Raw genomic sequence first — 123207 nt, forward strand, 5'->3', positions numbered from 1 at the left:
CTGAAGAGAGAAATACCGACGGAGAAACTGTAAACATAAACGACGGGACCCAGAATACATAAGTTTGCCGAGCTGGAAAGTTCAGGTTCCGAAAGCGCAAATCTAGACGAAGATTTTGTTTCAACCAATCAGTTGTATATAAAGAGTCACGTTCACAGAGTACTCAACTGGTTGGTTGTGTCAAAATCTTTGATCTGGATTTGCACTTTCTGGACCTAAACTTTCCACCTCCGAAAGTTCAGAGTTCTAGTGAAAACAGTCCAGGTGAGATTCTCACTGTGGGTCAAAATGACGTTGACTTTTATCTTCAGTAAAATGTATAATCAAGTCCGATTCAGGGAACAATGGACAGGCCTCACTACCATCTAATCCTGTCCGTTCTTAGCAAACAATGCACCCTCACATTTCCTCTAGTTCGGGGCTGCCCCCCCCCTGTAGGAGACATGGGCAATCGCCTAGGGCACCATTTTATTAAAGGGGGCAAAAGAGTGAGTGAATATAGCCAGTACAAATATCTCTGGTTGCATTCCGTGACATTACAGTCATTTACAGTTGCTGTAATATTTCACTACTTTTTTAGGAGAAACAGACCCAAACTAGCTAGTTAGCAGCCCCCCTTGTGCTACTGAAATGTTTTTAATATAAATGAATCAACAAAATTTGTTTTCTGCTGCTCTGGGGGGGGGGGGGGGGGAGGGAGGAACGACTGCCTAGGGCACCAAAACAAGCACCAAAAAAGCCCTGGGACTTTTATTTTGGAAATTGTTCCGGGCTAAGATGAGGTCAAGACAGCACTTGTCAGACTCAGGTATGGCTGCTTTAGCGTCCCATTGGCGTTGAACACGAGATCCTCAGGATAATGTTGAGGCATGATGGCGGGCTGGAAGAAAAGGTTAAGTAGCACCACTTATATTCAGCTGCTTTTCATAGAGGCCCCATGGAAAATGCCAAGTGAAAGTAATAAATGGTTTTTCATATATAATACTTGCAGTATCAAATTAGATGAGCACATTTTCAACCCCAAATTGACATAAAATACATCCAACAACGCTGACATATTTCAGTACATGAAATTCTCGTATTAAAACAGTCCTTCCAATATTTGTTCATCTGCTACGTTCAATTGCTTCAGTTTAGAAAAATTTTGAGCAATTTTGAGCTATGCGCCTGCATTTCATTGATAGGCCAGTAGGGGGCCTAACGCAAGTCCACAAAAGGTTTTCAATTAAATAGCTGTTTCCAAATATAGTGTATCAAATTTGTCAGTGTGTTATTTTACAATTAAATGTCTAGGCAATCTGAACAGTAAAATAATAATATACCGTTTTAATTATTACTTACAATTTGTCCAGTTTTTTTTTCCTTAAATTTCTTTTTTTTTTCATTTTATTGCTCACAAAATGTGGTGCTTTCATTCTCCTTTTTTTCCATTTCAGTTCCTTGACTGACAGCATACGGTAAATGACAATGAGCCAGGATGCCACACAAAGGGGGCCTGCAGTCCAAGGCAGATTGTCATTCATCCCACTATGTCTCGCATCCCATGGGTTTACATTAAGTGTTCCTTAGAGTAACACCGACGTGTGGCCATGGAAACAGCGAGGGGGCTTGGGCATACAGTGAGGGGTCCATTGATCCACTGGCGCTATTCAGTGCGTCATGCAAGATATCCCCCAGTAAATAGAACAGTGAGACCGGATGACAGAAACGAGAGAAGAAGATGATAATGACTGTATATTTCCTGAAAATTGCATTTCCACAGTTTAACCGAGAATGCATTAGAAATTGGGGTTGTAAATTAAATACTTAGAAAGGGACAATATTCCCAGACAGAAGCATTCTTTTCAACGTGAATCGTTATTCGTTTAACAGAAAAAAAAAGACATTAGTTTTACAGATTGGGTGTGCAGAGTGATCATATCAGAATTTGACAGCAACTGTGGGCACGCAACAAGGCAGGTGGCCACTGGAAAGGCAGGTAGCCACTGGAAAGGCAGGTAGCCACTGGAAAGGCAGGCGGCCACTGGAAAGGCAAGACGCTTCTGCGCAGTAGCATCCTATGAGCGACACCTGCTAACTTACCAGGGAAAGGAGATTCCCACAAGCAGTGGCTGTCCTACCACCTGCCCCTCTTTTAACTTTTTTTAGCGCTGCCAATGAACGCCACTGCAAACTCTGTCAATTTCTGACCGTTGAGTCACATGACATGCAGACTTTGTCACAATACGCAAGTCTGTTATGGGGCGTGGTGTGGCTCAGCGTATTAGGCCTGGCATCAGAAGGTCGCTGGTTTGACTCCCATGCTTGTCATTGTAGCCACGTTCCTGTTGGGCGTTTCTGCAAGGTCCTTAACCCCCTGAAAAATGCTCCAGGGCTTCAGGCATGTGGAAGGATAGCAGACTCTGTACCTCTACCTCTACACACAGATATATGTGTGTGTGTGTGTGTCTTTAAAAACAGAGTATGATGCGATATGTGAAACACATACTCCAGTGTACTTGTTTACCGATTTCATTTGATTTTAACACTGCAAATGATGGCGTCGATTAACTCATAGATTAATCTGGATCATGCTGTTTCCTCAGTATATACGTGTGATACGGGGTGTATTTGTGATCTGTTGTGAAGTCACAGACGTGCAGTCGTCACTGTCAGTGCATGGTGGTGTGAGGTTTGGACGTCTGAGATCTCCTTTGCGTGTTTGCACATCAGGCTGAATGCAGTATTTGTACGGTCATTTCATATTACAGGGCTACTGATGTAAGACCTTCCGTCTAAAAAACTCTGAGTACTCAGTTCACGTAGTTACTCGAGGTTCTTTGTTGGATATTTACCTAAACTCTGCTGTTACTGATTGTCATCTGATTCCCATGAAAATGAGTTACGCTGTAAGACAGTAAGATTTTCCTTTTTGTGCCCTAAAGAGAATTGCTCCCTTTCCTGTCTCCCGGCTTAAAAAGGGAAAAATCGACCGCTTGTTCTCACATTTAGGCGAGATGGTCTGACTTTTAGAGATAATACCATGCGGTTCCAGAAAGAGAGCATCCTGTGGGTCTGGCCTAGCTATCTATCGCTGTCCCCTGGTCCCCTAGTCAATTAAGCAGGTGATGGCCTTATGGATCTCCTGACACTGAAGCTCACTGGAATTGACATGCAGCTGCCCTGCGCTAAGTAGCCACTGTGGCTATGTGAAATGCTCATCAGCGAGGCCACCCAGAGACCTGTCACTTCTCATTTATCCTTTCCTGCATTATTGCAGACCTCCCAAGCATAGTGGTCCTTCCACCTGGAAAGTCAGTGCCTATGGATCAGTTATACTCTTCACGCATAGGTTTGAAAGGTACTCTGTTTTATGTTAGTCTCACTGTCCTGCTTCCAGATTTGTATAAGGGATGAATTACTGCTGTCCATACACACTGTCTTGCCCTCACTGTTTACTCGTACTATTGCACTGAGTTGTTGTTGTGTATGATTGAGTATGTTTTTTTTGTTCAGTATTTATTCCATTGTTATTGTTCAGCTGTTTGTTCCAGCTGTGCTGCGTGTGCGTGTGAAATGCCCAAAAAAGTGACGACTTAATCGGGGCCTTGAATTGTCATTCAGTTTGAATTTGAAGTGTTGCAGAAGATTTCCGGTAAATGGCTAAAAAGCATAGGTGGATTTGGGTGAATGTCTGCAGTGAATATCAATGCAAGATGAGGCTGCCGTGTAACTAAACAGGCTGAGCATGCAGCTCAGTGGCTGAAACCTTGGGTCTTGAGTTTGAGGCTGACTGGAGACCAGTCTGACCTGTTGGGGGAGGTGAATGGCTCAGTGGGTTTGGCTTCCATGCTGCTGATTGGAAAGTTGCTGGTTCAAGCACCGGCCACAGCAGACCAGTCACATGTCAGTGGACCCTTGAGCAAGGCCCTTAACCCCCTGATCCAGGGATGCTGCATGTTGGTTGAGTCTGTGCTGTGACACCCTCCCCCCCCCGCCAAGCCATGGAGAGCAAGATGGTGCAGAGTAGAATTTCAATGTACCTGTACTGCAGAAAAAGGATTTATCATAATGTTTGGCAAACTGTGGATCTGCTTCTCTGGTAGCAGAAATTTCAGCTTGATTTAAAACGCCACTGAATGGTTAAAACGCTGATTGCGACAGGCACAAATGTTGCTTTATTTGATTTGACATTTTTTGACATTTGGCTAGTCACGGAAACCAGCAAGTAGCGCGGTGGTTATGGGATGTACAGCAGAAAGGTTAGCAGGCTTGCCTTGCTGAAAAGGACATTGGTGTTGTACCCTAGAAAAGAGGAAGGAAACAGATTCTTTCACACTTTTGTTTTAAATGTGTCTTAATTTCATTGTTGGATCCTTCACAAAACCCCAGAAGGCTAAATACAGCGGAGCCATCAACCATATATTATCAATATACAGGATTCAATTTAAATTTAGTCTTTAACTACCACTAATGTTGAATATGTTCAGGACAGGCAGGAGAATAGGATTGAATTGAATCGTGGGTCACTTTAAGTCATTAAACTTCATTTACATTATTACAATTTTCCCCTTGGGATCAATACAGTATATCGTATTTTGATAATATAGCTTTTAATCCAAAATTATGCTGTATAAATAGCATATATATTGTTTTTACTTATTAAAATTTTATTTATTTTTATACAGTTGGTCAAAGACGAGAAGGTTTTTTTGTAGCAGGTTGGGGTTGGTCTGTCTTCACTGACACCTGAAGCAGGAACCCAGCCCTTCATCACCTACTGTACGTCCGTGTTACTGGTCACCAGTCGAATCCTCCAGGCTGGTTATGGCACAAGCATGAACGCGCGTCTCCACCCGTACGGTCACGTGTGTGAGGACGTATGCGACGTGCATCCTTGTAATAAGAAAAAAAAAAACAACAAAAAACCTAATGATGTCACCATTCTTGTGGAAGGTTAGAAGCCAGAAACCATTAAAAATTATAAAGACCTTGAGCTTCTCGTTAAAAAATTTAAAATACGATTTACGTGCCAGCAAAATGTTCATGTTTATCCGACCAATGATTTTTATTTTATTTTTTGGATTAACCTCAAAGTAATCAAGCTGAGTTTGCAACAATTTTGCAAACAATTTCTTTTTAAGTCATGAGTTTAGCTCTATTCCTGTATCCAGGGGAAAATTGTATGCAAAAGTCAAAGTATTTTGTTTAACTGAAAAACTGCCAAATGAATATTTATGAACACTTTAATTTTCATAATAAAAATATCATACTTAATCATATTCATAAAAATCATAAACAGTAAGAAAACCCGAACAGTAAAATAAAAGCCAAATAAATTACTTCATGTTTATTTTTGACCAAGGGCCACATAAATGACAATGGGCCAGTCTGAGCTCATCCCCTCATACCTCCTATCATGGATTTGCAGAGTGCAGGTTTGAAATGTGCTGCTGCTTTCTTGCAAAATGGACTATGTGCATTTTTCAGACAATGAAACTAACAACTGGATGCTCCAGTAGTCAAGACCTCAACTTCTTGCGATGCAGCAGATGCTAAATGCATGCTCTGGGGCTGCGCCAGTCCGCATTTCACCAGTGCAGTTCACTGTCTTACAGAGAAGGGGCATAAGCTTTAACAACTGGGAGCACAAACCTGTGAATACAGCACAGCGGTGACGAATCAGCTCAGAGTGGCTCCTGGGGGGCAGTGTGTAGCCCAGTGGCCTAGGCCTCTGTGCCCATGATTGGAAGGTCACGGGTTCGAGTCCAGCCTCGGTAAAATGATCACGTCTGTGAGCCCTGGGTGAGGCCCTTAACCCCCCCCCCCCAGCTCCCGGAGTGCTGCTACAGGTGGCTGCCCTTCACGGCTAAGCTTGCTCTCACCTCTAAATGTATGTATGTGTGTGTGTCATGGAGAGCAAGATGGAGTAGGTGAAAAGTGAATTTCCCCACATGGATCAATAAAGCATCATCATTTCATTCCTCTGGCTCCTGGCCAGTATTCTCTTGGAGGTACCTGTAGGGTGGTGTGTTCCCCAAAGCAGGGTTTCTCGGTTAACTGGCTACAGTCCGTGGGCTCAGATCATTTGCGGTCGTGACAGTTGTGAGCACATGAGAAGCTTCCCTTAAAGGTTCTGTGGTTCTATACCTTCAGCCATAGGTGGTTCTAGAACCAATTTAGGGCATAGACTGTATTTTAGTTTCCAGCCCCCCCAAAAATATTTTTTCTAAAACCATCCGGCAATATTTTTGTATACATTTTGGACCCCCATGCAGATTTTTATTGTGCGGGATTCCCCCCCCATATTTCTTCTGGGGAGTGAACCCACCTTAAAGGTCAGATGCTAGAATCACCCCTGACTTCTTAAAGACATAGTATTTGATTTCTCATATAACCTTTTTATTTATTGAAAGAAATTGTGGGAATAATTGGTCGCTTTATAGCCATTGCATGAAAAATCTTGCAGTTTGATGGACAGGAGAATGTTCAGGTAAGTTTTCCGTGTTTCACCAAAGTTGGATTTTGTTTTCACCCCGAGATGACTTTACCCAGCTTTACATCAAGCTAAACATAACTTAAGTTTCAAAGCGAGATGAAACACCAGCACCATCCATCTCACCATTACAGAATCAAGGTATTGTAAAAGTTAATTTGTTTCATCTAATCACCACAGTGCTGGTCTGTATGCTACAGGAAGGCAGTAAAAACAGCAGCAAACAGACCGAATGATTTCAAACCGTTGACCCAAACATTACGGCGTAACACCGAGATAATAGAATCCCCCCTCTGATTAGCTGCTCCGCGGGTGAAAACAGATTGGAATTTCTGGCAATCTTTGATACAGGAACAATATATATAATATATGAGGTTCTAAGTGACAAGACTGTATTAAATGAGAAAACACGGCTCTCGCTTAAATAGAAATTCAGTCGACACCTTCTGTGTTTTTCTTCCATTGCTGTGAGCTTTCTTTGCATTTCCCCTGTGGTTTACTTTCGCCACGTGCAGTGTGTGTGTGTGTGTGTGTGTGTGTGTGTGTGTGTGTGTGTGTGTGAGTGTGTGTGAGTGTGTCGCAGAGCATCGCTGTCCCTCCTGCGTCGCCTGGCCCCGTCTTCTGTGTGAACTGAGTGACAGCAGGTCTCGTCTCCCACATACCTGGAGTCCCAGACACATGTGGCCCACAGTAATCAAACGGAACAGAGGGAACCAGGTTCCCGGGGGGAGGATGTGAGGCCCAAAAAGCGCCGAGAGAAGCACGTGTGTGTGAGACTCACTGACTTACATCCGTGTCCTTGGAAAAGTGTGATTGCCCTTCCTCTCGTTACTTTGAATCCATCCGTTATTTGACGACTTTTCCTGAAGCCCATCCCAAACAACATAGGGCTCAAGGCAGGGATACTTCCTGGCCAGGATGCCAGCCAATCACAGAGCACATACATACACCACGGCCAATTCGGAGGCACTGATTCACCTAGACTGCAGGAGGATACCAGAGCACCTCAATCAAGCCCTCCCTCAACAGGGAGCTCATGTAAACTGAACACACACAGCAATGGGATCTGAGACAGTAATGTTACCTACTGAACCCCTAACCCCCCTCATTAGGAAAGATTATTGTTGTTGTTGCTATTCTTCTAGCAATCCATTTTCTATATCCTTATTATTATTATTAGTACTACTAGTAGTAGCATTTTAGTTGTTATACATTGTTGTATAACTTAATTTATTGTCGATTTATTGATTTTAATAATTTTTTAATGAGTTGATATCTATTTAAGCTTTTTTATTGCACAGGCTTTTGAACTAAACTCTCAAAAACAGCCAGCAATCCATCCGATCCTTGATGATGCATAGTTTGCGCAAAGCAGCATGGTTCATTATAATAGAAAAATGCCATAAGGAGCCTGTCAGATGATGAATATATCACATTTCACATGATTCGGTTAAAATCATGCTGTTGAGCAGCATCTTCCTATTTTTGTGTAAGAAGAAGCAGTATTTTGTCAGGCCTGTGACATTCTTGTGTACATTCTGTAAGCACTTACTGTAGGTAATTTATCTTAGGAGGAATGTCTAAGCCCAGCAATACTAACAAATCTGCTCTATATATTGGCTATATTAAACATTTGTTCCAGATACATTGAGGACATTGCAGCCAATATATCTCCCCGTTTGTTATAAATTATCTATGTATTCATTAAAAACGGTAAATATTTTTGGAGAAAAAAACAAGCCCACTACGTCATGAGACTCAATTCCAAAAAATACAAAAGAGAAATATGAATTGAGCTGTGACATTTAACAAGTGTGAAATAACATTTCCCTCAAGCATATCAACAAAAATGCCCCATGCCCAACCGTTTTTTTTTTTTGCCTTTGTCAAATTGCATCCAAAGACGCATCACTATTGGTGCATTTTCTTTGCACGTGAGTATAGGTCTAACTTAACCTGCTTTTTCGTTGCGCTTCGTATCTTAACACCACGTATAAAGCGGAGAGGTACCGCGCGCTAGCAGCGATGCGCCGCTGAAGCCCGTCTGAGTCACGTGTGCGGCGGTGCGGACCAATCAGCGGCCAGCACGCGCCTCCGCAATGCCAGCCTCCTGCTCTGCGAGTCGTTAAACTGAGATCCACACGGAGCGCGAGCCGATGGCATCTTTTGCTGTAGCCCTCGTTAGTTTCAGAAACTCTTAACTACTAATTATTATTTGGAAGTCTTTATGTAGCTTTATCAGTGATTTTAAATTATTTTAGAAGGCTTATTTGCTCTCTTATAGACTAGTTGACTTAATAGTGTGGTTTTAGGTTTTGCACGGTCTGTCTGCATCCCCATGCGTTAACACATTTGTTTGGCTTAAAAGTAAAAAAAAATCGATTCGTTTAAGTGGCGACTCAACTTAAAAACTTCGAGACTGAGGAGTTGATCGGCTTTTCCATCCCGGGATGTATGTTTGATCCGCATGGTGGGGATGCATCCTCCGGCTTATTAAACATTAGCTAGCGGCGATTACCCTGAGCAGGGCATCGGCAGATAAGCTGCTGTAAGGCTGGATCTTTACTATTTATTTGTCACGGTGACGCGGAGAAAGTTAATATTATAAACAGCGGGTTTTAGTTTGTGGCAGAGGGGTAGAAGAGTGACTGAACGGGTGTTAAGAGACTCATCTGCGGTCTTTCATTGTGAGTTTATGTGTGACTGGTTAAATAGGCTACATGCGAAATAAAGAGAATTTGGACATAAATCGATTTTTGCTATTCCGTATTAAATGTAATGCATACTCAGCAAGAGCTTTATGTCCGCAGATCTGACAGCAAAAGCGTGTCTCGGGCTGCATGCTGTTAACACAGGATACGTTTTAAAACTATATTTTTCTATAATGTGTTTTCAATTTTCTCAAGAATTGTAGTTCGGTATTACTTTTTTTTTAAAGGAAGACATTTTATTAGAGTTTTAATCTCAGTTTAAAAGAAGTACTTTTGCAAAGCGGAACGTTTTTAAATAGTAAGGCTGGGGGAAAATTAAAAAGACCTAGAAAAAGAAAGTGCTGGTTTCTTCTCCACAAAGAATCATTTGAACTTCCCACCGCAGAGCGAGAAGGACATAAATAGTTTTGACATGTGGATGTAATTTCAGAAAAAAGACAGATGCAGGGAAATAAAAAAGAGTGAGCTCAGTTTGAATGGGTTACAGATTTGAGAGCAGAGGAGGGAAGCCAAAAGATTATTTTTTATAATTTTATAAGCCACTATCAGCTACGTTATGGGGGAGCAGATGGATTGAGAGTGACTTATCCTTCGGCACCGCTTTAAGCGGAAGGGGAGAAAGTCAGAGAAAAGCGCGTTTAAGTGGGCGTCACGTTTTATGAAGTTACTTTATTGCAGCGGATCTTCTTTAGTTATGGGATCCACTCTGCTGATTCACGGCGTGGGTTTTCTGCTTTGCTGCTCCATCATGAGCTGCATCTATGGTCTGGTAAGTTTTTTTTTTTTGTTTTTATCTATCTATCTATCTATCTATCTATCTATCTATCTATCTATCTATCTATCTATCTATCTATCTATCTATCTGTCTATCTATCTATCTATCTGTCTATCATCTTTTGTAATAAATGCGGCGTGTGGCATGTTTCCCCTACACGAATAAGCATTGCTTGAGCCTTTGCTTTTCCCGAATTTCACTTCTATATTCCCTTCTCTCCTCTATAATAAGCGACGTTACGTGTGACAGTCCATCCGACTTTACCATCCTCCGAAATTTACGTCTTAAAATCTCACGTTTGCCATGACTGGCCGGATGATTAAGTTTCTCGTTATTGGTTGTTTTTTTTTTTGTGGTTTTAATACATAAGCGTTGAAATACCGCGTCTCGCTTATCTATTACGTTCGGTGTTTTAAAGGGACTTAATTCTGTTGAATGTGCAATTTAAAATAATGCTTTCCTTTTGCAAAGCCATTATATACACGTACGCCTCTTATCTAAGGAATGCTTGGTTTTGTTTGGTATCCAGGACATGCACATTGCCGTTTTTAATGCCTTTTTGTTTATCTCGTATTAATTACGTGTATTAACAGTTAGGCTAATGGTCAGCTGTTTAAAGTGATGAATTGAACGCGAACGACATGGTCATGTCTACTACTTCACAGTTACACTTTCCACCAAAATACTTTAAATCATTCTCATGGACTTAATAAGTTCCGTAAGTAAAAACAGAAATGCAGTGTTGCAACTTTTTGTTTATGCTCATATCTACAATAATTTTTCTAATATCGACCTTTCAAGTAGCATGTTATGCATATTTTATGTCAATTTTAATATTATTTTTTTTCGTTTTTACTGTCTCTGTTTTAATGCACAGCCAGTATTTTTCCACGCCATTTGTTTCAGCATTTTTTATTTAAATTGGAACCATGCGTATAAAGTAGCAGGGACTTTCTCAAACGAAAAGGAGTTTACAGATAAGACATATATCGGGTAGGATGAGGGGGTGTTTGGCCGCTATCAGTTGCCACTTCTCGGTACAAAATGAATCTGTTTATTCATGGTTATATGCTTGGGAAAGGGCGCGCGCCTTGAGAGAGTTTATTTTTACTAGGGGGGGGGGGGACAACAGACAACTTCTGACTAGTAATTTAGGACTATTTAACTAGCAGGCTGCGCGTATATCTCGATCGGTGCAGTTATTGCATACATGGTCGCTGTACTCGAATGCATTGGGAAAGTTTCTGCGGGGACGCGATTCGCTCCGTGCAGCGCAGACTGCGCCTCCTCCTGCAGCATCCTGATCGTCACTGTGAGGCTGTGTACTGGCTCTGTGCACAGTAGTTACGCGGCAGGGAGTGTGCCGACCGCCTTCTTGTGTGTCTTGGCAGGGGCAATGCGCTTACATCGGGCAACTGGCCCGGCTGGTGATGTGTTTTTTTTTTCTCTCTGCCAGTGATGTGGTCTATCCCTGCACCAGTGATTTGGAGGCACGGGAAAATAGTATGAACCGGTCGCTGGGTGCTGGCGGCCGGTATCCGGTGATGGATGCGGGCTCTGCTCTGCTGATGGACGGTCCGCTGATGTCGCCCGCAGCTCCTGATAATGTGCTGTTTTTAAAATGGATTTCGCAGTTCGTTATGAACTTCCCGAGTGCTGAGAATATAATTCATGCATAAATCTGCCGTGGACTGACATCCTGTCCAAGGCATCCCCTGTCTTGTACCCTGTGCTTGTTGAGATCGGCACAGCATGACCTAGTGTAGGATAAATACGCTGTAAATAGATAATTATATGGATAATGCATAAATACCTTTTTTTTTGTTTACATCAATGTTGATGATATGGCTTGGTGTGATGAGTTAATTTATTATTATTGTTTTAGTTCATTGATTGATAATATGGTTGATTGAAGATCAACAAGGACAAAGGAATGTTTTTTGGTTGTCCCAACTAAAACTTTATGTTCTTTATGTTATATATTTAACTTTTTAATTAGAGTTTGACATTCTAGGGATGTTGACATTGACACATCGCCTTACCCGGAGCCACACGTCTGTTTGTAATGCTTTTCTTTTGGATTCAGACTTGGCAGGCAGCCCAGAATTCTGATCCCTGCCCCCCCGTAGAGCTGTGTTCAGGGCTAATTCTTTGAAATTACTGACAGGGGTACAATTTCCTTCAGAAGGTACTGATAGAGGTATAATTAATGCTGCACAGGGAATGAGAAGCTGCATATGAGCATATGTACAAGTCTGCAATTGTGGCTGCTTGAGGCCCTATGGATTCCTTTCTGTTAAGTAGCACCTTTCGCACGACCCGTACAGCCCATGGCCTGAAATTATGTCACAGGACCTCGCAGGAGATTTGTCATGTTTGAGGTCGCCCAGACTAAGAGCGCCCGCCGCAGACAGGATTGGTTGGTGTGGTCTGCTGTCCGGATCGATGACTCCTGGCCCTAGTGCCATTCAAAGCTCATGTGGTGCCTCTGGAGAGCCCATGTGGTGCCCCAGATGGTGCCCTAGGTGATACCCTAAATGGCTCCATGTGGTTCCCCAGATGGTGCCCTAGGTGATACCATAAATGGCTCCATGTGGTACCCCAGATGGTGCCCTAGTTGGTGCCCTAGGTGAGCCCATGTGGTGCCCTAGGTGAGCCCATGTGGTGCCCTAGTGGGTGCCCTAGGTGAGTCCATGTGGTGCCCTACTTGGTGCCCTAGGTGTGCCCATTTGGTGCACTAGCAGATGTCAGGGGTGTGTGCAAGGGTGTAGGTTTGATATCAGGGGGACACAACTTAATCATTTAAATGTGAAGGTCCATTTTTTTGGGAGGAGGTGGATGAAGCCAAGTTAAATATTGGGGGATTCATGCCCCCCCCCCCATTTCTCCTGGCTCCTACGTCCCAGGGTGCCCTCCAGGAGGCCTGCCGTGGGGTGGTGTTGGTGGTGGTGGCGGTTTGCTAAGCTGGCGCCCCTTCAGACGATGCTGCCCTGCCCTGGTGCCCTTGCCAGTATCCCCTCCCACCTGGCCCCAGTGATTCACATGCCGGTGATAGGGGGCCTCATTCATGGTAGTTTGTGCTGCTCGTGGAGCTGCTTGAGGCTGAGGGAGATCCCAGCAAGGTGCTCCCTCGCTCCTGTCCCTCTCACGTGTATATGCCAGGCCCGCTGGCCATTTATTTTGGACCGTTTGAAACCCGCAGAGTGTGTTTTCATCCACCTGGAATTTTTGCAAACCATAAAAACTGAGCATCATGACAATGGACACGCCACGTCCTGAAAGCCAGACAGAAGATGGATCATTTTGGAGAAATGATGTCCACATCGATTTAAAATCTAAATAAATGCGTGACATGATCCATCCGCTCCATTTTTGTCTCTGTGCAAGCAGAATGTTTGTTACACGCCCTGCATTCTTGGAGAGCGAATTCCGAGCGGAAGGTTATCTCTGTAGGATGTATCCGACCTCCCCTTTAACCTTTACAGGGAACCCTGTAACTCCTCAGACTTAAGCTTTGACATCCATGGCTGACTCTCATCACAGTGCAGTAGGTCATTTAACCGAGTGAAACTACATTCTCCAGATGAAGGAGGTCTTTGACTCTTCACTGCTGTAGCAACCTGAAAACTCACCCAAGAGTTTTCAGCAGTGAAAAATACACAGCTACGGAATTCAGATGTGGGAGGCAACTGAAAGCTTAATGTCATCTAATTTGATAGCCTGGCTTGGATCCAAGTCTGCTCACGCAATGATTAGTCCTTAGTATTCAAAATAGCGCAAGTATTTCTGTCAGAAAACCATCCTGCCTTAGGATTTTTATTTGCATTTAATTAATTTCATTAATTTTCATGAAGTTTTTAAATGTGGATGCTATGATCCATTGAGCATGTCTCGCTTGCAAAGCAAGCATTCTTTAATATCACTGAATAATCTGACATTGATGTTTAATGTACGATGCAACATATGCATAATATTTATAGCGCGTGTAGAGACGTGTATCTTTTCAGACATGTTATAAAGGAGAATGACTCTTATAATAAGTTACAAACTGCGCTCACTCTGTATTCTGACCCTGTTTCGTCTCCTGGAACAATTCACGAGTCATGATTTATTTCCATCCGTCTGCTTATTTCTGTAAAAACCTATTGACTATACTCATAGTCCTCCGGTCCCAAAAGGAAATCACTTTCCCTCATGCTAATTTTCTGTTCTTTGATGGTGTTATGTTTTCTCAAACCCTGCTATGGTCGAGGTCTCCCTAGCTTTTAAAACAGGGTTTAGCTTTTTTAGAATAACCAAATGCATCATTTCTCTTAAAAGGTATTACGGGAACCAAAACAAAACGACTGTAAAAGAACATTAACATACAATATTGTCTATTAAGAAAAATACGTTCATGTATCTTCCAACTGTTTGTTCAGTACGGAGTATGTTGTAATTGTGGAAAATGAAGAAGAGATTAGAAGGATAATTCAAAATGTCAGCACAGTACTGTCATCGCGGTTAGATTCATAAATATTGTAGAAATAAAACTCCTTCGCTGGCAGTTACCAAACCATTTTAGAGTTGAACAATGACTGCAATGAAAATATTGAAAACATGGAAATCGAATAATACACTTTGGTTTGTCGCCAAGGCTTTTATGCCTGGTAAGATATTTTTACATTAGCAGCACATTAGTGTAAGGATCAGAGAATTATAGGAGGGTCCCTTAAGGGACATAAGTGGGAAAAACAAGCCCACATATTTATCCAGTATACTGCATCACGAAATACAGATGTTTAAAAGCATCGCTAAATTAACCTGAACCAATCGGAAACCAAAATTTTACAAGGTGATATCAACAATTAGGAACTGTCAGCGTATATTTGAGGAATTTCCCAGCCAATCCTCTAAGACAGGGGTGTCAAACTCATTTTAGGGTGAGGGCCGGATGAGAAGAAATGTGACCATGTGCGGGCCGAATTTATTATTATTTTTTTTTAATCATAGTGCATCAAATTACAACAAATACACTATATTCTGTAAAACTGCATTTAACAAGTCCTCAGAAACTGTTCATTAACACTCTTATTCCTTTTTAATACTACTACTACTAATAATAATGATAATAAAAAAGATTTGATATTTAATACTATTGTTCAAATCATCCCGTGGGCCGTATTGGACACCATAGTGGGCCGTATTCGGCCCGCGGGCCGTATGTTTGACACCCCTGCTCTAAGATGATTCAGTCAGGCTGTGAGTGAAAGAGTACAGGTCTGTGAAACTGCGATGACTTCATAGCGTGATGCCTTCCAGTAACGAGACTGGATGATATTTCTCAGGCTGGCGTCACCAAACACCTACACCTTTTGTAGAGCTTTATTGGACGATGGGTGCCATTTGATAGATGCTTCCCGATTCCCTGCAGAACCCTGAGGTCTCCTGAGGTTGCTCTCCACGGCCTTGCTGGTGGCGCGCAGGTGCTTTGAGGGCGTTGGTTCTGATCACGGGGCCGTGTTAATGTTTGGCCGCTGGAGTTGGGGGTTTCTTCTTTGCTTTCGGGCCTGCCGACCTGCGCTCTGGTCCGTCTCACACCTAAATGCAACGCAGACAGCGGGAAGCTCTGCTGTTTTTGCACCCCCCCCCCCCACACACTTCAGAGTGCCGCAAACTCCTGCCTCGTGACTCTTATGTACACCCCTTTTAATGAGTCCCCTTTCTGATTGGCTAAGGCAAGACGGTGGGCCGACAAGCCTCAGAAATTCTTTTGGAATTTAGGGCCTCCTTCTTTTGGAAAGCAAGCAAATTTACTCCAAAGGCAAGCAAAGTTACTCTGTCAGTTGTCTTTGTTTTCAAAGGCTCGGATATCGATCGCGGTATAATCAGCGTGTTCAGCGGAATACCCGGGAAGTTTTCTTGCGGCCGGTGATAATCTGGCAGAATTATGGGCACCGCTATTATTTTACTTCGTAGCATCATGTCCCCCCCCCCTCAGTCGTTCCCCCCCCCCCCCGTCTCCCATGACGATTCCGCTCATGGGCGGCCAGACGGCCGTGGGCGAGCCTAGAGGTTCATGCTCCGCTGATGCGGACGCCTTCTTCGGGAGGGGAATCCTGTTGTGTTTTACGGATTAGATGAGAGAAATAAAAGCCCCCGCAGGCCATAAATCCGATTTCCGCTCCTCTCCGAAAGACAACACTCATCCAGCGCTCCATCGGGAGTAGGCTTGCGGGGGCCCCCGATTACGGTCGCCGCTCGAATCGATGCCGTCAGCACTTCTCGCTATAAACGATCCCATTAACAGAGTACCGGTGGGATTCTGAACAGGCCGCGGATGAAACTTCCGCGAGGCAGGAGTTTAGGGGCGAGGCAAACGGAAAAGGTCCTACAGAGAAAATACAATCAAGTAATATAATGAACGATATACACATTTTTTCCCCTGTGGCGAAGACAGACTCATATGCAGTGTCTCGGAGATTTATTTATTTAATTAGCTTACTCACGGGTACGGTGTTTTCAAATAACTCAACCCCCCACTTGCTATAAATGTCAACTTGTCATATTTTTGTACGCTAACATGTACTATTAAGAAGACCGTAGAAGATCAGAGGCCAGCGGGCTGCTACAGGCTTCTACCTGCTCGAGCTGTCAGAGCAATTTCTGTTCTGTTTTCCCAACGTAAATCCAGTCTAGGAGGACAGACACACACACAAAAAAAACACTAGTCTAGGACAACTTAACGACTCAATAAAAGACAATGAGATCAGTCCTGGAAATAGAGCGCCTGTCGAGGGCTGAGGTTCTGGCGAAGGCCCCAAAGTCCAGTGCCCGACGGTGGCTTTGATTTAACTTAGCGAAAAGCCACACCACTCCGATTTGTTTTTGTCTCATTAACATTAATTCTGCAGTTGCATAGAAAAAAAGATGTTTGTAAAAATAAGCTCTTTCTGTCATGTTAATAAGCAGAATGTAAAAAAACAAAAACAAAACATCCTACGAAGTGTTTCGCTCAGCGGATAGCACTGTCACCTCATACCTCTGAGGTTGCCATGACATTCACATGGTTCACTCCCCTCTGTCTAAAATCATGCAGTCTTTTAAGTTACCCTTAGTGTACATGTGCCCTGTGCTGACCTGGCAACCCATACAGACTCTCTGGGATACGATCCAGACTCGGTGTGACTTCTTACTGGATAAGTGGCTATGGGTATATCCATATGATGGTGCAACGTGTGGACTGGATTTTTGAGTTATTTATGGCCATTCTTGTGCGATGCAGAAGTATTAGGCAAAGACGTGTAATCTGAATGTTATCTGAGTCGTAAGTGTATATTTACTCAGAAACTATTTAACATTCCACATGAACATTACATCCACATGAAGAGTGTTCTCTGAAAGTTATTGATATCTGGTTGGATGGCCAGATGAGCACTGCTTCAGTTTCCGGGGCACCTCAGAGACTCCATGTATATGTTCAATTTCACCACCAGCTCACTTAATTAGGTAACTTAATTAGTTAAATAACTGGATGAGGTATAGATTAGCCAATGGTGGTGTACAGTACTAGCGGACGAATCAACAAATAATTGGGCATGATGGATGGTCGCTCTAAATACTGGGGTGATTTTAGCAGAGGTTTTGAAATGGCTAAGCTGACACACTTTGACAGGCATAACGTCACAGTGTTATACCAACATGAAGATTTGAGCATAATTTTCACCTTCTGCCTAAAATTTGCACAGTCCTCTATGCCAGAAAGAAACGTAGAGAATGTTAACTAAATTTCTAATCTGTAAAAACAAAACAGTCTGTCTCTTGCTAGAATCCTGCTATCTGGCGTCTTGTGGCCTGCTGTCCATCTTCCTGTCTTTAATCTACACAAGCAGAGAGAGAGAAAACACTTTGTAAGATAGCAGTGGACAGCACGGTGCCGCTGGCCGGATTAGACAGCAGGTCTGCTCAAGATCCGCAGCACAGAGAACAGTTTGGAGAAGATGCTGGTGTGTTTTATTGCCTTTCCAGCCTGTAAGAGGAAGAGCAACCTCCTTCCAACATGAGATGTCTAAGATTTCCAGTGGGAATAAATCGGAATGTATGTGTTTTATTTGAGGTTTGAAATAGGAGTTATTCTGTGAGTGACTTGTTTCAGTTTGCTAGTCTCTGTGACCTTAACCTGGGCGGGCCTGTCCCGTGTAATGAGGTGCCGATTATCTCGACTGGAGTCGGACTTGGGTTTCGCCACCGTGCCGATTCCCGACGGAGGTGCCAGACCGCAGAGACAGCCTAGGGTGCAAATGGATGGACGGAGTCCCTCATAAAAACACTCATAATCGCACTTTCCTCTGGTGGTGCCCGTCATTGAAAAAGGAAGGTCGACTGGATTCGATTATTTTTTTTTCCCCCCGTCGCCACGGGTCACTGGGCAGAAATGCATGCAGCGGTGCGCCGATGAGACAGTTCGCATTGCTGTCTGCCGAAAGTGCCCCCACTGGAACCGACAGTTCTGGCAGCGCGGGACGCCCATAGATGGCAAAGCCAGAGAACATGTGACCAGAGTCCTGCTGTAGACATCTTGGACTAAATGACTTTACCCCAGTAGGAGGGCAGATACCTTTAGGTACCCTAATCACATCCCCGACTGACTGGCTGGCAGAGGAGGGGGGTGGGGGCTGGATTCTGGCCTTACCTCCAGAACCACAAATATTGGCTGTAGGTCTGTGCCAGTGTTTCCCAATTGGGCCTTGCAGATCCACAGGCTGTGCATTTTTTTGCTACCGGGAGTTGGGAGGGAGCAAAAACGTGGACCGACTATAGGTCCCTGAGGATCGGGTTAGAAACACTGGTCTATGCAGAAACACCCCTCATCATGTTCATGGCCAGCGGGGGTGTGGGGGGGGGGCACTCTTAAAGGGCCAGCACTTGTCTTTCCCACTCCCACTGTTTTACCATCACACTTTTTTTTTTATTTATAGGCAGAATCTGACTCTCCTGCTCTTCACAATCCCTTTAGAAGCAACAGAATATTATCAGTTCATTACACATTGTGTAACTGGCTTAAATAACATACGGCATGTGTGGAAATAGAGCCTTCGCAGCCTTGAATAGCCTGCATAAGCTTTTGTCGCGCTGTTGGTTTTTGAATGAACTGCACGTACTTTCTATACAGATCTGTGATAATCCTGTCGTTTAAAATCATAATTACACATCTTCACGCATCTGAATAATTTTCCCGTCACTTGCAAAAAAAAAAGACATCATTTCCACATTAGATGCGCTTTTCAGTTTTTCGCAGTTTTGACAGTTCAAATATAACTGCGCAATCGATGACAGTAAAGTAAGCAAAACAAGGAGAGATGGGACCGACGTCTCCATTGGAGTTTTTAGTTTCGGGTTACAAACACATTCTTAGTCAGGGGCTGTTTGTTTTTTTTTAATCTTGAAATCTCGTTACATGTGGCTGTTGCGGCACTGCTGCATTTTTTGTTTATGCGTCTTCCTGCGCGTGCTGCAGTTCTTCAGCACGGAGAGCCATAGTGCGGCGACATCCTCCAGTCATTCCCGCCACAGAAGGGCTGGTTTTAAGAAACTTTCACCGCCGACGGGCTGGCTGCGAGGGACGGGCCAGGCCTTCGACCTCCTGCTCCTGACATAAAGATCTGTTTGTCTCCATTTTCCCTGGGTTAACACAAGGCTGCTTTTTGCAAAACAAACTTTTTTTTGGGGGGGGGGGGGGGCAAATATGGGCAACAGCACGCAGCTTCTCATTATCTCCCTTACTTTTGTCAGGCTCCCAAAGAATGTTCTGGATACTGTATCAAATGCATGTCTCACACAGAATACTGATCTTGCTTAGAAATCAGACTGGCACTGTCTAAGAGCTATAAATTTTACGCCGACTCAGGCATAGTACGCCTTTCAGAGTGTTCACCATTCAAGGCCTCCCAACTTATGTGCTAATAGTAGAGTCTTCAGTTTCATTGACGTGGTAAAGTTACACCACGTCAGTGTCTGACTCAGGAAAAAGTCGTTCCCCTGACTCGCCGTGACCTTTCCTGTTTTTCTTTCATCCCCCACCCGAAGCCCCTTCCCCGTCAAGAATGTGTAAGCGTGAGTTATTCAAAGACGCTCTTACACCAGGACTGAGCTACTGACAACTAGAGCGTAGATTTTTTTTGTTAGACACCTCACTTGACAGCGCTGTGGGAAGGGGAGAAAGAAAAAGCAGTTTCCGTTCCGTTCGCCGAACTTCCCCGCGACTGACGCTACGGCTTTTCTCAGTACCTCAGTGAACCTCATACAGTCACAGATCCCACAGCTAAAATCGGAAGCCATTTATGATACAAATCTGAACACAAAGCTCTATTTTAAATTACACAAGTAGTTTGTCACTTGTGATGACTAAGCGAAGCTCATGAGTACCTATATTGTGACCAACATTGTGTTACATTTCAGGTTGTTTCCTTTGGCCAGCTGCCACAAGTGGTGTCGTGGAAGTAAACGGTAGACAGGTAACTCTGTGCATCCTGCGTTCCTTGTGAAAACAGTAATTTTATTACAGTGGCATCCATCTACTTTCCAGCTACTCATCCTGGTCATAGATGTGAGGGGGCCTGTAGGTCTATCCTACACAGCATATAGGTCAGGGCGCCCCCTGGCTGACCTGCCTGGCCATCGCAGGGCACCTACCACGAGGAATTTAAGATAAGATAAGATACGATTTACGTTATTGGTCCCTGGGGGAATTTTTGTTGCCGACGACAGCGATTTACATAAAGAGCACAGACACTAGCAATTGGTGTAAAGAAGGACGACGTGCAAAGACGGTAGCCAATCAGCGTGCGTGTCTGCAGAACACAGGGGGAATGTGCAGACTCCACACATCTGAATCCCTAACCCTGGAGGTGTGAGATAAATGCACTACCCACCGTGCCTATTTCCTTAATGAAGTCTGTGTTATTAAGGCATATCATCCAGTGTTAGTTGCATGGTCTCAACTGTCAGTGATAAAATAATAAATGAGATGGATAATGAGCTAGTCAGTCAGCTGGGGTAGCGTTTTGTTCTTTGAGGCATTAAATGAATTTTCCCTTTGTTGCTTTCTTGTCTCCCAGTTGGTTTTTGATGGCGTGGGTTGCCTTCAGTTGACTGGGCCACCAGTCTTGAAATGATCTCTCCAAAATCACCTGTCGTCTTAACATTCTAAGGTTTGGGGTGTGGCTAGGAGAGCAGGAAAGGTTCTGGAGCTGACGATGGCCAGGTACACCAGAGTATCCCCACGTTGTTTCGTGCTCAAAGGAGGAGGTGATGAGATAGTGGTGTGACCGGGTTGTTCCAGTCCAACATGATGTCGAGGTGTCCATGACAGCCGCTCTCCTAATTGTGATGGCTTTACATTTCTGTCGTGTTTGTGTCACTCTTGACTCTCATCCTCAACCTCAGCACGAATCTGAAGTGTAATGAATGGCACGGTGTGTAATGAATGGCATGCTGGGTAATGAACTAACCATGATGTTGGCTCTGCAGCCGGAAGGATGTGTACTGCGCTATCGTGGCTGATATTCTTTCTATCTGATATGTGGCAGTGTCTAAGAATTTGATCTTTTTTTGAAAAAAATTGGGCATTTTTTTCTCATGAAACAGGCAACGGGTGAATGAAACTGTAGAAGGTACAAATTAATTGTTAGTGGGGGGACTTGTGACATACAAGGGTCATTTTTTGGTTATTGATAGCATATGCTGTATAAACATGTTCTTGGGGGGGGGGGGGATTGGCAGCTCACCCACTCTAGCCTCATAGCCTCATCAGAACAGTCACATGTGCGTTCGGGCATCAACCCCCACCCCCAAAAAAATAAAATAAAATTATCCACGGGTGTCCAGAAGCGCTCAGGCCCTGAGCTTCACTTCACCTCACTTTATACACATATATTTATATATATATATATATATAAGTATTCTCTTTTCTGCACTTCCTAAATAGTGCCATAATTGTTACTAAGTTCGTTAGCGCATCAGAATTCAAATCACCTTTAAATTCAACAACCATCCTGAAACACACCAGTCGAGCACTTCAAGTTACATCTTTAGTACATTTCTGAACTGTTAAAAAAAACCTGAATCGGGTTACTTTTGACATAAAGGACGTAGTGTATTAAACAGAAAGCAGCAACACTGCATAAAAACCATAGATACAAAGGCAGCCGCAGCATTTCATTCTCATTTTGCATTGTGACTGACCTAAAAAATACAGTGCATGAGCGCAAATGAGGGGCTCTCTGTTTTTTTTGGAATTCAAAAGCTACTTTGGTCATCGGCATGGAAACCGCAGAGATGGTGTAGTCATATATTTAGGCTACACACACCAACATAAAAATATGCTTTTTTAAGAATAATAGACTCTGTAATGGAACAAAGTCATGGGAAATAAAATAGAGGAACTCAGTGTTGGTGTATGTGGAAGACATTTCTGCAGTGGTCTCATTGTTTTTCATTACAAAACTTATTCATATGCATGGGTCACAGTTCGGATCAGAACAGCTTATTAAGTATGTTAACATACAAAGAAGAAACACTTCCAGTTAATGTCTGTTGCTTTCTGTAGCTCCTAATTATTTTTCTGCCACATTTATGCCACTCTTGACCTACTCTCATCCTCAATCTCAGCATGAGTCTCATGTTGATGGGAAATGAATGGCATGATGGGTAATGAATGGGATGATGGGAAATGAATGGCATGATGGGTAATAAACTAACCATGTTGGCTCTGCAGCCAGAAGGATGTGTACAGCGCTATCGTGACTGATATATTCTTTCTATCTGATATGTGGAAGTGTCTAAGAATTTGATCTTACATCAAATCGCGTTTTATACGTATGTGGTTTCAATGGGCTGGAGCACAGTGCATTTCAAAAACATTTGGGCGTTTTTGCCTCATAAAATGGGCAATGGGTGAAACAAACTGTAGGTTAAATTAATTAAATTAGTCAAAACCACTTGCCAAAAAAAAAGAAAAGATGGCACGTTCTGGTTGGAATGTGGGCGAAATGAGATTATTTCATTTCCGCAAAAACAAGGCAGTGTTAAAGGGTATTTGAGAGACAATCAGCCAAGTGTAACAGGACGTGTCGTTTGGCAGAAAACTCGATTGTCGTGAGGAGTGGTTGGGAATCAGATTGCAGAATTCTGAGAATCTGCGGCAGAACCAAAAAGCAGGAAGTTTACCTGAAGTTTACTTTCAGGTGGATGGCTGTAGAAGATTTTGGTTCGCATTTGATGACCCGTCGTTTTCATGACACGAAAGCATCGCTCCTCTAAAATGACTCCTACCACACATGTATAGTCATGGTGTTGTGACCATTCATCTCCTTAATTATATCTAATTGTACCTAATGTCTGTATAATATAATTTCGTGATTTCCTTCCCATGTTGCTTTTTTCTAAAGCAGCTTCATAACTTTCTTAACCTTTCTGTGGTTTTTCAGCCGTTTTCTTCAGTTTATTTTACCTAAGAAGTGTATTCACCTGGTGTCCACTTTATTAGGTAAACCTGCTTCTGATCACACAGTGAATTATGCGGTGGCAGCCGAACACTTACTGCAGCACGACAGGGGCTAAAGGTTCAGTTACACGTTTCACAGAAGCCACCTTTACCAAATAACATAGTTGGTGCCATCCAGTTGTAGTAGTTCCTCCTATGTAAGTTGCTAACTATGTTGGCGACTGTGCTTTTGTGAAACATACACCCCTAAGCGATTCTGAGCAGGGTGTGGTTATTGGTATCATACGTGGCGGTTACAGCATCTTAGGGACAGTTACAGTCCTGGGATTCTCATGCACTGCAGTGTCTAAAGTTCACTGCAAATGGTACTGGTTCAGTGTACCTAATTAAGTGGGTACTACCCGGGACTAGCTAGGTGTACTTATTTATTGGGTCCTACCTGCCAATGGCCATGAAATTAGGTTGGTCTTGCCAAGTACTTGCTAGATATACCTAATTATCAGTGCATCCAATACTGCATGCTTGCACAGTACTGAATTTCGTTACAAGCCTACTACTTGACTGTAAGTGTAAGTGTGCATGAGAACAGTATGCATGCAATCAGGCTTATTGAGCTCACTATGTTGTGCCTTGCCTGAGGTGGATGTTTAGCAATGATGTATATTGACCCCAGCAAAAGTTAAAAACAATCAACAAAAATTTACATATTTGAGTCAACTTACGTAACTCCTCTTCCATTTAGACAAGTGACATTCCTCATCTCTGTTTGCACCCCCTAGTGGCCTTGTGGGATAGTGTATTGTCTGCTGGTTGCACACTTTCGAATTACACAGAATTTATGTCGTATGTCATCCAGGTACCATTCACCTACTGCCTCATCCATACTAAGATTTGGACATGCCTCTCACTTTGCATACTACATTTCGTCTACTACATAGCAAACACTAGCCAGATGTTCCTAATTAAATGGCCACTGAGTGTATATCTGCGTGTGTAGAATATCTCATACCTGTGAAAACCATGAGCCCCATTTCTAAGCTGCTAAACAGGACATTGTTCAGAGTGAATCTTTGTTTTTAAGTGATCCTCTCATCCTACCGTCACCTAAAGACTCCAGTAAAATACCTTTGGAAAAGGCCATTTCCTGCACTGGTGGATCACCCAGATGCTAGTGGAGTAGTCTACGTGTTTCCCGCGTGTAGATCTTACCCCTACCAGTCCAGCTCAATGGAAAGAAGACCTGGTTGAGTGAGTGTTCTTGAAAAGCCCTTTATTGGTTTTGCAGAGAAGTTTCCCCGCCGGAGGTTTTTTCGTGTTGGTAGGTATGTTTTTTTTTGTTCTCGGGTTGGTTGGTATGCCATATCAGTTAGTATGCCAGTTCAGTTAGTATGCCATTTCAGTTACAGTAGTATGCCATTTCAGTTAGTATGCTAGTTCAGTTAGTATGCCATTTCAGTTGGTATGCCAGTTCAGTTAGTATGCCATTTCAGTTACAGTAGTATGCCATTTCAGTTAGTATGCTAGTTCAGTTAGTATGCCATTTCAGTTGGTATGCCATTTCACAGCTATAATTTTCCAATGTAGTCCCAGAAAGCCTCCTGCTGCTGCTCAGACTATATCGGACCCGTTCGGACTCCGATTAAAGATGGATTCTCTGTAAAGCGATTGGCTGGCCTGGAGGATCGGCCGATACACTGTAACGGTTGCCATGGCATGAAGCGGCAGTGTCTGTCGGATGATGACGCACGTTTGCTTTTGCTGAGGAGCTGGGTTTGATATGTTTGCCCTCTGTATCTGTTTCAGGAGTAGGACTCTTACGACGAAACGTCCTAGCTATCGATAGCTATGCCCGTACCCCCCTTGTCTGTCTCTCCCGGTGTCTCGTTGCTTTGCGAAAACGAAAGGGAGAAAATTTAGGGGAGCGAGCGAGTTGCTGGCTTGGAATAGCGCAGCAGGAAGACGTGCAGGAAACACTGTGCCGCATTGATGATGAAGTCCACATGCCCGCCCATTAATGTATGCGAGGTCCACGAGTTGTGGCGTGGGCCATGCTATCAGTTCGTGTTTTCGGGGCAGCGCGTGCATCTACACACTGCGGTCCTTTGACGCGGACACCCAGTCCCGTTCCGGGATCCTCTGTCGCTCTCCCGCTCAAACATAAACACACATCTCACGTTCAGGGCATGCCGAAATGTAGCCTGAGACCATTGCCGTCTATTGGTGTTTGTTAATGGACCTTGTGGTGTGGGAGGATTAGCCGTGCTTGGTAAGGCAGGGCCTCGAATGTTATGGGAATATGGGCCTGGCTGTAGAAGACGCTGCCATTAAAACCACTGGGTGACATACGCTGCGCACTGAGTGAACCTCCTGCCTGCCTCTTTGCCATTGACAACATCATACTTTCTGATGCTAATCATGCTAATTTCTTCTGGCATCGCTGCTGATAAGTGAGGCTTAGTACAGGAAGCATGTGACTTCTGCAGGAAGGACTTCCTGTGGTTTCTTAAGTATCAATGTACCTTTGTTGTCTACTTTTCACATCTTCCCCGGCACTAATTTAATTTTGATGCATCCAGTTTGACTAAGTTATCGGGTTTAAAGAAAACATTTTTTCTTTAAGTATAAAATCTCGCCCTATAAAAGCCTTGATTTATAGCAACGGCGAAAGGTGTTTGTAAAAGCGCATACTTCTTTTCTCATTTGGCCCCCAGCCTAACAGTTAATACTAATAGATGGAGCCCTGATGGGGGGGGGGCGGGCGGTGTTGGCCATTGGCACCATCCATCAATTTCCAGTCGCTGCTTTTCCAAGTAAATTTGCAGTGATGCAGAGCCAATCCCAGGCCTGAGGAAGGGCACTTCCGCGACAGGATGCCAGCCTGTGGCAGGGCACTCGCACATGGGCACGGCCGTACAGGGGCAGCTAGCCAGCGCCAGGCCTGCCAGTCCACCTGGAGCCAGAGGAAAAGCCCGCGGGAAAAGCACACAGCCTCCACCCCACAGAGGCCGCTGATTATTTTTAAGCCTTTTGACTCTTTTGCATGCAGTAATTTCCTCACTGGACGTACGTGTTGGTTCGATTCCATGTCATCCTTGGCTTTAAGTCCTTAAAGATAAGCTTCCATGTTCTCTCTTCTGTCACAGTCATTACACATGCAATACCAGCCAGTCTGGGGGGAAAAAAAGAAGATGGATGGATGGATATTGAGCACTTTAAATTTAGTAGTTATGCATGAATAAAAAAGGTCCGACATATTTGGAAACTCGTCCATTACATTTATAAAGTATAATTTTCTCTCACATCGTAATAGGATAAATACCTCTAATAGAAGAGCCAATACTTAAACTTATACTAAAAGTAAAAATGCTTGCACATAGAAATTTAAAGATGCAATAAAAACTAGATGTGAACCTGCATCTGAAATAACTTATGGCAAAAGAGATGAGAACCAAATTTCACTGTAGTTTTTCTGTAGTTAATTTGCAGTTGATGTTATTTTTCTTGGGATTAACATCTGCTAATGATTGCATCTGACAGGGTGCCAAACGTTACGAGATTAGCTGCACTGGTGCACGCTCTTTGGAGTGTGGTGGAGTGGAGCAGAGCATTTTGACTTGATCATCTGGGGCAGCATCTATCGCTACCGACTGCGGTACAGTCAGGCCGAGACACTGAGGAACTCCCTAGCGGTACCTCTTAACCTGAAATTCTTCCTGACCTTCCTGTCAATGTCACTGGTTTGGCACACTAATCAAAGCGAGAGGTATGTTTTGATTAATGGGAGACGTCACCTCGCTGGCAATTAAGCGGTCTCTGATTAGCCGCCGTCCGAGAAAGACTTAATTGCCGGCTGGTTGAGGGGGTTGTGAGGGGATCGGTGGATGATGCAAGCAGTGTGCTGTGCTCTGTCAGCAGGTGGCGTGGTGGTTTGGAAGCTGCAGTTACAGTATGTAGTTCTGACCAGAAGCTTGCCGGCTTTGGGTCCCAAGCGGAGCCTTGCCTTAATCTTGTGAAAGACGTGTAACCTAATTTTTTGGGTGAGGTGTACAGTAAAATTTAATATAGAAAGAATTTAGAAATAAAGTGGGTATGAACCGGTGTATCTGTTTTTTGAGGGACGAAAGTCTCCTGGGTACCACAAGCAGACGGCCCACTTGTCATTGCTCAAGGTTGTTTCCCAGTCCAAACAAAACAAAGCCCTCCGAGAGACGTACAGTAATTGGCTAATCTACTGAATGATGCCGCAACACTGAGCAATCGTAATAGTTACTTAGCTGATTGGCGAATCACTGTGCTTTGTGTCCTCTTACAGCACCCATAGCGCACAGCTCATGTAACTGTGTGGTCTGCAGGTTGCAGAGAAGGACTCCTAGTCCTTTCCCTTAACTACACACCGCAATCAGAGTCGATTGGGTGTTTATCTGTGGTACTTGTCTTTGTGTATTTTTGTATCCCCATCAACGAAAACGAGTCTAACAGCGGGTACTTGGGGAACATTACGAGATGTGGACTGATAGGGCCCAGCACAACCATAAAGCTAAATGGACTAAAACTTGGGAATACTTGACTATTTCATCTGTTAATAAAGAAAATGCATTTTACATTCGAGAAACGACCGTGTAATTACACGTGCGTTGCATGGTGAAATTGCCACGCTTTATGATTTACTGTGATATCTGTCATTTCATACATTCATAGCAATGCCAGGAATCAGAGACCTGGCCGATTTGATCATATGTCCGATTCGTACAGCAAATGCCGTGTTTCTATAAGAAAATCCTCTGCTTAAATATGCAGGATTCCTGTAACCATTTGGTATGTCTATTAAGACCATTTTACTGCCATTTAAAGAGGCTGACTGTGGAATGAGGAGCCCTCGACTCAGATATACGTACATCTGTTTGTTCTGCATCCGCGACCCGCAGAATGACCTATTAACCATGCGGGAGAATGCTGTAACATTTTAAAAGATCCCTCGCGGCCCTTTTGGCAACGGCTACCCCTGCAAGGCCGTGCCGTCAACTGTAAACGGTTGTGCAGCGTAGGCCGGGGACTCGGAAAGTCTTGTAAAAATAGCGATAAATGCAGTGTCTGCCCCCAACTCTGTTTGTTCACACGTGCACACACGCAAACATAAACATCTCAGAAGCATTACCGACCCGACTTATATGAGTTTAGCAGCTGCTTGGGGTCACTTAGTCTGAATTATGTGCTGATGCCAGTTAGCATGAGTGTGGCACATGTGTTCAGTGATGAAAATGTGTATCACAGTGGCGGGCGAGTATAGTTGACAGATCCGGAGATTGCATTGTTCCTGGTATGGGCATTTGTATGGAAATGGAAAGCCTTGAGATTCGGTTAACGGAACCCGGAGGTCAGGTGTCTGGTCTTGCCTAGGAATCGGAGACTTGTTTCCTGTCCTGTTTTTATTTTCAAATAACATAATGTCGAACTTCGGCGATCTCTCATTGGCAGACAGCTATGCAATGATTTCCAGTAGGGTGCCAGGTGCATATGTGTACTAGGCTGACACAGAGCGATCTGATCTGGGAACAGGAGGCTAACTGATTTGGCCTGTCCTGGAAGAGACCAGTGCTGTGAAATACTGAGGCCTGGATGAGTGGATTATCTGTAAAGAGCTCATCATCCCCCATCCACGCTGCTCTCTCTGGCTTACTCAGAAACTGCTACTGTCTGCCAAAGCATAATGATTCAGCAAGACTGACATCTCATTATTGTGGGGCTAGATCAGCATTTCTCAGGTCTTGGAACAGCTGGTTTTTTGATGCGACAGAATTCTTAATTAGGCTTGATTAAGCTGCTGATTACATGGAGGTTTACATTAAAATCGCATTGAATGCACTGCTATATTTTAAAGAGCAGCTATTTGGTCTTTGAATGTTAGCATTCACAGGAGGCTTGGTGGACAGCACTTCTGCTTTACACCTCCAGGACTGGGCGTTCCGATCCTGCCTCTGCACTTTGTGTGTCTTCCTGTGTCACATGGGTCTCTTGCCACCCTCCAGAGACGTGCCATTAAGCTAATCAGTGTCCCTAAATTGCTCTTAGTCTCTTTCTGTGTATGTCACGTGAAGGACTGACATGCCATCGAGAGTGTGCCCCAAACTCACACTCTATACTTTCCGGAATATTCTCCATAGCAGGATAACTGGTTAGAAGAATAATGGATGGAAAATATTAACTGTGCTTTCTTAAAAAATCTATGTACTTGGAAGAACTTGAGAAAACCCACAGTCTTCATCTAATCAGATAAACTCGACATCGCCAGTTATCTTCCAGTGTGTCCAGTTCAGAGTTAGTGTGTAACTGGCCAGTTACACGCATCGCTATCTTCAGCTGTACAGTTGAGGACCGTGTGGAATCTTCCATTTCCATGGAGACACCACTGACCAATGGCGGAGCTGCACTGATTGCTGTCTTCGAGAGATGTCGCCCCCATTTTAGGTGTGTTTATCAAGCACCTGTATGGTCATACTTCTGTGCTCTGATCTTTTAAGGTGGGATGATTTCTTTTATAAGAGAACCAGTCAAGGGGCACCAGCGAAAATAGCTTGTTAGAGTATTTCTTTGTTTTGGCCGGTGAACAGTCAACTTCTGTATGAGGAACAGGCACACATATCAAAACAGTATGTGAAGAGAGACTCCTCTAATGGCGTTTACAATGGAAAATCAAATACTTTTTGGTTACACGTGTTGTCTTAATTTATTTCTAATTAATCCTTTACAGCTTCCTGTTGTCTGTTAAAGTCTGTTGTTTTCACATCATGGTAAACCTAATCATTTTCAATTCGAACAAAAGAAGAAAATACTGAGAAATGCTTTTTGTTCACTGATGCTGGTATTTTAAAGAAGGGGGAAAAAGCAGATTTTAAGTTATAAATCTAAATTCCTGTGCCTGCATGTATAGAAATGTGGAATACACCTCCAATGATAAATTATTCATTAGGTTTGGGGATTCTTATTTAAAGTTTAAATACTGCCACCTGTGAGGAAGCATATGGGGTTAATTTTCTACCATCAATGCCTATATAGAATTGAGTAAATTTAAACAAGTTTAATATAAACATCAAGTCAATATTTGCTGGCGGTCAACACTTCTGCTGAAAACCTGTGTGCGCAATATCCATCTAAGGGTTCTATCAGGGCCAAGAATCAGATAAGGTTTCACTTTGGGACCTTCCCATAATTCAACTTCCTTTTTAAATAAACCATTAATACTAGAGGACAGCAAAAATTCTTAATATTTTCTAGCTGAAAAGCGATGTATCAGATTGGGAGCAGATGCGTGTTTGCAATGAAGATGCTGTTTTTGGTGGAAACAATAATTTCTCATGAAGGGCGGAAAAACAGAGGAATCTATAGGAAAGATGTGTCTGGTAATCTTTCCTTATGACATTTTCAGTGCTCCCTGTAACACATTACTTGAGGTGGCACAAATACTTCGTAGTAACTCACTCAGTACTAAAGTATAAAACGTGAACAAATATAGTAGCTACTTGAGATAAAAGATGCATCACGATTCATTAATGATGAACAGACATGACATCAGTATTTCACTTGTATTATTACTTGTTCCTTCAGTAGCTCACAAAGGTTTACAGAATTAACAGATATAGTAACAAATATAGTAACTGGTTGAGATAAAAGATGTGCCACAATTCATTAATGATGAAAGAACGTGAGATCAGCACGTAACAAAGACTTAGTTTGTGGTTAATTAATACATAAGTAAGAGCATAATTCTACGTTATTTGTGCCCGCTTAAGAAAAGTTTAACCGTGTTCTTGGGGAACCTGACGCATTGTGTAGTTCGCCAAAACAGCCTGCTAGCTGTGTAATTCTAGATTATAGCCCAATTGTAATGTTAATTATAACGGCAAGATGAGAATCTCAGTTGTCTTCGCAGGATGTACGTTTGGTTGTCGGAAACGTGGCATGGAATTTGTGCCTTGTTTTGTGTACTAGTCCATTTTCTCACATCATTTGATGGTCTCCGTACGGCGGACCTCCACATTCTGGGGACTTGGCTGATCTACAGTAAGTGACCGAAAGTATAAATTATAACCCAAGGAAGGAACCAGGCCCATCGAATATGATCACCTACTTAATGAAAAATCAATCCAGCTGTCGAACAGGAACTTATTTTATTTCTTAATCTCGTATTTAGTGCTTGCTGTCAGTGAAAGAGGTTTTAAAGCTAAGTTGACGTGATAATTTGACACGAAGGAATGCTGTGTACGTCATTTTGGTAAAAGGAAATGCTCTGGATTGGGATTCTAGCTGCTCTGAGAGAAGTAATCATTAACATGTCCTGCGGCCTACATGGTGTGTGTGTGTGATTTTGTTGACCACATATATTCTTGCTCATTGCGATTTAGCACATTTAAGCTGCAATGACGGCTGGCACCCTAACGTTCCGAACCGTGTGATTCCTGTGCCTGTATTTGTGCCCATCCCTGCCCATACGCATATTTGCGTGAACGTTCCATATTAAAGTTCTTTGGAGCTGTTGGGCAAGTGGAGTAACGGAGAGGACTAATGAAGAATGAAGCCGGGGACTTTGAGAGGCGGCAGGTTGTATCGCAGCCAGGAAGGCGGGATCCCAAAGGACTTCATTACAAAACCAATTCATCACACATTTACAGCAAAACCTGCAAGCACAAAACGGCACGACACCCATATGAACAATAAACACACAGCTCTGAAGTGCACCAACTAAATAAACAAGCTACCTATTAAAAAGAATTAAGCGCAGTATTTTATTGAACTTGTGGGGACTTGCTGCTGGACCTGGGAGCATATCTCAGCATTCCCACTGCTGAATCCAGCACGCTGACTGGAAGTTCATTAGTCCAGTCCAGGTCAGTTGGGTTGAAATTACATGGGGCATCAATAGAATTGGGGCTGATGATTAATTGCTATAGTGATACAAGTACTCACCTGAAACCCAGTTTTTTGGCCTTTGCTATGGTCCCACCTGAACCAAGATGGCTGGTTAGCATGTGGCTGGTTTCGCGACTAAATAGAGGTAAATGGTGATGTGACAGAGCTCAAGTTTGTGTGGGGAAAAGGTTGCTGTTCGTTCGTAGTCAGCTTGTGTGAGGACAGCCGTTCTTTTAATGAATCGTTGTCCCTTTTCTGTGAGGCTCTGCTCGTCTATGAAAGAACCATTAATGGCCCCATTTTTGGCATTCAATCCGAATTCCAGCTCTGAAGTGCTTGGCATTTTGCAAATTCTGGTTCTGACGTCGGAGGATGAGTAAATGCTGAAGCTGAGAGTCGGTCAGAGTTCACCTTTCATCGGCTGCGGTAAGATAAAACATGGCAAATGCGACCATCGTGACGCGTCTTCTGTACAGGTCATCTGTCCTGCCGTTATGCGGGTCTATTTTAAAATTGCTTTGTTTTAAAATAACTTTTAACAGATTGGTTATTTTGTAGTGCTGTGGTGTTTATCAACTTTTTAAAAAGCCCGATTCCATTTAAAAAAATCCATTAAAACTTGTAAGCTATCTTAAAACATACCGTACCCTATTACCGGATATGTGTATGGATAAAAAGCATCCGGGGATTATCGCCTTCCAGATACATGAGAGTTGTACTCTCTGCTAAAAGGTTTTTTTTTTTAATTTCTTATATCTAATTATGAAACCAGTTTAAAGTTGTAGGAAACACTCCTCTTGCTTTGGAAAAGCATGACGTGACTCGCTGGTGTAAATTTAGAAGATGTTAGAGGTTTGGCTTTTCGTTGGTGTATAAAGAAAAGATCTGGAATACCGCAGTAAGGGACCTTAGCCAGGGGCTGTACGTCTAGGTCGTTCCATCGAGAATGAAAGCCTTGGCAGTCTGTGGTTCCCCGCCCACTTTAACATTGTGTCTGTGCTGGAAGGGCTCACGCGTTGTTTGTGGAAAGATCTCTCATGACAAGCATGGCCTGTAATGGTGCACTTTAGCTCATTTCGTAAAAGTTCCGACCGTATGTATTTCAGACACTTTGTCGTAGTTGACGTCTAAGATGCGCTAAAATGAGGTGCGGCGCCCTTGCAGGAGTTCTCCCCAACAACAGTCCTTCTCGGCAACAGATGAGCTCGCCTCATTGATCTTGGTTACTTTCCCGTCGAAATAATTCGCCAGTACGCTTCATTTGTTCTGTAGCTCAGGTGTGGTTTAGCGCTAAGCCGCAGATGCTCCGCCCCGTGCTGGAAACAGACTTCAGAGATCGGCGACTGAACGTGATTTATCGACTATTAGGCATTTTGTACTACAAATACAAAAACGTATTGCTTGGGTTTCTTTCCGTCGGACCCCTTCCTTTATATAATTTTATCGTCTGAAAGTCAAGCTGAAGAAGGTAAAATACAAACAGGAACTATTTGTTTTGACTTATTGCTTTTGCAATGAACCCCCTACTTTTCTGTGCAGATTTTTTTGAGGTTCCCTGACTGACTGTGTTCCCAGGTCATCCGTTTAAACCCAGAAACCCAGACCAAACCACAGATACTGGCTGTTAACCGTGTCCCTAATAGAAAATACGCCTGTCTTCCATCTTGGGATAGAGAACAGGCACATGAAATGAATTATAAAGCTACACAGCTGTAAGTTCTAGGAATCCTATGATCATGGCATATGGGCTGGGCCCTATTTTGGGTAGGGTTCATGTCAGACTGACTCAGTTGTGCAATAGTGGGACAGGGTTACCCAGGGCTGACGATTATGTTTACAAAGAAATGTTCCTTTTGTGTCAGATGGAAACTGTATGGATGCAGCTTTAACACAGATCGAAATGGACACAGCTTGCCCAGAAAGCCAGATAGCTGTTTGTTGTCTGTTAAAGCGAGCAGAGCCAATTTGTTGTCACCCTTGTTTCAGAATGTTTTCTTTGTAAATACTTATGAGTTAAACATGCTCCCAAATTCATAGAAATGGCACCATGTGTAGACTGGTTTCCACTGGGTGGTGAACTGCATAAACATCTGCGCAGAGGGACAATGGCTTTGTGTGTTTGTGACTTGGTGAGCCTTAGGGATGCCAGTAAAATGGCTTAGACTGAGTATTTATCTGAGGTATCCGGCATAGATTTCTTAAGTAGCAGCACATATGGAATTCTCTGGAGGAAGAGCAAGATAGTGTGCGTGTACCACACACAATGCAAGAGCCGTGCTCCGTGTTAATTACTATGCATTTATAATGAGTTTTGGAGATTACAGGGTAATAGAACAAGCAAAACATCACCATTACAGAATAAATCATTTAACCTGATCTTCTGTACAAGGTACAGTTGGTTTGCTAGATGCACTGCTACAGTACATTAGCCAAACAATAGGTATTAATATACAGCTATTTACAAAACTTAAAATGTTTTGTGAGGATGTAAAAATTCCAGACTATTGGCTAATGTTGGAATATATCACATTATGAGCCTTAGCCTACCATTGAGATGGTAGTTGTTAAATGTAGAAATTTCTGTATAGGATAAGTGTGTGTGTATCCTCTGTTTGGTTAAAGGTGAAGGGATCAGTATTTTTCCCAAATGCAATTGCCTTTAGCCCAAAGCTTCTGTGGTATCTGAAACAGGCCCATCTACGTACGATTAATTAATATTTACACAGTACCCATTAGGCTATTATGGGATATTTGAGCACAGTATGTAGCCTGTTGTGTAATAATTGACATTTTTCTAGTCTTTTTATAATGAAAATGTGTTCTGGCTGATGAGGCACTATAGCATAAACAGGACGGAGTACTTTGTGTTGCGTGTACTCGCGTAACGTAAACAGTAAAACAAACAAGTGTTTTTTTTTATTATTGAAAGCAGGCGGGACGCAAAGGCTGAATCCCATGTGCATTTGGGTTCTCGCAGTGTTTCCATCCAAATAGAGTGCCATTCTTCAGACAGATCTGGCCGGGAGAGGGTGTAATTAGGAACTAGATGCTGCATTTAGGCAAAACGCAGCCGGTAGGCATTCCCAAAAGGACAGCTACCCCTGAGGTTTGTGGCTTTCTGTCATCAGACTCAAATTGCCCGGCGGAGGAGTGGCACAGACTCGCGGGGTCTGTAATATGCAGGAAGCCCGTCCGCTAAAAGCATTTAAGCGGCGGTGTCGATGTGTCGAGAAGCGGCGCGTCGGTATATTTTTCCAGATTGCGAAGAGCCCGTAAAAAGCATGGCCCAGTTGAGCTATAATTTACAGATTTCCCATTTTTGTGGGGGGGGGGGGGGAAGAAAGAGAAAAAGAAAAACCCTTGGGATGAAATTTTGAAAACGGGCCAGAGACAAGGAAGGAAATGTTAGCAGGGGTGTAAAGAAGGGCAGCTGACCAACACAAGTAGGGTAACAGATCTATACCAGTCCCAGCGACATAAAGCCTCTTTATGCTCGCAGGCCAAACTTTATCGGAGGATTTTTTTTCAGCTACGTGGTGAAAAGTTGACGGGTGAGGGACTGCATGTCGAGGGAGGGGGCTGTACTCCCCAGGGTCCCCATTGCCTAGTGAATATATTTGTTTCCCCCTGAAGGCCGGGGAAGGAGAGTCAGTCTTTTGTTTCTGTTGATTTTCCTTTGCCTGTCCCTCATTCACGTGTGAAGGCATTAAAGTGTGATGTGTTCTTGCCGTGTGCCAGTTAACTCAGCCACCCCCCCCCCCCCCACCACCCCAGACTCTAAACTTTAACAGGTGCAGTTTGTGTTTGTTTTTCCAGCCAAAACAGCCCCCTCATTTCGTATGGTATAGGCAGGGACCGAAAACATGTAAATCCCGAAAAGGGACCCCTCCCCATCCCTCCACCGCAGCATAATCAATCCTTGTGTTAAGGTTCTGTCCTCATCCCCCCCACCGATCCCCCAACCCGGAGCTGTTCTCGCCACTCCTAAATTACATCACCTGCAGTCCCCAGGTGTGAAAACACCTGCAGATTAAAATCTACAGCCTACGGCTCGAAATCTATGCTGGATATCACCTGCTTATGGTGGGAAGGATTTGTGTTCAGTTCATGAGTGGGCAGTGGTGGCTTAATGGTTCGGGACCCGCTCTTGTAGTTGAAAGATTGCTGGTTCGAATCCCCGACCAGCAAGGCACCACTGAGGTACCCCGAGTAAGGTACCGCCCCCAGGCACTGCTCCCCGGGCGCTGAATTAGGTGCCCCCTGCTATGTCACGACGTCACATACAGTATGGGTTAAATGCAGGGGACACGTTTCGTTGTCGTGTCGACAATGACCACTGATCTCTAAATCTGAGGAAGAACCGGAGCGTGCGATTCCTCAGGCTGTGCAAGCTTCTGGGGATTCGGGCGAAGGACCTGGGCATTTAAGTGGAGTGTGAGTGACAGGCCATCGGCTGTTACACGCCGTCGTGACTCAAAGAATAACATGCTCTGGAAACCCTAAAAGAAAAATATACAGTTTTTAAAATATACAAACTACAGTTACTGCCTTGTAAGCTGTGGCTCCGCTTGAAAAATTGTGGATTACATTGAAAGTGTGAATGCTATATATAATGGCTTACGCAGTACTGGGACATAAGGTTTGGAGCCTGTCCTGGGGATGACAGAGTATGAGGCAGGGGACACCCTGGACGGGATAGTTACACACAGTACGTCACTGTAAAGCAGCAGAACTTGGGGAATAATTTGCAACAGCATCCAGTAGGAACAGTCATGTTTTGTGTCATTGTGATTATAGGTGTTTGATGCATTGTGAGCAGTTAGTTTGACTTAAGGTATATAACCAACAGACAGAATGTGTCTCATTTTCAACTACATTTTCACAAATGACAATAGCTTGGCTAGTGTTAGTTATACTTAGGTGAAGCTAATGCCTATTGTGAAGTTCAATGTGATCTCACCCAGGAGTGACTTGTACGATCAGATGGATAGAAAGCTCTTTGATAGTTGAGTTATTAGCGCTGTACATTAGCAGTTAGCAAACCGCCAGTGCTGATTGGCCGATAGCTTTCGCTTTGTGCCACTGATTGGCCGAACCAAGTGGCTTAGTATAATGTCAAAGAAAATCCTATCTCATATCAGGTTCAGAAACACTCTGTAGCACATCTGTCATTAATCCTGGGAAGGAACTTTGATACAATATTGTGGTTGTTAATTTACTTTCCATTTGTACTCCAGTTACTTTTCGTTTGCATTTATTTTGGAATTATTGGCACCACATAGTGATGTCAGTAATAATTGTGTGGCAGGGAACTTGATGTCATTTTTAAGCATTATTTTCTTGGGCTGAGGGGGACAGTGTTATTTTGTGGAATTCTTTTTCAGTTTCATGATGGTACACACTGTACAGGACTCTAAATTGCGCAAGTAAAACTGATTTATGAACCAACTGCATGTCCAACGCCAGGGGTGGCCAATCTTATCCACAAATGGCCGGTGTGTATGCGGGTTTTCGCTGCAACTCCCTAATTAGATTACTAATTAGAGGGCTGATTGGCTGAAGAGTCCTCACACCTGGGTTTGAACAGCTGGCCTAAAGGTTATCCCAAAAACCTGCATACGCACCGGCCCTTTGCAGATGAGATTGGCCACCCCTGTACAACGCGATATGAAATTCGATTCGACTTTCTATAGTTCATCATAACATTTCAGAATCCCTTGACTAAGAAGTCAAATGACTGAATAAACTCCCAAAGCACAACAGAAACATCCATCTATTTTGTCCTATGTAGGGTCACAAGCCTGTCTTGGAGGTTATGGGTGTAGGATAGAGCCCCAACCCATCGCAGGGCACCCTGTCTGTCTCTCACACACACAGACTCACGTTTCTCTCAATTTGGTAACTCCTGTTAACCTCAGCATGATTTTGGACTGGAGTACCTGGAGGGAATCCCACAATGACACAGGAAGGACTTGCAAACTGCACACACCTGGAATCCAGGCAGGGACTTGAACCCAACTCCCAGGGGTGTGAGGCAACAGTGTGAACCACTGTGCCACTGTACTGCTAGCGCTTCAGAACCAATTCAGGGAAAATATACTGCATGCATCACATAACGTTTTTCTGAATATGGGGCTTTAGCTTATTTTGTCTACAACAACATGCCTTTCAAAGGGTAATATTCCTGCTGTGTACTTTTCTAAGCCTTGAACAGACTTGTAACTTACATAGGCAGTGGTGTTGACTGTATTTCACATGGGGGAGACGATAAGTGGTTTTCGAGATATGTATCCAATTACCGTAATGTTTGTTGTATTTTGGAATTTAAATTGCCTGCTAGGGACCTCAGTTTCTTCAGCTGAAATCCCGGAGCTATCCACACAGCGAAAATTAGATGGCGTTAGTTCAACACACTTGCTGTTTATTTAAGACCAGCGGGGGCTCACATAAACACCGTCAGGGTTTAATTAGGACCGTCAGTTTCGAAACATAGTTAACAACTATTAATTATTGCTCAAATATAGAATCCGTGAGGTGAACTTCCGGGATGAGAATGACTGTAAGTTCTTCATTTAGATGTGTTTTCTTTCAGGCTGGTAGAGCGCATCTCATGACATAACAGTAGTGGTCGCACTGAAGAATTTGTGTATGACTTCAGCACAAACCAAGAGTGGCCTTGGAGAGCATACCAGTGTTAGTCAACATTATCAATAAGAATTAATCATCCATCCATCCATCCATCCACCATCCAACTTCTAGCCTTTTATCCTGGTCACAGTTGCAGGAGAACCAACAGGCAACACAGGGCACAAGCTTGGGGTGCATCATGGATGGGATACCAGTCCATCACAGGGCACGTAAAATGTTCACACTTACACATAGCCCTAGGTAGTCTAACCCAGTGCCTTTGGACAGTGTGAGGACACTGGAGCACCCAGAGCATACCCACAATGCACTGGGAGAACGTGCACAATTCACACAGACACACAGGGGAGGTGAAGATCTATCATTGTTAGCTATCAGAGCATCATATAATCCCGGAGTCATGAATGCGGCACAGTGACTTCTACAGCTGTAGTCTGAAAATAGGAGATTATGAGCTCGGAAGGGAGACTATTTAATCCTGTCTAAACAAGCAGAATCATTTAAATAAACAGGATCTGCATCTGGAGTCGCCCCATTATCTTCTTCCACTTGACCTGAGACATCTCCCACAGTGAGCTGTAATAATATTTATTAAACTGAGCTACGCAAATATGTCAAACCTCTTGATCTTGACCTTTCTGTAAACCAGTTTTCCGTATGTGAAGGGAGACAGGTGTAACACTTTGCATGTTTTCAGGAAGCAGATACACTTTGTGTGTATAAAAATACATTCAAATCTTAACAAAACATTGGTAAAATGTTATTCTGTTGCTATAATGTTTTATGTTATTACAATCAGAGATGCACCGATATTCGGATCGGTATGATCTGGGAGTCGCTAACCTGGACTGTCTTGTGAACTCGCTGCAGCTTGTGATACAAGAGGGGCTGCCGTCGCAACAAAGTGTAACTGAGCTGACACCAATGGGAGAAAATTTGTGTTAAAATTTTAAGCATTCGCCACTTGTGTATACTTGCTTTGAAGACTGCAAATGCCTCAAAAACGCTTAAAACAAGATGTACAAACAAGGTGGAACAGTTCATTATGTATGTTTGTAGTAGCTTAATTACAGTAAGTATTCTTTGTCATACATTTTTTCCATCTATATTTACTATCTTAAAAAAATTTATATATAAAGCATAACAATTCTTAAAGTAAAACGAGCTATTGTATCGGTATCGGCAGTTGTGTACCGGAATCAGATCGGAACTGAAAAAATGTGGATCGGCCCATCCCTATAATTACAATCCTCATTCAGTTCTTTGGTAGGCTATTACTTGGACTATTTTTTGTAGTTTACTTAGCATGTCTTTGGTATGATCACTAAATATCATGGTAAGATATCATATGCTGTCAGATATCATTATATAATAAAACCATAGATGTACAGTACCACTGCACCACTACAATTACACCTTGATCTTAAGGAGCTTACAGAAATGAAATTCTGTGGTTTCCTGTTCCTTTTCTCAGGCTGAACTGAGGTTCCAGCAAAGAGTATGGCATCTTGCGGTGCCATCTCTGCACATGTGCTTCCGCACACAGAGTGTATCTCGGGTCGAAGGTACAGCACTGCAAAAATCTTAGGCAGTGAAAGAAAATGATGATGAAATAGTCTTCATGTTGGTGTAAAAATATGACTATGAAATCTCTTAGTGTGTCACCTTAGCCATCTAAAGTCACTCCAGTATTTGTAGCAACCGTCCAATTCAGCTGTGTATTTTTTTGACTCGATGACTATTGCACCTTGTATAATCAATACGGCCTTGACTTTTTAAACTAATTTAACTAAGTGAGCCAGGTTGTGCAATATAACGAGTGCATGGATTGGCTGGGGTGCCCCTGAGGAGAGTGTTGGGGACTGAAGCGGCCTTCATAGAGCTGGTCAATATGTGACTTTTTGGAGAACAGAAGAAATTCTTCAGCTTTTGTTGTATTACTCCTAAATTGCGTTTGCTCTAATCTTAGATTGTTTTTCTTCTGAGCAAATATACCCTTACTATCCAGATGAATAGGCTTAAACATTTTGTTAGACGGCCTAAGACTTTGGCACGGTACTCTACCTCCTCCAGAAGTCATGTACTTCTATAAAAACATCAGGACAAGTCGGATCTTCATACTATTTCATAGCTGCATAAGCACACCACAAGTGAGGCCCTGCGTAAGAGAAGGTCCCATTTGTTACATTTCTGAAAGATTTCAGGGTGGCCTGATTACACTGAAGCTTATGAAGCGTTGCTCAATGCGATCAGCTTCACTTTGGTGTGTATTCTTTGTATCTATATCCTTCTCCCCACCCTGAAAAATAACATTGTATTCACTGTAAAGTGTGATCAGAACTCCTCTTTATTTTGTTAACCTTTTTACTGAGTTGCAGTTGGTGGAAAGCTGTTGGGCAATTGCGCAGATTTCGTCGGGTGATGGCGGGAATTGAATTAAACATTATCTAAGAGGAAATGGTGTGACAACGATGCACTAAGAATACCTCTTTCTAGTTTTTCTTTAAGCCCAGTATCAATCATTTCATTTGACCTACTCTGTCCATGTACTGGAAATGGTATAATAAATTTATGAGCCTTCATGTGCCTGCCCATAATTTACTTTTGAGCAGAAAATACTTCCTGTGGATGTCATTGCTAATACCTGGAGGGGACAAATGAATAGTACCCATACCGGTGTTTCAAGGTTGGTTCCTATATCAATTATGGTGAAATGTTTTGAAAGAAAATTAAGCCAAACATCGATGAGCATAGAAAGCGTCTGCACTTTGGTGGACTTGCTAACCCAAACAGAGACAGAGAACCCAAGTGCAAAGCCTGAATCTAAGGCCTTCGTCACAAAGCGAGATTTGTTGGTTAGCTAGATGACTTGTCAGATTTAAGGAACCCCAGTTTAAATGGATGTCATCTTTGTTCACTTAGATTTTGCCCAGACTATCGTAAATCTGAAAAGTCATCTTGCTAATCCAGAAATCCAACTCTGGTCTGGCTGGTTTCGGTGACTGGTGCTGGGGACACGCAGGTAACTGGCCAACAAACTCTTACTGATGTAAGTTTCTTTAATTTAGTTAGTCATAGTTACCTGTTTGATAGACAAGCTATGGGTGTCTGTCTTAAGACCGATGGCACATCCACTTAATCAGGACACATTCTGTGCTTGCCTGCGATTATGCTGTGTATCATTATTCATCATGGCTACAAATGTAGCTATAAAACATGCTATATCTTTCTAGTTTTTGTGACGTTTGTGATTTAATAGCTACAATGATATAATGATGATGATGATGTCTTTTCATAAATGGGAATAAATGTAATTTCCTGCAGGATCAGGAGTTGAGAATTTAACTTTCAGCAGAGACTATGTGTTATGATTCCACAACCATCACTTTGTCATAATATTGAGTCTAAATGTGATTTTTCAATTATAATTTTTGGCCATTGTTTATGTGTTTTTCTCAATCTAAGTGCAGTGCTTTTTAATACATGCAATGGTTAACAGAGACTGTAGTTTCATTAAAAGCATCATACACTGATACATTAGAAGGATTTAAGTGGTATAGTTGCTGATCAGCCATTATAATCATATCAGTACTTTTCAACCTTAAATGACACTGGATCATTTAATGTAATTTTCCTCATAAATTACCTTCGGAAAAACATCACAGCTTCTTCGTTTCTTTTGTTTTGTTGTCGTTGTTTCAAACAACAGACGTTTTAAACTTCCTCTGGCTGAAATACATCTGAAAGGGTTAGATTTGGAGTTTTACAATTACAGGCACCCAAAGAAATTTAAGAGCAATCTCACCTCATCGTGTTTGTTTTACTCCATGGGAAGAAAGTTTTCATTAAATACTCATTACCCTGTCATGAACACTCTGTACACACCTTAGACTGTACCGCTTGGCTGTCTGCTGCAAAGCAGAATTGCCAGATTTGATTAAGATTATTGCTATTATTCTTGAAGAACATCTACTGTGAACATTTAACAAAAACAAAATGGTGCTTTAGCACACATGCTGCTGGTAAGATAATTCCCATAAGGTCCCGTTCAAATGTGAGCCAGTGAAAATCCACTTTGAAAAATCTTATCTAAGTCTACCTTTCAAACACAGTCAAACATAGTCAAAAACTAATGAACTGACAAAATTATTTTTTTTTCTTGCACAATCGTGGACCCAGTGAACCCACATTAAAACTATAACTTTGTATCTAACTAAATAAAATAATAACAGTGATTTGACAGCTAAGAAAGCAGTAGCTATGTAGGAAAATGTGTTTTTTCCCATTGTGTTGCTTTCTGTTGGACCAAAATAAGAGGTAAGGCAGGGAAATGTTTTCCAGAGCAATGTAAAGCTATTTCTCTGAATAGGTGGATTGCGTTATACTCCGTCAACCGAGTAATAAAGATGAATTAGAATGTAATTTTATTTCTGAGGGGGGGGTGGGGTGGGGTGCGTGTATATATATATATATATGTACTGGATCATAGCCACGAGAGTTTAACAGAAAGAATACTGTTTTGAATGAAATGCTGTAAATAAGAATGTACATGCTTCCCACTGCGAAAGTTGTGTTTACTTTGGTGGCTGGGAGTCCAGCCAACAGAGGTGGGGAAGAGTTTTCAAAAATAATCGTAAGGCACAGACTAATTACCCATGATCCTCCTCTGGGGAAGGCCCTATCCAGAATTACGCCTGGAGTCGAGATGAAAGGGGGCACTATCTTGTTTTTTTTTTGTTTTTTTTTCTTTCTTTTTCCCCTGGGCCTCGTTCGAGTCCTGGCGTTCTTGCTGCCCAGTATCACAACATTCTGTGGAAACTTCTGCGATAGGGCTTCGCGTTATGTTAATGTGCGGCTTTGTAGGTAGCTCGCACATGCCCGCCGCCGACTCGTGTTATTGAATTTCCATCGAACACTCCCGGGTATCCTAAGATCATAAAAATCTGTGAAGGCGTCTAGGTGCGATGGGCTCGCACCTAGAGAGATTCAGTGTCCACTTGCCTACGTTCCAGCTTTTTGCGAGTACTGTCGTCCTGTACAGGAGGGGGAGAATGCGGCCATTGTGATTCTGTGAGAGTATCTTTTGAAAGGATTGCAGAGCAGAGAATGAATGCTGGGCAGCTAGAGCTGTCCTGTACTGAGGCCCGTCTTGTCGCCGACCCTTTTTTATGCCTGTTGTGTGGCGTGACGCGCATGTTTACCCATAGGCGAAATTCATGTGGTCTGCTTGGTGGAACCTTCTGAAACTTCTACCCCCAAATTGAAATTCTCACTGCAAAGTAGATGTCAACACTCACTTTTTAAAGGGACAGGGTCCAGATGAAGCAGTAGGAAGGATTCTCCAACCAAAACAGCCTTTCCAAGGGGCGAGTCTCACAGTATATTTGAGACCGTGTTATGACCACAGAGATCACAATGACCGCTGAGTCAGTGTCGGATTTGCTGCTCTTCAACTCAACGGATGCTCAGGATGATTTGGATTCAGGGTGCAGGAAGATTCCAGACCCATCTGCCCCGACACAAGCAAAACAATAAAGAGATTTTGTGGATTAAAAGATCTCACGAATTGTCACATAAAAAAGAAATGTCAATACGTAATTGATTAAAAAATAACGGAAAGTTAAAGGCTGAAATTATGTTAAACTCACCTCTGTCATCTGGTCCATGCATGCTTCAGAACTGCCAAAGTAAGGTATCAGTGTTAGTCTGAGTCGTGATGATGGATTTTTGGCGAGGCCTTTGAGAGTTTGCTTTATGCTCCACCTGTTAATCTACCCTTTCATTCCATCTGTTTTCCAAATGGGTGATGACCTATTCATTTTTTCACCCCCAGTACGCATTCATATTTAATACCTTTACTGCCATGGCAATACATGTACCTATTGATGCATCGATGGGCTTTTAATTGCTCCTTTGCATCATTGTCCCGGACATTAAATGCTCCTTTCGTCATTTCCAGGACCTGGTACTAATATATACATCATAGCTTTTTAATAAGCTAATAATGAGGTACTTTAGGTGTTCTAATCAAGCTTGATATTCTGAAATGTACCACAGGAGGAAGAGGTTATATTTTCATGACCAATTTCCGTTTTCTCGGCAATTCCACTTACTATGGAGTGCTAGAAAGATGAGATTTCCAGCTGACAGAATGTGATTTGGTCTGAATAGAGAGTGTGCTTTGGGCCTTTGCTCGTGACCTTAATCTCGGCAGCTTGTTTCAGACGCTCTCAAGCCGTGCAGATGTGTGAAACACCTCCAGAGTCATCAAGATGGTGTAATCATCTCACTTCAGAAAAGGGACAAATGGGAATTAGGGCAGAAGCAAACAAAGATAGATAAAGAGCTTGTGTTTTGGCACCTGCATTTACTATAACTGGCAGCGATCGATCCTACGTGACTTGTTTAGGTTGATTTTAATATAAAATAGTGTAGCTCCATACTAAGACCCTGTCGATCTGTATAACACCTTTTACGTATCTGCTACACATCTCGTCCTGTGAATACACAGAGTGACTGCTTTACAAGTAGCACTTGGCACCAGGTGACTTTGTCTGGGATGGGGGGTGTGTGTGTGGGGGGGGGGGGGGGGCTGAAATTTGTATGTGAATCTCCTGCTGACAAATATACAGCTTTGAATGGTTATGGAAAACTCACTGGACTGCAGAAAAAAAATCGGAAAACATCTATGCAAATGTTTGAGCATGCCGTATTTGGAAATCAAATAAATAAATAAACAAACCAAAATCTATACCCATTGCTTCCCACTAAATGAAGGGGGCCTTGTTAGGTTTAGCTGTCACAACTGGGCTGCATTTTGCCTTCTGTAGCTCCTCTGCGGAATCCACTTCTGAAAATGTCTTAACCTCTTAATTAACCAAAAAAAAAGAAAAAAAAAGGAAAAGCTTACGAGAACCAGGTCTTGAACAAGCTACATTTGTCAATGATTTTCTTGTCATTTTTGTCCTGCCCCTTCTGGAAGCGAAGCTGGAATATTCTATGCTGGCCAGACCCGTATGGCAAATAGCTGGTATCTATCTTGGTCCACCTGTGGGGAAATCTTGTTCCATCTGTGGTTGTTTACCGTGCGCGACCATAAATGTCTTCCCTCTTTAACTCCATTCAGAATGGACTTCCTTATTTGCAGCCCGAAAAGTAGAGAAAATATTGATGGATAAAGCCAGACCATTTGAAACTGACTGCAGAGGGAGTCATTTATTTGTAGGGCTATATTATGCTTTGAAAAGTTACAAATCGGGGCCTTATGTTACACAACTTTACAGGCTAGTCGTCAGCCTGAAAAGAATGAGTAAATGAGGAAGAGATCACAGTCCCAAAACTCATTTGCACTGTGAAAATGATATTTTTACAGGTCAGAGGAAGAATTTAAGTCAGTGTGTCATTTACATATGACTAACTAAGGGAATTGTATTCTGACAGTTCTGACATGTCAAACTATAACCAACTTAATTAAACTGGAGGAATAATAAGCGTGATGGTTTGCACTCAATACCATCGGGGTAATCGCTTAAGGTTTCATGGCATGGGGGACGATGCATCTCTCAAGCTAGTAACGGAATTTATTTCATCCTTTGTGTACATGAATTGCAGAACAAATTTCCAATGCCACCTCACTCCACTGGATATGTTTTTGAGAGAATTTCTGTGGACTTAGTTAGTCTTGGAAATTTAAAGAAAGTTTTTTGGATTGTGTGAGGACTGAGTGAGTTTTGGTGCCTAACACTGTGACACACGACGAGGAAGCCCGACTTTGGTGATCTCACGACAAAACAAGAAGAAAATTACTTTTTTTTTGTTTTTGAAATTTACTCTTAAATTTACTCTTAAAGTGCATGAATCACTACTTTGGTTTTCTTGTAGAATGAGCCTCAGCTAAATGTCTTGATGTCTGTAGGGTTTTGGCCCAACCTTTGAATTTCATTGCAGGAATTTCAGGAAATACAGTATGATTACTATAACATCAGCAGGTTTGTCTCCTGAAAGTGGTCTGCTGACATCGCAGTTCCCCATCAGTTATGTGTCACATGACTGACTGGTGTTGCCATTTTTGAATTCCTTCTATGTATGGCTTCTCGACCCAGTAGCTATTTTAAGTGATTCAGAGAAGAAAGACAAATTAGATATGCAGCATTTCATCCAAGAAAGATGGCAGCATTCAGAGGGGTTCCCCCCCCCTCATGGGGGTCCAGGGATGTTAGATCCAGAGCCATATTATGCATAGTACAGTCCCTTACTTTGAAGTTTTATCGCCGTACTTGTACAAATTTAGCAAGATCTAAATGCGGATTGAAAGCTGCTTGAAACTTGGCTTTTTAAGCTTTGAGAATCGCGTCCATCTGGATTTTTTTTTCTTAGTTGCCTTAATCCAATCAAAAGCATGTTATGGTGGTTTGATTTGATCTCAGTTGTTGGTGCTAAAGGGAAATCTGGTCCACTTGAGGCATTTCACATTCACAGCGTGTGCTTGACAATAACAGTTTCCTGTGGAAACCATTGGGAATTACGCATTCCAAATTCCTTTATGATTTTTTCCCTCTCATTACCATACACACCGCCCGGCCAAAAAAAAAGTCGCCGTTTCAATTTTTCGTTGGACCGCCTTTAGCTTTGATTATGGCGCACATTTGTCATGACATTGTTTCCACAAGCTTATGCAACATCTCACCCTTTATTTTCATCCAGATTTGCATTAATTTCTCACCGAGACCCTGTATTGACAAGTGAGTTGAACCACTCCATAAAGCCTCCTTCATCACATCCCAAAGACCTTCGATGAGGTTAAGGTCACAACGCTGTGGTGACCAAGTCACACGTGAAAATGATTCCTTGTGCTACCTGAACCACTCTTTGACAATTCGAACCCGATGAATCTTGGCATTCTTGTCCTGGAATATGCCCATGCCAACAGGGAAGAAAAAAATCCATTGATGATGGATGTTGGTGTAACCTGGCCATTCAGTAGATTCAGGTATTCAGCTAACTTTACTTTATTGCTGCATAATGTTGCTGAGCTGTAATAATGATCCAGTCATTGGCTCTTAAGTATTTGCTGATATAAATTCAAATGGCGGCCTTTTTTTTGGCCGGACAGTATATAAACATTATTCGACCGCATGCTTTGCTAGAGGGAAGCTGAAGCAAGCTTCAGCACCAAAATCAAGCTATTCATAATATGGTGTACATATGACGCTGCTTCTTAATGAAGTGGAAGTTACTTATAGGGAAGCAGAAATTTGCTTTTAAAAGTTACTGTAAATGTTGACGGTAAAAAAAGAAAAGAAAATTGATTTGATAAAACACATCTATAAAACATTTTTACAATCAATGCGTTTGACATTTTGAATGATCATTAGCATAATTTTTTTTTTTGATGTAATATAGCCTACATTGTAAATGAAAACTTCTTTTATGCAATAATTACAATTTTGCATAAGCATTGTTTTAGAAGTTGTCTTTAAAAAAAATCGCTTATTAACATGGGCAGTTAGGAATGTCAATATGTTCTTTTTTATTCGTTAGGCGATTCTCTGCTGGCAGTGCAATTCCACCAGATAATTAGTTGTGTTATTATCCGGACAGACGGTGTTTCCGCAGTGCTGTGTCAGGGAGAATCCGACAATTCCTTGATAGAAGTGTGTTTGGCAGTCTGCATTTCAATACCATCCATTGTCCTACAGGAAGATGTGATGATTACTGTATCTCTGTAAGTTTGAATTAGTTCTGCTAAAAAGTTAACACACAAAGGATCAGCCACTTTTGTTATTTCATTAATGTCAATAATAGCAGGTGATGGCTGACAGGACAGTACAGAATGCAAGATTGTATTACTACTCATGCTAATGTCCTTGTTTGGTTTAGACGCTCTGGTGCCGAGTCACATTTCTTGCCATAGTCTGTCTTATTCACAACACGAGGAAACGCTCAGTTTGTGATTGTTTGCATTTAGTCGTGTCTTATATATTAAACACAGGAGGTTAATCTCAGGTTATGAGCATGATATCATTAAAAAAGGAATGAAAGTAATTCGGTGGGATCCTGAAATACCTGAGAATTAAGCCTTTTTATATTGTAATACGACCTTATCCAAAGGGTTCTGTTGATTAGAAACTAAATGATTGACTACATTTTCGTTAGCACAAATAGTTTTGATGTCTGAAAACAAGGATTTGGTTGTCTGTCATTTCCGAAAAAACACAAATACAGCGTCTTGAGGGCGATAGACCCATGACGTTTAAAGCAATTTGTCATAACTTCTGTAAAGTTAAACACCCTTGCAGTTATTTCGCCGCAGAGCATTTTGTGACACCAGTTCCTGTCTAGGAACGTGTTTATGGTAAAAAGGAATCTTTCCTCGTTCTAATAAACAGCTGTTTAATGGCTCACCTGTGGCACATTGCAGGCAATAAACCAGCTCACTGTTATTTACAAGGTGCTGGAATTTATAACAATTTTCCTAAAGCGTTTATATATATATATATATATATAATTCAGCTTTTTCTGCTGACATGCATTGTTCACTAAATCTTAAACCTAATTTCCGCTTTAGTTTATGCTATCGTCATATTTAATATCCCTTTATGTAAATAGCTGAACGCGCATGCACAATATCACACTTGAAAAGGCAGTATGCAGTGGGATCTCTTCTTGCTGAGATGAGATCAACGATGGCGTTTAGCTCCCCCTCAAAGCATGCATTTGCGTGGGGCCCCTGAGGCTTGGGTCCCTCTGCTGGACACAAGTAGTCATTACACTAGGGGACGCCAGGGGGCCCCAAAGTGACTTTTTCAATGGTGCCCACCCCAAAAAAAACAAAACAAAAAAAAACCCCTAATCTACCATTTATTGAAATCTATCTATCTTGTTGGTTTATGCATGTATCAATAAAATGGCATTTTATGATTCAAGAGGTTTGGCTTAAAGAGTAAGGAGCTGCGTGTTTTGTCTAATTCTGGGGGAAAAAACCAGGTTCTTTACATGTTTAGGGTTGTTTACACAAGTGTTAGCGAGCCTTTCCCTACTGTTGAGTATATCACAGCACCTATGCCTGAAGGGAGTTCAGGACCTTATACAGCACGGTCTCACAATAGGCGACTTTGTTTCCAAAGCAGCCCAATACACCTCTTGATCTCCCTCCTCCTCCACGTATCTGTTTCCTGTTTTCTTTAGTTGTAAATGAGGTTTATTTTTGTGGTGTTGGACACAGTGGGGAAAGGGGGAATCTGTGGAGTGCTGCAGCTCTCCAAACAGTCATGCTAGCATGAGTTAAAGTGAACTAGCAATCGGCTGAATTAAGAGATTCAGATCCCTTCGGGTGTAGTGAGTTAATGAGACTCGTTTTCTGATTAACTTCTTCCGTTAAAGTGCCCATCAAAGATTTTATGGCAAACAACTCAAACGGACTTTTGTTCAATTAAATTAAATTGGCCATACTATATTCATCTATCCATCCATCCATCCATCCATCCATCCATCCATCTTATCCTGCTCAGGGTACAGCTTGTTGAAAATAATTATTTAAAAAATGACAGTTAGATTTTCATGGATGGCTATCTTGTAGTGAACATAAAACTTATTTATCTAATTTTTATCTTTACAAAAATAGAGGCTGACATTTTCCCTTTATCTCACCCAGAAAGATTGAGATCTATGGAGCATGGAAACAGGAAAGTTTGTTGACATTAATCCTTTTTTGGTTGTTGCGATAATGAAATGGTCTTTCATGACATTATATTACCATGAAGTACTGTTGATTGTCCTTTTCCACCCCTGGACTATAGAGACTGAGGTTAGAGCTTACATCAGCCATGAGTTATGTGCTAATTTCATATTATACCAATTATTGAATAGCCTGTTATTATAATACCACACATGGCTGCTGATTAATGGGTTTTTGTCATGGATTGGATTTCACGCAAATTTTAAATGCATGAAATGGGATTTTAACCAATCTGGGCAGATAATGCTTGTTTGTTCCCATTTCCCAGAACTATGCTGTTGTGATTTCTTCATCCAAACCAGACTGTTTTTCTGTTATTCCTCTTTTTTTCACCTGCAAAAAAGCTTAGTGGTTGAGTCCTGATTTGGCCCAGACTTCTACATCATAGCTGGTGTGTTGGAGTTGGTTTTGATGTGTTTATGGCGGGTTTTGTGGAGGCCTGGGGAAGGGTTTGAGGCTGCCTTAGTGCTGTTTGGCCCTGCTTCCCAGAGCAGTTCTTTGTGATGTCATGCAATTGTGGTGACCTTTGAACTCTCCGTACCTTTGTACTTTGTACTTTGTACTCGTGCGGTTTGCATCTCTGCGGCCTGCTGGGATAAGCATTATGGAAAAGCAGCAAAGCAACTGGAAAAAAAAGAAAACAAATTACGACAAGACTACTACGATAATGTTAAATGGAAAATGGTGACTTTGGCAAGCGATAACTTTTAAATTGTGAAATCATCGCTGAAGTCAATGCTTGTTGTACAAGTATTTCATTTTTATAGCACGATTTATCATAGTTTTTGCCAATGAAAACTAATAATGTCTTACATTATTAAGAGGAATTTCATATTGCATACACTTTCATTGTTTTATGTTTAATACCATGTAAAAATTCTGCAGTAAATCATGGTACTACCCACTCACGTGTATTAGAGTGTGGCACAGTGGCTGACACTGTTGGATGACATCTCCAGAGCAGGAAGTTGAAATCCTGACCCTTCTCCATGTTTGGGTACAGTATGTGGGGCGGGGGTGGTGTTTTACTTGTTTTACTTGTTGCATGCCGTTCCTTACATCCTCCTATCCAAAAACAGGCACTAAGATGACTTGGCATCAGTAGGGGCATGGATACCCTGGCACATTCAGGTGGCCCAACAGTTGACAGGGACCCTTGCATATATAAAATTATATGGAATATTTGGCAAGGGGACACAAGGTGACATTTTGTCAGGGGGCCCAGAATTTCTGCTTGTGGGAGTTTTACTTACACGAAAAATGATTGGTTCAGAGAGATTACCGATCAGATTGTAGAAGAGGTGGACCCCAAGCAACTAGAGGAGGTGGAACGAAGACATCTTATTGGTTGGTCCCACCTCTTTTAGTTGCTTGGACCCACCTCCTCTACCATATGATTGGTTATCTCTCTGAACCAATCATTTTTTGTTCTGCCCTCAGAATATTTCTATGTTGGTAAAACTCCCATGTGCAAAATATCTAGGTCCCTGCTTTAAATTGTTTATTGTGTAACCGTAGCAGCATGTGTATACAGTATGTTGTGATGGATTGGCATTCCATCCAGCCTGTACCCCTGCCTTATGCCCTATACTGCCTGGGAGAGACCCCAGGGACTAAAGATGTTTACTAGCAGGCAGCCCTCGATGGGAAATCAGAACTAAAATGCTAGTGCCCCATAGAGGAACTGACAAAAGAACTATATCTGTCCCCGTTCACAGCTATCTGCAGTGGCAAGCTGTCGCTGAAAAAGTTCCAGACCGCCGTCTTGGAGGGCAGAGAGTGCCTAGCAACCATGTCGGGCTTGGCGGCGATCATTCCGCATTCTGTACGGTCATGTCACCCATCACCCAGCACTATTGTTGCCATTAATAAAATAACAAAGTGGCTGATCATTTGCGTGTTAGCTTTGTAGCAGAACTAATTCAAACTTGCAGAGATGATCGTCACATCCTCTTGCAGGACGCTGGATGACTCCTCTGGGTGTGATGCTAAGCTAGTGGATGGAGGCTCCATTACTGCAGGCTGCAGCGCTGCTAGTTTGTGTTTGCGGCGCCGCTAGCTGCTGTCCTCCCTTCAAATTAGAGGCACAATGCGGGATTCATGAGGCGCTCGTCAGCTAATGGGCAGCCTGGCTAATTCCCTCCACGGTTACTGTCCAGTATCCAACTGTGCCCATAGTGGCATTATTTGCACAGATGTTGAAAATAAAAAAGCTTGCACAGACTCTGCTATTCATCATATTTGGGTTTTTTTTTTTTTTAAACATATTTACCATGTGGATATAAATAACTAAATATATATATGAGGGAAGACATGAAAGAATGACTGTCTAAAGGGATCTCTTTGTCAGGTAGAACGGCAGGAACACTCCGCAGTATATGGCCTAAATTTATTGTTACGGTGTGTGCAGATTAATTGGTGTTTTGAAAAACCTAGAATTTGATTGGTTACGGAGCCAATTGGTTGGTTACGGTTGCTTAATCCCCTGACTGCCGTCCTCCAATTAAAGCTGTCGAAGCTTCCCTAGCTAGAAAAATCATTTTTGCCATCATTAAAATGTCATTTTTACACGGTGTGAAGCTTAAAACGTGTCTGAAGTTAAGGTGAATGAATTTCACCTTTTGCGTTTATTGTGCAGTCTGCGTGCAGATACGTTACGAGAATATGGTGCGGATTAGCTTAGGCTAAAGCTGACAGGTATCTGCTAAATGAGACTTCAAGGGCTTTGCAATTCCACAAAGGGGGGGGGGGAAACAGGCAGCCTTTCAAGTCAGGCAAATATTAGCTTTTCGTAGCTTGGGGGCACCTTAGAATCCCCCCCCTGGGGTCTTCAGGGATCATTTAAATCCCATTCATAAAAAAAAAGAAAAAAATCAGCGAGCAAAAGGGAGTCAATTAATGAAATTCATCTGTCATCGAGTCTTTAAACTGTTTGGATTTATAAACTTCCAAAAAAAGGGAATTTCTGGCTCCGGTTAGATTTCGGCTGCGGTTCCCGTCCGTTCCGCGCCAGTTGCTGGCCAGCCTGACGGTGGGGAACAAGAGCCAGTGTTCGGCGTGTTTGGATTGGTGAAACGCAGCATTAATATGAATGACTTGATTGGAAATCTGGCACGTCGGAAAGGTACGGCATCCACCGAAAATATGCCGCGGAGGGTTTCCCGCTGACATATGGGAGCTCTGGAAGAGATTGTGTTTCCCCACTCAGCTTCAGATGTATAATACATCACTGACTCATAAAAGTGTCAACCGTCAAATATTTTCTGTTCCGTCTGTTAATTATTCTGCATTTGTAATTCAATCGTTTATTTTAATCCTATTTACACTTTTTTTTTTTTGCTTTACTTCACTCTGGAAAGCCCGCTGATTTTTTAGGCCATAACGTTGATTTGGAAGTTCAGGTGCGGACGCTGATTCAGTACAGGCCTCTGTTTCTGCTTTTTCCCCGATACCCACACAAGCGTAAATTAAAACAGGAGAACTTGTGCCTGGGCTAAACGAAGTTAAACTTTCCCTTGAAAGGCCTGTCATCATCACTTTGTAAAGTCGAATTAAAAGCAGACAGCGAACAGGAATGCATTAAGCTGCCTGTTTACCTGCTGTAATCCAATTACTCTGGATAACAACACATTTACTTTTTTCTCTTTCGAACTCAGTCATGGGATATAAAGTCATGGTCGTGGTGCGTTGGTGTGCTGGAGGGGTTGGGGAGAGATTGATTGAGAATATCTGGTGTTACTCTGAGCGCCTGCCGATGCGTCTCCGGACTTGTGTTCCTAAAAGGTTTTGCCTTTCTGCCGTAGATAGATGCTGATGATGTTATCACCACGGAGGAGCAGATCCACCTGCTGTTCAGTGCCAAGCGGACGTGTGAGATAGAGATCAAGTCCAAGAACAAGACTTCAGGTGAGTGCACACATGCTGAAGGCTGAGCCGGCACAATGTCCCCAAGGGGTCATTGCCCCTTCCTTTTCAAAACCGTACCTGCAAGGCCAGTCTTCAGACAGTTGCTCTTCTGGCGAATATGTTTGCAGCTGCCATTTAAATGACTAGTAATTCCTAGTCCTATCTCCAGGATTGGAGGCTCACATCCTACCTTTAGTCTGTGTTTGAGGAATTTGCATGTAATGCAGGTTTCGTCCAAGTACTCCTACAGTCGAATGACATACAGGTTTCACATATTGGTTAAATTCACGGTAGTGTATGAGTTTGTGAGCCTTGTGATTGGCTGTTCCCCTGCCTTGTGCTCCCTGATAGGCTCCCTGTGACCTTGTCTAGGAAAAGGGATTGGGTCTGAACTGTGACAAAGTATTTCTGCACAATGAACTCTACACTGAACACACGAAGTCAAATGTCCATGTTCAGTTTGCAGTATGTACATTAATACTGTATATTGAATGAAGGGAAAGACTGTTGTTCTGGAAGTCACCAGTCCAAACAGAGTGAAATGCATTGTGGGATACAACCGTGTGCTCAAAATGGCGACGTTTCGAGTGGAATCGGTGGACGTCAAGAAAACGTGGCCAGTTGTGGACGTGCCAAGCAGCTTTGCTGTTGAGCTGAGGTTGTAAGGGGAGGGCTGTAACTTGGGCTACAGCCATACAACCACAGATCCAGTCATCAAAAATATAGGGGAGAACGAGCTGTCAGACCATATCATTCTCCCTATAAACCACTGCTGCAATGAACCACAGCACCTGCATAGAGTGTTGCCAGAGCAGTTAGCCCCAACAGATCGGCTGTAGAATCCAGCACGAGGTCCTTTATACTCCTGACCGGATTCAAATGCACAGAATGATAATAACATGGACTGAACCTTTTTTTTTGCTATTGGCCCACTGTGTCTCCATCCGGTCTTGATTTATATCTGTGCTTCCTCCGAATGATAATGCCGCCTTTTCGCTACTGTTAAAACATGTTTATTTAACAGCAGCTTTTGTTCACAGCTAATTGGGGTCAGAGAGCTTAACCTGCTAGTGTCTAACAGCCCTGTTAAGGGCCTTGCTGGCCGGCGTAGCTCAAGGCTCTGCCTGTTCCAATGCGTACAGTCACTGGGCCGCTAGGAAAATGTGTATATTTTATGTTTCCGTCATGCACGCCTGTCAGACAAATATCATACATATATTATACCGCAATGTTTGTGTTTTTTTTTTTTTGTCTTATATTTTCTCAAAAGTCTGCTTTCATAGACAAATTGCAGGAGTGAAAGAAGTGAGGTTATTTATTTATTTATGAAATAAATCCAAAAAGTGAAAAAGAGCAACCGATTCATTTGCCAGATCATAAACCTGAAGGTTACTGATAGAGGGTCCAGTAAAAGCAGTAGAGTCATAAACTGAGTGTTTTGGGGGGGGGGGGGGGGGGGGAAGAAATAGTTAATGCTTTATCTTCTAGGGAACCTAAGGAGGAATTTTGAGAATCTGCTTTCTGGGAAATGCATTTAATTTAGCTGCACAAAAAACAAGATTTGCAGAAAGCATTTTGGGCACGTGTCATATTTCCATGGCTCATTGAGTCTAACGTGCAAAGAGCAGCTGAAAAATGCACAATTGATAAATCACTTTGACTGTTATCACGACCAGGCAGCAGAGTCTTAAAAATATGTGTTGGGCTATTATACTGACACTATATTATATAAATATTTATTTTGTCAAATCTCAATACTGTGACTTATAATGGTCTTCTAGCATGTAAAGTGATAGTTGCTTTCTGGTGAAATATAATAATAATAATAATTCATAACACTGTCCTCTTTGTTAGTACCGCACTATTTCATCCTATTTCTGTTTATAATAAACTGTTATAATAAACTCACTGGTATGTTTGCCTGCATTTTTTATTTAGATTATCATGAGGCAATAAAATAAATGTAAAAAGGATGTTATTGTAAATTGCCAAATGTGTTTCTTTGTCCTCTGTAAACCAGTTATATATATATATATATATATATATATATATATATATAAAATATGAAACATATATATATATATATATATATATGTTTCTATTGAAAATGTCGTATGTTTTATATAAATATTATAGCTGCTTTCATTTATGTTACACAGAATTATGTCCACCTTCATATATGTCTGTCTGATAGAAAACGTGTATCTCCGAAAATCCCTTATTTTAGGATTATTAAAAAAAATTCTCAGAAGCTACTTTGCGAAATGAACCTAAAACAATATAATGACACACCTTCAGCACCACAAATATAAGCCTATATTCATACAGCCATTTGTGAATGGTTTAATTTGTCAGTCTCAACAAGGTACAAACGCTTGATATTCACAGTTAACAATGATGTTAGTTACATCGCTATCTAGCGTTATGTTGTTAAAATCTGTGATTATAAAATAATCCATACAATCGACCATCATGAGTACAAATGTTAAGTATAAACATAAATACTAGTAAAATATAGAAAGGAATAGATGACTTCATAAAGTGTCTTTTCATTGGTCAGTTTGATGTCAAATGCTATTGGTAGACAAAAGGTGAATTCCATCTATAGTAAAAAGTTTGGTTTTTTTTTTGGACAGCAAAGGTATATAAAATTGTATTGTAGGTAGAAGGTATATGTATATACCTATATGTATATAAAATCTTTCTATATATACAGCCGTGGAAAAGCTTAAGACACCACAACATAATTTTTTGTTTCACTCATTTCTCAAATTATGGGTGTGTGTCTGTGAATAATATATTATTTTTTGCAGCCTGATTCTTCCCTGTTTCTCATTAATGAAGGGCTTCTTCCCTGCTTTATGGGTCTTCAGTCCTGCTTCTAGGAGCCTGATATGAACTGTCCTAGCAGTGCACTTCACACCTGCACGTAATGTTTCCCGTTCCTTTTGAAGGTCACCTGATGTCATCCTATGATTCATGAGAAACTGTCGGATAAGTTAACGGTCATCTCTGGCATTAGAAAGTCACTTCTGCCCTTTATCTGGCTGGTTTCTGGTCGTTCCCAGTGTCTCCTGCTTCATCGTGTTTTTGTGTGCTGCTGTTTTTGAAATTTTTATTCTGGGAGCAACCGGCTGCTCAGCGTAGCCTTATTCCAGCAGAACCACAATTAAACTGGGATTTTAAAATGCAGATTTGTTTAAAAATATAGAGTGGTCTCTTGTATATATCATTTTTTTCCCCAACACAATTCTAAGGTGCGTTTGTGCACCATATACAGTTAGAAAATGATTTGAACCCTAAACCTTTCAGACAAAGGAATAAATCCCATACTTACTGAGCTGACCCCCCCTGAATCATGGAAAACACAATATATATATACATATATATATTTTGCATATATACATGCATATATACATTCGCATTTCTGCATATGTTCCAAAACACCATCGCAACCTGTCATTCAGCCCATCCGAGTGCTTGTGTTCCCCTTGGCTGAAAGTGCTATGGAACGAGACGCCACAGACTCCGGCCATCGCTCCTGGGTTTCCCGGACGAGAGAAAATAAACAATTAAAGGGAACAGTGCCCAAGATCATAACAGGAGGAAAGAAAGTCTGCACTTTGACTTCACTTCCTGAAACGTGAGGTTTGACTAGTATTTGTGCAGCAAAGAGCCAGCAAAAGGCTTTTGGCGCGTTCCTCTGATGATCCAGGAGTGGCAGGAGAGCAGAAGCTACACAGCGTCCGCTTCATGGTGTTCAGGGCCTTAATTCTCCACTCAGGAGCTGCTCTTTGTGAAAATGGCAGTCGGGAGTCGTGAAAGGTTGGGCTCAGATCTTTGAGGATGAACCAGTACTGAAGTGTCATTTTCTAGGTTTCTGGTCTCCATTTAGGAAGAGGTTTCACTCAGGAACAGTTGTATTAGAACTGAGCATTTTGGCCAGCGGCTCATTCATGCATAGCTATTAACAGCAGGCACCGCCAATGTGCTGAACGCACGTGTTAAGGACAGTCCAACAGCCGAGGTCTTTGTTGTTATCGCGAGGCCAGTTGGTAACGCTTAACTGTGCGCTAAGCATGTTTTTACGCAGCTAAATATCCTTAGCAGTAACGTGCTTATCGTGTCATTTCTTCTACTGTGCACTGATGCTTATTTTTTATCATTCTCACATATTTTAAAGGAATATAAAAGCTGTTAAAATAGCCTGTCATGTTCTGTTTATAACCTGGCGCAGGTGCACTCATAATACTAGGCAAGAAAATGAATTATGCCACCTTAATTCACCTGCTAAAGGCAGTGTGTCAGGACAGAGTGTGTCATTTCCCCCTAAACGGGCAATAGATGTGACAGTTCTGTCTACAGCCTTTGGGCTATTTAAAGATCCATTATCCATCATCTTGTTTAAGTGAAAACGTTAAAAAGTGTAAGTCCGCGTGCTGGACTTGACGTCGCGCTACTCTGTTATTGGTGAATTCGAGGTGAATTTTCCTCCCCTCTGTCCAAACAGATGCTTTCATCTGAACCATAGATTCCTGCACATCCCTGCCAGCCCCACAAGCTCCCAGTTTAAACGAAAGCCGCCTTAATGAGAAGATTTCATAGGTTTTACCACCAACTAAGCATGTTCCAGAGAATTTATGGTCCGATTTATGTGGTTATTATTTCTTGGTCTTAAAGAGATTTATTACATTACCAGCCTCTCTCTGTTTATCAGTTTACTCGTTGTTGTTGGTGGTGCTGCTGCGAATTGTAAAGGCTTCTTATTTTTTTTAATTGCAATGATAAAACGCTCATGTTTACTCTGGTTTCCAGGTGGGGGGGGGGGTCAGTTTTACAGCCCCGGCTCTGTGTGTGTGTGGAGTTTGTGTGTTTTCTCTCTATTTTGCAAGGGATTCCTCTGGCTACTCCGATTTCCACCCGTAATCCAAAAGCGCACCTGGGGAGGCCGGCTGGTGTCTGTAAATTTCTCGTAGCGTACGAGCGTTTGTGCGTGAGTGTGTGCGCTGTCATGGCACCACTTTCGGGGAGGCCCCTGTGTCGCCCCGTGCGCCCTGGGACGGGTCAGGGAGGCCCCTGTGTCGCCCCGTGAGCCCTGGGACGGGTCAGGGAGGCCCCTGTGTCGCCCCGTGCGCCCTGGGACGGGTCAGGGAGGCCCCTGTGTCGCCCCGTGCGCCCTGGGACGGGTCAGGGAGGCCCCTGTGTCGCCCCGTGAGCCCTGGGACGGGTCAGGGAGGCCCCTGTGTCGCCCCGTGCGCCCTGGGACGGGTCAGGGAGGCCCCTGTGTCGCCCCGTGCGCCCTGGGACGGGTCAGGGAGGCCCCTTTGTCGCCCCGTGCGCCCTGGGACGGGTCAGGGAGGCCCCTGTGTCGCCCCGTGTGCCCTGGGACGGGTCAGGGAGGCCCCTGTGTCGCCCCGTGTGCCCTGGGACGGGTCAGGGAGGCCCCTGTGTCGCCCCGTGTGCCCTGGGACGGGTCAGGGAGGCCCCTGTGTCGCCCCGTGAGCCCTGGGACGGGTCAGGGAGGCCACTGTGTCGCCCCGTGTGCCCTGGGACGGGTCAGGGAGGCCTCTGTGTCGCCCCGTGTGCCCTGGGACGGGTCAGGGAGGCCCCTGTGTCGCCCCGTGTGCCCTGGGACGGGTCAGGGAGGCCCCTGTGTCGCCCCGTGAGCCCTGGGACGGGTCAGGGAGGCCCCTGTGTCGCCCCGTGTGCCCTGGGACGGCTCAGGGAGGCCCCTGTGTCGCCCCGTGTGCCCTGGGACGGGTCAGGGAGGCCCCTGTGTCGCCCCGTGTGCCCTGGGATGGGCTGCATGTGTGTGTGTACATTTTTTCTAATCTGTTTATATTTCGTTTGTTCTGTTTCGTTTAGCAGGACCAGTCGAACCTTGGTCTACTTTTCTCTCCCCTTGATTTAATTTTTGACATTCTATTGATTTCACAGTCCTTGTGAGAGAAAGCCACAAGCTGACATTTTAGCAGTGTAGAGGGTTCCCGATTTATATCTACAGACTCAAAAGAAGTACAATGAACCAGAGCTGGCTAAAAATAACGGTAATATATAAATAATCCTGTAGCAGTATGAAAAGGTTTCTTAGCTTCTAAGCTCACCAGGTCCACAATATTGATTCATAATGGAGTAACAAAGGAATCTGACGACTGTGGCTGTTGAGGGCTTTTCCTAGACTTGGGTTATTTTGTCACTGTTGAGTGTTTTCTGTCTGCTCGGGTCATTTTGTCATCCGGAACGCAGGCAGCCTTGTGCTCATTCTGCTTCGTTCCCAGTTTTTTGTTTTTTTTTGGTCCTGATAAACTAAAAAAATTGTCCGAGGGTAAAACTGACCTTACGTGGAACCTCAGTGGGTCAGGAGGCCATGGCTGCGAATGGAAGGTCACCGGTTTCAATTCCCGACAGAGACTGTCTGACTCTGTCTTCTCCAAAAAACGGGTAAAACCATCTATGTGTGTGTACAGAGGTAGGCTCTGGTGAGGGGTTCAGGAATAGCACCTTTCGAAGTGGGAACATCTCTGCCTGATTGGAGAGCAGCTGAGAGGGAAAGCAGAACAAACTCATTGGCCGGTTTGTGCAGAGCGTAGCCAATTGCCATCACCAAACACGAAGGGGGCGTTGAGTGCGCTAACCACTATATGGATGTGTCATGACAGGGTGTAAAAAGGACCCATTGGTAATATACGGGCGTCCATGTAGCTGCCTGCAAAACCACAGATCGTCTCACGTTCTGTATGTTTTGCGAAGAAAGAAAAAATGTCTGACGTCTGAAGGTTTTTGTAATAGCTGTGCAGTACCTGTAAAAGGGCCGATGCAAAATAAACATCCAGAGAAGTTGCACTGTGCCCTTGTGGGTCCATCCAGAGTACATTCAAGGACAGACAGGACCTGTGCACTAGCAAATATGGATGATTTTTTTAAAAATGTTGGGTTTTTTTTTTTTTTTTTTTTAATTGAGAAAAACCTGGAAATGTTTCTGTGTGGATAGTAGTTATAGAGTGAAATATTTGCTTCCATGAATTTGGCCCTTTTTATAGTTTTTTCTTTTTTTCAAATGTCTTTTTACCAGTTCATCATTCTATTTATTATTATTATTTATTATTATTTTTTTTTCTTTATTGCTGTGAGATACGCGCAGGGCTTTGACTTACCAAAGAAGGAAATTTGTGGTACAATCTTTATACGATCCTGTGATGCTTAACTTTCTCCATATGATTTCGTTGTGTTTGATTCTATATTTCTGTTTGGTGATAAATTATATTTTTCGAAAAAATGTTTTTTAAGTCTATAGCAGGTATGTTTCTGGTCATGGTGTAGCCTGGAATCTCTGCTTGATTAAGGGCTGGACCTCTTTATGACAGTGCATACTGTAGATGTCAGAGTTTACAGGAATGGCCGGGAGATAGCCTTCAATATGACGATGACGGCGGCTTTGGAGACATAAACAGCACAGCTTCATTTATTTCCACGCGGATCCCCACTTACTCCGCTTCTCAGATGGCTTGTTCAAAACCGCCGTGTTTGAAAACATAGACCGCAGATTCTCTCTGACTGCTTTTGGTTCAGTGCACAGTGTCCTGTCATTTACAGCAGCAGAACAAAGGCACCAGTCACAGGGAGTGTCGTGTCCTCGCTGTGTTTCCCCCAGCAGGATACTGAGGCTTGTTTTCTGCCTTCTGACATCTACAGGAATGTCTCATAAACAGCAGGATCGCTAACATCGGCACCGCATCGGATGTTATGTTTCTCGGAGTAATCATCTCCATCTACCTAAGAATATTTCCGACAGGCCCCACTCGATGCAAGCTGACGGTCGCGGACCGTCTTTCTAAGCACACGTAGCAGAAACAGCCCATTCGTTTTGGGGGGGGGGGGGGGGCGGCAGTGCAGCCTCCGGCTCCACGATGGGCTGTCGCTGTGGCTAATTGCTTAGCTCATCTATTGTCATTCCAGAGAAGAGTCATGTAATTGATGCTTTCTAACGGGGGGGGGGGGGGGGGGAGTGAAACACCGAACGTCTCATTACAAAGAGAAAATACTGCGGTTTGGAAAATCGCTGCTTAACAATATTTCATTTGCTGTGGGTTCTTTCTATTACTTTGCAGACCTTGAAGGCAAGAAAATATAGAGGACAATAGATAAGGCCACATGTGTGAGTAATTAGGTGGTCTGCGTCAATGTCAAAATGCGTTTTTGAAATCCTCCTGTGTTACTCTCAGGCAGGTAGTTTGGTCCACCGTTGAAGAACCTTCTGCTAGGAATTCAGACGGTCCCTAGGATCTCTTTGAGTGCCAGATTTAGGGATTTAATTTTAGTTTTCTGGAGCACAAAGGTCCCATTTCAAATCTGACAGTGGCACGTGGGCCGCATGTGATTTATTCGTTCAGTTTCTTTCCATTTTCTCTGAGCGGACATTAAAAAAAGAGAGCTTCTCTTAATACAAAATTAGCACGAAAACCTCGAAACTTCTTGCGGGAGCCGAATCCGGAGAACTGCGACTGGACGCACAGTTCCGCTGCTGTCTTTGGCACACGCGGCCAGTCAATATCTTGCCCTGTGGTTTGTGGGCCCGCCCTGGAGGTGAGGTGCCACTGTAAACACGACGGTCAGCCGGCCTATTATTAGGAAATCGGCGTGATGACGAATGATCGGAACTGTGCGCGCGACGGATCAGGTGATGTGGTCCACGGCGCGCGAGTCGTCCTGCTTGTGTCTGAGATGCCCTGCCAGTGAAGGCCAGTTTCCAGCAAGCTGCACCCCCGACGCCTGCCAGGGGGAGCCCGCTTATTTGTGATTCTGAGTTTCTGTGCCTTGGATAAATAAGGGACCTCAATGGCTGCCTTGACGGCACAGAGAGACACTGGGGTTTGCCTGGATCCGGACAGACAGGGGATGTGGGCAGAGGCCTCAGATTTTGCAGTGTGTGGAAATAGCTCACCATTCAAACCTGCGGTCGCCGGGTAGAATAACACTGCCCATTGCCACCCCCCCCACTCCAAATTCATCCAGCTCAAATACATCCAGACTCGGAGCAATATAGGCCGAGAGGATCAAATGAGCGGAACCAGTAACGATTCGCATTAATAAAACCCCCTCAAAGACATCAGTAAATGAGACCCCCACTCCACCCACGTCAACCTGAGCCCCATTTATATTTAAATCGCGGTTATGGAATTTTCAGGAAATTATATTTCTGTTCGGCGTTTAATTTGAGGCCGACGTGTAGGTGGTCTGAGGGGGTCATGGGACCGAACAGCGAAACGTGAGAGGAAAGTAATGCAGTGATTTCTTACAGCTGTGCCACTCGGGTTTCGGAGCATGTCAGTGGAGGTGTACCAGTATGGCAGTCCCTGTGAAAACAAAAAAAAGTCCCTCTGGCTTCTAATGGCATGGAGATCTGTCAGGATCCATCCCGTAGGCATAGCGCTGAGGCCTCCGTTCGCCGTCATCTTTCAGTTTTCCTTCAAAACTCCGATTGAAAATAATAGATCTACAGCACAGAAAGTAAATTTTCATTTATGCCAAGCTAGTTATTAGTGGTTATAGCGGGAGCAGCTGTTTTCAATGACAGAAAATAAAAGCCGAAACAGACCCTGAGTTGTGGCCAGAATGTTCTGGAAAGAGAGGGATTTCTTTCTCACCATTAGACATTGGGGTTTTCTACACATGATGTAGTCATTAGGCTAGATTGTCTTGAGCGGTTAAATCTCAGAAGAATGCATTCAGCCCAAAATTGATGGAGAGTTTGTTTTGATCTGTATTCCGTTAATGATGCTCCTGTTTCAGTCAGATTTTTGCCAGACTGTCCTCAAACGCAAAGAACCTGCTCTCATTAAGTGGAGTAATGAATTTGACTGTTTAATTAGAAGTAATGCATTAAATGATCACGCAAGCTCAGTCACTTTCAGATACCTTGTGCTTATGGTGGCAAGCTGGACAACCAAAAACTTTTCCTGGGTTCTGTATGTACCAAAACAGTCAGAATCGCTAATGCATCCACATAGTAATCATTCCCAGAGATTAAGTGATGGGAATGAGTATGGGAAACACTGAAGTGGTTAGTCTTCTTTTATGGAACCCCGTTAGACTTTTATTGGCCGCCCTGGTGAACACACCATTTAAAATCTTTCTTTTGCATTTCTTCATGAGGGGGAAAACGTGTGCATATGTAGTTCTGTCTTTTAATGAAAAATATTAAGACCATAAGTCCTGGTACAAACACGTAGCTCTAAGGGCGTCAGAAGTAATGAACTTGAAATTGTTCAGCGTCAAAGTAAAAGGACGTTAATTGAGCGTTACAGAAGCTTACAGTGAGATGAACATACACAAGGATATCGGAATATTCGCTGTGGTTACTCATTTTAGAACAGGATGGGAGCCGGGCTTGGCATGACAGAACCGAATTTGCAGTTGTTTCGCAATATGGCTGCTTCCAAATTACCCAAATTACTTTTTCATTATACATGATATAACCACTAATAATTATGTAGAACAGACATGGTGGATTTTTACTGCACCTAAGCGTCAGTATTGAAAGGGTAGTTGTGAACATGGTCTGCATGACAATCTTTCTGAGAAACAGGCAGCTGACAGCTTTTAAAACCAAATTAACTGTAAGGAAACTGGCCTGCCCCCCCCCCCCCCTTCTGTCGAACGTAAACTGGAGAAACATTATCGTGATGCATACAGCCCAGCCAAAGTACGTGGTGTACAGTTTGAGAGCCTTGGAGCCTGGAGAATGGATTCATGCTGTGGTTCTGGGAGACGTCTCAATACGCTGAACGGCATTTTTACGTCCCAATATAGACCCCCCACCATATCGAAGTCCTTCTGAATATTGTAAATATTTGTAGTTTTAGGTTAAATATTTACCCTATCCATCTTTAGTCACTCTAAGCATTTACGTTTAATTAGCGACAAATCTTACCAAACAAATAGTATGCAATGCCAAAGGTAGACACTAAATGAACCTATAATGATGACTTATTTTAGTGCATTTAGGCTGGGATTCAACTCAACATCTGGCAGTGAGAGCTTCCAGCTGGTGCTGCTTGCTGAATCGTCTTTTACCCGTGCTCATGTACAGTCGTTTTATGGTTGTTATTACAACCTATTTATGCATCGGACGTTCAGTTCATAGTTTCTGACAGCGCTGCCAGCTCAGAGACGTAGGTGATGTCGATGTTCGTTCGTTCGTTCGTACTTCCTTTTGATGTGTGGCTATTCGGATAAAACATACAGAGATGAATAAGGGTTTGTGTACATAGTAATGAAAGCTGGCTAAATTTAAATCTGTGTTTGAGTTGAATAAGCTGTCTTTTTATTTAGAAGTTTTAGTAGTCAGGAAATGTTATTGCACAGCGACATACAAAGCCTATGTTTTCTCAGCTTCCTCTCAAGGCTTCGAACCCGGCTCTCCGTTGTGAGACAAATCTTGCTTTTACCAGTGTTCCCAGCTTGGCACGCTGCTCCCTACATCACAAGAACTTTTTTTGTTTTGTTATTGCGGGCCATGAACTGAGTAATCAGTTATTACAGATTTCACTATGCAGACTGTTAAAGGCTTTGTACAAGGTTCAATTAAAGAAAGGAACAAATTATCTGTAGCGCCTTTTATGGTGTAATGGTATTGGATTCATTAATTACTGGCCATCTGGAGCACTAAACGTGTCCAAGGTTCCCCAATAAACAAGTTTTTCTGCTTCATGTTTGTAAACGTGGAGTGGTCTTCATCCTGTTGGCGCATCAGGAGTGTAACAAATTCGCACTCCCTAAACGGCACGTTCCCTCTGCCCCTCAGACGGCTTCTGCCAGCCGGAATGGGATGGCATCGTGTGCTGGCCAGGGGGGGGGCCCGGCAAGGTCGTGTCCACCGCCTGCCCCAACTACATCTACGACTTCAACCATAAAGGTACGAGTGCCGCCCGCAAGCCTGGTGAGCTGCAGTTTAGCTGCCGTTGGCATCCTGACCCCTTAACCTGATCTGCTCTCTCTAAATACCGTGTTGTATAATCGGGAATGACTCTCAGATGCTCTGGATGAAATCCTCAGATAAGTCGGTATATCAGGACACCAAGACACATGGTATAAGTTTCAAAGATCCACTTCTGTATTTGTCAGGAATCATGCTGAAAAAATGTATGAATAAAATAGTAGCAGAGCTGCCGGCTCAGTGGGTAGTGCCTCCTGCAGTTTGCATCTTCTCCCTGTGTATGTCTGGCTTGTCTCTTACAGACGAAAAACATGAAATTAGGTGATACCCATTGTGCTTTAGTATCTGCTCTTTGATGGACTGGCATCCCGTCCAGGGTGTCCCCTGCCTTGTTCTCTTTGATGGACTGGCATCCCGTCCAGGGTGTCCCCTGCCTTGTTCTCTGTGATGGACTGGCATCCCGTCCAGGGTGTCCCCTGCCTTATGCCCTGTGATGGCCTGGCATCCCATCCAGGGTGTCCCCTGCCTTGTTCTCTGTGATGGACTGGCATCCTGTCCAGGGTGTCCCTTGCCTTGTTCTCTGTGATGGACTGGCACACCATCCAGGGTGTCCCCTGCCTTGTTCTCTGTGATGGACTGGCATCCCGTCCAGGGTGTCCCCTGCCTTGTGCCCTGTGATGGACTGGCATCCCGTCCAGGGTGTCCCCTGCCTTGTGTCCTGTGATGGACTGGCATCCCATCCAGGGTGTCCCCTGCCTCATGCCCCATTGGGATAGGCTCCAAAATCACTCAGATTTTATGCTAAGTCATTGTGGAAGATGTATGGATTAATATGGTTTTCATAATTACTAATACCTGGGGTTCCGTTGCAGATTTTGGGCCCCATGAAAGCATACCATATTGGCCCCCAACCCAGACCAATGTAATAAAATAATGTTCCACACATTTAGGGCCCCTGATCCAACCCCCCCTTTTACCCCTGATTAATGCTACAGTAGGATTATAAGTAGGAGTATTAGTAGAATTCATATGCCATTTATTACAAATGTCCTTTAACACAATTGACTTCATTTTCTTTCTATGTATGCTCTTATGTTATATACTGTAACTGCAGGCATATTGTTTCTAATGGATGTTCTCTGTGTCTTCCTGCTGCTGCCGGATAAATGTGATTCGTTCCTGCATCGCTAGGCCACGCCTACCGCCGCTGCGATATGAATGGGACCTGGGAGCTGGCCAGCACAAACAACAAAACCTGGGCCAATTACAGCGAATGTGCCAAGTTTCTCGCTCATTACAACCAGAGCCGCGAAAAGGTACGTCTCCCGGTGATTCATCCGCGCTACATTTAGATTCCCCGTCAAATCTTGGGTTAACTTGGCTGCAGATCCATCTGAAATCCATCTGGAAGAGGAAAGAACCTGTTACCCTGAATACAGAGCCAGTTTCTAAGCCACTGACACTTTCATCTGTAATTTTTCTCTCGTCCAGCTGTACAAGGACCATCTGTAGCACAATAACATAAATTACTTTTAGAGCTGATAACAGGGGTTCTTCTGTTTTTCTCAAGCTTTCAGACAAGCAGGGACAAGTAATACTCTGGGTGACGAAAAGAGGCTATATACTGATTTTTGTAGTCCGTAAACGGCTGCTGTACATCACAGAAAACATGTCATGTCCTTCATTAAAACACTCACAGCATTTTTAAGCAACGCCCCCCCCCCCCCCCCCACTGTTTCACAGATGTTGCCATGTTTAATGCCTTTGCTAAAATAATGCAAAATAATTGCTTATGTTGACTCACACAGTTTCTTTGAAATACCCCATTGGAATTGAATTACTTGCATCATTATATTAATGCTCATCACGGCGTTTACGTGCAAGAAGCCTCTAGGCCGAAATAAAAACAGGTCAGTGTGAAGCATCCGGCAATTGGTTTTAAAAGCTTACGATTCCACTGGGGGCACGTGGCCAAATGCACCCTACCTAGTGAGCCCTGCAGCAATTAAAAGCTTTCAGAGGTTAAAAGGTATCGCTGCTCGGTAAATTAGGTATGTGGTGGCATTGCGGTTTGCGTGCACGTGGCGGTTTGCGTGCACGTCTCTTTCTCTGAATTTCCTGTATTTCACAAACCCACGTGGAATTTCTGATGACTGATATACGGCAGCAAAATAGCTCATCAGATACTTTGTTAGTCGTGAAGAAACCGGTCTCTGTCAGAGACTTCCTATCTTTTTGGTTTCTCGCGGCACCACTGGAAAATGATCGCATCGTGGTTGTATCAGTCTTAAACGTTTGCAGGATCATCGGTAGCTGGCTGTTTGGCGGAACCTGTTGCTTCAGTATCTGCTAAATATGGAACTCGTGTAAATATTTGGTGTAGTGATTGTGCGCTTTATTCAAAACGCTTTCCTGAGGTGTGTGTCTAGCTCTGCGTTTATTACTGGTTACTGATTGGAAGCTCAGCCTAGTAGCGCCTGTAAGTTGACAGCTTGTTGACAGCCATGTGCTTGTGATGAAGTAATGCTACACTTGACTTAGGCTCACTGCACACTGGTCCAATATGGGGTACTGTAAATAGCTTTGTGATATCAGATTCATCAAAACAATAACATGAAAAGCAAATGGGATAATCTTATATACAGTATATAGTATATATACACTTAAAGATTATGTATATATGTGTGTGTGTGTGTGTGTGTGTGTGTGTGTGTCAAAGCTTCGCATTTCATTAGGTTTGCACATAGATATCTTCTTTGATATGATTTGAATATTTCTTTATGATTCTTATGGTTCTGATTAGAAGGTGATAATGAGCATTTTGGGAAGTGATACTGGTTTTATACTGGCCACATTTTACAGCTATCGTTGCACTCATGCACACTTCCTTGACACATTTTCCAGGTATATCCGGAGCTGTAGATTCAGTATTTTTGGAAGTCAAAACGCCATCAGATCGGAAAAGCCGTCAGCATGCCTGGTTCTCATTTTCTCCCCATTTTCCAATTTGCTAATCTACGTGCATCTGGTTAAAAATGTGACAGGGAGCCAGAAAGCAGATGGATTATTAGATGCTCGAGTTACAGCTGCTAAAAATAAAGCATAGAAATGTTCCACTATTCTATAGGCTAAATTATAGAGGAGGTTCTATGTTTAGATTTTGGTTTTTGTTCACATTTCTTTTGAAAGAGCCCCCCCACGCCCCCTCCCCTTTCATCGTTATATGTCAGACTGCCAAATGGAACTCGTCCTACACCTCAAGAAATAACATTTCAACTGGAATCCCACACCGGACTCACGACCGCCTTACTGAACACATAATTTTCGCATGTATATCAGACGGTTGGTAATGACACTAACGTATTAACTGGAAACAGCTCCGTCCATGCAATTTATCTCTTTGAAAATCCACGAACAAATCATGGTGTAATTAAGAACATCAATTAAGGGTAAAAAAAAATGGCATATATACTGTACCCATAGTTTCCATATGAAACCCCTGGTTTGGCTTTGATCTGGTTTGCAAACGAACTGCTAAGGCAAGACCCTGCTGTAAACTCTAGAATACACTGAGCTTCACAATATTGCGTAAGACTTTTGATGTGTAAAAATGCTTCCTTTTAAAAAAACGTCCCTTTTGCCGAAGCCTTGGGCAAGTGCTGTATATAAGGTTTTCCTTAATTCACTCATTTTTTATGATGAAAGAAAATGTTTTCATTGAAATGCAGATGAATGACATGCACGAAAAGACAGATGCTCATTGTGTGAGACATTACGGTGTAGCTGTAGTGAAGACTGTTGATCTGAAAGCATTTTGTTTGGATTCAGAATCTAGCTACTGCAGTGTACTGAAGTAATTCTTTTAGAAACTGAAGTCTTTCTTCGTTGATGTCGTAGTGTTAATGTTCTCCGTGGTAGAATTTGTTCAGGCCAGCGCTGCAACCAGGATGTTTAAAATACCGAGGTCCAAAGTGTTAGCCCTCCCTAGGTGCGCCCTGTAATGTATCGTGGTTATTGGAGGTGCAGAAAAAAATACCAAGGACTACCTCAGTGTCCTCCATGGTAGGTACTGGCATGGTTCCTGCTCTTTGCAAGTGCAGATTAAACAATTTCCGTCTTAGAGCATCTGCCAAAATGGCCACAGAATGACTATTAGCCTGATATGGTCTGTTTTCTTGTTATGCTTTTCCCTGTAATTCAGTCTTGCGTTTTTTTCCGCCACTTATTGGAATCAACTTTATCTCAGGCATTTACAATCTACTGCGACCCGGGGCCTGGGTTTGGCCCTTGGTTCATGCTAAATGATAACCATGGTGCCGGCTCTGGTTTCACCCTCTGCCCAGCATCCCTCTAGAAGTCCGGTCCTCGGGGACCTACAGACAATAAACATTTTTGCTCCTACCAGGAGCTGGGAGGGAGCAGAAATGTGGACTGTCTGGCAGGGAGCACAAAGGCGGACCATCTGTGAGTCCCCGACGACCAGATTGGGAAACACGGCTGTAGAAGGCCACAGTGATGCAGCTGCTGGATCTCTCCACGGAGCAGCCTCTGGCTGCCTCGTTACTGCTAGTCCCAGACGGAGACTGACCGCTAGCCACTCCATTCCTGACAGCCCCAGTGCCTTTGACCAATGTTTTCAATTGTGGCCGCAAGTTGACTTTAGCCTCCTTGGTCACCTAGGGTCAGCTTACAGAAAACGGGGGCTTCAGATTTCAATCCCAAAACCAAACAAAGATGAGGTTGGGAATATTGTGATGGAGGTCCTGTGGAGGTTTGCATAGATCCGGATGTTATCATTCGTTTGTTTTACTATAGTAATCATAGTTATGTTGAGTAAATACACTGTAAATAGCATTTAACATTTGGTTTACAAAATGTTGTTTTATTTGTTCTTTCTTTCTGGTGCTCTTTATTAACAGTCATTTTACGTGCTGGAAGTACACTTTGTTTTGTTGCTATTTAAACACTCATGTTAATTTCATTCAGTCTTTGCGTCGTTCCCTAAAACTTGGATGGATCATTATGTTCGCTTGTTGCAGGTCAACCCCCTTCCCCAGTACATTACACCCTAAATTATCCTACCCCCACCACCCTAGGCCTAGACACAGAAATTCTTCTGGCTTCAATTTTATATATTGTCGTCAGCTCTTCCTAAAACTCAGGTCCACATGAGCATTGGATTAAGATCCTTTCAGAGACCTATAAATATAAAATCCTTGTATGCCTATGCATGTGTTTGAAGAATATGACATGTCCTTGAAAAAAAAATAAAATAATAACTGTTACTTTTATGTCCCTGCAGGACGTCTTTGACCGACTATTTCTGATTTACACCGTGGGCTACTCTGTCTCCCTGGGATCTCTCATGGTAGCCGTTGTCATCTTGGGATATTTTCGGTGAGTAGCTGTTGTCCTGGAAGGCATTCATTAAGTGCACACTTTACAGTCTCATTAAAGTCGCAGGATGGGTTTAGGTTCAACCAATCGTATTGATTTCATTTTGCTGTTGCCAGGCAACCTGTATTTGTATAGTTTCAAGATCCGTTGGTCTGGTGGTTCCCGTATCTTGACGCACATAAACCTAAATTAAATGTGAATGTTTTATGATGATTTCATGAGGTTATTTATATTAAAAAAATATGTCCATATTTGTACCACTGCCATACATTTAAAGATTTTGTGTACGTAACCACCACAAATCTTGAAAGACTTCTGCGAATAATTACACGCTTGCTCGTCAGATCTTTGCAAATGGTGTTGCACGGATTTAAATGAATGTAATCGTAATCTGTAATAGAGCCTCCCAGGACAAGCAAAGCAGACAGAGGATTAGTGCATCAAATACCAAAGACCACTTCCTTAAGAGCATTTGGGTGCAAGATGCTGGGCCAGTGTAGCTCACAGGAACATACATACCCTTCAGGCATTGACAGCAGATGGTCAAGTGTCTGTCAATGGGCCTTTCTTCAGTCATAATGGAGAGGGCCTATCCGTCAAAGATCTGCTTAACATAAGTGATGAACATTGCAGGTTCCCTCCACAGCATTTTTCATGTGGTGTAAAAATACTTCAATGGTAGCTCTCCAGGGATTCTCTGATCATCACACTGCTCAAGCCAAGCCTCATTTTGGGATGTAAGGCACCCCCCCCTTCCGCTCCGCCCCATGCACCACTTAAATATTTGCAAATGGGTTGGGAGAAATATTTCTGGGGTGGGCAGCTTGTCAGCCATGGGTGATGCGTGCTGATGGGCACGATGCCAAAAACCACTCCCTTTGAAAACATACCATCCCTCCCCATCACCACCCCCCCACTCCAACACACACACTATAGGCATAACCTTAATTCCAACAATGACAACCTTAAATGTTACCCAGCCCTAACCTTAACCATAAGCAACAAATACAAGACATTTGACATTTCTAGATTTCTGATTATAGACACAAATATTTTTTAAATTGAGTTTCCTCTTGTGGGGACTGAAAAAATGGACCCCGCAATGTCAAAATAGCAGGTTTTTATCACATTGAGGGGACATTTGGTTCTCACAATGTAATATATGACTGACCCACACACACACATGCAATGTGACCCCCAAATATGACCTCCTGCACCCAACTCACCCATTGGCTGTCAGTACCCCTTCACTGATTGGTTGAGTTATTATAATTGAAACCGATTGGCTCGAGGTCATGTGTTTGAATACTGAGGTGGAGGCAGCCGAAGGATCAGTGCAGAACCACATTTTACTCCTAATGAAAGTAAATAGAACATTTTTTAGAGTCCATTATTTATGCATATCCAATTTCTGATCATTATATGGAAATTACCCACCATTCATCTGTTCATATCTATTATCTCTATAAAATAATTGTAAAAAGTGGGGTATAATGAAAGGGTTCCATTAGTACTGTCAGTTGAAGCGTCTTGTTATTTCCCTTCCTATACTCCTATAAAAAATACTTGAAAATGAGTTTCAGAGTAACTTGGCCGGTGGTGTCCCCCCGAGCTCCGGACACAGCCTTGGTGTGGCGTGCGTGTGTTTCCAGCTAACTCTGTTTATTTCTCCGCACATCCGGAAGGGGGTTCCGTCCTTTTCCTACACATGCTGCACCCCACAGCGGCCCTCAGAGGTTTTCGAATATGAATGTGGGGTCCTCGGTTTACCTGGACTTCCTGAGTTCAGCCCCCCGGTGTATCGCACATGTGTGTATAATGTTACAGTCACAGTGACACTGCGGGGGGGGGGGGGGGGGGATTGGAGCCTATCCCAGACAGCAGAGGGTGAAGGGCAGGGGACACCCTAAACGGGGGGCCGTGTGGTGCAGAGATGCTAACTCAGGGAGGAACGGCAGGAAGTACATGCTGACCTCACACAGAGGCACAAACACACACACAAACACACACACACACACACACACACACACCAGGAAAATAGAGTGGATATGACTGAAGGAAACGGGATGTTCCTAACCCAAAATGCTCCCGTCACGATTTAAAAAATGTCACTTCAACAACTAACAAAAGAAATTCAGCTGGATATGGAGCAGCTGTAGAAGACACTTGAGTAACAACTGCAAAACAGAAACTTTACAGTACATTAACTTTTTATGACATCTGGCAAAAATGCATTATCACAAATGAGTTTTGTTCTCACATGGTGACTTATGGGAACTGCAGCTTCCTTTCATTCATCCTTATTCAGCAGACCACTTCATGTTTCTGTGCGTTTGTATGCATCCATCATGCCACCGGCAGTATGGGTACTGCATGCAGTTCTGCCTTTCCATGTATGTTACACCTTATTCTCCATCATAATTACGACCTATTTAATAGTCTACCGCTGAAAAGATTAAAGGAGTTGAAGGAAAATAAAAAGCAATTTTCCCCCTGTGCAATATTGCTTAATAATGTTTCATAATTAAAATCGCCTTCCTTTCTTTTTTTAAAAAAACTCACATTCATTCTTTTTCCATGAGCCAGACCATCTGCTAGATGCATTTCCATGCCCTTTATTATTCCAAATAAAATAGGCACACCCAAAATTAAAACTGAGATACTTTTTTTTTTCCCCCCCTCCAACATGTGTTTCTAGTTTGATCCGTGGCGGATACTGAAGAAAAATTCTGCAGCTGACCCGTGTCTTATAGTTCAAACGTATTACACATCCTTCAAACGTGGTTCGTTTGCTTCCCACCGCAGCGTAATTGGGGACTACGCGATTGTTTACACTGTCTGCTGCAGAATCTTCAGCTCACGTTAGGAGAGTCTTTCCTCGTCGCTCAAAACGGTTGAGTTATGTCTGATCAAGGTTGTTGACGTCTTAAGCGAGTCTCTTATAAGCGAGGTCTGGAACACATCTCGCAATGGCGTTCATTTACGGTAATGCGCTTAGCCTTAAATTAAAAGCGAGATCCTAACGCTAACTCCACTGATATTTCCTATTTGTGTGTGTCTAGACAGATAGCACACGCTTCTTGGGTTTTAATGAAAGAATTGGCTTGGCTCTGTTGATTTGTTCAAGGGTTAGATCAAGGCATAGTCAACATTATTTTAAACCAGCTCTGGAAGACGCCTGGAAGGTTGGATAGCTTGACAGGTTGTTTGATTGATAAGCCACTGTGTCATTAAGCTAGCCGCTCTGGGGAGGACTGGCTCTCAGATCTGTACCACACATGCTTGCAATCCTGGGTTTCAGCTCCCCGCTACCCAACATTGTAGTTTTAAGTCGCACTTAGTCTCCCCCAAGTCAGCTGGGATTGATTAAGCTTGCTTTGTTTTTTTTATTCCCCAAATGATGCACATTTGCGTGTGTGTTGGCCTAAGTTGGTTACACTGAAAATGGTGACTCTTGAAGATATAACTCAATTAATCTTAGATACATCTTTGCAAGCAAAAGGAACCTTTATTTGTCTTTGTCTTTTAATGTATATTTACCCAGTCACTAAGTAAACTAGGAAACCCCGAAAAATCGATCGAAAAGAGTGTAACCATCACACTCATTACTCATCTTTTTAATCCAGAAATATCCCACCAACTCTCATCTGAGAAACAACATTTCCCAAATATGTGGAGGTCAGCGAAGGTCAGATTCTCAGTGTACATTGGGGAGGATGAGTTGTGATGGACGGAGAGTGCGATAGCCATCTTTAGTTAGTCGTAAACATGAGCAATGAACGATCTCACAGGAAGAGGTCTGCTGTGAAGGCATACTTTCAGTTTGGTCCACAAATCAAAAAATGTGTAAAATCTGCATATGGCATGGTAACTTTTGAGGAGGTACAAGTAGCTTAGTAACTCAGTTACTACTCAAGTATGAATCATGAATGAATATATTAAACTACATGAAATATATAAACCCATTATTAGCGATTAACCATGAACTAACAATTCATTTCTGGTTAATTAATGCATTAAGTAAGAGTGTAATACTACATTATTTGTGCCACATCAAGTACAGTGTTACTACCTGGCATTTTGTTTTTACTGGACAGCACAACACTTGGCGGCTACTGTATCAGGTATCCCTATGCAGTACCAGGCACGATGCCTCTTCTACAAGGGTTGTTGAGTTGCACGTTCAGAGAAGCCAATCTCCACCCCACTGTTGTAGCAAAGTTTTATTTCTGAGCTTGTGGTCTCTGTTTTATGACTCTGGCCGCCCCCCCCTCGAACCTCTATCTTTCACAGGGTGTTTCCAGCAACAGAATCGCCACTGACTAGATGCTTTATTTTTCTTTGTTTGTTTATTGAACCGTTCTCTGCGAACTGTAAACTGTTTCTCCGATGCTGGAATCACCATGCCTGGCATCAGCAGTAACAACGCAAGACCACTTACGCCACGCGCCTTAGCCTCTCCGGTGCTTAGCTGAATGTTTACTTGCTGCATCTTTTCAGTCAGAGGGTATATTTTATGCTGTCATTGACCGTCAACTTGAAAATAGCCTTTTCATTTTTGTATGTATTCAGTGATGGAGATCGGATCCGACATCTGATGGTTTGCATTTTATCAGAGCCCCTCCGCGGGTTCCACACAAATGTTTCAGCATTGCGCCTTAATCAGTGTGTCTAATAAAATGCAAACTATCAAAGTTCGCACCTGATTGCCATTGTTTTGATTATTCTACGAACTGATGGTATTTATCAGCTGGTCGAGCACAGTGATTGAAGTTTTTTTTTTTTCCAGATGTGAATGTTCATTGGCAAGCAGTTTGTCTCATGTAAAACACAAGGATTTATGGGTAACCTGTCCACTTCCTGTTTCTCATCCCAGGCGGTTGCACTGCACCAGGAACTACATCCACATGCACCTCTTTGTGTCGTTCATGCTCCGCGCGATCAGCATCTTCGTCAAGGACGTGGTGCTGTACTCCGGTTCCGCCATGGAGAACATGGAGCGGGTCAGTGTAGAGGACCTGAAGTCCATCACCGAGGCGCCCTTTTCTGATAAATCCCAGTTTGTAAGTGCTGTTTGGACCTCTGGGTTCCTCTCACCCCAGCACTCCCACTCAGACACGCAACTCCATTCCTCAGGACCCCAGCAAACTGTGCAAGGAAGATTTCAGAAAGTCACGCACCATTCAGGTCCACCTCTCAGGGAATTAATCTCAGCTCTTCATTCACTTTACTCACCTGTGGCCTGTACTACGAAGCAGGGTTACTGGCTTGTCGGGGTAACTCGTCGGATTTAAGGTACCGCAGTTTAAATGGACTTCATATTCGTTCACTTACATTTTGCCCAGACTACCTTAAATCCGACAAGTTACCCCAATAAGCCAGTAGCCCCGCTTCGTAGTACAGGCCCCTGATGTCACTAACTGATGTTTTGAGACACGGCTATGAAAGGTATCTTGTAATCTAGCTTAGCAACAGTCAAGTGTTACTCGAATCCTTCTTCCGTTTCCCACATTCTGGTGAGAGCTGTTGGCCAGGCACAGAGGAATCACATTTTACAGTTTTTCACCTTTTCATTTGCATGTCAACTGGAAAATCTAAGAATCATTACATAAAGTAGTCTACATAAAATAAAACCACCCAATAAAGTCCGCTAGATTTTTATTGGGAACGGTCAATATAAATGAATTTAAACTATAAGAATTGCGTTCAAGTTAATTCTGTTGTAGCATAAAAACATTTATTTTGAATGCATGAAATGTACAGTATCGTTGATGCCTTCAGCTGAACTTGTTCTTTGTGAAACGTGTCCGTTTGCTGCAGGTTGGCTGTAAGATTGCCGTCACCCTGTTTCTCTACTTCCTGGCCACCAATTACTACTGGATCCTTGTGGAGGGGCTGTACCTGCACAGCCTCATCTTCATGACCTTCTTTTCGGACAGGAAGTATCTCTGGGGCTTCACCCTCATTGGCTGGGGTGAGTGGATGACCAAACATCGGGCACAATTCCACTTCTGTGCAACGTTGTTCGCAAATATGCAGCAAACTGTACGAGAAACAAAACTGATCTTTTGGTGTATTTGTTTCTGGTCACAAGTAATTGACACTAAGTGATTTAACTTAGTATTCTGTAAGAATGAAAAAAAATCTAGTTTCAGCTACTTCTCCATTACACTATCCTGAGAGCTTTTGGCAAGAAAGCGCAACATTTGTGGAACTCTGAAAAAACACCCCAGTGGTAAATCTACCATGGGACATACAGTATCTATAGCACATTCGATACTTTTAAACTGGACATCTGCGTTTGTTTCCATTGGCCTTACTGCTTGTTTGCATTGGTTTGTGTTACTGCAGAACGTGTTCCTGCACTTAATTTAAGGGGTACATTTCGGGGTCGCCATTACAACACTGTGCACCGTCCATACCTTACATTTATGGGATTAAAGTTAAGTGTCACATTACCACCACAAGGGGTCGACTTTGAGCAAAGTGCAATGTAACCGAAGACATTGTTGTTGCTAAATTGCTAGTGATTATAACCGTAATACAACAGAGCTATTATAACATTTATACGTTTATTATGAGCAGTAATGCGCAAGTTGGTTCATTTTAATTTACTAATAAACACATGTCACACAGCTGGCAAATGAAATAGCGCAAAGAGTTCTTCCAAATGCAGATATGAAAAATCAACATGACACAGTCCTAATTACAGTATAAACGTGATAATATTTGGTAGGCTATATATTCTCTGTGCTGAAGCATGCATGCAGGCAAAAGGTATAATAATTGTGTTTTTTTTTTAAGCAACAGCTTTAATCCTTAGCTTAGTTCTCATGGTTGTCAGAAATGGACTCTTTTTGGACTCTTTTTCATAGAACAGAAGACAAGCTACAGACACTTTTCATTTTCTATATGACAACTGCAGAATTCACTATTCACTGCATTTATTGCGTCTGCCTTTAAGAACTGCATTTATTGCGCGGGTCGTAGCATGTGGGAGGAGGGGCCCTGCGACAGGCCTCACTGCCCCTGCATTGTACACACTGTGTGTATCACTGCTCTATGCACAGCGCATACAATGTGGATGCCGTGTCGTCCTACTACACGCTCTGCCCTGTACGGCGTGCAAACTCAGTGTTGTCATTTAAGGCTGTGTTTTTGACATTATATTTATGGCTTCTGTCATGTTTAAAAACATTCGGATTTGCATTTTCAGAAATACACACCAAAGGGTGAAAAAAATGTGCCATTTCCTGAAACACCCCCATTTAGAAATTAATATCCTGACACATGTAACATTTTTGGTTTTACGATAACACGGCTTAAGCACCTGGCTGGAGGACGCTGTCTTCCTTTGTCTTGATAAACGCCTTCAACCACCACGCCCCCTGCTGTCCATATGTGCACAGTTGGTTTGTGTCTGCACCTCTGACTGGGAGGCATCCTGGTGATGGTGAACCTGATTGTCGGTGTTATCTTGCAGGGGTCCCTGCCATGTTCGTCACGGTGTGGGCGACCGTAAGGGCACTGCTGGCAGACACAGAGTGAGTGACCAGGAAGGCGTCCCGTCTCAGTCACCTATACCGTAGCAGTCAGTGTGTCTTAACACTGCGAGTGAACCTTCCTAGTTGTAGCACTAATGTATCGATTTTGGGATCTCCACTGTCAACGTCCCAGTCAGTCCATTAGGTAACACAGGCGGGCACCTAGACTGCCTTTTTATGAGGTGCATCGACTCATAAGTCTGCATTTAAAAAATTATTTTTGGGAGACTCTTTATTTTGATGACAGATCATCATCAGAAATCATCTGAGATGTCAGCTGCAGTAATGGACATAACCAAATTACAGTAATACGAGCCAGAAAAAAAAAAACATTTTCACACAGTATTATGTAACTATGAAATTGTTTCATGTATAGAATATATGTCTTTGAGAAAAAAAATTAATAATTAATGTCAGAATCAACACAGATGTACAGAATAGCAAAGAAATTGTTTAAATACAGAAATAAGTTTTTATGCATATTGGGGTGACCTTCAAATAAATTAATGAAATTCCTCTTATGACACATAAAGCGGCCCATTAGTACCGGAATGTTCTGCTTTATTATGATTTAACTGGAATTATTCTGAGGTTATGAAATGGGTAAGACATACAGAAAAGGCGCACAAGGATTCCTTTGAACTGTGTAACATGAGCAGTCCTGCGCTGGCCCATCTCTGGGGCTGCAGGGATTACAGTGCTGATAAATGTTTGATTTATCCGACCGCAGATGCTGGGATCTGAGCGCAGGCAACCTGAAGTGGATTTTTCAAGTGCCGATCCTGGCAGCCATCGTGGTGAGCAGAGCCATCGCCGTCGTTTCCGCTGACAGGCGCGGAAATGAAAACATCCACTTTTTTTTTTTTCGTACATTCAGCTCTGCCATTCTCAAAGACTCAACATACAATGGGGTTTTTTTTCTTTCATTTTTTATGTTTTTTTATGCATTTAGGCTACAGTTTCTACTACTTTGCTACTTAAGAGAAACATTAAGAGGTTAATGTTAACATGAACATCCATTAATAAAGTAAATTAGTAATTATACGAGTAAATACGTGTATGATATGTAACTACATACTGTACAGGACTGTGCAGAAGTCTTAGGCTATTTATCTGGGTAGTGAGTAAGCTCATTTTAGCATTAAAACATATACCCATTAAGAGTAAAACTAGTAAAAATCTCTTCTGTTCTCCAAAAGGTTACTGATATCTTGCTGGGTGGCTCCTCAGGGCCACCTCAGTCATTCCGTGTATTTGTTACGTTTCACCATCAGCTCACTTAATTAATTAAATTAGTAAAAAAAAAAAACAATTCAGTGAGGTATCGATTAGTCGAATGAGGTTTGCTGGTGCTCCAGTCAAAAAACACATGGGCGTACTTGATGCAATTCCTGGGATGATTTTAGGACGGCTAAACCATACACACTTTAGATGAACATCATTTAAACGTCATTCTCATAGACTGTCTAAGACTTTTGCATGGTGTATGTGCTATACTGTATATACATGCAAACACACACAAAGACAATACAATTTCAGTAATATTACTTGTGCTTCATAGAGTAGGATGATTATGATATCTGTCCATGTAATATCAGGCTTTACAAGCTTATTTTGTTCATCTTCGCCCCCAGGTAAACTTCTTGCTCTTCTTAAATATAATCCGAGTCCTGGCGACAAAATTGCGCGAGACAAATGCGGGTCGCTGCGACACCAGGCAGCAGTACAGGTGAGACCATTTGCATTTCATAATTACCGTGCCGCGAACCAGAACATTATTCAGCGCGTGGTTCTTGGACTGCCTCTGCGGTTAGACAGTCAGCTAGGTGACCGAAATGTAGATGCCAGTTCATTAAGATACATTCATAATGGCTGTGGAAGTCATTACCTGAAACATCCGAATAAAAGAAAATACAACTTGAACATTTTTACTTGAACTGAACTCTCAACCTAAACGCCAAACATTCCTGTCATGAATAGAGCGGAATGGCTTGTTGCGCTCTACTGGGTCTCTCCAGAATAGATGGTCTCTTTCCAGGCCTAAATTCCATAGTGATCCTTGTTTTACCTGGAACAAATTGCTTTAGCTCTGCGTTAGTTCTGGGGCTCATTGGAGATGCCTATCTGAGGGATATCCCTCTTCCTTCTGGCCCACAGGAAGCTGCTGAAATCCACGCTGGTGCTCATGCCTCTGTTTGGGGTGCACTACATCGTCTTCATGGCCATGCCCTATACGGAGGTGTCTGGGGTGCCCTGGCAGATCCAGATGCATTACGAGATGCTTTTCAACTCATTCCAGGTATTCGAAGGGGACCTTCGCGGTTTATATGAAGAACAGGGTCTTGCTGACTTTTTTCTGGAGTGAGCATGCTTGTATGGATAACTAATGTATGTAAAACTAATTGTAATATTGCAGAATGACTTGTCATGTGTGTATGTATTAGATCTAGGTAATGTATGCACGGTGAAATGTCAAGTAAATTATTAATCCTGCGCATCATATTTTGCATTTAGTTTGGGTAATACGATGGCACAGTTAAAGTCTCGTTCACTTTGGATTCACGGATATCTGTCTCTTTTAAAGGGATTCTTTGTGGCGATCATATACTGCTTCTGCAATGGAGAGGTGAGTACTATTTCATTTGGCAGCTGTGTGACATGTGTTTATTAATAAATTAAAATGAACCAACTTGCGCATTACTGCTCATAATAAACGTATAAATGTTATAAGAAAATAGCTTAAATGAGCCGTGTCAGCTTCAGGATAAGTTTACAGGATAAGTTTACAGGATAAGTTTCCAGCTCCAGGAAAAAATACATATTTTATATATTCATATTAGTGCTAAATATATTGTTTCATCTGGTATACTGGTTTTAATTTCCCTTACAGTACGAATTTTTCATATACCGTCATACCGTAGTATAGCTGAAACAGCTGTACTGCTTCAATATGCAGCTAATTATAAAATAATCTTTGCCACTAGACGCACTTTGGATCAGTGTTACAGTCATATCTTCATAACACAACGTCCATCCATCGGTTTTCTGTAACCGCGTGTCCTGTTCAGGGTCACGGGGGGTCTGGGGTCTATCTTGGGGGCTACGGGCTCAAGGCAGCGAACAACCCAGGATGGGGGGCCAACCCACCGCAGGGCTCAGTCACACACCAGTCACGCACACAGGCACACCTAAGCCTAAAAGCAGACGGAGCAGTGACCAATAGCAGTACTTTAGCCATCTTGCTAAATATCACTGTTAACATTCAATCAGTTTTTCGGTTTATCTAGTTACAAGCTCAGGGTATGGCACCATGAGCTAGTAACAATCGGGAATGATGTTAGGAACTTCCTGGATGGAAGACATGTTGTAATCGCCTTTTAATCTGGCCGTGAACACGCATTGCTCTGAAAAGAGAACCAAAATTCTTCATGTTGTCTGTGTTGTGATATACTTTTAGGTGCAGGCAGAAATCAAGAAGTCGTGGAGCAGGAGGACGCTGGCTTTGGACTTTAAGCGGAAAGCGAGGAGCGGAAGCAGCACATACAGCTACGGACCTATGGTGTCGCACACCAGCGTGACCAACGTGACTGGGAGGGGCCCCTTGGCCCTGCACCTCACCACCCGCCTGGGCCCCGTCTCCATCAACGGCCACCGGAACCTCCCGGGCTACGTCAAGAACGGCTCTGTCTCGGAGAACTCCATCCCCTCTTCCGGGCAGGAGGTGCACATCCCAGAGGAGGTGCACCCAAATGGCACAGGGCTACGTGAGGAGGACAAGCCCCCTCCACTGGTGGAGGAGGAGAGGGAGACGGTCATGTGACTCCATGCCTGTGATCAGCAGTGAGCGCCAGTTATCAAGGGAGCTAAATCATTAGCTGCCTCCCCCTCAGGATTTTACTTATCGGTTGGCTGCGGCCTTCTGTCGAGCTAAACTGTACTAGAATATTGCCTCTGGAAGAGCTGGGCTTTGCTCAGAATGGACCGTCTTTGTTTTGGCCAGGATGCAGTGTTGCAGTGGACCATCAGAACAGTCTTATTCACCTCTGGGTTGGTGTCTCCCAGAGCTTCTTTCACCAGCAATACTGGGCAGTCCTTGCAGTTGTAAACACTGGCTCTGAAGTCATGTAAGGTCAACTAGGACTTGATCACAGTCGCTACCACACACGTGTTGACCTACACTTGGTGATCTCCTTAGCTTTATAGCATTAACCAGTGTTTTCACTGACTGTCCATATCATTGGCTTTCATTATATCCTTCACTACGCGGTTGTGGTTGTTTCTTCTGTCACCTGATGACTGTGTGATGGGACAGAAATGACCAGATCTGTCATGCTTACATTCAGGTTTGCTCATCTCAGGCCTAAAGCGAAAAGCATTATGACATACTGTAAGATGCAGTGCCTCGTTGCACGTTTTCCTTGAGGTGGGTCATGGTCAGGTTAGTTCGGGGCAGATCAACAAACAGGTCGTTTCCAAAAGCAACTGGATGTCACCATTGGAACCAAAAGTAAACCAAAGGAATTCTGGGAAAGTTCAACAGTGGGGTATTTATTAGCGTCGGACAGATGTTTGAGTTACTCCGTGGCTTATCGTGTGATGGAGCCGTGGACTGAAACCTCAGAGGACGTTTTTATTAACCTTTGTCTAATTAATAATCCCTTGTCACAGACATACAGTAAGTTTGGAACATGGACCTCAGTACTGATTTCCGCACCAGTCCGTCTACAGGCTCATTCGTTGCCACCAGACTTATGACCAAGAACTCGGTAAAAGGGAATGAAGCTATATGTATAACTAATGTTTAGTTAATTTTTAGTTAATGTTTAGTTAGCGTTGTCCTACTGTATGAGTACACTTCCAGTACTGTTCCATTGGCTCCAGGCTGATGTAATAATCTGTGATAGACCTTTCCAAATAGAAGCAAATTCTACACTTTGTTCTGCTTTGTGATGGGTCCAGCATTGTTACAACAAGCAAAAAAAGGTCACCTCTGTCATCTTTAACTCAATTTGCATTGGTGGTGCTGAAATATGAAATTGGAAATGATTGTATGCTCATTGAGGCTCATCTACAAAATATATATTTGGATTTTGAACAGATTTGGGACCATTGATAATTCACATTCCAGTCACTCGAAACGGCTAAAATACCGGTGAATGTACAATGCATAGAACATTTGGTCAGTATTGGATTTGTGACACACTGGTGTTACATGTGTATTGGCTCTCAAGGAAGTTCTTCAAGGCAACAGAAGGCAAACTGAGGTATTATATTATTGTTATTATTTCTAATCAAGCAGCCAAGTACCCCAGTAAAACTGTAATGGTTACAACTGGAGTTTGTGTGTTAAACAGTGTTAGTTGTCAGTCATTGAACAATGTAATCAAAATCAAACAAAAAAATCTGTTAAGAAGGGTGAATTGTTCAAAGATTTTTTTTTTTTACTGTGACACTATAGTGACAACAAAAAAATATCATATTTGAGAAAATGATACAAAAGTTTCCTATGGTACAGTGATATGCTGCTCTTGTATATATGTTAATTACTTACCTTTGAATCGCAGTCACTATGTTTACAAACATATCCATCTATTTGTCGGCTAATCAGATGTCAGCTTGTGGAGGGGCTTGTTTTAAAACAATGTACAATTAAACAGGCTGGGGGGGGAAAATAAATATGTTTTTGCATTTGTTTAGATATTATTTTTTACATTAAGAAAAAATATATTTTGCAGTGGGCTAGAGAATAAGTGAGTGCTTTTTTTGCACAAGTTATTTATTTTAACGTCTTTCTTGACATCATTGTATTCTAATGTAAATAAAGAGAAGCAGTATTAACACTGAAAGGATTTTTTCTGTACTTGGCAAAAGGAGGACTTTTATTCTGGATATATTCATGTAAAAAGGTGATCAGTAAATCATGACGTACAATATTTGTTCCCCAAGTTGACTGACATATAAAAGTCATTCTAATCATCAGATTTTGGGTTTAATTATGAATTAGAAAAGGGAGTTTTATTAACTGAACAGGAGCAGGCAAACGAACGAGAGCAGGAAGGGTTAAAGCAGGAAGGGGAGTACAGGGAAGGACATGGAGACACAGGAGGTGCATCGTCAGTGACCGTACTGGGGATGACAGCAGGTACTTAAGTACAAAGACTAAGGAGGTGCAACAAGCAACAGGTGTGGCTCCTCAGGGCCACGTTAGGGAGGAGACAGGAGAGACAGGCAGGACCCTTAAAAGCTACAATGAAGCATGTATTCATCGGGATTATAAATACAAGCAGTTCAGTCACATTTTTTCTTCCCTGACTTTCTCCTGGAAATCAAATTAAGGACTAAGAACAGGTCCAGTGAGGTCATTCTAACGTTTGTGCCCTGGGTGACCCTAGCACACGCAGTGCCGTTTTATTGCTTAACGCTTGAAAGAAATGTTCGGAACATTGTTACCAACATGCCGTAAGCATACATTGTTAAAGGGGCTCATAGCCTTATTTGCGTAACCCCAAGATGCTGGTTTGCAGCCAAGGATAAGCTACATTCTGCCAGGCTGATGCCATTGTAACCTGTAAGTCACTCACTGACAGGAAACATTGTTGGACAGTTCTGCCGGATTATTATTTTTCTTTATTTTGTGTTCTGTCCAAAATTCAGGAAGAGTCATAAACTATAGCTCAATAGGTAACTTCTTTTGTGTTATATATACATATATATATATATTTTAAACTTGTTTAAACAAGCGTTGGCGGCTGCTTTGACTGGGCCAATTTTATTTTCACATCCTTGCGCTCAAACAAATCCGATTACTTATGACTATCGGAAGCAAAACACATTGAAATTCTACTAGCACACATTGCCATTTAACCTGTCTGACACTATCTCTGTCACATCTGGGCCACCAATGACAATACTGTGCTGGGTCACTGGGGCGGGGGGGGGGGGTGGGGTATTACAGGAACGCGCAACCTTCAGCTTTTCATGTGTCTCAGTGTTTGACTGCCAATGTAGGGATCAAATTAATTTCAGGATATAATCTAATCAGGTCCAGACAGAACATCTTCCCGTTCGTCCCAGGTCAGCCGAATTAATTGAGAATTGTGTGAAGGTGTCTTGTTCACGCTCTTGTTCAAGCTCTGGTGGTGTCTGAAATGAAACAGCATGTACATAAAGTGTAAAATGTGCTCTAATTTGAGATGTTTGAAATGTGGTGTATATTATTACAGTATTGCAGCACATTAAAGATCAGATTCAATCTCCGCTCCCTCTGGCAAATCCATTCTGCTGTAAAACAGATTTTCTGTGCTAGTTAGCTGAAGATGTTCTGGATATAATCGGTCCATGGTGAACCAAATTAGCATTCAGCATTTTGTGCTTTATTCCTCTTTGTTGTAAAATAAATATTGTCTGTACCATGGCAACCTCAAAACGCTAGTTAGCGTAATGATTGATACAGACCCAGATACCTGTATGGAAGGTGGTGAATATGACCGCAATAATGAAATTAAATTTCTCGAATGACTGCATGATTTAACATCATTGTGTTTGTCTAAATTTTTAATGAAAATTATATACAGGTCAAACTTTTGTTATGGATTATGCGATTGTCATTACCATAGCTACTTTGAGCAGATGTTTCCAATAGTTAATATTTTAAAAGATATTTTTAGAATAATATATATATATATGGTTTAATTCTGTTTCACCTAATATTATAATTAAGATTACATTTAGTTTACCCATTGGGGCCTACGTGTCACTGATGTGTTGAATATACTATTGCAATATGCTCACATCTTGCCAACATACTGTACAAACACTCCCCTTTTCCAGGATACTGAATGGACTATTCCAATTTCTTGATCATTGTTTTCACCTGTGCCCTGTTACTTGTTACATTTAAACCCCTGTGGTCTTTCTTTAGCTGCAGAGTTTCTCGTTCAGATTATAGTCTGAAAATTACTTCTGGGTTATCATTTGGATTCTTACAATTTACTCTGTAGCTCTTTCTGTGTTAAGAAAGACTTTGCCATGGATAAAGACCAGAGTTAGTAGGCTTAAACACTGCCAGTAGGATGCAAGTTTTGTTGTTAGGACAGCAGCTATGAGATATCACCCAATCCTTAGATGGATCAGGATCAGATACAGACTACTGACCCTGACAAATTTAATTTATGGTCATAGATACTCCCAGGTTTGATGTAGTGTTAGACCTGCCACGATTCATGTCGTACAATCCTATTATCAAAAAAGCATGGAAATATTGACGCTCATTCAGCGGCTGTCATTGCCCAGTTGGATTCAGTCGATGGGTCAGTGGGTAGTTTCTTATGATTTAATGCTTCTGAAGATGTGCAGTAATTGCCTGGGGTTAGGAATACCTTACCCAGCGTTTCACTCTACCTGCATGATCTACAAGCACTGAGAAATCTAATAAGTCTCCCCAAGTATCAAGACGTGTCTCCTTTGTCTGTGCCTCAGACATGGAAAGGTACATTCGGACAGCACTGGGCAAAGGATTAATCCAGCCGTTTACCTCTCCTGTTACTCCCAGTTTCTTATTTGTGGAGCTGAAAGCTGCTGATCTACGCCCATGTATCAAAAGAAGAGAATCACAGTTAAATGGTATGATTCATAGTCCTGGTTCCAGCAGCCCTCAAACAACTAAGGGGAGCAAAGCTTTCAAAACGTTAAATATACGAAGTATGGATAATCTGATACAGATTCATGAAGGGGATAAATGGAAGACCAATTTTCAGTGCCTATTATGAATATCTGGTGATGCCTTATGGGCTTGTAAATCCACTTCTGGTATCTCAGGCTTTCATCAGCTGGGTTCTGCATTAGTACCAGGGGAGAGTACTTTTTGTCTACATTCATGATATATTAGTCTATTTTGGCCTTTTCAAATGATTATGAAAGCCAAGTCCCGTTTCTCTATAATACTCCTGAAGCTAGCCAAAAATCCATCCATCCATCCATCCATCCATCCATTATGTGCTGCTTATTCAGGGTCGGGTTATGGGGGCAGCAGTCTATGCAGGGATGTTCAGACCTCCCTCTCCCCAGCCACCTCCTCCAGCCCCTCCGGGGGAATACCAAGGCGTTCCCAGGTCAGCTGAGACATATAATCTCTCCAGCGTGTCCTCGGTCTGCCCCGGGGCCTCCTCCCGGTTGGACATCCCAAAACACCTCCCCAGGGAGACATCCAAGAGGCATTATAGATTGATGCCCGAACCACCTCAACTGGCTCTTTTCCGTACTAAGGAGCAGGGGCTCTACTTTGAGCCCCTTCCAAATGTCCAAGCTCCTCACCCTTTGTCTAAGGCTGAGCCCAGACACCCTGTGAAGGAAACCGCTTGTATTCTCAGTCTCATTCTTTCGGTCTCTACCCAAAGCCATAGATGAGGGTAGGAACATAGATTGACTGGTAAATCGATAGCTTTGCCTTCCAGCTCAGCTCTGTCTGATCCTCACCCTGGCTGCTTCACGTTCAGCTGCAAACCGCCCCACTGCATGTTGCAGGCCCCGATGACGCCAACTGGACAACATCATCTTGAGGTCCCCAAACCGACCCCTCCACTTCTAACCAGTGCCTTGAAATTCTATTCATAAAAGTTATAAACAGAATTGGTGACAAAGGGCAGCCCTGACAGAGTCCAATCCCCACTGAGAACAAATCTGACTTACTGCTGGCAATCCAAACCAGGCTCTTGCCACAACAATGGACCCCATACCCCATACTCTTGGAGCACCTCCACACAATTGTATTCCTTTTCCAGGTCCAGAAAACACAGGTAGACTGGTTGGGCAAACTCCCATTACCCCTCCAGTATCCTTGTGAGGGTGAAGAGCTGGTCCAGTGCTTTGTGACCTGGACAGAATCCGCATTGTCGCGCCTGTATATGAGATTCGACCAACAGACTCCGTTCCAGTATATTTACTCTAAATGTAAGGATAATATTAAGTAGAATTTTATGATTGTTTATCTAACCGAACAACAAGGGAGTGACTATAGTATGGAGGAACCATGTGAATAGTACACAGGAAGGTCTTTTTAATTATGCTCTCTTAGACTATCCTGATAATCAAGTTCTCAAGTTTTTCATGTGTTTGTTTCAACTTGAAAACTGCTTTGGTAATATGAAACTCACATTTCATCCAGATTCTTTATCATAAACTTACAGAGAGGTGTGCCATTTTTCATGATGCATGATGCATTTTTTTTTTAGCATTTCCCCGAATCCACTTTGATGCTGCGACTGGTGCAGAAGTTGCAGAGTCGGTACTTTAATGTGGCCAAGGGGTGGTGTGCTGTGAAGCGTCAGACGGTCGTCGGCAAATATCGAGGGGGGGTGCCGATATTGTGGCTGGAGCAGCTGCAGGCTGCTGCTTTGATGGATGGTGAAGGTCTGTTACGTGCTCGTTCTTGGAAAAACCTCGGAGTGTTTACCGTGTCCCCCATGTCAAACTTCTCAGGGGGGTGTCGAGACAGCCTGGGTAGCTATCACAAATAAAGTGTGTGTTTGTAAATTTTTCAGTGTGATTGCTGCAAATGTGCCAAGGTTTCCGTCTATACCTCTCTGAGCTGACGTTAATGTATATTAGTGCAAATGTTGATTTGACAAAGTTTGTTGGTGCAGTTCAGGTCGGTCTGGTATAATTGATTTGCAGAAAAAGTACTTCAAAATGCCAGATGAAATATGGCATTCGACATCAAAGAATGTAAAACCACGAGGGTGTACTGGTAAACAGACTTTGTGAGTTACAGGTTTCCGAGTGAACATTGGTCGCTAAGAGATCCCAGATGTTTCAGGCCTTCCAGAGCTTGACATGTCACAGCTTGGACATAGGGCCTGGATACCTATAGCTATGTCCTACAGGACTTATGCAAAGAAGGCAGCGATATTTCCTTTTTAGATTTACTGGCTACAGTTATTCGTTACTTAATCTCCTTCTGCACAATGTCTGACCACAAATACAGTAGATCCAAGGTCCCATAAGTTGGGACACAGCAGACCTAAATGGTCATAGTAGATCACGTGTAGCTGTAGTAAACATAGTGATTGTCGTGCCAGCTTTATAATGGTACAGTTTATATCCAACTTATAATACTCATAATCCTTCACAGCAATAATAAACATGTACAGCCGTGGAAAAAATTCAGAGACCACAGCACAATTTTTTGTTTCACTCATTTCTCAGTTTATGGGTGCGTGTCTGTGAATAATATATATTTCTTTTGCAAACTTCAGCCTGGTTCTTCCCTGTTTCTCATTAAAGGGCTTCTTCCCTGCTTTATGGGTCTTCAGTCCTGCTTCTAGGAGCCTGATATGAACTGTCCTAGCAGTGCACTTCACACCTGCACGTAATGTTTCCCGTTCCTTTTGAAGGTCACCTGATGTCATCCTATGATTCACGAGAAACTGTCGGATGAGTTAACGGTCTTCTCAGGCATTAGAAAGTCGCTTCTGCCCTTTATCTGGCTGGTTTCTGGTCATTTCCAGTATCTCCTGCTTCACCTTTTGAACCTGGAAGCATCTTGCTGCTCAGTGTCGCCTACTGCCAGCAGAACCACAATTAAACCAGGATTTTAAAATTCTAATTTGTTTAAAAATATAGTGGTCTCCTAATTTTTCCGCAACTGTATGTTAGGCATTTACTTTACTGAACTTTTTTAAATTGTGATTTAAACGTGTACTCTCTCCTACAGAGACAAAGTTTACTGCATAACACTTTGATTTGTCATGCAGGAAGCTGCTTCTCGTCGAGTGTCCCGCATCTCTTGAGTGCAATAGCATATCTCTCGGTTACATTTTATCTTGTGAAATCAAGAGCATGATAACTCCCAAGCTCCACCCTTAGCTTGTGATGCCAGTAATATATGAAGGAAAATTACTGACTTGAAAACGAAACCGAAAGTGACACACGAAAGTGAAACCGAAGTAAACAACACGAAGGCTATTTATACAGTGGAGTACAGGTACAGTATACTGTAGGTGCAGTATATCATGTAGGTATGGGATGAGTATGTATGGTGTTCACATAGCGTCCGACTCACTTATTGGACAGAACATAACCTGGATGTTAAGGGATCCATACCTGTAATATCAGTTGCATTCAAAAACATGATTGTATGTCCCAATGCACCTTCTGACTCCTAAAGGTTTTTCAATCATTGACAGCTGAAATTTTGTATTTTGAGAATTCGACATTTGTACTTCATACTATTATAACAGCAATCTCCATTTAACAGAAAGAGGTCTTCATTATAACCCTTATCATTTGACATAATGTATCTATTGAAATCCCATTAGATTGGGATTTCAATGGGTACAATACCGAGATCCTTCCACTAATTTGATAACTGAAATAATGTCAGTGAATGTATTTGAGAGAAAATAGAAATGAACAAGGCAGTAATTGATGCTTTCAAGTGATTTGAATAATGTGCATAAAATTTTTCCAGTGTGATACTGCTTAACAGTTTCATTACCAATACACCTAAAATGTTGCAATGCTGTGTTAGATACTGTAGTTCTGCAATGTGTTTTTTTTATTTTATAGGGATAGATTTTGAGAAAATTGACCTTTCTTTGCAAGCTCTTTTCTAGGACACTCCCTGACAGTTTAATAATTGCCTTTTGAATCTGATTCACAATGTTAAATTCAAATTATGAGCACATTTCCCCATTGTAATAAGTTGTGGTTACTCTCATAATTAAATTATACATGAAGCTTTAATTGGCAGTCTTGTTCCCCTAGAAATAAAGAATATATTTAAGGCCAATTATGTGGCCAATCGTAACAAAAAGATGACCTTAGAATCCTATTATGGATGCCAGTATTCAGTAAATAATTATGACAAATTTTTCAGACAACCCTATTGTTATGTGCTGTGCTGATATGCTTAATTTTTTTTTTGTATGAACTCACACTTTGTGTAATATCATTCAAGTCGATATTTTCATGATACAAAAAGTTATATTTAAAAATAATTAGTGATTGTAATATATTACTGTAAGTTATATATTGTGTGTGTTACTATTTTCCCCAAGTTTACCGAATAATAATAATAATAATAATAATAATAATAATAATATATAAATATGGATACTTATTGATGATTATCCAGGATAATTATGTTCAAAATGACAAAATCCTGACTGTGCAACACTTTGCCAAGCTCAATATATAGACGTAGGTGTCATTATTTGCTTAAATAAACACTGGCTTAGTGTCTTGACTGTTTAACAGGCAGATGGGATTAAACTAGATTGTACCTGTCACACACACATAACACAGTTAACATTTTTTCCATTATTGCTCACACATCATACATACTATAGGCTACCAATTCAAAATATATTTCTATGTATTTTCTAGAATATTATTCTGCTACTACAAATGGTCTGCTGTGTTACTTCAGAGAAAAGCAAACATAAACGCTACGTTTCTCCCGTTTCATTCATTCCATCTACCCTAAGAATGTGTATCCTAAGAATGTTCCATCTGTAATGGTTGGCATAAGGTGAGGAATTATTCTATTGTAGGACATAATGTAAATAATGTACACAATGTGAAGATAAAGCACCGCTAGCCTGTACATCTCCATTCTCTGTGCTCCTGAAAGCTTATCGGCGCTTTATAATAGCTACAGCGATGCAAACATATTGAAATCCCTCTGTGTTTATCTTATGTTAATAAACAACCAAGGCGAATCCTTTGTACTTTTCATATAACTGACAAACTGACGGTCTGTGCTGGTAAGACATTTATTGATTATAGCCTTGACAATAATTCAGAGTGTGAAATATCTCCTTTAACGTTATCTGAGGCTGAAATGCGGTGGAAGCCTTTTCTCCAACACTGATAGGAGAAAAGGGCATTATTGGAAAAGCGATGCTACAGATCTATTAGGCTGTTAATCGCTTCTGCTCGGATGGCTTGGCAATAAAGGGAAGCGGGGGACAGAGTAATTAGGAACATAGACTCATGACCTAAAGCTTGAGGTTTCCAGTCAAGGGAAAGAGCCTTCCCATGTTGTCCTGAATTAACCCGGTTAACATCCAAAATTATGAAACTGCAAGCTAGCCTCTTTGGATAAACACATTTCTTTCAGTAGCTAAGCGAGATCATGTGAAAATAAAGGAAATCCACAATCCCAAATACCGTCCCGGTGTGTGGTTACGGAGCGATTTTTGCATCATTCTTCACTTCTTAATACCCACTTTCTTGGTAGTGTTGAATTTCCTACCCTGTGTTTACAAACTGTCGGGATTTTGCATCGGTTTATTTTTCCAGCAGTTTTAAGCAATGGTATTTTGGGTAAACTGGGAGGCTGAAGAGGGCCTACGCTTCTGAAATTTCCCAATCTGTCCTGTGGTTCAGATTTCCCTGCCACATGGGGCACGTAGCAAAACAGAACATGGCTACTCCAGCCACATTTGGACTATGTATCCACACTTCCTCGACGTTGTGCTACGAAACACTTCCTCTACTAGCCCGATGCCTCCCTATGATCCCTGAATGTTCTTAACGTAATAGTCTTACAGGGTTTGTGCGTTTTTTTTTAGAAGTTATTGCGTAGCTTCTTCACAGCACGTGTGTTTGTAACGTGATATTCGCCTCGCTTTTACATCACGTTGGACAAAAGCTTCTGCTAAATAAAAATAATTGGAAATGGAAATCTCCCTCTTGCTCTCCCATCCGAGTGAATTCCGGTTTTGTAAATGGATATTTAAGTGGATAAATGTGCTTGTGAAGAGCCCTACTGCAGTGATCCACCTGGAATAGATGTGCAAAGTCTATATCCTTAAATGCAGCTCTGCCGTTGGTCAGGTAATTGGCTTGCCTGAGCGGACCCTAGGTCGGCACCCTAAGGAGGACCAAAGAACCGACGGATATTCTGACCTTTGGCGCCTTCCTTAATTGTTACGCTTGTGAGCCGTGGACGGTGCTTGAGTCTCTGCAGGAAGCTCAGTGTTGCTTTCCAGTTTTTGCAGGAAAGTGGCATTCAAGAGTCCTCAACATAAACGGTTACCCCGGACGCTAGATTTCGTATTACGTGAAAGACATTTCGGTGAATTGCGATGAGGCCCTTTAAGTGGCGTTTAGAAGACTGAAGGACAGCATCATCTTTAAAACTAATGTGATGACTAACCATCCATTTCATTTCCCTCAGCAGAAGCACTGTCCAACTTCTGAGTCATAGGACTGACCTACATTTAGGATTTCATTAAAATAAGTTCAAAACGGTCCTTTGAAATGAGCTGTGGACGCTGGAGGTTTTCAAATACATTTTTTTTAATCAACTAAACATTTTAAACCTGACGTTCAAATCAAATAAAAAGCAATTTGTGTCACTGTCACCAGGTATTTACATCATGGATACGTAAATTGATTTACAACTTGTGTGTTTGTCAACATACATCTAAGAGCTACGGCATTTCCTAGGGAACATATAAAATGCAGTGTCTATAAATGATATTTAGTTTTTTACTAGATGTTAAGAAATGTATAGTGAAAAAATAGTCTATAGAAATGGCATATCGCATTCCTGTACGGCTCATTCACAGCTGTGAGAGAACAAACTGGAAAGTACCTCCAGATCGTCGATTCAAGAGTAAATTGCTTTAAAAAGAAATGACAATCATATTGGTCTTCTGTGGCAATATCATCGTGGACAAGGTGCCCAGGACTGTCCGCTCTGTACTGTACATAGCACGTGTCACTTTTTCGCAGTGTCTTTTTTGGCTCCTCCCTTAGCCCCGCCTTTACCAGCATCCTTGGCCCCGCCCCCTCCTTTGGCTCCTCCCTTAGCCCCGCCTTTACCAGCATCCTTGGCCCCGCCCCCTCCTTTGGCTCCACCCTTAGCGTTATCCCCTCCTTTGTCGGCCGCTCGCTTTTCTCCCGCCTTCTTGCCTTTTTCTCCGCCTTCTCCTTTCTTCTCATTGCCTTTGTCCCCTTTCTTTTTGGTGGTTGCATCGTTGGCGTCCCCTTTCCCCTCTTTACCCGCCTTTCCCTCCTTCTTGTTGCCATCTTTCTCCCCCTTCTTCTCCACCTTCCCAGAAACACTGGGCACTTCGGTTTTTTCCTCAGCAACAGCAGCTGGAAGGGCGCAGGAAAAGGGAAGAAAAACACAAAAAACATTCAAGCGTTTTCAGTATTAGTTGCATTCGTCTCTCTTTCACCTGCTTAACCAATCCAGAGTCTCAGGGGTGCAGTAGAGGCAGCCATAGCTGGCAGAATCAGGGCCCCCTGCCCTTCTCAGGGACCCTTAGGTATTTAAAATTGAGCCCAGAACTTCTAGCTATTCCCCTGATCACAGGGGATGGATGGTGGCTGGAGTTTTCCAAGCAGAACAGGACACAAGGCTGGGGTACATCCCAAATGGATAGTCAGTCCATCACAAGGCAGACACAGAAAGAGCAGGCGATGTCGAGATGTCGGTTTCCTTAACAACACGTCTTTGGACCGCAAGCGGAAACTATACAACCTGGAGAGAACATGCAAACTCCCAAACCCAGGAGCTGTGAAGCAACAGTGCTGCCTATTGGTGAACATTAGTTATGTGCATTAAATGATTAGAAATGAAATATGTAACTGGCAGGACACAAATGCAGTATTAAAGTAACATTCACAGAGGCAGGTACACATTAAGACAAGCTCCATATTTAGACTAATTTAATTAGTTTTAGACTAACTTAATAAGTTTCCAGTCTGGGAAGGTCCCCAGGATAAACAAGCAAGAGGGGTCGGATTACAATTTCCATCCCATCAAGCGTATGACGGATTATAGCTGAAGAATCTGACCCTGTGTATGAAGAGTAAATCACCAGTGTGGCTGATTAGTAGGTAACTGTAGCGGTCAGTCCAGTGTTACTGATACTGAATTTAAACATCAACTGTCCCAGCTACTGTATTTACATCATCTATATAGATGCTGCTCGTTCACAACTACAGACAATCAATTACAGATGCATTCTTTTTAAAAGAGGATATTTTTCATTCCAGAAAGGATATCCTGTTCTTTATGCCGATCATGAGGTGAGTATACTTTGACTGTTTAAGCTAAAAAACACCTAATTCAGATATGTTCCTCTGACCGTTACCATGCTCATCCCATGAGTCATGTGAAGTGCATACTGGACTTTAATTGGCTCTAGGATGGACTTGGAAATGTTGTATAAATCTAAACAATCAGCTGTAAATATTCCATCCATGTAAATATTCCGTACGCCTAATACATTCACCGCAGTGTTTTGTAATATAGTACCGCACTTGCTCTCCGTTCAGTTCTGCAAAATTGTGAATGGTAAGCCCAAATGTTACTGGTGTCCCGAAAATTAGAAAGTAAAATATGCATAGAAATCAGTAATCCTCATCTCAGTGTCCTCTGAACTGCGGAGCATGGGGTTTAAATTAAGCGTAATTGAGTTCATGAGCTGATACGCAGGTGTGTGAAACAGGAGAAACACATAGCAGGATGAGGAACAAGCACTTAATTCTATTCCAGTGGTCTAGTTTATCTACAGTCGACATATTTCTGGAATCTCTGTCGCCTATCAGTTTGAGCGTTTGCACACAGTGCTACACAGACATCTAACGGGGAACCAGCACGCGGCTTCCATCGTATCGCCTGCCCGTTTAATGATGGAAAGTCACTAAGCAGTCATAGTAGGGAGTCTTCTGGCACTTCCAGGCACCAACCGATGCAAAATAAGACATTTGGGGCAATACCCAGCATGCTTAGCTCGCATGGCCAAGCTTTATTTACCAAGAAGTTTAGCGGAGTTTGTGAAAACAATATGCATTCAGGGGCCCCAGCTGTTATACTGCAAGCGACTGAAAGTCATAAACACAAAATTAATTCTGTCTATGTCTGACCTGCAACACCAACCTACACCTCTTTCCCTGCCTGCTACACCCTGATCCACTCACAACACGCCACTGAACTGAATCTAAGACCATACACTTTGCACCTTGCATGTTGTTTACACTTTATGTACATTGTTCTGTGTATAAATAAGACATCCTTTATACTGTATTTAATCTGTACTGGTTTGATCTATTGTATTGTAATGTACCAGAGAGGCACCAACTACCAGAAACAAATTCCTTGTGTGTGCCACACATACACTTGGCCAATAAACCTGATTCTGATTCTATGTGACCTGAAACTCAAGATTTTTTTAAATTGTTGTTTTATTCTGACTGTTTAAGTTTTCATTATAATAAGAGATGAGCAATACGCATTTCAGTCAAGGCGAATCTTCGTAGGTGACCTTTGACAGCATCCAGAGATACATTCCCACATATATTCTGTAGGACGGTCACTGACTCTGCCGAAGACACTCTGGATAGACCAGAAAAACATTAAAATATGAATCATTCATATATACATTTTAAAGTCCTATTCTCTCACTGGGCTTTTGAATTCAAATGTCTTAGCGAGGGGAATACCGAGGTGAGGTACACACTTTATCTGGTTGACCTAGCCAATAGCAGGTGGGATCTACTTTTGCCTCCAGGACATTTTCAAGGCTAGATAAGCTTGTGCATTCAGAGGAGCCTCTTTGCATGCCAGCATCGCAATGAGCTGTTACTTTTATACTTGTGACCTTCCTCTCCTGACCTGTTTTACCTATGAACTACAGTATACACACAATAGTGATTGTAAATCCCAGGAAGGTGTTTTCCTCAGACGTTGGCACCAACAATCCAGTGTACCTGTATATAAAGAAAACATACGACGAAAAGGAACCAATACCTGCAAAGCTCCATAGCTTTTTATAATGGATATAGAGACAACACGTTTCTATTAACAGACAATCAAATGAAATATAATAAACAGGGGAATGTAAATAGCAATCTAACGATCATGTTAGTCATTATTCAGATTTTATAAATGTGGTGTTTCTCATATGCAAAGAATCATTCACACTAGAATAATGTTGCAAGGTAGTTGTTTTAGTTTGTCTTGCATATTTATTTTAGTTTTAATCCAGGGTTTATATCTGTTCTGAAATCACATTTTCCATTTTTTATTTTTTTTTTTAAGTGTGATTACCGGTTCCCTGTGACGTTAACCACAGCAAGATTAATCAAGGTTTGCTTTGAGGCTGATTTTCTGGTGGGATCTTCAGGCCTAAGAATATGATGTAGCGTTTCTCAAAAGTGACGATGATTTTCCCAGCACTAAGCAATTATGTACGCAAACATGCAGAAGTGGAATTTAAAGGTCATATTTTCAGACTTGGAATGTTCTTTACTCCCACCCCCACCCCTCTCAATACTTGAAAGTTACTTTCTTTGAAATTGTCAGTGGTTTTAATGGATTAGCCTCCGCATGAAGACAATTGCACAGTGAGCTGCAGTTTGACCCCTCAGCTAGAGACAGGAATATATTGTTAGGCATTGTTTGTGTCAGGGATGTCGAAAATCCACTCATTTCCTGGCACAGAATGCTACGGAAAACGTCATGCATAATCCTCGGGTTGCGCTTGTGTCTCTGCAGAATGCCTTCGCCCAGCCAGAAGAAGCCATAGATGTTAGTATGCCCCTCACACACCCCACGGGGGTGGATACAGAGTGCAAACAGCCACGAAGCTGTGATCCTGAAGGGATCCTGGGTCTTACCTAGCGGCAAGTGTTTCCCACGGGATATGCAGCCTCATTGATAGCACAAGAAACGTCAGCAAAGGCTCTTGCTAATGATGTACTGCAGCATCAAACGTAATCCATGCCTGTCAGGAAGTTAGACGCCGCTCTCCAATCAGCTTGGGCGTGATCTAGTCACTGGAGAGGTCGGCCCTCTGGAAGCACTTTCAGCTTTCCTTCGATTGTATTGATTTACATCCAGAGCATTCTGGGATATACCAACATTGTGGGTGCGGGGGAGTGGCTAGACATCTGGGGCCCCCTGAAAAGATGTCACCTTGGGCCCCCTGCTCCGGTTGGCACTTTCAGTCGCTCAGTTGATTTTGCGAAGTCGGGGGGATTTTTTGGCCCTTATAAGGTGCAGGCCTCACTGAATTTGCCATGATATCCGAGCTCCTCCGACACCCCCCTGTGTTGGTGTATACTGCCAGAATGGAGAGTCCCGTTACGACACTATTTTGCACTTTTGACCTGGAGTGGGTTTCCCGAAAGCTTCGAGACATTGCAGTATGTCATCTAACACTTAAGATCGATCATTAATTAGCGAGGGTTTTTAGAATCCCTACGTAACTAAAGGAGTTCGTAGTCTTGCTTGTAAATGTGCGAGTGCTCTGAGCCAATGCTGATGACGATATAATAACATTTAGGTCAATGTTGCAATATAAAACTATAATGCAGGCTATAAATGCAGGATGCAAAATCGCAGTTCAAATTTGAATATAAGGAAATTCAATTAAAATAGAATTACATGAAATTCACACACATTGTGCAGGTACAGCTTAATATTTCAGTATGAATTACATAGCATGTTAACATAAACAGAATACACTGAATACTACCTCCAGTACTGCCCACAATCACAAAAATTTATGGCAGCAAAAAGTGACAGTGCCACATTTGAATCTTAACCCATAGAATAAATCATTTAACAGTTAATTTTTTTTAACCATTGTGGAAGAGAACTCTTTTAGTCATACAAGCAACCAAGAAAAGCTACTGCAGACTCTTCACAAATGATAACACACAAAAACAGTTAAAAAATATGTTGTGTGATGCTATTGAATTTCTTTGAATTGAAATGAATTAAATCCTTCCCGTCATTCCAATTCAAATTCCGATTCTACGTCTTACAGGGTGTAATTCAATTCAAATTTCAATTCGTGAATGGAATGGGGCACAATTCATAAATTCTGATCAACCCTGGTACATAATGGGGTAACCAATAATTCACAGAGAAATACAGGTTGGAATTTGGCCCTTAGTCCCACTGTGTAGCTTCTGACGGCCCTCTGCTTCTATGCCACTGATAGATTCCTGCAGACTGTCGGTGATGCACATGGCCTCAGCGAGGCTGCTGTGTCCGAATCTGTGCATTGACCACATTTCTGTTGCACCACTACATACAGTACAAGTTCCAGCTGGAGGGGGATGCCTTGTATAACACTACAGTTGGTTTTCATGCAATTGCATCATACCTGGCATTATAGGTGCAGTGGATGGAACCCTCAACCCTATTCATATTTGCAGCCCCTTCAATCCCACTTGAATCCCATTCCCTGTCGAAAAGGGTTCTGGGCACTAGGCCTCAATGTCCGGGTGATATGCAGCCATCAAGGGCATTTTACAGACATCGTGACCAAGTGGCCTGGAAGTGCACGTGATATCTGGTCCAGCTTTGGAGTGTGTCGGATTTGCTGGTGGCTGGTTATTCAGACATCAGGCATCCTCCTAATGGATACCTGCTGACTGGGGGGAGGTGTAACACCACACACCAAAGAACACACACTGCTGTACAGCGTGCTTTGGGTGTGTGAAAGACGTGCAGCTCCAACGTTTCCCCCAGAATGCTGCTGTGCTGTTCCTGTGTCCAGTATGCTGCACAACATTGCAGTAATTATTGTCTTAAAATATATTTTCAGCCACCTCCTCGATAATTTGTTTTTCGTTGTTTTGCGTGTTTCTTATTGATTTTCTAATGAGTTTTTTTCCTTGTGAAATATATACATAGGTTATTAATTTATTTATTTTATTATATATTGTACAGTCCATCCTGTTATACACCGTGAATATGTTCTAACACAATCAATATATTAGTACTCAAGTCTAATACAACGTGAAATCGCATTTGTATTCAAACGAATTTCATTCGGAGAGAAAAGCACTACGCAAACTACAACGCGATATGGTCTTACCAAAAAACACTACTTGCATGCAAAAATAGGTATCCAGATAAACAATTCTCATGTCTGATTTGGGAATGAAACATTCGTTTGAACCGTTGCTTTATGGTACACTGGTCAAACTGGTTTTCAGGGTGTGATTTTTTTTTTTTGAAATAGTACAAAAGATTGAATCAATACACTAATAAGTTTAAACCTAACCTGTACAGACATGTCCAGTTAAGTGTGCTTTAAGGATTAAATTACAGTTTATTAAGAGAGAATGCGAAGGTCTTGCGAGGGAGCGGAAAACTGTTTTTTTTTTTCTTAATAACTTGTCTCAAAGTCATTACATAATATGCGTTAGACCCTTCTCCCTGGAGCAAGACCTGTAAGACAATATAGATATAATTGTCTGTTCATGGTGCCATTTAGTTTGATTTGCTGGTTTACTAAAAAGCCCATTGTCTGAACTGCCTTATCCGGATCATATTTGATGTAAGGAAAGCAAAGAAGAGCCGTAATGGGATATTAAATCATTCCCACTAAACTTTTCCCTCTAAACCATTACCTTTCTTGCCTAATTAAGAGTTTGAAGCTATATAATTTACATCCAGGAAAATGAAAAATACAGTTATAGAAAAGGGGAAAGAAGGGATTAGAAGCAAGGGGACATTCACAGGCTCTTTGCTGGCTGTAACAGAACTTCTAACAGGAAATGAAATGGAGATTATATTGGGAGTTACACACAGTCTCTCTGGTCCATAATCCTGTGGTGTACGGCTGTCGGCACGGCAACGGGGAGGGACAAAACACAGCAGAGCGGAAGAGTGCCGTCCAGCGTGGCATAGCTAGAGGCGGAAGTCGGCTCGTCCATCCAGCCAAAGGGCTGTCAGTCCCCAGATATTCAAAGGGACTTCGGGAAGCAGAGGGTGTTGCAGGACGAGGTAGAGGGAGGGGTAGGCGTTAGGAGAGAGAGGGACCAAGAAAAGGACACAAAAGATCAGGTTTAAGGACACAACAAAAGAGCTAAAAAGGGCATAATTTGTGTTGTTTCTGTATCCAGTGACTGTAGCTTGGATTACACTGCTTTGTTCCCTCCTACTCTTACTTTGTTACAGCCTAGATACTTGTAATTTGATTACCGGCCCCTTCGTCTTCTATGACTCTGCACTGACATAATGTGATTTGTTTGTATTACATCTTTGCCCGGAAGGACCAGGAAGATGGAGAGTTCTGTAAACATGCTCGGCCAGGATGACCGTCGGACCCTCCCACAAACACCGGTCTGGATGAGAGGGTGGTGGATGGATGTGAAGTAAAATATCAAGTAGTGCATGAAGACAGGAGGCCTGGGGATGACTTCTGGTCTGTGGAAGGTGGTTTGGTCTGATGCACTATTGATGTTATGGTATAGCTGTCCAAGTAGCCCTTCAATACCTCTAATGACCACAATTTCATTAGGGACGCAATCTCATCTAATGTATTTTCTGCATTTGTGTTTAGTAGTACTTTATTATAATTATTTGCTTTTATCAAGGCCCAGTTTCAAAGCACAGATAATCAGCTAGACCCCAAATGAATCAGTCTGGTTTGTACTCTTCTGTTTGCTTTTGAACAAATAGATTTGTAATAGCATACACAAAACAGCAGTACTGTGTAATTCTACTCCTTGAAATGCAGCTAATGAAACTCACCCATGTTATTCTGATTCCTCAGATTTCAATTAGTTCTAACCACTTATTCTTGGTCAGTTTGTAAGAGCATATTGGAAATAAGCGTAGCTAATAATTCTGTATTATCTACAACAATAATCCAGGCAGGACAGATACTGGTCGTCAAAATTATTTTTTTGCATTGTTAGTAACATAGTCCCTGACTTCAATATATGAATTTTCTTAATTTTTTAGTCCTATATTTTTCTGGATACACCCTGCCAGTGGTTTTTGAACCTGACAAATGCTGCTGGTTCATGAAAATTTGCTTAGGAAAAAAAAAAATCCCTGGATTTACACATATTTAGAGAACTTGGGGAGTGAAAAGTAATTCCAGAGCCATAAGGAGCGGGAGCGTGATGTCATTATGTGCCAGTGATTGAATCAAAACATTTCTGACACCTGGGAGTCTTTGCTAACAGCCGTAATTATACAGCACATCCTCATTAAAGTAATTACCTGTTCTGCTTTCATCAGTGAGCCATGACATACTTCACAGGCAGAGGAGAGTCATACAATGTAAGAAGAAACCTTTTATTTCTGTTTATCGCCGGCCACTTACCTCCAGGCACCTCTGTGAGCTCATTAAGTGGAGGCACCGTCTCCAAAGTGTCAGCGTATACCTTAGCTGCCTCTCTCTGGGCGTGCCTCGCCTCGATCTCTTTCTTGGTCCTGGGGATCCGGCATTTGAAGATGCAGCAAAGCGTTATCACTGAGGATAGACGTGGCAGGGCGATAGCAATTTGAATTTCTCATTTGGGTTTTATTTGTAACAAAACAGACGTCGGTAAATTAACTGATTTAGCGAACATTGAGGCTATCCGTTCATTAATTGCACCTATAACATGAAAGTGTATCATATTGGGCCCCCAACGCAGACCAATCGTATTATGTTCTAGATTTTTTAGGGCGCTTTGGAATCATTGTGTGTTCTTGCTGCTGCGTGTCCCAGAATTCCCTCCTGGGATCACTTAAGTGCATCTTAGTCTTAGACATCGGCAAGCAAAATAGCTGCTTAGTTAGCAAAGTTAGCGCAGTTGGCTACATTTATTATTCAAATCATAAACATTATTTCACCACAGAATTCAATCAAACTGGTTAATGTGCAACCCTTCAATATCACATTGACCTGTGACCTAACCGTCATTAAGTAAATATGATTAACATTACTGCTAGTATTATTAGGATATATAGGTCCTATATTTTTAGTGTTGTTTATTACCAAATCTATTTTGAATTTCATATTATATAAGCTGGCTTGCCCTCATTTAATTACATTGAATCCTAGTATACACCTCTAACAGTACATAGCTCTTGTATCTAAACTAACATATTTATTCATGTAATACTTGTTTAAAAGGCTGTTACTTACCTATTGCCAGAATAAACATGGAAAAAACTCCAATGACTTGCCATAGCCGCAGGCCCCAGAAAACAACGGTTTCTGAAGTAATGGGGTCCGGCTTCTTTGGGGGCGCGGTGCTGAAGAGCTAAGAAACACGCCGAGGTCAGCGAGTCACCTTGCGAAACTCTCGCAGCTACCGCAGTGTAATTTGGACAAATAGCTGCACTTAAAAGCTAGCTATTTGTGTTATCATCTCTCTCACTGAACCGAGATCTTGGTACCCAAACGTTAGGCTGTTGTGCTGAGTAGAACCGCTTGTTATACATATGCACACTGATTTATCATGTACTATTACTGTGCAAAAGTCTTAGGCAACTAAAGAAATGTTTAAATGATCTTCATGTCGAAGAAAAACTATGCTGTTACGTTCAAAGTATGTTAGCTTAGCCGTTTCAGATCTTCTGCTACAATCATGCCAGTATTCGGAGTACAGATACATGCATTTTTTGACTCGACCACTGGCTCACCTTATATAGTTAATCAATATCTCATTGACTTTTTGTTAAGCAACTCAATTAATTCATTAAGCTAGCTGGTGGTGAAATTTAATAAATACATGGAATGGCTGAGGTGCCCCTGAGGAGAGGTTTGGGAACTAATTTTTGTTCTTACTAGTTTTTGTGTTGCTCTTCATTTGCATATGTTCTAAAGCTAAATTCTGTTTTTTGTTCTAAGCAGAAGTCCACTTACTACTAAGACATTTCAACTGTACTGTGTCCTTCTAAAATCGATTTGTTGGCTTTAAGTTCAAGATAAACTTAGATATGAGTTGATTGACATAATGGAAGTTCTCATATTCTCCCACAATGAGGCCCTGACATGTTAAAATAAGGCATCAAAATTCCCAATCAACACAATCCTGATGCTGTCTTTAAAATGATTGGAACCTGTCTGTGGAACTGGGGATCCACTCCTATGCAGGTAGAAGGAGCCTGAACACAAAAGCTAATCCGTTGTGTGCTGTATTGCCTTAGATAAGGGACACTGACTGCACTAAGTCCCCCCCCCCCACCAAATCTAATAAACATTCTGTCATGTCTTGCTTCCGATCTATGTCACTTGGCCTAATAGGAGCCTCAGATTGACATCCTCTGTGTGCAACAGCTGCTGCTGCTTTTGCAGAAACTATGATATGAACCACATTTAGATGACTTATTTTACAGGCGTTTTGGCTGCATTGATGGTGGATCAACATACTGTAACTGAGCAGAATTGAGCAGAGTGAACTTCAGTCGATAGCTGAATGATGTTTTGTCCCCATTCTGATGGCCCTTTGTATAGATACCATGCAACATTTGTGATTCATGGCATTGTACAATACGTACATAAATCTGTACTACATTCTCTTACATTGTTCTATATGCTATAACACTATTATATATAAGTTTTCTAAAGGGAAATATGTGACCGTGGCGAGACCGTCTGAGTCAGCTGCCCCAAACTAGCCTTGCAAGCACTAGTTTATCTATGAAAGATTCTGTCTTCCCTCAAAAACAAGACTTCAGGAGGCTGAATCATTTCATTTAAAACAAAAAGGAAAGTATGCGTGTCCAACATCACCACGTGAGACACTCGAAAATAAACACAAATATCAAAAAAAAAAGAAAAGAAAATCTCCACAGACTTTGCCGCGTTGTTTACATCTACTCCATCTTTCCAGAAGATTCCCAGCTTAGCTTAAACTGAGTGAGACCTTACTGCCCAGTCACGCACGATTAGCAAAATGAAATGAATCTGAAGCTGGCACCAGGGAGTTCCATTTCAGCGAAATAACTCCATCGCCATCGACTTTTCAATTATATGCGAGACGACAGACAGGCAAGCTTTTCCTGCATCAAGGAAGCTTACAGAGATAAATGCCGTCTTTCCGGGCATTACGGTTAAGTCTGTCCTATTTGGACTAAGGGGCTACATTCTGAAGCAACGAGGTAGCAGAACGTCCAAATTAAAGCTCTGCTTTCAAGCCACTTCTGAGTAAACAAGTCTAATTGTGTTACAAACAGTAACTGTTTATGTACTTCGGATAATCCATTGCCAGCCCCAAAGCGAATTTGCATACATTACATAAAAGCTGTGTGAACTGGAAGTAAAAATAAAAATAAATTGTAAAAGTCTAAAAAGATATGGTGTTCACATATGGCCCAGAGCATCAACAGCTCAGCCGTAAATGCCATTCCGTCATACTGTCCGTCATACCGTCCGTCATACTGTCCGTCATACTAGTGTCCTCATTATAATTTTTAAATGAAGAACTTCCAAAATATTTGTTTCCTATATAAACCATGTCAGTGGTGTACAGTGAAGTTAATTACAATACAAGTAAATTAAAAAAATATATATTCCAGTTTTCAGAAACCTTTATGACCAATTCAGCATTTTATTTACTTGAATTCCTAGCCATCTGACAAGCAATTAAAAAAAATTCCTATCCATTCCCTCAATGTGACTTTCTAATCTAGTTCGTAGAGGCTTGAATGAAACCATTTTTTTTTGCCTCTTCTTTTAAACTTGACAACTTTTAGTTATGATTCATGTGCTTTTGTGACTAATTCATTTAGTTTCTGCTATCCGTTACAACACAACATAGCTTCCTTCCTAAGCAAGCAGAATTTCCCCTTCTCAGCATTTGGCAAACCTGTAGCACTTTCTGTGATGCTACTAGAGGCCCGTCTGTAATATTGACTCATGTATAAGATAGTTTACTCACAGATTCATGCACAATCACACTGCGGAGCCATTGTTTGTTTCGCGCAATGGGAACAAAGGTATTGAAGATAAGTAGAGAATGAAGTAACAGCTTCTCTGTAAAGGTGGAAAGTACATTTGTCCCTGTGTTTAAGTGCCTACGGTAACCGGGACCATCTTAAAGAGGCTGTGCACCCAGCTGTCGGTAACCTGATGATTCCCAGCCCTCGGTGACAATGACGAGCTCCTGCTTACCTCTGGGTCCGGGGTCTGAGGCACTGTGGTGCGCACGCAGAAGGATAGAAACGCCGCCAGCCATCCCAGAGCCGGCCTCTGCGGCTCCCCCCTCACCATTTCCTCCCCGGCTCTCTGCCGGACATGGACACCTGCCCCCTTGCTCTGTTTGTGCCCGTCCGCCGAGCTACGCACCGCACCCAGCCCGGGGGCTGGCCCGTCCGTAAGAGGCCATTAATTAATCAGCAAGGCCGGTGTCACTTACTCTGCCAGCCTCTTTCCCAGGCTCCTATGGCTGGGTGGGGGGGGCTGGGAACTGTATGCAAAGGGCCAGTTTTGGGGTAGAGCAGGAATGGGGACAGGAACACCGTCACATCCGGCTCATCAACAGCACCAGAACTACACTATGCGGGTAAAAGTGTTGGGACACCAGCCTTACCAACATCTTACTCTGAATCAAAGGGTATTAATACGAAGTTGGTATAGTCACCTGTACTCTTCTAGGCAGGCTTTCCATTAAATGATGGAACATTGCTGGTGGGATTTGCTGCCATTCAGGGTGATAAAGTCCCTTTCTCTGAGATGTTTGCACTTCATAATCACTTCACCTGAGGTTAACCAGGCCAGCTCTAGCAGGACAGAAATGTGGAGATCCGACTTGCTGGAAAGGCGTCCAATGGGGTCCAATGACGGTGCTGGGCTAAGCCGCCATTGGTTGATGCTGGAGATTACATGGCTGTGTGCTTAATTATTCACCTGTATGCCAGCAATAGGTGTGGCCTATGTGGCCAATTCCTGTAATCACTATAGGCGTCCCAATACGTTTATTCATAAATTGTACCTAAAATCTCTTCAATGTCCCTAGCTACACTAGCTAAATGCAATATGTAGCAATAAATAATATATAAAAATAAAAAAAGAACTAAATTTTTATTGATTTCAAGATAATAAGATTGCATTACCCTGACCAGGATAAGTGGTTAGAACAGTGTTTCTTGACCGAGTCTTGACGTTTTCGTTCCCTCCCAGCACATCTGTAACAGGTGTTTTTGATTGTTTGGTTCGATCCTGATTGTTTGGTTCAGTTATGCTGGGTGGGAGCAAAAACGTGGACTGTCTGGGGATCTCTGAGGAAGACTGGGTAAGAAGATAGATGGATGGATCTTCACAAGAGTCTGATCAACCGTAATTTATGAGAAGCATGATTTCATTGCAATACCGAGTTTCTTGCCCTTGGACTGAGTCACCAGTTATTGGGCCACGACTTGTCTGTGTATCTACAGCCGTGGCCAAAAGTTTTGAGAATGACACAAACAATAATTTTCTGAAAAGTCTGCTGCCTCAGTTTTTATGATGGCAATTTCCATAAACTCCAGCATGTGATGAAGAGAGATCGGATGAATTGCAATTAATTGCAAAGTCCCTCTTTGCCATGAAAATTTTAGGGAATTTAATCCCAAAAACCCATTTCCATTGTATTTCAGCCCTGCCACAAAAGGACCTGCTGACATCATTTCAGTGATTCTCTCCTTTACACAGGTGAGAGTGTTGATGAGGACAAGGCTGGAGATCCTTCTGTCATGCTGATAGAGTTAGAATAGCAGACTGGATGCTTTAAAAGGAGGGTGGTGCTTGAAATCATTGTTCTTCCTCTGGTAACCATGGTTACCTGCAAGGAAACATCTGCAGTCATCATTGCTTTGCAAAAAAAGGGCTTCACAGGCAAGGATATTGCTGCTAGTAAGATTGCACCTAAATCTAAAGTAGAGAGGTTTAACTGTTGTGTAGAAGGCTTCAGGGCGCCCAAGAAAGTCCAGCAAACACCAGGACCGTCTCCGAAAGTTGATTCATCTGTGGGATTGGGGCACCACCGGTGCTCAGGAATGGCAGCAGGCAGGTATGAGTGCATCTTTACGCACAGTGAGGCGAAGACTTGTGGAGGATGGCCTGGTGTCAAGAAGGGCAGCAAAGAAGCCACTTCTCTCCAAGAAAAACCTCAGGGACAGACTGATATTTTGCAAAAGCTACAGGGATTGGACTGCTGAGGACTGGGGTAAAGTCATTTTCTCTGATGAATCCCCTTTCCAATCATTTGGGGCATCCGGAAAAAAGATTGTCCGGAGAAGACAAGATGAGAGCTACTGTGTCATGCCAACAGTAAAGCATCCTGAGACCATTAATGTGTGGGGTTTCTTCTCAGCCAAGGGAGTGAGCTCACTCACAATTCTGCCTAAGAGCACAGCCATGAATAAAGAATGGAACCAAAACATCCTCCGAGAGCAACTTCTCCCAACCATCCAAGAACAATTTGGTGACTAACAATGTAAAGCAGCATGATTTTCCAGCAGGATGGAGCACTGTACCATAAGGCAAAAGTGATAACTAAGTGGCTTGGGGAACAAAACATCGACATTTTGGGTCCATGGCCAGGAAACTCCCCAGACCTTAATCCCATTGAGAACTTGTGGTCAATCCTCAAGAGGCGGGTGGACAAACAAAACCCCACAAATTCTGACAAACTCCAGGCATTGATTATACAAGAATAAGCTGCCATCAGTCTGGATTTTGCCCAGATAGTGATCGATTGACAGCATGCCAGGGCGAATTGCAGTGGTCTTGAAAAAGAAGGGCCAACACTGCAAATATTGACTCCTTGCATAAACTTAATGTAATTGTCAATATAAGCCTTTGACACTTATGAAATGCTTGTAATTATACTTAAGTATACCACAGAAACATCTGACAAAAAGATCTACAAACACGGAAGCAGCAAACCTTGTGAAAGTCAACACTTGTCATTCTCAAAACCTTTCACCACGACTATATGTTGTGGAGGACTATGTTGGTCGCAAGCCAATACCCCACTGGCCCAGTGCAAGTCTCCAAGCCTGCTAGACACTATGGAGAATTTGGTCTCCAAAGTGTGGTTTGAAGGGGCTTTCCCGTCATTTGTCCCAACCTGTTTTGCCACGCTAGCATAACTATGTCCCATTCCTCGAGGAGCCCGCTCTTCCACCCTGGCCTGGCAAAGCCTCCCTCGGGGGGCCCTCCACAGGCTCAACGTCCGATGCCAGGCCACGCTCTGGGATTCCCTGCTCTCCCCCTAATTGGAAGAGACACCCGCGGCCTGGTGCAGTCTGGCTTCCCGTGCCTGTTTCCATTCTCGCAAAGCCGTCCTGTCATTTTGGCGAGCTAAAAATACTTTAACTGGAAGAGGCACGCCTTCACCTCCGGACCTGTTGTCTCTCATGTGGCGATGATGTTTACACAAAAACAAAATGAAAACATCACATTTTTAACAAGAAGCACCATGAGGGCTGGTGTCCAGCCTTTAGCGTTGGATTTGTGTTTTTCTTACGTTATATTTTTCCTATCATTTAAATGCACCGCTTTTTTATTCATTTAAGAATTCATTTCTTTCTGATGGTCACACGGCGTCTGTGTAAAGATGCGGCTTCATAATTACCGTGTATTATGAAGGGCTCCTCCAAATCAATGGTGGATTTTAATGATAAATTTTAAAGAGAAAATTGCTACATGTTGTACAAGAGAGTCAAAAATATTATACTGTATTTGGGTAACTGCTAGGTACCAATGTTAACAACGTATTTACATTTTAACGGTTGCAATTTTATTTCAAATTTGGATTTCTCAAAAGGGTTTAATGTCACTTTTAACTTAAACTGTTACCTGATTTGATTTGCTATTTGACTCTTACAGGCCTATTCAAAATATATTTATTAAAAATTAAATTTCATATAATTTAAACTTTATTTAAGCATTTACAAGGAAAACTAAGCAAATAATCATTGTGTAGAATTGTAGTGACCCAGTATGAGAAAAGGTTAAAGACCTCAGTTAACCTAAGCAGTGACGTATCCGTGGGAACTGATCAGCCGCCCTGAACTGTCAAACGTCTCTGCTAATGAAGTCCAGCAGTGTTTGATTAGGATGCCGTCCTTATTAGGGTTTAAATAGGGGTGAGGGAAGTCTTTTTTTTTTATGGTTGTCCGTTTAGAGTTGAGCTTTGAACTTAGAATTGTAGACTTTCATTTAATTTCATTTTAGCACTGTTGGCATTAGCGAGTGTTGAGGGTCATATTAAATTTCAGCCTAGCTGAATCCTCCAGCAAGTCGCTGTTTAAACTACCTCAGTTTACTTTGCCAGTGGGGGGGGCTACTGCTCTTTAGACTGCAATTATTCTTTTAATTAAAAATCCTTGGCGTTTCCCTGTGAGCTACTATGAATTTAGTCATTTTGAGCAAGTGTGCTGATTTAGACCTGCTGGAAATAAATGTTTAGTCGCATGCAGAGACACTTGTAGGGCAGGCAATACCAATAAGGAATTCTTCCCAGAGAAGATTCATTGTCTTCAGTTGCTTTTGCGAAGCGTCTGCAATAGCATGTGGTTTAAATTTTAAATATTGAAACTCCTTTCTGGTGGTGTAGATGTCTGTGGTATAATCTTATCCTGCAGAGGGTTTGTCAGGCGGTTGAGATGTCGTGTATGGTTTCCAGGCCATCTTATGGTGCGATGTGGATGCCTTAAATAAAGGACTCCGCCCACGGCTGGTATTGTCATGCCATATTCCACTGACCTTTTCATAAAAGCCTCCCTGTTTCATATGACACCAGACATGGTGTGTGTTTGCTGTTAATTTTGGACCATTAAAACCCCTGAAGCTGACCGCACACATTCCTTATCGAGAATATTTATTCAATTTGTTGAAGTCTTGCATTTATAACAACAAACAAAACAGAATAGAAAACAATATGCTAGTTGTAGGTTATTTCAGCATTCACACTTGGTTAGGAGCCTACAGGCTTTGTGAGTCAATGGTAAATGATGTGTATGTTTGGTCAAACCTTTAGCCTGTACTACGAAGGGGGGTTACTGCCTTATCGGGGTAACTTGTCGGATTTAAGGTAGTCTGGGCAAAATGTAAGCGAGCGAATATGAAGTCAATTTAAACTGTGGTACCTTAATTCCGACAAGTTAAGCCAGTAAACCCGCTTCGTAGTACAGGCCACGGGTTCAACTTCAATGTTTTAGCAATGTTACAGTCGTGATTCATATGGGAACCTGGGGTAAATTCGGCAACCTCAGACTCTCCTCCGTCTTATTTCCCTGTCAGACTGTGGGTCGCTTTCAATTAGTCTCCATGACTGAATAACTGCGCCCGTCTTGCCTGAGAAAACATGGCCTGTTCCCGGAAGGTTCACATCAAAGTTCAAGGAATATTAAAAAACACAGGAACAAAGGCTGCCACAAGCAAACACCCTTTACGTCCATTTTAGTAGCTAAATCTCAGTCATGGCTGTGAGACTAGCCAAGTCCGCCGCTAGCCGGCTACCTGCGGAGGGTCCTGTTTACGCGGCCGGCAATGTGGAATATGCTAACACGTAGATTTCCTTTTCGCTTCATTTCTCATGTTATTGATGTCAGGTAGACGCAGTCGGTCTGCGGCCTTTGGCCGCCTGACACAAGCCGCTGGTCGCTCGCTATGGAAACTGGTCTTTTACTCTCAAAGCGGGCTACAGCGCTGGTGCTAGCTGGGTGCTAGGGGCTCGCATGTCTGATCACAGGGAGGTTTGTTTTAGCACCTGTGGAGTCTGGGCCTGGCAGCTGCTGGACTCCTTATTCCTTAATGAAGATTCCCTGCTGGGCTGAAGTTTGCTCGTATTTCTAATATTGGAAAAAAATCTGGATCTCTGGAATTCTTCCATCTGAATATTGCCAAGAATTTAAATCGGGGGGGGGGGGGAAACTAATATAAGTTCTATATCTTTTATTTTAGAATTTAAATCAAGTACTAGAGTTAAACATTTGCTGTTTTTGTGTGAAGGCACTACTACCACTAAGGAATGCAGCATACACTACACTATTCTAGATTAGGGGTGTCAAACTCCAGTCATGGGGGGCCAGAGCCCTGCACAGTTTTTGGGTTTCCCCTCATTTAACACATCTGATTCAGTGTGTTAAGTCTCTGTACCTGTTATCCAAACATCACTAGTTTGAGTCGTGGCCTCAGCAGAAGGGTCACATGTCCGTGGGCCCTTGAACGAGGGCTTGGCAAAGAGAAGCATTCCAACGTACCAGAACTTTTGCAAATAGCAAATAAAGCGGGTTTGTCTGTCATTTAAGTTATGATGTTTTGTACTTCCAGTTTTAGGTACGATTGATTGATTTCGATTGCCTTCAGAGATCATAAAACAAACATTCTTGCATTTCAGTGTCATTACACCGTTTCATCATCAATGTCTCTTCATGGTTTGTGGGCCCATGTCGGATATGAACTTTCTGGTTTTGTCTGGGGGCTGCGAAACATTTTAGATAAAAGCTTTCAGCTACAAGTGGGCTTTCATAGAATATATATATGAGCTTATCATGTGCTGAGAAGTGAAATTACTGTCATATTGCTCAGAAAAATTGGCAAGGCCTCATCACTTCGGCATCCTCAGTCAGAGAACTACTGCTCGAGAAATTAGGGGTTTGGCCTACGTGAAGTTTGAATTTAACCAGCGTTTTTTTTTAAAAGGTGCATATTAATTACAGTTGACACTACCAATCAGAGAAAACCAGAAAGCCACAAGTGAACTTTATCTTTCCAGTGCGTGCCAATCATTAGATGGATGATTATTTTAAAATTGTGTCTCCTACTACCTTATTAAATTACTGCATTTAACATATTTTATGCTGAATAATCAATATTATGAAGTCAAGGGCTCATTAAGCAGGTTTCATATAATAAAATAAGAGATTCAATATTGAGGGCCATTTTTCAACTACAATTCAATACATCATTTTTTTCAGTCTTTGAGCAGGATCAGAAACTACTCTTCTTTCAATTTCACCATGACCAGTTTTAGACTAAGCGGTTACAGACTAGCCACACAACTTTAAGCTAGAACTGAATGTGCAGTTCAGGTTCTTGTTACCGGCCTTCAGATCCATTAATGGACCAGCATCCATCTCCGTCAAAATGCTCCGTAAGACCTACACCCCATCTCGCCCTCTTTGCTCAGTCTCTTGGACGTTCCTCCACCACACAAGAGGTGTCACACCACACGTTTCGCATGTGTGGTCCTCCAGTGGTGGAATGAGCTGTGGAACGCCATCCGACAATCAGATTCCCTCTCCATCTTCAAGAAATGCCTCAAGACCCATCTGTTCCAGGAACACCTCTACTAGCCTGATGCATCTCCCTGTTCCCTGAATGCTCTTAATGTCGCACGTCTTGTCATTGATTTGTCTTAATAATTTAATTCTTTCTTGGACGATATTGTGTAGCTCCAGCTCCAATAGTGCTTAAACTTGTACGTACCTGGACGTTCACTGGAAGCTCAGTCTAGCTGCACTTATGCCAAATCGACTCGACACCATGTATGTTTGTAATGTGCTACTTGCTTCACTTGAACATTGCATTGGAGAAAAGCGTCTTCAATGTGCAAAAAAAAAATAAACAGATCATAGTTGCCAGACGCTTGGGTCTTATCTGAATCCTGCCGTCAAGAACGCAACACCAGGACACACACAAATAACACATGTGGAAATGGAGATGTCTGCAGTTTGCTGCTGGTGACCATAATTAAAACATCGAACACCGGCTCTCGTACATAAGCTGCAGTGTCTCCATGTCTGGATGACTTTCATCGAAGACGATTGTTCAGAATGAATTCTGCAGAGAACAATGCTGCTTCTTCACAGATGTTTGAGCTCAGTGCACAATGTTTGATCGATAGACCCCGAGGCCCATCGGGACACGTTTGTTTGGAGAAGCCTGCATCACATTTTGGGATTGGCTGATGCAAATGAGACGCTTGTACATGGGGTGTTTGCATATGGTGCAAGGTTCACAGATACCTGACAGGCTTTTAGCTTCAGTCATGTGAACAAGAAAGTGCACACTCTTTCTGTTCTATGGTTTTACATATCAGGACAAAAAAAAATCATCTGGTCCTTACCAGGCTCTTATTTAAAATCTAACATCAGGTGTAAAACAACACAAAACAGATCCACTGTGTCATTATTTAACAAAAATGAAGCCAAAATGGACAAGCCATGTGTGAAAAACTAAGTACACCCCATGATTCAATAGCTTAGCAGCAATAACTTGAAGTAATCTTTTTCTGTATGACTCTATCAGTCTCACATCGTTGTGGAGGAATTTTGGCCCACTCTTCTTTTGCAATGTTGCTTCAGTTCGTTGAGGTTCATGGGCATTCATTTAAGCACAGCTCTCTTAACCCTATGATGCATGAGTGGTATGACCCTACACTTTTCCATAAGTGGGTCATGCTTGACCCACTTATAAAAATCAATTTGTTTTATGCCATTTTTGTCATTTTGGTTATGAATAATGAATTGTAACATAGTCTGTATTATATTTTGGACCACACAAGAATGATTTCATGTTTGAAATTTTATTTTTTACTTTGTAACACATTTTGATAATTAAAAATTTAATATTACACAGAACAGCAATAGAAGAATGTCAACATTCATTATGTGTTTGTGTGTAAATGTCCAGTCATGGACATCTCTTTTCTATTCTCTTGCAGGTAAGTGTCTGTGTTTGCTGAAGCTTTTGATGCGATGGTCCCTGTTTTGCCTTCTTGTCTGCAGTTGTGACAGACTACCTGCTTCTGGCTGTGATCATTGCACATAGGGACATTGCACTTCCCACACCTATTGCTGACTTTGTAATCTTTGTTTCTTGGGCAGATCTGACACATCTTTCTCTTCGATTGGCCCTGTCTGCTTCTTTCCTATGGCTGGGTTGTGGCTTTTGTCACCCCACACCTTCCCATTGTTTTAATGTTCGGGGCTTGCAGTTGTGGGCAGCCTGCCAGTCAACCCCTCGTGTGTCTTTTGAATTTAATTCAATTAGAATTTAGTGATTAATTGCCATTGCTGACACACCTCAGCACACAACAATGCAATGCGTTCAACCCATATGTGACAATGTGACGTAGCAGGGGACAGCTAATTCAGCGCCTTGGGAGCAGTGCTTGGGGCGGTACCTTGCTCAAGGTATCTCAGTAGTGCCTTGCTGGTTGGGGATTCGAACCTGCAATATTTCAATTATAAGTGCACTTCCCTAACCATTGAACCACCACTGCTCTTTGTGGAAGAGTCGTCATACATTGGTGATACCTCTGTTGAATTCAGGGTGCTGAGTCGTGAAAAAGGTATAGGAATTTAGGGTGGCGATGTCAAGGATGTTGTAGCACAGCACCATGGGCCACCTCTGTGTTTGTCGCTTGCAGGTGTAGGTGCCAACCATCTGGTCTATGGTGTCAACACCTCCTTTTGTCTTGTTGTAGAATGTGATGGTAAATGGTAAATGAACTGCATTTATATAGCGCTTTTCTACTCCTACGAGTACTTTACAATTTATGCCTCACATTCACCCATCCACACACACATCTACACACAGTTGATCACTTCTGTTTTTTTCTTTCTGCTGTTTTCATCCACTGTATTATCGTGGTGCATCGTGCTCAGGAGGACAACAGCCATTCCTTCCTTTCTGACATAGCTGGCCATGGTAATGCTGGCATTGAATCCAAACTCTGTCCCTGGACTTGGAAGCCTTCATCAGAGGGGATGTCTGGCTTGTTCTGTCTTAGAGTCCCCACAATAGTGAGATCCATTTCCAGGCACACTGGTGAAAAAGTTATATTTGGTGTGGCGACCTGTGCTTCTGAATCTACTGCACAACTGCCGGACAATGTTTTCCCCCAGATCCTTCTGAACTTCTTCCCCTGGTTGTCTCCCTGTGTAAACAATCCCATCTACTGCGTATGGGATGTATGCATCAGGTCTTGCTGTGTAAAATAATCTTCCTGTTCGGTGACACTTCTGACATAGGGTGTGTGGTCCATAGTAAATAAATCCCTGACAGCCACAATTGATAAGAAACACAGGTTCCCATGAAACTGTATGGGAAATGCATGTGGGTCATGTTTGACCCACTTATGGAAGCTTGGGGTAGTAATACAAATATTACAATTTCTTAAAAAGTATAACAGGTAACTTAAATTTTTTTATGGAATGATATAAAAAACATGTTATTTGAGGAATACCTGGAATATGAAACGATAAAAACTTTTCATTACAAAGATATTGCAAGAAAACGACCTCACTGGGTCATTGTTGACCCACTTGTGCATCCTAGGGTTAAGGTCCCACCACAGCATGTTTGTCAGGTTGAGGTCTGGACTTGGACTGGGCCATTGGATCACCTTGATTCTTTTCTTTTACAGCCGTTCTGTTGTAGATTTTCTGGTGTGCTTGGGATCATTGTCCTGTTGCATGACCCAAGCTTTAGCTGTCAGACAGCTGGCTGAAACATCTGACTCTACAATGCTGTGGTATACAGAGGAGCTCATGGTCGACTCCATTACTGTAAGGAGCCCAGGTCCTGTGGCTGTAAAACAAGCCCAATCACCAACCCCCCCACACCATCGTGCTTGACAGTTGGTATGAAGTGTTTATGCTGATATGGTGTGTTTGACTTTTGCCAAACGTGGCGCTGTGCATTACGGCCAAACATCTCCACTTTGGTCTCATCTGTTCCAAGGACATTGTTCCAGAGGTCTTGTGGTTTGGTCAGATGCAACTTTGCAAACCTAAACCTTGCTGCCATGTTCTTTTTAGATATGAGGCATCTCCTGACAGCCCATCCAGACAAGCCCTATTGTTCAGTCTTTTTCTAATTGTTCTTCACTCTTTTGTGATTGTAACATTTAACATGCTAACTGAGGACTGCAGAGTCTGAGATGTAGCTCTTGGGTTTTTTTTGCTATTTTTTTGCCACCTCTGAGCACTGCACGGTCTGACCTTGGGGTGAATCCGCTGGGACATCCACTTCTGGGATTGGCAACTGTCTTGAATGTTTTCCACTTGTGAATAATCTTTCTCCCTGTAGAATGATGGACTTCAAATTGTCTGGAAATGGCCTTATAACCCTTCCCAGATTCATGGGCAGCAACAGTTGCTTCTCTAAGATCATTGCTGACATCGTTCCTCCTTGGCATTGTGGTGACACACACCTGACTGCTCCAGACCAGCAAACTGCCAAAACCTCTGCTTTTATAGAGCTGGTCACACTTGCTGATGATCAGTTACTCAGGTGCATGTGATTAACAGCATCTGGCTGCTACTAACCCTCTCAATCCCCATGGGAGCAGTAAGGCTGTACTTAATTTTTCACACGCGGCTTCTGTATTTTGGCTTAGTTTTTGTTAAATAAATAATGACACAGGCATGTGTTGTTGTTCATCTGAGGTTGCATTTACTTAATTTTAAGGCCTGCAAAGGGCCAGATGCTTATTTTATTATGTCCTGTTACGAGAATTGACTTTTTCACATGACTGTGCCCCTATATGGGTCTTCATGACCACTACTCATGGCAGAATAGCTACATGTCTACGGGCCCCTGAGAAAGGCCCTTAACCCCCCAGCCCCACGGGCACTGCACGCTGGCTGACCCCGAGCTGCGACCCCCAAGCTATGGAGAGCGAGATGGGGTTTGGCGAAGTGGTATGTTCTTCTGTGATTAGTGGTTACAACATTCTTTTGTTATTTGATCTCACACTTCCCTTTACTGCAATCCTTGTCCAAGGCTCACGGCTTAAAGCAGGCAGTGATTCATCAACCCTGGTGCTGCTTCTGCTGTTGATTCTTCTCCGAGCACGGGGCCGGTCCACCAACCCCCACTAAACGACAACCTCCCGCCTGCTTGAGGCCGTGCATTAGTCTGCAGTGCACCGTATCAGTTTGGCCTCTGTCCAGGTCACGTTCAGTTATCCCATAATAAATTTTTGGGTTAATGAATTAAATATGTAACAGGTCACTCTTTTCCGCTCCAGTAAAAGGCCACAGGATGTAATAAAGTTTTCCGAGTCATTGTCAGGGCTGAGGTTCTGGATGTGGACCTCTGGTTAATTTACTTCATTACTATCATGAGACCAGCTAACCCCAGTTCCCGTGGACTGAGTGCCACTGCAATCTACATGATAAACCTGTCAGCCGCACAGTGAACATACACCACATGCTGTCCAGCACTTTGTTGGGGGTAGAAATGGATTGTGCCTGTCTGTTCAGGAAAAGGTTCCCCTATGAACGAAGGTTAGACCTGAAATGTAAGATCATAATTCAGGGATTAAACAAAGTACCCAAGAATAAAACAACAAAACAATTAGCTCAGTTTAAATGGTTATTGATGGATTCATCCAGCCATGTTAATCCATCCATCCATCTATATTTCCACAGTTTAGAGTCTGAATCATCATAGGTGACAGATGTGCAAGTGACTGCCTGATTGCATAATGTAAGGTGAAGTGAGGATGATATGGGACACACTCACATGCACGCACACACATACACATGTATCTTCAGCAGGCCTTATCACAAGTGGTCTTGTCTTGGATGAATTCTCACGGTCTCTGAGACAGCGAAAGATAAAGCGAGACTGCATTCTCCCCGGATGAATCAGAGGCAGTGGCAAATGTCAAAACAGATAAGGTCATTCCAGCCCAAGATGTATGAAGCTGAACTTGGAGGACCTCGCCGGTGTACTGCTTTGTGACACCAAAGCGGGGGGCTGGCCAGCTCTGCTGGGCTCATATGGAAAGGTCCTCTTTCTGTTTACAGTTGGCAATGCGGGTTATTGATTATTGTCCCTGTCCCGAACCCATTGCAGATTTTTCAGTTGTCCAGTTTGTGGCGCAGGTTTTGCCCCCAGTAGAAAGCTCATGTCTTCCCACAAAGAGAGCAAAGAGGAGGAGATGGAAAATCACAGAGCAAACACAAAGTTTGTGGCTCCGAGGGTTAGGCCTCTCGCCGATTTCAGTCCCGTTTTCGACAGAGTAGCCTCATCTCTGTCGGGCCCTTCAGCAAGGTCCTTAACCCCCCCCCCCAAAAATGCTCCAGAGACGCCAGATAAATGCCCGACCCTGGGTTCAAAACCCGAGCTTCACTCTCACCCCTATGTGTGTGTATGCTTTTAAAAAAGGAGAGCAAGACAGGGTATGCAAAAAACACATTGCAATATACCCTTTCTCATACTTAAGAAATGGCAAATAAAGCTACGTTTCTTTTTTCGTATGAAATTCCAAAACTGAATTTCTTCACAAAAAAACACCTTTTGGTTATAGATGAGCGCTTCATAAAGCAGTCATAATGCATAATAAACAAGGCAATAATGTATTATGCCTTTTGATAAATATTTATAGCCATGTTAATAAAGCTTTATGAATGCATTATAATGCATTATGAAAGGCAGAAACAAAGATAATAGGCGTTACAGTGGCATCACTCAAAAGGTGGACAGCAACTGCCGCGACAGCCCATCTGCAGAACACATAAAGCTCTGGGCTCCAGATTGCTCTGTGTGAAGTGGCCAGTTTAAATTGTCCTAAATGAGCATGAATTAGGCCATTAATCATCAAGTAATGGTAGAGACCTAACCTGTGAAACACAGGTCAAACCGTAGAAGTTGGGCTGCATTCCAGCTTGCAATTTTGTTGAATACACAAAAAAATAAAATTATCTTTCCCATCATGCATTGTGACTCGCCTCTGTTATTAAAAAACATTCTGATGGTTCCACACAAAGGACCTCTGGAAGCTACTCCTCCAGTGGGAAATGTTTTTTTCCCCCTGAGTGCATTCATTTTGAGACATGAAGAAAGCTTGTTTTTTTTAGGTACCATTTTGAAATGGTCTGGAAGTATATTTGAGCTGAATTACACAACACGATAAATTATAGTTTTGTCTGGAATTCCGCTTCAGATATACCATTTACAAATGTGTTGTGGCTGCAAGGAAAGCTATGGAAAGCACAGAAAGTCACATGTTGTTTAAATTATTCTATATCGTGACATAATCATTTCCAGTCTGCTACACATAAAATCAAGGCATGAGATGAGAAGCTATAGAGAAAGCAGGAAATACAAAAGCATAAATTATGGCCTGCATTTAATTTGGAAATAGAGAAAACTTGCAGGAAAACAACTTTATGTCTTTTTAATTAGATGACGACAAGGGCATTGTGAACGTGACCGTGTCTGAGGTCATGTTTGGTCCATGTTCAGTTTGTACTGTATTCTGGAGAGGATCATTTTTCAGAAACTTATTATCAGATAAAGTATATTTTGAATCAAAACAAATCATGTTTTACGAATTTAACCAATGCACCCACAAGATTATTTTCATCAGCTAAATTTGTTTTGGACTTGAGAATTCAGTCGCGTATCCCACATTCTTAAACAGCTTCAAAATGTTATGCTTTATTAATACCAGTGTTGTTTACATTCTAGCGTAAATTATTGGTTAGAATTCCACTGCTGGCATTCTTGTGAGAATATCGTCTCCAAAAGTGAGCAGTATAATAATTTGAAGCACATTGTATTGCAGTTTCAAGCAGCAGACGTGTGATGGCCATGACAGAAGAGCCGTCGCACGTAATTATGCTTCTCTGTCAATCTGTAAAGGGTCCGTCAGATGTCCTGGCGAGTCCGCACTGGTGATGGAGCGAGCCGTCTGGCGTTCTGTCGAATCCGCAGCTCCACGAGCTACGACTGAGAAAACAGACTGGCCAAAACAAACAGATATTTAAAAAACGGGGCCCGAAGCTATTCTCCATCTGACTTGGACTCACATGAGGGTGTTGGACACTTAAGGCATAACTCTAAGCTGGGGTTCAGTTGCCGCCACAAATGTTATAAATATTATAATAAAAGCTATCTCAAAAAAAAAAAAAAACTATAAAAAGACCCACTTAACATCCAGTTTCAACAATTATCCCAAGAAAGCCAAGCCTAAATCACACATAAAAGGGTTGGGGGGGGAGAACATTCACGTTTTAAATGAGATGGTTTCAGGAGGATAATAATAGAGTCAGCTGAAATCCAAGGAGAGCAGCGTACCCTCTGCTCCAGCCTACGGGAAAGTCTGCTTGGCGAACCAAAACAGCGAATCCTCTGGCAATAATAAATGCTCCCTTGGAAAAGGCTGAGTTGCCAATCCCCATTTACAGTCCTTATAAATCAAACGAATCTTCTAATGTGCCTAAAGTTGTATTGAGGTTTTGGCTTTAAAGTCCTCTGTGTTTTTTTTTTTGCCACTGGAGTTCTTGGTCATGGTGAAATGTGCTTGTGTTTTCTTTCCTCCCTTTCAAATGTGATGGGTGCATTCAGTGGTTGAAGTTCCTCTCGGCAGTGCGGTTTTTCGAAGGCAGGCCACGTTCACCGTTGTGACTGGGCAAAACCCGAACGGCCGGCTGGCACCGACCCTACCACTACTTATGCGTAAGCAGGGCCTGGGTGTCATTTGGTTTCCCACCCAAAATTTTGGCAAATGCCCCCCATACCTTCTCCTTTCTGGACCCAGAACAAAAAACTGAGTAGACCCTTGCTGGGCTTCATCAAAATACAGGCCTGTCGGAACTTTGTAGGCCTGCTTATATTACCGTGTATATTGAGATGCGCACTCTGCACAAAAGTCCCAGTAATTATTATAATTTACTGACATTGACACGTACAAGGGTTACCCGTACATTGACGTGTTAACGTGCATCCGTAAGGTATATGGGAGGCAGTGTGTCTGGTTTAACTTGATTATTAGTAGCTGAAATCTCCCCGTCTGTTCCATCTGAGAGTGTGTGTGTATATACAAGTAAATGTTGCATTTTTTATACCTCATTCTACTCTCCTGCACAATGATTGATAACTGTGTTACTTCCCTGAGTTGCGATGGCTGCATTTAATTGTAATCCACTGATTTAGTTTATGCTATATTGTTTAAGTTCTCTAAATTTTACGCACTGCG

General features: G+C 42.5%; 2 protein-coding genes across 5 annotated transcripts; one reads left to right on the plus strand and one right to left on the minus strand.

Moving 5' to 3' along the window:
* Positions 1-8588: 8588 nt before the first annotated feature.
* On the plus strand, positions 8589-85358 carry pth1r (parathyroid hormone 1 receptor). 4 transcript variants are annotated; one of them, XM_072711181.1, is made up of 14 exons: positions 8589-8655; positions 9865-9955; positions 54538-54636; positions 66440-66550; positions 67763-67887; positions 71874-71968; positions 76845-77031; positions 77789-77942; positions 79452-79512; positions 80243-80309; positions 81147-81241; positions 81670-81811; positions 82097-82138; positions 82970-85358. In XM_072711181.1, exons 1-14 carry the CDS (start codon positions 8632-8634, stop codon positions 83330-83332), a joined length of 1656 nt encoding a protein of 551 aa, XP_072567282.1. In that variant the 5' UTR covers positions 8589-8631; the 3' UTR covers positions 83333-85358. The 4 variants fall into 4 exon arrangements, with proteins under 4 accessions (XP_072567282.1, XP_023671547.1, XP_023671549.1 ...); XM_023815780.2 differs by having other exon boundaries at positions 8606-8655; positions 54534-54636; XM_023815779.2 differs by having other exon boundaries at positions 8597-9955; positions 54534-54636.
* A 9881-nt stretch (positions 85359-95239) lies between these two features.
* tmie (transmembrane inner ear) lies at positions 95240-116657 on the minus strand. The gene is made up of 5 exons (XM_072711715.1): positions 116528-116657; positions 107391-107581; positions 104418-104535; positions 103608-103757; positions 95240-95619 (listed from the first exon to the last, which is right to left on the minus strand). Exons 1-5 carry the CDS (start codon positions 116655-116657, stop codon positions 95240-95242), a joined length of 969 nt encoding a protein of 322 aa, XP_072567816.1.
* Positions 116658-123207: the final 6550 nt, after the last annotated feature.

This window comes from Paramormyrops kingsleyae, chromosome 4 (assembly GCF_048594095.1).
Source record: "Paramormyrops kingsleyae isolate MSU_618 chromosome 4, PKINGS_0.4, whole genome shotgun sequence".
Taxonomy (NCBI): Eukaryota; Metazoa; Chordata; class Actinopteri; order Osteoglossiformes; family Mormyridae; genus Paramormyrops; species Paramormyrops kingsleyae.

Excerpts from the sequence above, each read along its gene's own strand:
- pth1r (XM_072711181.1), top strand. The coding sequence starts at position 8,632 with ATGGCATCTTTTGCTGTAGCCCTC. Across the intron at positions 66,551-67,762 it reads CTACGACTTCAACCATAAAG|GCCACGCCTACCGCCGCTGC; the intron begins GTACGAGTGCCG and ends CTGCATCGCTAG. Across the intron at positions 77,032-77,788 it reads TTTCTGATAAATCCCAGTTT|GTTGGCTGTAAGATTGCCGT; the intron begins GTAAGTGCTGTT and ends CGTTTGCTGCAG.
- tmie (XM_072711715.1), bottom strand. The coding sequence starts at position 116,657 with ATGGTTGGCACCTACACCTGCAAGCGACAAACACAGAGGTGGCCCATG. Across the intron at positions 107,582-116,527 it reads GCACCCTGAATTCAACAGAG|CCCCCGGGCTGGGTGCGGTG; the intron begins GTATCACCAATG and ends CGGACGGGCCAG. Across the intron at positions 95,620-103,607 it reads GCTCACAGAGGTGCCTGGAG|CTGCTGTTGCTGAGGAAAAA; the intron begins GTAAGTGGCCGG and ends GCGCCCTTCCAG.